This window comes from Anabrus simplex, chromosome 1 (genome assembly GCF_040414725.1).
Source record: "Anabrus simplex isolate iqAnaSimp1 chromosome 1, ASM4041472v1, whole genome shotgun sequence".
Classification (NCBI taxonomy): Eukaryota; Metazoa; Arthropoda; class Insecta; order Orthoptera; family Tettigoniidae; genus Anabrus; species Anabrus simplex.
This window is the reverse complement of record NC_090265.1, coordinates 1278574367-1278718545: the sequence shown is the minus strand read 5'-3', so window position 1 is coordinate 1278718545 and position 144179 is coordinate 1278574367.

Here is a 144179-nt window from a genome sequence, read left to right as displayed (position 1 = left end):
TCTACAGGGTGTTTAATTTGAAAATACAGAGCGGAGTGCCGAGGATTAGGCGCGCTGGGAAGCGGAGACAGCGAGCGCAGTGCCCGCCATGACAAGCAGGCATAGTCGGCTCAAAGAAGCGGCATGATTACGCCTATAGAAACTAAACGAAACTGAACTCGCCGGCTACATAGATGCTCTGGACAAATAAGTAAATGAATAAACAAATAAATCAACTAGGAAATTAAACTGAATTCGCCAGTAATAAATAAATATATAAACAAATAAATAAATGCATAAATCAAACTGAACTCACCAGTATTTACAGACGATGGTGAAAGTGATCTCCTTCAGCTGCAATGCAAGCTTCACATCTTGTAATGAGATTTCGAAACACAGTTTGTAGTTTATGGACACCGATAGAACGCACAATGTTCCTAATTTCAGTTTTTAATTCTTCTGCAGTTCGAGGATTATTCCTATAAACTTTTCCTTTAAGATTTCCCCATAGATAAAAATCACATGTGCTTAAATCAGGCGAACGAGGGGTCCATAAGCCTTTACTGATGATCTGATCATCATGGAACATTTCCCGTAACCGTCGCATAGAGCTACGCGCCGTATGGGCCGTTGCACTATCCTGCTGGAAATAGACGTACCTTTTCTCTTCTTCAGTCAGTTAATCAAAGAATGGTTCCAGAATGTTGTGAATATAACGGTCACAAGTAATCGTGTCCTGAAAAAATATCGGACCGATAATTCGTCGGGCACTGATAGCGCACTACACACCCACCTTCACATCGTGCAGAGGTCTCGGCTGTAAAATGTGCAGGTTGTCTGTATCCCAGATTCTATTGTTCTGTGAATTGACATATCCACTCAAATGAAACCAGGCTTCGTCGCTGATAAAAAGAAAGTTCGGATCCACAACACCGTCGTGGACACTATTTATTAGCCAATTGCAAAATCGTATCTGTAGGCAGTATATTATGGACTGAATGAGTCCGATAAGATCGTAAACGTAATAATTTTGTTGCATTACGTGCTGAAGAAGGTGAAATACCACTTTCCTGAGCTAATCTCCGAAGCGACTTATGTGGACTGACCTGGAGTCTTGCCTGTATATCTTCTAACCTCTCTTGTGTGAGAGCTGTTCTCCTTCGCTTCTTTTTCTTATTACTTACGGAACCTGTACTACGCTACTTGTAAACGAGCTAATGCACGTAACGTTTTGATGGTACTGTCACACCAGGAAATTGTCTACGGAATTTTCGAAGGCACCTGTTAACTGGTTTCTTCTTTTTGTACAAATAACTCGACCAAAAATATTCTTTGCTCTATAGTGTATTTAACCATCGTGATAATAACCTCACAACACACCTTAAAAGTCCAATATTTTGTAACTAACTGAGGGACAGAGTGCTAAACAGCTGCGCATTGCAGTGCACACTTCTTATCTCGCCATGTTGACAGAAGCCATTTGGCGCTCGCTCGGCACTTCCCACGGCATGCGAGAAGAAGTCGGAACACTTAAAATATTCTCCCTGTATAACCGTTACCGACGTCCGACTCGTTGGCTGAATGGTCAGCGTACTGGCCTTCGGTTTAGAGGGTCCCGGGTTCGATCCCCGGCCGGGTCGGGGATTTTAACCTTAATTGGTTAATTCCAATGGCCCGGGGGCTGGGTGTTTGTGATGTCCCCAACATCCCTGCAACTCACACACCACACATAACACTATCCTCTACCACAATAACACGCAGTTACCTATACCTGGCAGATGCCGCCCACCCTCATCGGAGGGTCTGCCTTACAAGGGCTGCAATCGGCTAGTAATAGCCACACGAAATTATAAATTATTATACCGTTACCGACTCCTCGCTAAACATAACTTCAAGGGTAACTGTAAGGTTTTTTTAGAAAATGCGTGCCTGTCTCTTCACAGAAATAATGGGACGTGAACAATTGGCCAAGCTTTTTTGTACACAGATGAAATTTTTTTTTTTTTTTTTTGCTAGGGGCTTTACGTCGCACCGACTCAGATAGGTCTTATGGCGACGATGGGATGGGAAAGGCCTAGGAGTTGGAAGGAAGCGGCCGTGGCCTTAATTAAGGTACAGCCCCAGCATTTGCCTGGTGTGAAAATGGGAAACCACGGAAAACCATCTTCAGGGCTGCCGATAGTGGGATTCGAACCTACTATCTCCCGGATGCAAGCTCACAGCCGCGCGCCTCTACGCGCACGGCCAGCTCGCCCGGTCAGATGAAATTTAAGATGACCTTGCGCCATCCCCCTTAACAACTCAAACTTGTTTACCTGCATCCGCGCTTACGAAACGAGTGAAACGAGTGACCGTGCTGGATTTGAGCTTTTGTGAGGCAATCTCCTAGTTGCTAGTTGCAGGTGCTCTAAAAAGGGAAGAAGAAAATGTACTCTGTGAACAATAAATAGGACATAATTGATCGTGTGAAGAACGGAATGTCAAATGTGTGTATTTTAGGTGCAGAGTATTTTATAAAATGGTGTCCTCTTGTGGCCTACTATATTACCCTAATGTTCTGTCGCCCAGGAGGTAATTTTCCATTTACCACGGTTAAGCTATAACGCCAGATAAAACATGTCCCCTGACAGACCTGTTAAATCGAGCTTCTAATGTAATTACTCGTTTGAATTTAAAGGCTTGCAGTTCCCACTATGTGGTCCGCAATGACAAGTCACAAGGACAGGCTCTGTGTTACTCGTGAAACAGGACTCCCCCTTCCACATATCATCATTCAGTCCAACATCACTCTGTGAAGGAGATAGCACCCAAGACCTAATCGGTCGGAGGGCTACAATCCTCAACAGAACCTAATCTCTGGTTTCTGTGTGAGACTTGGGGCATGGCCGCTCGAGCTGCTTCTCATACGAGCATGCTGCTCCCTTGTCAGAAGTAGCTACTTTTTCTTATTAACACAATTAGCATAGAAGTACTATATTATATACCTGGAAGCGTTCAGTTAGTATGGCTGGATTAGTGCATACCTCAATTATGTAGGTTATCGTACAGAGCAATGTGATGCACCTGAGTAGTATAAGTGGACAGTTCGGCGGCCACCGCCACCACGGGCTCCCCGTGAGAGGCCGCCCTCTAGCAAGGTTATTGCTAATCTGGCCAAGACTGCATGCTTAACGTCACAGACGCTATCTTGGAGGGGATTAACCTTACATTTTACGCGTAAGAGAGCAAGCCTAACATAATGGAGGGGCCTAACCTCACTTTTACGACGAGATGCCCTTCTCGACGCTATTTTGAGGAGTAGGGCAGTGAGTATTCTCGAGACGTTATTTTGAGTAGTAGGGCAATGGAGATTCACATAAGAGAGCACACCTAACCACACGGAGGAGCCTAGCCTCAGTTTTACGGCCAGATGCCTTTCCTGACGTCAATTGCACAAGATGACGGCTATACACAGGCTCTTATGAGACTAACTATTAGAACCTGGGTCAGAGGTTACTGTGCAAGATGGTGGCTATACATAGGCTCTTATGAGACGGCCTAGGGGCGCTTACGCAAGATGGCGGCTATACACAGGCATATATAGAGAAAGCTAGCCTAGAGGCTAAAAAATCTTGACTTAACTGCTAACGGTGATTATAGTGTAAGCTTAACCTATCAGGTACCGATTCGACTCCAGGCTTAACCTGACAGACCCCGGGCTCGATCCTAGGCTTAAGGGCCTAAGTCCTAAATTCGATGACAAAAAATTTTGATTCAACTGCTAACGTGATTATAGTGTGAGCTTAACCTATCAGGTACGGATTCGACTCCAGGCTTAACCTGACAGACCCCGGGTTCAACCCTAGGCTTAAGGGCCTAAGTCTTAAATCCGATACCAAAAAATTCTTGACTCAACTGCTAACGTGATTATAGTGTAAGCGTAACCTTACAGGAACGGATTTGACTCCAAGCATAACCTCACAGGTCCTGGATTCAACCCTAGGCTTAAGGGCGTTAGCATTACAGACCCAAGAATGCTAGCTTAATCTAACCAATAACATGATTATGGTTAAGAGTGCTAGGTTAACCCACTCATTTGACGCCAGGCTTAACTTTACAAGAGCATAACAGTCTGAAGTTTGAGGCTTAACCTAACTAGACGAGATGAGACATGATCCAGGGACTTTGGTGCTCAGATTAGTGGAAGCTGACGGCTACACATAGGACTAGGGATATAGTGTACGGTGTAATACGAATGCTTTATTCATAGCGAGTGTAATATTGGGAAGCATCTCTGAAGTTCTAAAACGGAGATTGAGTCTGAACTACTGCGTGGCTAAATGCCGACTCTAAAACGTATTCAGTACGACGTAAAGCTAATATTATTAACCTACACAGATATTAAATCGGGTCTCGGTGGGGGCACTTTTTGGCTGTGAAAGTCAAGTCGTAACAGGAAAAGTAAGTGTCACGAGTTTTTGCTGTGACATGAAATAGCGAGTTTATTGCTTTTTACCTTTTAGCCTAGCATGCGCATATCAGCAAGACTGCACGGGCGAGTTGGCTAGCTTTGGAAGAATTTGTTGACACAAGGAATACAGGTATTAGCCAAAGAAAGACAAGTGCTACGAAAGGCGTGAAAAATTTAAAACTCCTTAGGGACTCACAACTTGTAACTTATGACCTAATAGTTTGAACAGCCTGATATTCGAGATACTCTATTCGTATAGTTGTTTCTATAAGTTCGCAACTTGGATACATACACGCAGGAAGACCTAACCTATTTTCATACTTAATACCCAATATAATTCGTAAAAATAATGTGGTGCCGGAATTTAGCTCTGCAGGATTTCGCGTATTATCAGAATTCCCGAATACAGAATAAAATCCCTACCTACACTTCACGTTCAATACCCCTGCAGACCTAACGTTGCGCTGACCACGCGTTAACCTCCCAGGACTTGACATGGTACTAGGGAGATGGTGTAAGCCTTAAGGCGACCTTAGGTCTTGGGGAGTTGAGTGACCGCGCAAGGTATTAGCCAAAGAAAGACAAGGGCTACGAAAGGCGTGAACAAATTAAGAACTCCTTAGCCCCTGGTAAACCGAATAGTGTTGGGGTCGGAGAAGAACAAGGAAGGTCGGATAGGATGGATAAAAGTAGAAGCAATGTCAGGACTCATCTAAGGGCTCCCGTAGACGCCAAACCTACGCCCTAAAGTTCAGAGACGCTGAAAACGAAAAGTTTACCGTGCTATTAGAACTTTAAAAAAATCATGCTACACATACATAATAGTTAATAGAACCTAGAGCCTCCTCCTCCTCCTCTTCCGAATAGCAAAAAGGGAAAAAGTGCTGTTCCAATAAAAAAAAAGCACATGTATTAAGCCTTACAGTACTCTTCCTAGTCCTATTAGTATAATGTGCAGCCGCTATATCCCTAGGATTTGATGGCAGGCTAATCTTTTAAAACTTCTGCATGGAATGATACTTACCTGTAGCACAGTAACAGAGCTGCTTCAGGGGCTCACAACTTGCAACTTATGCCCTATTAGAATGATCAGCCTGTCATTCGAGAAATGATACAAGGGCTACTATGCAAGATAACTGCTATACTGTATTCGTACATGCCTTAACTAGAGGGCTGCCTCAGCGACTCACAAATTGTAACTTATGACCTATTAGTTTTACCAGCCTAACTTTCTAGGGACTAAGGTAAGGGCTACTATGCAAGATAAATGCTATACTCTATTTGTATAGACCTTAACTAGACTGTCGCCTCAGGGCCTCACAACTTGTAGCTTATAACCTATTAGTTTGATCAGCCTGAAATTCGAGAAATGAGGCAAGGGCTACTATGCAAGAAACCTGCTATATACTCTATTCGTATGGACCTTAACTAGAGGGCCGGCTCAAGGACTCACAACTTGTAACTTATGACCTATTAGTTTTATAAGCCTGATATTCGAGAACTGAGGCAATTGCTACTATGCAAGATAGCTGCTATACTGTATTCTCATGGACCGAACTGTAGAAAGGGGCTTACAACTTGTAACTTATGACCTATTATTTTTATCGCCTAACTTTTGGAAACTGAGGTAGGGGCTACTAGGGAAGATGGCTGCCGTACATTGGTTATATTAGACTAAGGAGCTGGGCTATCACTCATCCTTCTAACCAGCTACCCTTTATAACTTTAGTCTAGCCCAGGAGCTAGTGGTGATACATGAGCTTTATGGCCCTAACTTTGGGGACATTGCTAGGGCATTTTTGAATATTGGGCTAATGCGGGGTTTTTATCCTCCTAACCGGATACCCTTCCTAACATCAGTGTAGCGCAGGGGCTCTTATTTATACATAGGCTCTTATGGGACTAACCCTTGGGGAGAGCTGCACTAGGACTCTCGAGAAATGATAATCGCTCAAAGCTAAAAGCATAATCAGAATGAAGAGATGTAGATAAACATAGAATGTTGTTATAACCTAACTTTGTAATCCTGTAAAAGTGATAAAGTTAATTCAGTGTAGGATTGAAAAATGCTGAACCGAAAAAAATCGTGCTACACACGTGATAGGGAATGGAACCCAGGGGTCACGTCTTATCAGAAGGGCAAAAGAACGAAAGGACTCTTCCTCCTCCTCCTCCTCCTGCTTCTCCTCACCGCGCTTTCCTCCTTCTAGGGCTAAGTGGCTAAAGGGCTAATGGGCTAAAGGGCTCTTCCTACCTCGCCCTCCTCCTCCTCCTCGTCCTAGGGCTAAGTGGCTTAAGGGCTAATGGGCTAAACGGGAAAAGGGCTCCTCTTCCTCCTCCTCTACCTCACCGCGCCCTCCTCTTCTCAGAAGGAGTTAGCTGAAGTTGGTAAATTTTTTGACAGCAGCAACACCCTCATCGATTGTTATCTGCAAGAACGTTTCTACTTTGTTAGGTGTAGCAAACTAATCTCTATTGGTAAATGGTTTATCTCTTCTAACTTCAAACTCGCGACGATGTGTTACCTCTATTTTTCAACACTTGGTTTCTTCCTATTTCAACTTTGCAACTATATGTAATTACACTTATCGATTGTTATCTGCAAGAGCGCTCCTACTTTGTTAGGTATAGCATATTCATCTCTATTGGTAAATGGTTTATCTCTTGTAACTTCAAACTCGCGATGATGTGTTACCTCTATTGTTCAACACTTGGTTTCTTCCGATTTTAACTTTGCAACTAGATGTAAACACGCTTATCGATTGTTATCTACAATAGCGCTTCTACTTTGTTAGGTATAGAATATTAATCTCTATTGGTAAATGGTTTATCTCTTCTAAATTCAAACTCGCGACGATATGTAACTTCTATTGTTCATGATAATCATGATCAATGACTGTTCACAATGATTCTTATAGTAATGTAATCTCTTCATGTTGTGCATATCTGTGGTTATTCTTCAATAAACAACTGCATTGAATGACCTACCAGACTTATGGTTTTGTTATGGTCCTTCTACTATGAGTATTTACAACCTAAGCTGCTTAACATTTGTATTATTCCTACTACAAGTACGCGGAAAACTGATAACTGTCTCGTCCTGAAAACGAACCAACGATTAACAGTAAACTAACACAAAATTGTGTAACCAAGGTGGCAACAGTGAGGTTTAGTCCCGTTAAGATGACAGCAGTGAGGTTAGCGATGTTCTGTTGTTTAAAATTCCGCGCCCACGTGGTTAAATTTGGCAGTTGTCACCTTCACAGGTGTTAAAAAACACGTGGATTTTAAATTCCGCGCCACGACGTGCATAAAGTGGCAGCAATGAGGTTTAGCGCCGTGAAGATGGCAGCGGCGAGGTTAGCGATGCTCTATTGTCCATAAAAGTGAGGTTAGGGTCTGTCAAGGTATTATTACAACCTTACACCACCAGTAAACACAAGACCAATGGAGGCTGGTGGACTGTTTAGGTCCGGGGGGATGAGGGGCACCCACAGTACTTTTTCATACACCTCTTTCTTGACAACATTGATTTACTTTTGCAAGGATTCTGAAACCGTGTAATATTTAAATCAGGTTTCGAAGGTCGTAGCCTTTTCAGTTCTAATCTACTGTCAAAAGAAAGACGCCCGTTCTTGAAAGTAGCGTCCACAGAATTCATTTTCAAAAGCAGGAATAATTAATCACGCTAAGATATAAGCATTGTTAGAATACGTATGACAATTAAAAAGGAATGACATTTAAGATTTAAGCACTGTGAATACAAATGACCATTTTCAACTCTAGAGCACAGCAGAAATATTATTATTAATAATAATAATAATAAACACAGATAAAAAATAGCGAGGGTATCACTCTCACTACAAGTGGTTCCAAATTACAATCGCACCGGTAAAGTAACACACACACAGAATAATCACCACGAATCACGAACATAAAGGAAGATTACAAGCAGAGAGCACAACTACGAACCAGTATCACCACACTCATTCAAGTCTTCCGCGCGAAAACGTCCTCGCTCACTGCTGTCAACCCTCACGAAATGCGGGATGCCAGCCGGAGGTCTGTGTTACTTCACCTTTGCAATATGAATCGACATTCCTGGTCCAAATGTTACTTTCAGTATCATTCATTATTATTTTTCGTCTTCAACTATAATTAAAAATAGGGCAAACAAAGTCATTAATTATCATTTAATGTCATTATATGCAGCCATGGCTGGCGCATGTTCGTTAGAGGGGTTTGTGAAGATGCTTTTACTCCTACGGACTCTGCCGAGCATAACGCCACTTCCCGCACCCTTCGTTCCTCCGAAACCGTCCACCGGCGTGCTTCCCCCTTACATCTCTTTCCCCTCACCCACACTATATTCTGCTATATCCTTGGACAGAAGCTCAAGAGTCCGTGCCATCCTTCAACCTGAAAACATTTACCAGTGAACTGCGCGCTAAAAGTCACTCACTTAAGTTTGATATTGCTTAACAGTCTTCCTTATTGATGATAATTAACAGTTTTACGATGAAATGTAATTTTGTTAACGCTATTCGAGTCAAGTTTTTGACTTCAAATATCGAGAGAAAATTAAAGAAAAACCCTTTCGGTTCTCTAGGTAGGACATCGTCCGGGAGTCCTTACGGATCGGCCGCTACTGCATAAGACCTATCTGTGTCGGTGCGACGTAACGCAAATTGTATATCGTAAGGTTAGATAAAATATACTGTTCATTCCACAGTTGTTCATTGCCTGGTTAATATGTAGCTTGCTGCTCGACAGGTTAAGATTCCGGTATCAACTCAGTCGATAATTTAAAACTGTATTTTTACAATGCAATGGCGTGTCCTTAGCCTGAGATAACACAATGGGGAAGAGTCTTTACATCCTTGTGGGCGAGGATACAACACATCCACAGTATTCCCTGTCTAACTGATAGAGATGACTCCCAGCGGGCTCTCAATTTGCAGGTGTACCAGACTACTCCATCCATCATAGCCGACCTCCATCAGTTTACTCTTCCTACCCTGAAGGGATTAGGTTTGTTAAATCTAGGGAGCAATTTACTTTTACGATTTTTCTAGCACCACCATTTCTTTTGCCTAGTCGTACTCCTATTAGTGGAGTTAGAAGGGAATAAATATCTCCTTGTATTTCTCCTTAAGGCAATAATCACTAACTTCATCACCTCATAACAGTCATCAGTAGGGCTCGGGTGATTTTGTGCTTAACTTTTCAGAAATATTTATGTGCTTAAAAAGTATGTGATTAAGTTTCCGAAATATGCTCTTAAAGTTGTACTATAGTTATAATTCCGGTTACTCGAAAACATAGTTGAAACGTCCAGGTGCATGAATAAATCAGTCCACCGAGCTCGATAGCTGCAGTCGCTTAAGTGCGGCCAGTGTCCAGTATTCGGGAGATAGTAGGTTCGAACCCCACTGTCGGCAGCCCTGAAAATGGTTTTCCGTGGTTTCCCATTTTCACACCAGGCAAATGCTGGGGCTGTTCCTTAATTAAGGCCACGGCTGCTTCCTTCCCATTCCTAGCCCTTCCTTGTCCAATCGTCGCCATAAGACATCTCTGTTTTGGTGCGACGTAAAGCAACTAGCAAAAAAGTAAACCAGTCCACAGTGCAAATGTTCCGTCAGACGTACTTCCCACTTAACAGGCCGGCGTTTACCATGGTTTCTGAATACTACAATACTTAAATGCGGATGCGCGATACGAAAGCATGTATGTGCTGGTTTTGAAATTTAATCTAAAGAGTGAGGGAAAATATTTTTTTTTCAGAACCTTTCACAGGACTGATTAGTTAGCCTTATACTGCTACTAGACTACTTAAATATGCACGACTGAGGTAAAAATTAAATTAAATTGCACTCCCGACAAGCCTACACAAACGCACACAGTTAGAAAATTAATCACAGCAATACTTTTATCCGTGAATAGCCCTCAGATGCACTAACATTCATTACTTGGTTTTCATCAGTAACTTACAATCATATATAAAATACCCCAACAGCATTTTCATGTACAAGACATTTAGAACTTGTTTTCAGCGCTCCCTTGGTGAATTCTCAACCGTAGACTTTAAGAATGTCCTGCAGCGACGAAAGTTTCGTGATTGTGGAACTTAAGAAAGCAAAGTTAGTTTTAATGTACACCGAGTTTCTTTTAACTCCCTTCGCACACGTAGCTTCTAAAGAATCAATAAAGCACACAGCATCATCCTTGTTTAACTTTTCGATGACTGATTTTATAAGCTCAAAATTGTCCGCGTAATAGCACGTCGCATCCAGCTAAGTATCCCACCTCGTGCACGCTACTAGCGGAGGTAGCGACAAATGTTTGAATAAACGAAATTCTGCGAAACAGTGCCATGAGTAGGTCCACCTTGTCAATACAATTACATAAACAAATATATACAGCTTATTTATTGCATATTAAATCGAATATGTTTCGAGAACAGACGAGTTCTCTTCTTCAGCGATCTTCAAAAGAGTTTCAACATCCACAAGAATACAAAAACAATATACATGGTGGGTGAAGCGAAGTGAACTTAGTTGAATTCCTTTTATGGGGATACTTATACGTCTAATACTGAAGATGTTCAGATGTGAAAATTGGTATTTGAATCTCCTTTAAAAATAGCGAGACATGTATCTTTTGTTTTCGGAAAAATCCTCTTAAGGGGGTGGAAAAAGTTGAGAAAGGATTTGAATACCTTTTTGAGGATACTTATATCTCAAAAACTGAAGATACTACAATCATGAAAAGTTTTATTTGGAATCTCATTTAAAAATAAAGAAACACGAATATTGTTTTTGTCTTTGGAAAACCTACTTAAGGGTAGGGGGAGTGAAAGGGACTGACAAAGGGGTGGTTTTAAAATGAGTATGTCTCAAAAGCGTAACATGTTACAGACGTGAAAATTGGTATTTTTAATCTTTTAAATATAAAGTAACACATACTTTTTGTTTTACGGAAAAATCACTGGGAGGGGGGGGGAGAAAGTACTGAAAGAGAGGGTGAATTATTTTTATTAGGATACTGGTATCTGAAAATCTTAAGATATTACAGATATGAAAATTGGAATTTGAAATCTCCTTTAAAAAACACGTATTTTCTTGGTTTCGTAAAAATCCACTTAAAGGGAGTGTAAAAAGGACTGAAAAGGTGTTGAATTCCTTTTATGAGGTTAGTTACATCTCAAAAACGGAAGATTTTACAGACATGAAAATATGAATTTGAAATCTTTAAAAATAAACACGGTTTTTTGTTTTCGGAAAATCGAATTAAGGGTGGGTAAAGGAATTGAAACATGAGTTCTTTGTACGGGGATACTTATATCACAAAAACGAAGGATGTTAGAGACGTGAAAATTGGTATTTTGGAATTACCCTTAAAAATTAAGAAACACGCAATATTTTTGAGGGGAGGGGCTGGAATTAACTTAAGGGGGGTGTAAAAGGAGATAATTATTTTTATGAGGATACAAATAAGAAGTGGATTTAAAACCATACTTCTCTAAATGTTTTTGATTGGGGGATGAGGAATGATGACAAAAATATACGATTATATGAAACTGAATGACGTTAAAATGTCAAATGATATCCTGGTTGTTGAATAACAGAATGTTTGAAACAAATTTAACCCCTTAGAGAGTTAAATGGGGGTTCAGATCTGAAAACAAATATATTAATTCCTTCCTCCGAAACGGTTTAATGTTGTTGTTTGAGTCATCAGTCCATAGACTGGTTTGATGCAGCGCTCCATGCCACCCTATCCTGTGCTAACCTTTTCATTTCTACGTAACTATTGCATCCTACATCTGCTCTAATCTGCTTGTCATATTCATACCTTGGTCTACCCCTACCGTTCTTACCACCTACACTTCCTTCAAAGACCAACTGACAAGTCCTGGGTGTCTTAAGATGTGTCCTATCATTCTATCTCTTCTTCTTGTCAAATTTAGCCAAATCGATCTCCTCTCACCAATTCGATTCAGTATCTCTTCATTCGTGATTCGATCTATCCATCTCACCTTCAGCATTCTTCTGAAACAGCACACTTCAAAAGCTTCTATTCTCTTTCTTTCTGAGCTAGTTATCGTCCATGTTTCTTTGTACGGGGATACTTATATCACAAAAACGAAGGATGTTAGAGACGTGAAAATTGGTATTTTGGAATTACCCTTAAAAATTAAGAAACACGCAACATCTTTCTAATTCCGATATCAATGTTTGAAGTGAGCAAATTTCTTAAGAAAGCTCTTCCTGGCTTGTGCTAGTCTGCATTTTATGTCCTCCTTACTTCTGCCATCGTTAGTTATTTTACTACAAAAGTAACAATCTTCATCTACTTCCTTTAAGACTTCATTTCCCAATCTAATATTTCCTACATCCCCTGCCTTCGTTCGACTGCACTCCATTACTTTTGTTTTGGACTTATTTATTTTCATCTTGTACTCCTTACCCAAGACTTCATCCATACCATTCAGCAACTTCTCGAGATCTTCTGCAGTCTCAGATAAAATAACAATATCATCGGCAAATCTCAAGGTTTTGATTTCCTCTCCTTGGACTGTGATTCCCTTTCCAAAATCCTCTATGATTTTCCTTACTGCCTGTTCTATGTAAACATAGAAAAGGAGGAAGGGAACTTCAGCCTTGCCTCACACCTTTCTGGATTGCTGCTCCTTTTTCAAAGCCCTCGATTGTTAACACTCCAGACAGATTTGTATACAGATTGTAGATATTTCTTCGTTCTCGGTATCTGATCCCTATCACCTTGAGAATCATAAATAGCTTGGTCCAATCAACATTATCGAATGCCTTTTCTAGATCTACGAATGCCATGCACGTGGGCTTGTCCTTTTTGATTCGATCCTCTAAGATCAGACGTAAAGTCAGGATTGCTTCACGTGTTCCTACATTTCTTCTGAAGCCAAATTGATCTTCTCCCAACTCAGCATCAACTTGTTTTTCCATTCTTCTGTAAATAATACATGTTAAAATTTTACAGGCATGAGATACTAAACTAATGGTGCGGTTGTTTTCACACCTGTCAGCACCGGCTTTCTTGGGAATAGGTATAACAACATTCTGCCGAATATCAGATGGGACTTCTCCTGCCTCATTCATCTTGCACACTAAATGAAATAACCTTGCCGTGCTGGTTTCTCCTAAGGCAGTCAGTAATTCAGAGGGAATGTCATCAATTCCAGGTGCCTTGTTCCTATTGAGGTCACTCACAGCTCTGTCAAACTCTGACCTCAAAATTGGGTCTCCCATTTCATCAGCATCAACAGCCTCTTCATGTTCCAGAAGCAAATTATCTACATCTTTACTTTGATACAACTGTTCGATATGCTCCTGCCATCTTTCTGCTTTGTTTTCTTTCCCTAGAAGTGGCTTTCCATCTGAGCTCTTAATATTCATACACCTAGATTTCCTTTCTCCAAAGGTTTCCTTAATTTTCCTGTATGCAGCATCTACCTTTCCCAGGACCATACAGCCTTCGACATCTTTGCACTTCTCCTTCGGCCATTCTTCCTTAGCTACCTTGCAGTTTCTATCCACTTCATTCTTTAATCGCCTGTATTCTTTACTGCCCTCTTCATTTCTAGCATTCTTGTATTTTCGTCGTTCATCAATCAGGTCTAGTATCTCCTGAGTTATCCACTGATTCTTAGTTGATCTTTTCTTCCTTCCTAACATTTCTTCAGCAGCCCAACTGACTTCATTTTTCATGACTCTCCACTCTTCCTCTATAGTGTTTCCTTCAGCCTTTTCATTTAGTCCTTTTGCAACATGTTCCTTGAAACAATCCCTCACATTCTTTTCTTTCAACTTGTCTAGATCCCATCTTTTTGCATTCTTTCCTTTCTTCAATGTCTTCAACTTCAGATGGCATTTCATGACCAACAAGTTGTGGTCAGAGTTCACGTCTGCTCCTGGGAAAGTTTTGCAATCCAACACCTGGTTTCTGAATCTCTGCCTAATCATAATGAAGTCTATTTGATACCTTCCAGTGTCTCCAGGTCTCCTCCACGTATACAGCTGTCGTTTGTGGTGTTTGAACCAAGTATTGGCAAGGACTAAATTATGATCAGTGCAGAATTCAACCAGCCGACTTCCTCTTTCGTTCCTTTGTCCCAATCCAAATTCTCCTACTGTACTACCATTCTCTTCCTTGGCCTACCACTGCATTCCAGTCTCCCATCAGAATTAGATTCTCGTCACCTTTTACATATTGTATTAAATCTTCTATCTCCTCATATATCCTTTCTCTTTCTTCATCATCCGCTGAACTAGTAGGCATATAGACCTGCACTATTGTGGTGGGCATTGGTTTGGTGTCTATCTAGACGACAATAATTCTTTCACTATGCTGGTCGTAGTAGCTTACCCGCTGCCCTATTTTCTTATTCATTATTAAACCAACTCCTGCATTTCCCCTGTTTGATTTTGTGTTGATAATTCGGTAGTCGCCTGACCAAAAATCTTGTTCTTCCTGCCAACGTACTTCACTAATACCAACTACATCTAACTTTAGCCTATCCATCTCCCTTTTCAGATTCTCTAACCTACCACAACGATTCAAACTGCTAACATTCCACGCTCCGACTCGCAGAATGTCAGTATCCATCTTCCTGATGATCGCCCCCTCTCGTGTAGTCCCCACCCGGAGATCCGAATGGGGGACTAGTTTACCTCCGGAATATTTTACCCGGGAGGAAGCCATCATCAGTACATCATTCATAGAGAGAGCGCTGCATGTCCTCGGGAGGTAGTTACGGCTGTAGTTTTCCGTTGCTTTCACCCGTGTAGCAGTATCAACACAGCTAAGCCATGTTGAGTATTATTACAAGGCCGTATCAGTCAATCATCTAGACCGCCGCCCTTGCAACTACCGAAAGTCTGATATTTTCCTGTCGATGAACCATTCGTTAGTCTGGTCTCTCACAGATACCCATCCGATATGGTTGCTACGGCTCGGCTATCTACATCATTGGGGCACGCAAGCCTCCCCACCGCGGCAAGGTCACATGGTTCGCAGAGGAGGCGGTTTAATGTACGAAGACAAAATTCCAAATTCTAGGTGTGAAATGAGAAATATTTTTAAACGTTCCACCGCTAAAGTGTCAAATGAGGTTAGCTCCGTAAACTAAATTTTTCATCCCTCCAAAACCGTTTTGCGTACAAAGTTGTAAGTTTACGAGAAGGGTCTTCTTTAATGTCTCAGTTGTAAAATACCGTATACTTCAAACATTTCTCCCCTAAGAGGTTTAGACGGTAGTTGACTGTCAAAAATAGGATATCCGTTCTTCCGAAACCGTTTCAGGCACGAACATAACTTTGTTTTGTGAAGTGTGGTCTTCTACATCCTAGATGTTAATAAATATTTTGAAACATTCACCGCTTAAAAGGCATTCATTCCTCCATTACTGTTCGACGTAAAAAATATTCACTTGTTGTTCGCTTTTACGTCCTAGATGTTAAATCAGATATGGTTTAAAACTTTCAGATTCTTCCGCACGAGATTCAAGTGAGTGGTAGATCATAAAATAATCATTCCCCTAAAACCATTTGACGAACGAACTGAGGACGTATTTCACAGGTTCAGCTGACAGTGGACTGTCTAAAATGTAAAACTTTGAACAATAAATGCACCACATGCTCCCTGTGCCAGCGGCAGTTGTATAGGAGACCTTGTGAGCAGTGGCTGTTCATGTGACAGGTGTAACATGGAACGTCGTCGTGAGCTGACACCGTTCGAACGTGGTATGGTGGTCGGTGCCCGACGGATGGGAAGTGCGATTTTGGAAGTGGTGCGGGAATTCGGCTTCACACGATCAACCGTGTCCAGGGTGTATCGTGAATGGTTGAATTGGGAGCTATGAAAATTAAAAGTTTGGCTACGACTCGCAAGATAAATACTGTCTGGTTCAGAAGACTAAAAGGGTTGACTAAGTGAGGTTCGATAGAATGATGAATGTGGTGAAACTGGTAGAAGTACATGGAGGCAATGCCAGACATGGCTAGGTGCACTGCGGTCTCAAGTTTAGAGCCTAGGTTTACACCTTTTAGTGACTTCTGACAACAGGCAGGGAATACCGTAGACATATCCTTCGCCGCAACCAACGGCACAGGTTGTTGCACAGGTACTCTCAGAAGGTAACAAAAGTTACAGCCATATGCAACGAAAAGCGTAACATCTAAGAAACTAAAGAAAGAAGAAAATTCACAAATTTTAGCACAATTTAAGAGGCTGTGGTATAATACCTTTCTCTACACGTGTGTGAATTTCTCATTGAACTGCTCTACGTGGTATTACCAAACCACAACAATGAGCCAACTTGGTGACAGGCAAAATGACGGGTAATCCCTCTCTCAGTAACTTGAAGTGGGAATGCAATGAAACATATCTTCCTGTAGTGAATGCAACGAGCTAGAATAACATAGAGAGGCGGAAGCGCTGTCTAGCTGAACCTAACTGTACGAACGTCTGCCATGTTTCTAGTGGTCAAGTAAGCATGGGGACGTGGTTCTCGAATGACGAAAAATACGCATTATAAAATCACAGGTGCAAAATTAAAGACCGTTAGCCGAAAGCTTAGAGCATTAATAATAATATTGATTGCGAATATCGCCACTTCATCCATGTTGCGGCGTGAGGCCAACATCACGATCCGCTGATTGTTATATAGCAACATACGAACTGACCGCGAAATCGAATCAAGAGTGTTAGCCTGCTCGGCTGTTGTGGTCAGTAAATTACAATTAAAAGAACAGTCGACATAAATGAGTATTTAGGACGGAAATCCTTAAAACGAAAGGAACCTAAGATAGACTACAACCGCATCCCTCCACCAAGCGAGTTGGCCGTGCGGTTAGGGTCGCACTGCCTGTGAGCTTGGATTCGGGAGATAGTGGATTCGATTCCCACCGACGGCAGCTCTGAAGATGTTTCCCGTAGTTTTCCATTTTCACATAAGGCGAATAGTGGGACTGTAATTTAATTAAGACCATGACCGCTACCTTCCCAATCCTAGCCCTTTTCCATTCCTCCCTTGCCGAAACCTTCGAAGTGTTAGTGCGATATTAGATAAACCTACCTCATTCTGATCATATTTTTAAACGTATTGCATTCCCATAAGTACCACTACAATTGTTTAACTTTACGATTTATTATAATGTAGGTGACATATCATGTTGTCCAATTACCTTAATATATTGGGATTACTAGCTGAGATATAACCTTGAAAGTTGTCCATTGTGACGTGCAGCCTTATTTTAAATATTAATGTGACTGACATCTACAATAAACATGTCATAAATTTCACAAAAACAGTAAAATACTGTATACTTGGTGGACGTTTGACTGAAATAGGCCTACATCAAACCAATGCACAAGCACAACGCACTCCGATTAGTGAAGTCATAAGTTGAGCATAAGCCTGGCATTCTTGAAGGTGAGAATCTAACTTTTCACTTCTTACAAATTTATGATGTTCAATCGCCATGTACAATCCCCCTGTCACCTTATCACATGTTCGCACGCCAACTCGCTTTCTTTTGACAACTCAAAACATGGCTGCCCTTTATGAACGTGCTGATGTCACATATACAGCCCCCAGTGTGTGTTCCTCTAATTCGGAAAACGTGTGTTGGGTTATGGCAATCCAACGAGCTGCCACCAGCCTAGATTCACCATCGCTAGGTAACGTACATAAGATAGGTAATACAAGTCAAGGAGCCATTTTAAGTCCATGGCATAGGAAGCCATTTTCGTGCTCCGACGAGGAGCCAAATTCAGTTCGTAATATCCGGAAGTGTTTGTGTGTATTTGTGCGATGCCAAGCCAAATCTACGGCATGAAGAGATCTGAAAGTTTTGTCATAGGTCGGTACAGCATTTTCACCGATCACGCTTGGCTGTGTCAAAGAAAATTCTCGCTCCAAGAAATGTTGTTGACGTCATCAACAAGCGACTTTTACAAAATTTACCCGGTGTTCTACCAATTTCCAAGTTTATCGACACACATGTAATACAGATGAGGCTGTCAACTACACTACAGAGCTTCTGAATAACTTGGAGTCACCTGGAGTACCACGAACATCTTGGAGTGGACGATGGTAGCACGGATAATCCTTCTCAGGAATATGAATTCTCTTTCCCTCTGCAAAGGGATATGACTCTCAGTCAAGAAACTAATGCCGAATATATTGAAGCCACCATCATGACTAGTTATGCGGCGAGTGTAAATTTCATTCCTCGGATTCAAATGATCTCTTCGGAAGCACTGTTATATATTGTTTTAATATTATTTGTACCATCCACCAACCCGGTACATCTTAAGCACTCGAGTTGCAATATTTTTAACAATAAAATGATGTAATTAATGCAATTTATGTAAAAACGATGTATGTTACTAAATACTTTTAATCTGCTTTAAAAAAAGGTTTTAAAAACAACTAGCTATTGAATTAATAAAGGCGGGTGTAGCCGCAGGTACACGCTAGTAATAATAATAATAATAATAATAATAATAATAATAATAATAATAATAATAATAATAATAATAATAGTAATAATAATAAAAACATAAAATAATTAGAGATCGGGTTAAATAGGGACATAAATGTCGTGAGTGATAAATGAAAGTAGATTTGCTCATGTGGAATAAAATGAAGTTCTGTTCAGCTGTAGAAATATTACCTGGAAAATGATATGCCTGCAGGTAAATGTATAATTTTTGGAAGCATTAATAATGTAATACAATGCGTTCCGATAAAAGTGGAACACGCGTTGAAAAGTTTTACAGCATTTGAATGATAATAATACATTTTCTAGACATTCAATGACCACGTGGTAGAGCAGAGTCAATTTTAACCCAGGTATTGTGCATATTTACTGTTTCTACCCAGTCTTCTGAATAACATGAATGATTTTGGAATATATTGAACCCGAGTGACTTAGGCCCATAATCAATCATGATTTGATCGGTAAAATAATATGGTACATTTATTGAAATACAGAGGAGTGTATTTGAAAATATTTCGTTTAGGTAATGTTGAAATCAGAGCGAAGGAAGGACGACAGACTGGAGCCTGACGGATTAGCTCAACCCGACAACTTTTAGCTACTTCACAGCAGGGAATATCATTAGTTGGCGTACAAGGAAATACAGAGTCCACAAATAAGTCTTGGTCAGAAAGAGGAAGGGGGAGAATCATACAAAGAAAACCCACCACATGAGTAAGACCTTGGGATATTTTTGGTAGGACGGAAATTCCATGACCTCATGGAAAATTACAGCGGCTGAGTGTACGTTCGCTAGCCTAAGTTCGAGCAGGTGGAGATTTAAATCACGTGACCGCTTGCCGGCCAATAGTAAAAATTTGATGGGAGACTCAGTGATACCATCTTAAGGAATGATGGATGAGATATTTTCGTAACTACAAAAGTATTCAGTAATAAATTAATATGAGTACGCGGATGAATGTACTGAATTTATTAGATGTCACGCATGGAAAAATAATCAATACTTAATGGCAAATTAATTAAATTGAAGGCTGGATTTCTTGGAAACCGGACAGCTTGAATCTCATTGGCTGAAAGAAGACCACGTTGTCAGGGACGCTTACAAAGGCGCGAAATGTGAGGAGCTAAATCCACCCATATCTCCTAAATCTGTGATCACCTGGAGTTCATATTTTATCCAGCAGATATGCTAGCGGAGTGGATTAATTAGATGTAAATTTTAACTTCCAATTCGGAGTGCAAGTACCGATATTAAAAATCCACCCCCTCCCTAAGGGGCATGACGTCAACAAATCCGCGGGAAAAAGGCTTCATCCATATATACGGAGCTGAATTGACGGTCGCCAGCCACTTGTCTTGAATCGTTGGAGCTGAATTGACGGTCGCCAGCACACGTGAATTGAATATCGGGAGCTGAACTGTTGGTCGCCGGTAACTTATAATTCTACGGACGTACAGTCATTTAATGGCGCGAGCATCCGCCAGTGTTTGTAAAGTGTGATCGCGCTCAAGCAACATGTTAAATCTGGAAATAGTTAACGTAGGATAGTGTTTTTTTTATTTTATGAATAATCAGTGACGTAAAGTAATTACCCTGCAAGAGAGTAGTATAAAATATATCACCATAAGTACGTACATAATAGACTGTGTGACGAACAGTACTTTAAGGAAGTAGTAGCCTGTACTTAGCTATACCGAACCGATGTAATGAACACGTCAAGAATGCCGTATAAATCGGGCGTATCGCGGCGGGCGTAATAGTTGACACCACGTCGTACGTGTCCAGGTCCATTGTGCGGTAGGTGGACGAAGATTAAATAGTGTAAATATATTAAATTCTTGGGTCTAGGATAGAAATTTGTTGTATCCAAATTAAAGTATACAGTGTTAACGTAGTAAATGGTGAAGGTTTGTGGTAAGCAAGATATGAGTGTAAAATAATAATGTGCCAGGAAATCTTTTGTGAAACTACGCCATCAAGGATGGAGGAGTAAAACGCAGAGAGGGGCTGGATGAAGCCTCTCGTCTGCAAAGCTGCAATGGAATACCGATAACTAAGATGAGTACTAAACTGTAAAATATATTTGGGAAATGTTATCGTGATGGGAAAAATGGGAATATTTTGATTATACTTGGTTACCTTCTGTAACAAGATGGGTCGCTTAACGACCCCATCCTAAATTTGTAGCACGGACAGTAGTAAATCATAATAATGTAAATAATCGGGTCTTTTATGTATTCAGTTTGTTGGAGATGTAAATTTGTATATATAGTGTAGTACGTTAAGTCATGCATGCATTCATATTTTCTTTGTAGTCGATAATTTTCTTTACATTTGATTTTGATTATGCTAGTTAAATAAGACCCGATATGTGCTTTTATGTTTTGTCATTTTAACGAGCCATTTAATGACATGGAAGGAAAATCCAGCTTCGCCATACCAAGTGTGTTTTGTTGAAATTAATATGGTCATATTTTCAAAGTGAAGTTGTTAAATTTGTGAGATGCGATTAATATAATATTTCCAAGTAAATCATATCTGGAGTGTTTAGTGCCAGAATAAATCGACTTTGTACAAGGGGTTATGCGTTAAACATATTACGAGTGGACTACCGTATTACAGGCGAAATTATTATTTTTTTTAAAATATTAATAATAATAATAAATAAATAATATAACTATTTTTTTTGTGAAGATATTTCTTTTTTAAATATGATTTGGAGATAATAATTTATGTGATCAAGTGTTGAGTTTATTGGGAATCATTTAATGACGGGAGGTCGTTTTAATTTGGAATTAAAGTGCGTGATAACTTAATTGGATCGATTAATAATATTGAAATGTAGATCGGTGTTAATAATCCGTACATGTTAATGAACGTGTGGTTTAAATTACGGTCCAAATTTTTTTTACGTATAAATGTCGCGTTTTGAAGTTTGCTATTCATTAGCCGGAACATGTAGTGCTAATATTACGAGACCATGATTGTCAAATTTTGGTAAATATAATTTCAAGATGTTACGATTATTTGTGGAGAATGAACTAAGGCATAGATCCAAATGAGATAGAAAATGTGAAAGAATTTGCAGTCAGATAATAAAAGGTCGTACGATGTCCGAAATGAATAAATAAGTCAGTTGATAATTCTGTGAGGAATAAATAAATGAATCGAGGAATATTGAGATAGAGAGGAAAATAAATTCCGTACGAGAGACACTTAGGATATTGATATGAGTGTAAAATGTACGGGCAGTGTCACAGAGAAATACTGAGTTACGCAGCGGGTAGAATTCGAACCCGTGACAGCATGTACGAAATAAATAGACTGCACAGTTATTCGTTGAGATACAACGGATCTAAGGATAAGGAGAGTTCAGATTCCACATAAATGGTCGTATATTGTATTCATTGTAATGACGAGCGAGGGACAATCATGATGTCGTAATAATAATAATAATAATAAATATTGCAGATAAAGGATTGGACCGCCTTAATTAATTGAGCGTTGATAACGATGTTAAACGGGAATCTAATTGAGAATATGCAACCGATAATAATAACAATGTAAGGACGATGTTAAATCACCGCGGTCGGATTAATAATAATTGTCATAATAATAACTGTAATGATGTCGTTGGTTGATCAGTGGAATGTTTGTAATTGCACCGATATCTTAATATATAATTTGGCGGAGGTGACCGGTCCATTAATAATAATAACCTCTTAAGTGACATGTATGATAATAATAATATCTTGGGTCACCTATTCATTAATAATAATAATAACCACGAGAGGGATATAATAATAATAACAGTAATAACCATTTGTGTTTGCATCCCGCATAATAATGATGATATTAATCAAACGTGACAGTGCCAGGAACCGTTGAGGAATAATAATAATAATAATAATAATAATAATAATAATAATAATAATAATAATAATAATAATAATAATAATTTCGAGGATGATAATTTCGTGGATTAAATTGTTTGGTGACAACATCCCTCTATTCGTATGTTTGAATAATGAGAGTGATAATATTAGAATCATTTTTTTTACCGCGTTATTGTATGGTTTCCGTACGGGACGATGTGACAGTCATACTTGCGTGTTTGTTTACTTCGCTCGCGATGCGAGGGGGGTCACTGGCACGGTATTTCCCACCGCTTCTCGTTATCTCATCTGTGTCAGTAGTCTACTGAGGCTAACTGGAAACAATTCAGATCACATGTAAATAATATGTATATGCTAATTCATTGGTATGGCATCAGCTGGATATCGTAAGATAGGAACTGTCCGTGGAATCCAGTTTTCGCAATTCACGAGAAACATTACCCAGTCCGAGTACCGGTCTCGGAAAAATGTACATAGCCGGAGTACATCATCTTAGTTAAATCGGGAAGCCGACCGTAACATGGGTTATGCTCGGGCTCCCGATAGAAGGAAGCTATATCCTTGAGTAACGGTTCGATTCAAATGGAATCGATCCGTAAATTATACCTCCAAAATGTCATTTTATTTCAGAAGCAACGCAGCAAGACATTGATACCACTTGCGGTATGGCAAGTGATTTATATATGTAACATGTGTGTAAATTCAAATATTGTTGCCACGTGTATCAAAGTTTTATACGTCAAATGGCGTAATAAACCGCTCCTTCTGGCAAATTATTTCAAAGGAAACCACTCTCATAATCTTTTTATTGTAGTTAGATGATGCCCTTTTTAAAGTAACAGTCACTTCCTAGTCCTATCATGGAGTCCTTAAATTCAAGTTACAATCGAGCCTTCCCCCTTTTAATTTTAAGTTGCTCCGTTCATCCCCGTGTTCTATTATGCCGTTATATTTATATTTGATGATGTAAATAATGAACCGACACCCCTGAGATAAATGCTAGTCTGGGACTCGGGAGGTGGACGGGTGCAAAATGGCGCCCAGCGTGGGGCTTTAAGAACGGCAAAGTGTTGCTTTAAGAACGGCAGAGAGGCCAATTTTATTGCTAATCAATTTTTATATTTTTATACTTTTTTTCAAAATTTTATATTTTTAAATTTTTGATTTTTATTAATTGATGACCGCATCACGGTCAAGTGTGTGTTCACTTGTAACGTAGTATCATGCTAGAGTAAGGTTAGTTTCGAACGGAGCTAGATTTGGCTAGTTATTAATATAATCCATTGCTAATCTCTTCAAGTTTGGCAATGATTCAAAATTCAATAAGCTCGAAGATTTGATGTTTCTCTTTTTCCCATATGGAATTTAATATTATTTTGGTAATTCAGGACTCCATTTAAATGTCATTGGACATGAGATGAATATTATAAACAGCTGTTTAGGAAGGCTTGAAATGGTAAAAATATTACTGAGCACCAGTTCAAGTTATTAGTTAAAAAGAGGTTGAGATGGTATAAATTAAAATTAACGTATTTCAGGGCAGGAGATTTCCAACTTCATCGTTGTTTTTAATGTTGTTGTTGTTGTTATATTGGAGCGGTTTATTGTGAAATCTTAGGCGCAAGCCAGCATTCAAGTTGAATGACCGGCAAATGTAAACAAGTTTTAAAGTCAAAATTTTTTTTTTGTTAAATGAAAGTTAGTGTAGGGGTATAATGTCATAGGATAGGGCCTAGACCCAATAGCGTATTCCTTCGTGTGCAGCAAGGCGAGAGGCCGATCGGCCCTTTTGCTTTCTCAAGAAAAGTTATAATGTCTGACGACGGTGGGGAGCGATCCCAGGACATAGTGGTAGAAGGACAGGGAGAGATGAAAGCTCTCACGTTAGAGGACTTAATACGAAATTTAACTCTGAATGTTGAACAAATGCGGGCCGATAGTGTTTCTGATAGACAGGAAATTATTTATAAAATAGACAAAGTACAGGCCGATAGTGTTTCTGATAGACAGGAAATTATTCAACAAATGAAGGTTAATAGTGTTTCATTAGAGAACAAAATAGACCAGGTACAGGCTGCGTGCGAAGTTAATAAAACAGAACTCAAGGCACAAATAGATGCAGTTCAGGCCGCGAGCGTAGCGATGGGACAGGAACTTAGGGACCAATTAACTCAAGTCCAGGAAGCATGTCACTTCGCGAAAGACGAATTAAAAGTGCACATGGATGCGTACATTACCATCGTTAATGAAAAGGTTGACCGCGTTAGAGATGAGGCTCAAATGGAACGCGCAGAAATTAAGGAAAAGTTGAACGCTAGTGTCAAGGAACTCGCCGCTCTGCGATTAACTGATAAAAAAGACATAGAATCACACATAGAGGAAATTCGGGATGAGTGTAGGAAGGAGAATGACATCGTCCGGGGACAAGTAGAAGAAAAATGCGCGCAGATAGCTGGCACCTTGGACAAGCATGACAAGGGCATGAACGAGTTACGTGGGGAAGCCGCACGTACACTTGTCATCGTAGCAGGACTGAAAAACAAAGTCGAAGAACTAACTATAAATTTAGAAGACCGTAGCCAGAGAATAACTAAGTGCGAAGACGCAAACTTAGCGTTATTCCAGCGGACGGAAGATCTAATCGAACAGGGCCAATCATTTGCCGACACGGAAGTTCGCCTATTAGAACAATGCAAGGCGTATAATGGGCAAAATTCCGGCACAAAAGAAATAGCCAGTTGTAATCCCGACGGAATGGATGACATCCGAAAAGACTTGGAGATGTTGAAGGCTAGGTTGGAACCATCAGCCTCTAGCCAAGATTTTAACCTCCAATATCGCGAATACGAACCCCATGATAACCAGGGGATTCATAAGAAAGGAGGCCTATCCCATGCTGATACACACGGTTTCAAGTTTGAAAACAGAGATGGGTCGTCTACGTCATCAAGTGCTATCCCGACATCGGTGGTACACGTCATTAAGATGTCTGATGACAAGCCACCAAAGTTCGATGCCCGTGGGCATGTCACCCCGAAAGGTTTCATCCGGGAAATCGCCGGTTATATAAGTGAGAATAAAATACCAGTAGAGCGACAACTGCGAACAGTCGAGAAATTCCTAGACGGAGCACCAGCTGTATGGTTCAGGGCTTTCTTGTATACTTTTGAAGATTTTGAAGGATTTCGGCGGGCTTTTCTCCAAAAGTTCTGGAGTATTCAGGAACAGCAGGAGTTAAGGCTGGAAGTATACTCCAGACGATATGCAACATCTTCACCAACGAAATTCTCTGATTACTTTGTGGCACAATTTCACAAGCTACGGGAGCTTGATAATCCAATGAGCGAAACAGAATTGATTAGCGCCATTGGAAAACAATTGCCATTCGAGGTCCAACGAATGATGATAGCGTCAAATGTCCAGACAGCTGTCGATGCGGAGGCTTTATTACGTCAATTAGACCTCACAACGCATCATTCGAACCCAAGACAAATTAGGAGCAGGGACCAACAGGTGAATAATATCGAACGGACAATCGAACCGAAGACCACTAGTACGAAGAACCAGGGAACTAGTACTGATCCAGAACCTCGTCGAGCATATAATACGGAGTGGAAGCCGCGACAATGGACGAGACCAAGGAATTTTGCGGAAGGCAACCGGCAAACAAACCAAGGGAATTTTCGAGCTGACAGGGGATACCGTGGATTCCAGAGAAGTAATTATAGGCCGTATCCAGCTAGGAATCAAGGGAACCCGAGATATTACCAGGGAGGATCTCGTCAGGAGAAGGACGACAGATATCAAGAGTCTAGGCGGTATATAGAAGAGCTGAACAAGAGAAAATGGAAGGAGGCGATCCATGATCGAGGCCGTGATGAGGAAGCGACAGGAGCGGAGAGCTTGCAATTCCAAAGAGCAAGGAAAGGGGGCAGCGACCTGAACCCGAATGCACCGACGTTCGAATCTGAAGAACGGCTCGGGGCGAAAAAAAAAACGCCGAATTTTAACTGAAGAATGGATCATCGCAGAGGTCGATACATGGGTTGTGACCTCTGACGAATTAATTGACGATCCCGAAATCCAAATTTCAAAGGAAATTAAGAGACTACCAGTGATATACACTAGGATCAACCACGTGAGGGTTCGATCACTCATTGATACAGGCGCCAGCGTATCAGTAGTATCCCAAGTTCTGTTAAATGAACTACAATCCAAAGTAAACATCCCGATTATCCCAGTTTCAAATTTGAAGATTCGTGGAATTATCCCGGATAAATCCGTCATATGTAAGAACCAGGCATTATTGGACATCGAAATTGGAAATTCAAAATTTGCTCATACATTTATTATCATGAATAAAATCAACTATAACTTGATCCTAGGGGCCGATTTTATGACTGAATACCAGGCTGTGATTGATATGGGGGATAACTCTGTCAGATTTAAGCACAGGGAAGGTATTGAGGATACAACCATGAACCCTCAGTCGGAGATAGGAGAACATGAAGAAATTTGGAACACCGAAGTCGTGAATCCGCTTAGGACGGACGAAAGTGTCATGAGTGAGACGGATGATCATGTGACCTCTGATGATTATAAACTGTTTGCGGCAGAATTGCAGGAAGGTGAAATCAACTGTGGGAAGGTTATAGCAGATAAAGTTAATGCAGCTGTAATAGGTCCCGAGGGGAAGGAAGATTTATTCAAAATTTTAACAAAGCATAGCGACACGTTTTTCTCAAAACCTGGAAAAATTGAAAATTTTGAATACGAATTAAACGTGAATGATTGGTCCCCGTATAAGAAGAAATTATATCCAATTGCCGAGAAATTCTATCCCCAAGTCCGCGAAGCTATTAGAGAAATGGAAGCAAGTGGATTGATATCGAAGTCACCGACGCCATTTTTGAATCCTTTAGTGATAGTCAGGAAACCGGACGGATCAGTGCGCATTTGCCTTGATGCACGTGCTATCAACGAGAGATTAGTCCCAGAGTATGAGCAGGCCCCGCCTATTAAAGAGATCTTGAAGAGATTTAAAGATATGGAATATTTTACCACTTTTGACCTGACGTCATCGTTTCATCATATACTGTTGGAAGCTAAATCTAAGTTGTTGACGGGATTCTTATTCGATCAACAGACTTATGTTTTTAATCGTCTCCCATTCGGTATTAAGAATGCGGGTTCGGTTCTCATTCGAGCTCTTGACCGCAATCTAAGTCCAAAGGTCAAAGAGGCGACTATCATGTATGTGGATGATATCTTGGTAGCTACAAGAACACTTTCGGAACACTTGGAAAATATTAATGAAGTCCTCACCGATTTAGGAAGGCATAACTTCAAGGTCAACCTATCGAAATCACATTTTTGTCAGAAGGAGGTGTTATTTTTGGGTCACCTTGTAGATGGAGATGGTGTGCGACCAAACCCAGTCAAAATTGAGGCCATTAGGATGTTTCCTAAGCCTACTAAAGTAAAACATGTTCGGCAGTTCCTTGGAATGTGTCAGTTCTTCGCTGATCATTGCCCTGATTACACAACCGTAGTAGCACCATTGCAGGACCTGCTTAAGAAAAATAATCGATGGAAGTGGGACCATACTTGTGATGAGGCGTTCGCCCAGACCAAGCAACGATTACTGCATAATGTTAAGCTCGGATACCCGGATTTCAGCCTCAAATTCATAATTCAAACAGACGCCTCAACCATAGGTATAGGAGCCGTATTACTGCAGGAAAACCCCGATGATCCAAGCATAAAAACCTATATTGCATTCATGAGCCGGAAATTGCGGAAGCATGAGATAAAGTATACTATCACGGAATTGGAAATGCTGTCTATCGTGAGCGCTTTGCAATATTGGAAGAAGATCGTGTATGGTTTTCAGATTGTTATCCGTACCGATCACAAAGCGCTGACGTTCATTATGAAAACCAATATGGCAAGCGAGAGGGTTAGCCGTTGGGCATTATTTATCCAGCAATTTGATCTAACAGTCGAACATTGCCCCGGGAAACTGAATATTTTGGCAGACACGTTGAGTCGACATCCAAACCCGGAGGAAGTCGTAATCCACCAAATTGAGTTAATAGAAGAGGATCAGGAGGTCTTAAGGAATTTGAAGGACATAGGAGCAATACAGAAGAGAGATGGGTTCACTAACTTGATGATAGAGTTCTTTAACAAAACATTGCAGCCAGACAATCCACAGTATGACAGAGCTAGTAAATTATCAGCGAGCTACCATTATTTGAATGGGGTTCTTCATAAGTTTTTGGATGAGGAACACACGAAACTTCGCATAGTCATACCATCTGAAATGCAAGTACCGGTAGTCAACCATGTACACCGGGTCATTGGACACGGAGGTATAGGGAAGGTTTTGGCAACTATCCAAGAGACATTCGTGTGGGCCAAGATGAACCAAACAGTCCGAAATGTACTACGATCATGTGACGTCTGCCAAAGGATTAAACCTAATCCATACTTACTTAAGCAATCTCCGCGCCCACTGTTACCTACTGAACCCCGCGAGATATTCGCAATGGACCTGTACGGACCACTCCCCAAGGCCCGTAGGGGAAATCAATTCATCATTGTTAGTTTAGATGTATTCTCTAAATTGGTAGCCTTGTATCCGCTGCAAAAGGCAAATTCTAAAACTGTACTACGAGGAATTACTTCACATATCATTCCACAGATGGGGAAGCCTAAGAAGATCCTTACTGATCATGGTAGTCAGTTCACATCTGCTGCGTTTGCAAATCAATTACGACAACTAGACATTCAGCATGTACTTAGTTCGATTCGCCATCCCGAATCGAATCCATCAGAGAGGATCATGCGAGAGATTGCAAAATTCTGCAGGATCTATTGTTCCGAGGCACATTGGCGGTGGATTGACGTGGTGCCCATTATAACTAAATGTATTAACACCACGATCCACGAAGCAACAGGCCAGATACCGGAAGTGGTTCACTTTAACAGATATCCGGCCAGGCCATGGCATAATGCAGTAGCATGTCCTGCAGATCCACGCGTATCCAGCGAAATTTGTATCAGAAAGACACGGGAACATTTGGAGGCACAAGCAGAACGACGATTGAGAAGGCTGAGGAATAAGCGATTCCACCGTCCGTTGAGGGTTGGCGAGCTCGTTCTAGTGAAGAAGCCTAGTGTGTCTAACCCAGAGCAGAAGGTGTACCACAAGTTTTGTAAATTGTTCGTGGGCCCTTTCAAGATTATACAAACTTATGACAACAATGCTTACAAAGTTCAGAGCTTGGATGGAAGTTCAGAGAACATCTATAACGCTGAAAATTTAAAGCTGTACCACACGCCAGCAGACCACAGGGAAGCAGAGGATGAACGAGAGGAAGCAGATGACGAGCCGGAAGAAGATGATGTCGAAGAAGAGGATGAAGAAGATGACGGAAGGGAAGAAGAAGTCCAAGTAATCCATACACCAATTGAAGCAAGGCCATGTCCAGAGTGTGGAGAGATAGACAGCGACGTGCAGGAATTTGTCAATACGATCCATCAAATCGAAAGACAGAACGAGGAGTTAAGGGTCAGGAACCAGATGTTGAGAGACGAAATCAATAGCCGTCGCAGAACAGAGGATCCGATGTCAAATCATGATAGTGATGATATGGACACATCATAAAAAAAAAAATCTCATGATGCTCACTAGATTTTTTTTTACCTGGGCAAGAGGAAGATGAACCCGAGTGACTTAGGCCCATAATCAATCATGATTTGATCGGTAAAATAATATGGTACATTTATTGAAATACAGAGGAGTGTATTTGAAAATATTTCGTTTAGGTAATGTTGAAATCAGAGCGAAGGAAGGACGACAGACTGGAGCCTGACGGATTAGCTCAACCCGACAACTTTTAGCTACTTCACAGCAGGGAATATCATTAGTTGGCGTACAAGGAAATACAGAGTCCACAAATAAGTCTTGGTCAGAAAGAGGAAGGGGGAGAATCATACAAAGAAAACCCACCACATGAGTAAGACCTTGGGATATTTTTGGTAGGACGGAAATTCCATGACCTCATGGAAAATTACAGCGGCTGAGTGTACGTTCGCTAGCCTAAGTTCGAGCAGGTGGAGATTTAAATCACGTGACCGCTTGCCGGCCAATAGTAAAAATTTGATGGGAGACTCAGTGATACCATCTTAAGGAATGATGGATGAGATATTTTCGTAACTACAAAAGTATTCAGTAATAAATTAATATGAGTACGCGGATGAATGTACTGAATTTATTAGATGTCACGCATGGAAAAATAATCAATACTTAATGGCAAATTAATTAAATTGAAGGCTGGATTTCTTGGAAACCGGACAGCTTGAATCTCATTGGCTGAAAGAAGACCACGTTGTCAGGGACGCTTACAAAGGCGCGAAATGTGAGGAGCTAAATCCACCCATATCTCCTAAATCTGTGATCACCTGGAGTTCATATTTTATCCAGCAGATATGCTAGCGGAGTGGATTAATTAGATGTAAATTTTAACTTCCAATTCGGAGTGCAAGTACCGATATTAAAAATCCACCCCCTCCCTAAGGGGCATGACGTCAACAAATCCGCGGGAAAAAGGCTTCATCCATATATACGGAGCTGAATTGACGGTCGCCAGCCACTTGTCTTGAATCGTTGGAGCTGAATTGACGGTCGCCAGCACACGTGAATTGAATATCGGGAGCTGAACTGTTGGTCGCCGGTAACTTATAATTCTACGGACGTACAGTCATTTAATGGCGCGAGCATCCGCCAGTGTTTGTAAAGTGTGATCGCGCTCAAGCAACATGTTAAATCTGGAAATAGTTAACGTAGGATAGTGTTTTTTTTATTTTATGAATAATCAGTGACGTAAAGTAATTACCCTGCAAGAGAGTAGTATAAAATATATCACCATAAGTACGTACATAATAGACTGTGTGACGAACAGTACTTTAAGGAAGTAGTAGCCTGTACTTAGCTATACCGAACCGATGTAATGAACACGTCAAGAATGCCGTATAAATCGGGCGTATCGCGGCGGGCGTAATAGTTGACACCACGTCGTACGTGTCCAGGTCCATTGTGCGGTAGGTGGACGAAGATTAAATAGTGTAAATATATTAAATTCTTGGGTCTAGGATAGAAATTTGTTGTATCCAAATTAAAGTATACAGTGTTAACGTAGTAAATGGTGAAGGTTTGTGGTAAGCAAGATATGAGTGTAAAATAATAATGTGCCAGGAAATCTTTTGTGAAACTACGCCATCAAGGATGGAGGAGTAAAACGCAGAGAGGGGCTGGATGAAGCCTCTCGTCTGCAAAGCTGCAATGGAATACCGATAACTAAGATGAGTACTAAACTGTAAAATATATTTGGGAAATGTTATCGTGATGGGAAAAATGGGAATATTTTGATTATACTTGGTTACCTTCTGTAACAAGATGGGTCGCTTAACGACCCCATCCTAAATTTGTAGCACGGACAGTAGTAAATCATAATAATGTAAATAATCGGGTCTTTTATGTATTCAGTTTGTTGGAGATGTAAATTTGTATATATAGTGTAGTACGTTAAGTCATGCATGCATTCATATTTTCTTTGTAGTCGATAATTTTCTTTACATTTGATTTTGATTATGCTAGTTAAATAAGACCCGATATGTGCTTTTATGTTTTGTCATTTTAACGAGCCATTTAATGACATGGAAGGAAAATCCAGCTTCGCCATACCAAGTGTGTTTTGTTGAAATTAATATGGTCATATTTTCAAAGTGAAGTTGTTAAATTTGTGAGATGCGATTAATATAATATTTCCAAGTAAATCATATCTGGAGTGTTTAGTGCCAGAATAAATCGACTTTGTACAAGGGGTTATGCGTTAAACATATTACGAGTGGACTACCGTATTACAGGCGAAATTATTATTTTTTTTTAAATATTAATAATAATAATAAATAAATAATATAACTATTTTTTTTGTGAAGATATTTCTTTTTTAAATATGATTTGGAGATAATAATACTTTATGTGATCAAGTGTTGAGTTTATTGGGAATCATTTAATGACGGGAGGTCGTTTTAATTTGGAATTAAAGTGCGTGATAACTTAATTGGATCGATTAATAATATTGAAATGTAGATCGGTGTTAATAATCCGTACATGTTAATGAACGTGTGGTTTAAATTACGGTCCAAATTTTTTTTACGTATAAATGTCGCGTTTTGAAGTTTGCTATTCATTAGCCGGAACATGTAGTGCTAATATTACGAGACCATGATTGTCAAATTTTGGTAAATATAATTTCAAGATGTTACGATTATTTGTGGAGAATGAACTAAGGCATAGATCCAAATGAGATAGAAAATGTGAAAGAATTTGCAGTCAGATAATAAAAGGTCGTACGATGTCCGAAATGAATAAATAAGTCAGTTGATAATTCTGTGAGGAATAAATAAATGAATCGAGGAATATTGAGATAGAGAGGAAAATAAATTCCGTACGAGAGACACTTAGGATATTGATATGAGTGTAAAATGTACGGGCAGTGTCACAGAGAAATACTGAGTTACGCAGCGGGTAGAATTCGAACCCGTGACAGCATGTACGAAATAAATAGACTGCACAGTTATTCGTTGAGATACAACGGATCTAAGGATAAGGAGAGTTCAGATTCCACATAAATGGTCGTATATTGTATTCATTGTAATGACGAGCGAGGGACAATCATGATGTCGTAATAATAATAATAATAATAAATATTGCAGATAAAGGATTGGACCGCCTTAATTAATTGAGCGTTGATAACGATGTTAAACGGGAATCTAATTGAGAATATGCAACCGATAATAATAACAATGTAAGGACGATGTTAAATCACCGCGGTCGGATTAATAATAATTGTCATAATAATAACTGTAATGATGTCGTTGGTTGATCAGTGGAATGTTTGTAATTGCACCGATATCTTAATATATAATTTGGCGGAGGTGACCGGTCCATTAATAATAATAACCTCTTAAGTGACATGTATGATAATAATAATATCTTGGGTCACCTATTCATTAATAATAATAATAACCACGAGAGGGATATAATAATAATAACAGTAATAACCATTTGTGTTTGCATCCCGCATAATAATGATGATATTAATCAAACGTGACAGTGCCAGGAACCGTTGAGGAATAATAATAATAATAATAATAATAATAATAATAATAATAATAATAATAATAATAATAATAATAATAATAATTTCGAGGATGATAATTTCGTGGATTAAATTGTTTGGTGACAACATCCCTCTATTCGTATGTTTGAATAATGAGAGTGATAATATTAGAATCATTTTTTTTACCGCGTTATTGTATGGTTTCCGTACGGGACGATGTGACAGTCATACTTGCGTGTTTGTTTACTTCGCTCGCGATGCGAGGGGGGTCACTGGCACGGTATTTCCCACCGCTTCTCGTTATCTCATCTGTGTCAGTAGTCTACTGAGGCTAACTGGAAACAATTCAGATCACATGTAAATAATATGTATATGCTAATTCATTGGTATGGCATCAGCTGGATATCGTAAGATAGGAACTGTCCGTGGAATCCAGTTTTCGCAATTCACGAGAAACATTACCCAGTCCGAGTACCGGTCTCGGAAAAATGTACATAGCCGGAGTACATCATCTTAGTTAAATCGGGAAGCCGACCGTAACATGGGTTATGCTCGGGCTCCCGATAGAAGGAAGCTATATCCTTGAGTAACGGTTCGATTCAAATGGAATCGATCCGTAAATTATACCTCCAAAATGTCATTTTATTTCAGAAGCAACGCAGCAAGACATTGATACCACTTGCGGTATGGCAAGTGATTTATATATGTAACATGTGTGTAAATTCAAATATTGTTGCCACGTGTATCAAAGTTTTATACGTCAAATGGCGTAATAAACCGCTCCTTCTGGCAAATTATTTCAAAGGAAACCACTCTCATAATCTTTTTATTGTAGTTAGATGATGCCCTTTTTAAAGTAACAGTCACTTCCTAGTCCTATCATGGAGTCCTTAAATTCAAGTTACAATCGAGCCTTCCCCCTTTTAATTTTAAGTTGCTCCGTTCATCCCCGTGTTCTATTATGCCGTTATATTTATATTTGATGATGTAAATAATGAACCGACACCCCTGAGATAAATGCTAGTCTGGGACTCGGGAGGTGGACGGGTGCAAAATGGCGCCCAGCGTGGGGCTTTAAGAACGGCAAAGTGTTGCTTTAAGAACGGCAGAGAGGCCAATTTTATTGCTAATCAATTTTTATATTTTTATACTTTTTTTCAAAATTTTATATTTTTAAATTTTTGATTTTTATTAATTGATGACCGCATCACGGTCAAGTGTGTGTTCACTTGTAACGTAGTATCATGCTAGAGTAAGGTTAGTTTCGAACGGAGCTAGATTTGGCTAGTTATTAATATAATCCATTGCTAATCTCTTCAAGTTTGGCAATGATTCAAAATTCAATAAGCTCGAAGATTTGATGTTTCTCTTTTTCCCATATGGAATTTAATATTATTTTGGTAATTCAGGACTCCATTTAAATGTCATTGGACATGAGATGAATATTATAAACAGCTGTTTAGGAAGGCTTGAAATGGTAAAAATATTACTGAGCACCAGTTCAAGTTATTAGTTAAAAAGAGGTTGAGATGGTATAAATTAAAATTAACGTATTTCAGGGCAGGAGATTTCCAACTTCATCGTTGTTTTTAATGTTGTTGTTGTTGTTATATTGGAGCGGTTTATTGTGAAATCTTAGGCGCAAGCCAGCATTCAAGTTGAATGACCGGCAAATGTAAACAAGTTTTAAAGTCAAAATTTTTTTTTTGTTAAATGAAAGTTAGTGTAGGGGTATAATGTCATAGGATAGGGCCTAGACCCAATAGCGTATTCCTTCGTGTGCAGCAAGGCGAGAGGCCGATCGGCCCTTTTGCTTTCTCAAGAAAAGTTATAATGTCTGACGACGGTGGGGAGCGATCCCAGGACATAGTGGTAGAAGGACAGGGAGAGATGAAAGCTCTCACGTTAGAGGACTTAATACGAAATTTAACTCTGAATGTTGAACAAATGCGGGCCGATAGTGTTTCTGATAGACAGGAAATTATTTATAAAATAGACAAAGTACAGGCCGATAGTGTTTCTGATAGACAGGAAATTATTCAACAAATGAAGGTTAATAGTGTTTCATTAGAGAACAAAATAGACCAGGTACAGGCTGCGTGCGAAGTTAATAAAACAGAACTCAAGGCACAAATAGATGCAGTTCAGGCCGCGAGCGTAGCGATGGGACAGGAACTTAGGGACCAATTAACTCAAGTCCAGGAAGCATGTCACTTCGCGAAAGACGAATTAAAAGTGCACATGGATGCGTACATTACCATCGTTAATGAAAAGGTTGACCGCGTTAGAGATGAGGCTCAAATGGAACGCGCAGAAATTAAGGAAAAGTTGAACGCTAGTGTCAAGGAACTCGCCGCTCTGCGATTAACTGATAAAAAAGACATAGAATCACACATAGAGGAAATTCGGGATGAGTGTAGGAAGGAGAATGACATCGTCCGGGGACAAGTAGAAGAAAAATGCGCGCAGATAGCTGGCACCTTGGACAAGCATGACAAGGGCATGAACGAGTTACGTGGGGAAGCCGCACGTACACTTGTCATCGTAGCAGGACTGAAAAACAAAGTCGAAGAACTAACTATAAATTTAGAAGACCGTAGCCAGAGAATAACTAAGTGCGAAGACGCAAACTTAGCGTTATTCCAGCGGACGGAAGATCTAATCGAACAGGGCCAATCATTTGCCGACACGGAAGTTCGCCTATTAGAACAATGCAAGGCGTATAATGGGCAAAATTCCGGCACAAAAGAAATAGCCAGTTGTAATCCCGACGGAATGGATGACATCCGAAAAGACTTGGAGATGTTGAAGGCTAGGTTGGAACCATCAGCCTCTAGCCAAGATTTTAACCTCCAATATCGCGAATACGAACCCCATGATAACCAGGGGATTCATAAGAAAGGAGGCCTATCCCATGCTGATACACACGGTTTCAAGTTTGAAAACAGAGATGGGTCGTCTACGTCATCAAGTGCTATCCCGACATCGGTGGTACACGTCATTAAGATGTCTGATGACAAGCCACCAAAGTTCGATGCCCGTGGGCATGTCACCCCGAAAGGTTTCATCCGGGAAATCGCCGGTTATATAAGTGAGAATAAAATACCAGTAGAGCGACAACTGCGAACAGTCGAGAAATTCCTAGACGGAGCACCAGCTGTATGGTTCAGGGCTTTCTTGTATACTTTTGAAGATTTTGAAGGATTTCGGCGGGCTTTTCTCCAAAAGTTCTGGAGTATTCAGGAACAGCAGGAGTTAAGGCTGGAAGTATACTCCAGACGATATGCAACATCTTCACCAACGAAATTCTCTGATTACTTTGTGGCACAATTTCACAAGCTACGGGAGCTTGATAATCCAATGAGCGAAACAGAATTGATTAGCGCCATTGGAAAACAATTGCCATTCGAGGTCCAACGAATGATGATAGCGTCAAATGTCCAGACAGCTGTCGATGCGGAGGCTTTATTACGTCAATTAGACCTCACAACGCATCATTCGAACCCAAGACAAATTAGGAGCAGGGACCAACAGGTGAATAATATCGAACGGACAATCGAACCGAAGACCACTAGTACGAAGAACCAGGGAACTAGTACTGATCCAGAACCTCGTCGAGCATATAATACGGAGTGGAAGCCGCGACAATGGACGAGACCAAGGAATTTTGCGGAAGGCAACCGGCAAACAAACCAAGGGAATTTTCGAGCTGACAGGGGATACCGTGGATTCCAGAGAAGTAATTATAGGCCGTATCCAGCTAGGAATCAAGGGAACCCGAGATATTACCAGGGAGGATCTCGTCAGGAGAAGGACGACAGATATCAAGAGTCTAGGCGGTATATAGAAGAGCTGAACAAGAGAAAATGGAAGGAGGCGATCCATGATCGAGGCCGTGATGAGGAAGCGACAGGAGCGGAGAGCTTGCAATTCCAAAGAGCAAGGAAAGGGGGCAGCGACCTGAACCCGAATGCACCGACGTTCGAATCTGAAGAACGGCTCGGGGCGAAAAAAAAAACGCCGAATTTTAACTGAAGAATGGATCATCGCAGAGGTCGATACATGGGTTGTGACCTCTGACGAATTAATTGACGATCCCGAAATCCAAATTTCAAAGGAAATTAAGAGACTACCAGTGATATACACTAGGATCAACCACGTGAGGGTTCGATCACTCATTGATACAGGCGCCAGCGTATCAGTAGTATCCCAAGTTCTGTTAAATGAACTACAATCCAAAGTAAACATCCCGATTATCCCAGTTTCAAATTTGAAGATTCGTGGAATTATCCCGGATAAATCCGTCATATGTAAGAACCAGGCATTATTGGACATCGAAATTGGAAATTCAAAATTTGCTCATACATTTATTATCATGAATAAAATCAACTATAACTTGATCCTAGGGGCCGATTTTATGACTGAATACCAGGCTGTGATTGATATGGGGGATAACTCTGTCAGATTTAAGCACAGGGAAGGTATTGAGGATACAACCATGAACCCTCAGTCGGAGATAGGAGAACATGAAGAAATTTGGAACACCGAAGTCGTGAATCCGCTTAGGACGGACGAAAGTGTCATGAGTGAGACGGATGATCATGTGACCTCTGATGATTATAAACTGTTTGCGGCAGAATTGCAGGAAGGTGAAATCAACTGTGGGAAGGTTATAGCAGATAAAGTTAATGCAGCTGTAATAGGTCCCGAGGGGAAGGAAGATTTATTCAAAATTTTAACAAAGCATAGCGACACGTTTTTCTCAAAACCTGGAAAAATTGAAAATTTTGAATACGAATTAAACGTGAATGATTGGTCCCCGTATAAGAAGAAATTATATCCAATTGCCGAGAAATTCTATCCCCAAGTCCGCGAAGCTATTAGAGAAATGGAAGCAAGTGGATTGATATCGAAGTCACCGACGCCATTTTTGAATCCTTTAGTGATAGTCAGGAAACCGGACGGATCAGTGCGCATTTGCCTTGATGCACGTGCTATCAACGAGAGATTAGTCCCAGAGTATGAGCAGGCCCCGCCTATTAAAGAGATCTTGAAGAGATTTAAAGATATGGAATATTTTACCACTTTTGACCTGACGTCATCGTTTCATCATATACTGTTGGAAGCTAAATCTAAGTTGTTGACGGGATTCTTATTCGATCAACAGACTTATGTTTTTAATCGTCTCCCATTCGGTATTAAGAATGCGGGTTCGGTTCTCATTCGAGCTCTTGACCGCAATCTAAGTCCAAAGGTCAAAGAGGCGACTATCATGTATGTGGATGATATCTTGGTAGCTACAAGAACACTTTCGGAACACTTGGAAAATATTAATGAAGTCCTCACCGATTTAGGAAGGCATAACTTCAAGGTCAACCTATCGAAATCACATTTTTGTCAGAAGGAGGTGTTATTTTTGGGTCACCTTGTAGATGGAGATGGTGTGCGACCAAACCCAGTCAAAATTGAGGCCATTAGGATGTTTCCTAAGCCTACTAAAGTAAAACATGTTCGGCAGTTCCTTGGAATGTGTCAGTTCTTCGCTGATCATTGCCCTGATTACACAACCGTAGTAGCACCATTGCAGGACCTGCTTAAGAAAAATAATCGATGGAAGTGGGACCATACTTGTGATGAGGCGTTCGCCCAGACCAAGCAACGATTACTGCATAATGTTAAGCTCGGATACCCGGATTTCAGCCTCAAATTCATAATTCAAACAGACGCCTCAACCATAGGTATAGGAGCCGTATTACTGCAGGAAAACCCCGATGATCCAAGCATAAAAACCTATATTGCATTCATGAGCCGGAAATTGCGGAAGCATGAGATAAAGTATACTATCACGGAATTGGAAATGCTGTCTATCGTGAGCGCTTTGCAATATTGGAAGAAGATCGTGTATGGTTTTCAGATTGTTATCCGTACCGATCACAAAGCGCTGACGTTCATTATGAAAACCAATATGGCAAGCGAGAGGGTTAGCCGTTGGGCATTATTTATCCAGCAATTTGATCTAACAGTCGAACATTGCCCCGGGAAACTGAATATTTTGGCAGACACGTTGAGTCGACATCCAAACCCGGAGGAAGTCGTAATCCACCAAATTGAGTTAATAGAAGAGGATCAGGAGGTCTTAAGGAATTTGAAGGACATAGGAGCAATACAGAAGAGAGATGGGTTCACTAACTTGATGATAGAGTTCTTTAACAAAACATTGCAGCCAGACAATCCACAGTATGACAGAGCTAGTAAATTATCAGCGAGCTACCATTATTTGAATGGGGTTCTTCATAAGTTTTTGGATGAGGAACACACGAAACTTCGCATAGTCATACCATCTGAAATGCAAGTACCGGTAGTCAACCATGTACACCGGGTCATTGGACACGGAGGTATAGGGAAGGTTTTGGCAACTATCCAAGAGACATTCGTGTGGGCCAAGATGAACCAAACAGTCCGAAATGTACTACGATCATGTGACGTCTGCCAAAGGATTAAACCTAATCCATACTTACTTAAGCAATCTCCGCGCCCACTGTTACCTACTGAACCCCGCGAGATATTCGCAATGGACCTGTACGGACCACTCCCCAAGGCCCGTAGGGGAAATCAATTCATCATTGTTAGTTTAGATGTATTCTCTAAATTGGTAGCCTTGTATCCGCTGCAAAAGGCAAATTCTAAAACTGTACTACGAGGAATTACTTCACATATCATTCCACAGATGGGGAAGCCTAAGAAGATCCTTACTGATCATGGTAGTCAGTTCACATCTGCTGCGTTTGCAAATCAATTACGACAACTAGACATTCAGCATGTACTTAGTTCGATTCGCCATCCCGAATCGAATCCATCAGAGAGGATCATGCGAGAGATTGCAAAATTCTGCAGGATCTATTGTTCCGAGGCACATTGGCGGTGGATTGACGTGGTGCCCATTATAACTAAATGTATTAACACCACGATCCACGAAGCAACAGGCCAGATACCGGAAGTGGTTCACTTTAACAGATATCCGGCCAGGCCATGGCATAATGCAGTAGCATGTCCTGCAGATCCACGCGTATCCAGCGAAATTTGTATCAGAAAGACACGGGAACATTTGGAGGCACAAGCAGAACGACGATTGAGAAGGCTGAGGAATAAGCGATTCCACCGTCCGTTGAGGGTTGGCGAGCTCGTTCTAGTGAAGAAGCCTAGTGTGTCTAACCCAGAGCAGAAGGTGTACCACAAGTTTTGTAAATTGTTCGTGGGCCCTTTCAAGATTATACAAACTTATGACAACAATGCTTACAAAGTTCAGAGCTTGGATGGAAGTTCAGAGAACATCTATAACGCTGAAAATTTAAAGCTGTACCACACGCCAGCAGACCACAGGGAAGCAGAGGATGAACGAGAGGAAGCAGATGACGAGCCGGAAGAAGATGATGTCGAAGAAGAGGATGAAGAAGATGACGGAAGGGAAGAAGAAGTCCAAGTAATCCATACACCAATTGAAGCAAGGCCATGTCCAGAGTGTGGAGAGATAGACAGCGACGTGCAGGAATTTGTCAATACGATCCATCAAATCGAAAGACAGAACGAGGAGTTAAGGGTCAGGAACCAGATGTTGAGAGACGAAATCAATAGCCGTCGCAGAACAGAGGATCCGATGTCAAATCATGATAGTGATGATATGGACACATCATAAAAAAAAAATCTCATGATGCTCACTAGATTTTTTTTTACCTGGGCAAGAGGAAGATGAACCCGAGTGACTTAGGCCCATAATCAATCATGATTTGATCGGTAAAATAATATGGTACATTTATTGAAATACAGAGGAGTGTATTTGAAAATATTTCGTTTAGGTAATGTTGAAATCAGAGCGAAGGAAGGACGACAGACTGGAGCCTGACGGATTAGCTCAACCCGACAACTTTTAGCTACTTCACAGCAGGGAATATCATTAGTTGGCGTACAAGGAAATACAGAGTCCACAAATAAGTCTTGGTCAGAAAGAGGAAGGGGGAGAATCATACAAAGAAAACCCACCACATGAGTAAGACCTTGGGATATTTTTGGTAGGACGGAAATTCCATGACCTCATGGAAAATTACAGCGGCTGAGTGTACGTTCGCTAGCCTAAGTTCGAGCAGGTGGAGATTTAAATCACGTGACCGCTTGCCGGCCAATAGTAAAAATTTGATGGGAGACTCAGTGATACCATCTTAAGGAATGATGGATGAGATATTTTCGTAACTACAAAAGTATTCAGTAATAAATTAATATGAGTACGCGGATGAATGTACTGAATTTATTAGATGTCACGCATGGAAAAATAATCAATACTTAATGGCAAATTAATTAAATTGAAGGCTGGATTTCTTGGAAACCGGACAGCTTGAATCTCATTGGCTGAAAGAAGACCACGTTGTCAGGGACGCTTACAAAGGCGCGAAATGTGAGGAGCTAAATCCACCCATATCTCCTAAATCTGTGATCACCTGGAGTTCATATTTTATCCAGCAGATATGCTAGCGGAGTGGATTAATTAGATGTAAATTTTAACTTCCAATTCGGAGTGCAAGTACCGATATTAAAAATCCACCCCCTCCCTAAGGGGCATGACGTCAACAAATCCGCGGGAAAAAGGCTTCATCCATATATACGGAGCTGAATTGACGGTCGCCAGCCACTTGTCTTGAATCGTTGGAGCTGAATTGACGGTCGCCAGCACACGTGAATTGAATATCGGGAGCTGAACTGTTGGTCGCCGGTAACTTATAATTCTACGGACGTACAGTCATTTAATGGCGCGAGCATCCGCCAGTGTTTGTAAAGTGTGATCGCGCTCAAGCAACATGTTAAATCTGGAAATAGTTAACGTAGGATAGTGTTTTTTTTATTTTATGAATAATCAGTGACGTAAAGTAATTACCCTGCAAGAGAGTAGTATAAAATATATCACCATAAGTACGTACATAATAGACTGTGTGACGAACAGTACTTTAAGGAAGTAGTAGCCTGTACTTAGCTATACCGAACCGATGTAATGAACACGTCAAGAATGCCGTATAAATCGGGCGTATCGCGGCGGGCGTAATAGTTGACACCACGTCGTACGTGTCCAGGTCCATTGTGCGGTAGGTGGACGAAGATTAAATAGTGTAAATATATTAAATTCTTGGGTCGAGGATAGAAATTTGTTGTATCCAAATTAAAGTATACAGTGTTAACGTAGTAAATGGTGAAGGTTTGTGGTAAGCAAGATATGAGTGTAAAATAATAATGTGCCAGGAAATCTTTTGTGAAACTACGCCATCAAGGATGGAGGAGTAAAACGCAGAGAGGGGCTGGATGAAGCCTCTCGTCTGCAAAGCTGCAATGGAATACCGATAACTAAGATGAGTACTAAACTGTAAAATATATTTGGGAAATGTTATCGTGATGGGAAAAATGGGAATATTTTGATTATACTTGGTTACCTTCTGTAACAAGATGGGTCGCTTAACGACCCCATCCTAAATTTGTAGCACGGACAGTAGTAAATCATAATAATGTAAATAATCGGGTCTTTTATGTATTCAGTTTGTTGGAGATGTAAATTTGTATATATAGTGTAGTACGTTAAGTCATGCATGCATTCATATTTTCTTTGTAGTCGATAATTTTCTTTACATTTGATTTTGATTATGCTAGTTAAATAAGACCCGATATGTGCTTTTATGTTTTGTCATTTTAACGAGCCATTTAATGACATGGAAGGAAAATCCAGCTTCGCCATACCAAGTGTGTTTTGTTGAAATTAATATGGTCATATTTTCAAAGTGAAGTTGTTAAATTTGTGAGATGCGATTAATATAATATTTCCAAGTAAATCATATCTGGAGTGTTTAGTGCCAGAATAAATCGACTTTGTACAAGGGGTTATGCGTTAAACATATTACGAGTGGACTACCGTATTACAGGCGAAATTATTATTTTTTTTTAAATATTAATAATAATAATAAATAAATAATATAACTATTTTTTTTTTGTGAAGATATTTCTTTTTTAAATATGATTTGGAGATAATAATACTTTATGTGATCAAGTGTTGAGTTTATTGGGAATCATTTAATGACGGGAGGTCGTTTTAATTTGGAATTAAAGTGCGTGATAACTTAATTGGATCGATTAATAATATTGAAATGTAGATCGGTGTTAATAATCCGTACATGTTAATGAACGTGTGGTTTAAATTACGGTCCAAATTTTTTTTACGTATAAATGTCGCGTTTTGAAGTTGCGATTCATTAGCCGGAACATGTAGTGCTAATATTACGAGACCATGATTGTCAAATTTTGGTAAATATAATTTCAAGATGTTACGATTATTTGTGGAGAATGAACTAAGGCATAGATCCAAATGAGATAGAAAATGTGAAAGAATTTGCAGTCAGATAATAAAAGGTCGTACGATGTCCGAAATGAATAAATAAGTCAGTTGATAATTCTGTGAGGAATAAATAAATGAATCGAGGAATATTGAGATAGAGAGGAAAATAAATTCCGTACGAGAGACACTTAGGATATTGATATGAGTGTAAAATGTACGGGCAGTGTCACAGAGAAATACTGAGTTACGCAGCGGGTAGAATTCGAACCCGTGACAGCATGTACGAAATAAATAGACTGCACAGTTATTCGTTGAGATACAACGGATCTAAGGATAAGGAGAGTTCAGATTCCACATAAATGGTCGTATATTGTATTCATTGTAATGACGAGCGAGGGACAATCATGATGTCGTAATAATAATAATAATAATAAATATTGCAGATAAAGGATTGGACCGCCTTAATTAATTGAGCGTTGATAACGATGTTAAACGGTAATCTAATTGAGAATATGCAACCGATAATAATAACAATGTAAGGACGATGTTAAATCACCGCGGTCGGATTAATAATAATTGTCATAATAATAACTGTAATGATGTCGTTGGTTGATCAGTGGAATGTTTGTAATTGCACCGATATCTTAATATATAATTTGGCGGAGGTGACCGGTCCATTAATAATAATAACCTCTTAAGTGACATGTATGATAATAATAATATCTTGGGTCACCTATTCATTAATAATAATAATAACCACGAGAGGGATATAATAATAATAACAGTAATAACCATTTGTGTTTGCATCCCGCATAATAATGATGATATTAATCAAACGTGACAGTGCCAGGAACCGTTGAGGAATAATAATAATAATAATAATAATAATAATAATAATAATAATAATAATAATAATTTCGAGGATGATAATTTCGTGGATTAAATTGTTTGGTGACAACATCCCTCTATTCGTATGTTTGAATAATGAGAGTGATAATATTAGAATCATTTTTTTTACCGCGTTATTGTATGGTTTCCGTACGGGACGATGTGACAGTCATACTTGCGTGTTTGTTTACTTCGCTCGCGATGCGAGCGGGGTCACTGGCACGGTATTTCCCACCGCTTCTCGTTATCTCATCTGTGTCAGTAGTCTACTGAGGCTAACTGGAAACAATTCAGATCACATGTAAATAATATGTATATGCTAATTCATTGGTATGGCATCAGCTGGATATCGTAAGATAGGAACTGTCCGTGGAATCCAGTTTTCGCAATTCACGAGAAACATTACCCAGTCCGAGTACCGGTCTCGGAAAAATGTACATAGCCGGAGTACATCATCTTAGTTAAATCGGGAAGCCGACCGTAACATGGGTTATGCTCGGGCTCCCGATAGAAGGAAGCTATATCCTTGAGTAACGGTTCGATTCAAATGGAATCGATCCGTAAATTATACCTCCAAAATGTCATTTTATTTCAGAAGCAACGCAGCAAGACATTGATACCACTTGCGGTATGGCAAGTGATTTATATATGTAACATGTGTGTAAATTCAAATATTGTTGCCACGTGTATCAAAGTTTTATACGTCAAATGGCGTAATAAACCGCTCCTTCTGGCAAATTATTTCAAAGGAAACCACTCTCATAATCTTTTTATTGTAGTTAGATGATGCCCTTTTTAAAGTAACAGTCACTTCCTAGTCCTATCATGGAGTCCTTAAATTCAAGTTACAATCGAGCCTTCCCCCTTTTAATTTTAAGTTGCTCCGTTCATCCCCGTGTTCTATTATGCCGTTATATTTATATTTGATGATGTAAATAATGAACCGACACCCCTGAGATAAATGCTAGTCTGGGACTCGGGAGGTGGACGGGTGCAATATCGTCGTTGTAATGTCAGAGGAAGATTCAGTTAAGTGAACATTCATGTTCAGAAACAGGTCATACGTCAGTTGTTGGAAGTATAGAATTTAATATGCCATCAGTCGATGCAATCCAACCTTCTTTTGCCCATAACATTCACGACTAAAAATAAAGCGTAGGATTTGAACATAACCTTGTAAATACATTCCATGTATCCTGAGTGAATGGAATGAATGTGGTTGTAGTTAGAAATATTTTTCAGTGTCATTTATTTGAAATGCCCTCTTTTGCAGTACTTGATGAAGCCATATCCTAAAATAATATCAGACAATCGGAAACGTATTTATAATTATCGAATCTCAAGGGCAACAAAAAGTGCAATGTGCATTTTGTGTCTGGTTTTACTGAAAGCAAGAGAAACTGGTGTTTCCAATGCAAGTAATATTGTGAAAGCTATTTGCGTCCTTCACAACTTCAGTTTAATCCACGAACCTTTCCAAGCGGGAAATGATGATGAGAATCTGATTACTCAGCTTGGTAATTAATTACGAACTAAAACACGAACACAGTGCCATTTTTCGGAAAAAGTTAAAAACATCCCAGACACTTTCTGCGATTTCTGTAATGGCACTGGATCTGTAGCTTGGCAGAATCATTACACTTAGCATATACAATATTTGATCGTAACAAAAGTGGAGTAAATGTGTGACAAATATAATAATTCATAAATAGAAATATTTACTTCCAAGCCCACTACTAGCCTGCAGAGTGATATAGTTCTTCATGTTACCACCCTCCGTTGGAAAAATTATAAACCGATATGGCAGTCTGGGAGATTCTGTGCGCTCTTTCACAAATTGTCCGGCTCTATAGCTAAATGGTTAGTGTACAGACCTTTGGACACAGGGTCCCGAGTTCGATTCCCGGTAGTTACGGGAATTTTAACCACATTGGTAAATTCCGCTGGCACGAGGGCTAGGTCTTCATTTTCATTTAATCCTCATCACGACGCAGGTCAGTTACGGGTGTCAATTCAAAAGACCTGCACCTGGCAAGCCGAACTCGTACTCAGACACTCCCGGCGCTAAAACCTATATGCAATTTCATCCTATTACAATGTTAAGCCCAGTAAAATGTGACAATTTAAGTAATATTACTGTACCATTACGTTACAATCTAGGCGCTAATACGAAAGAAAATGGGGCAGACAAAATGGCGCGCGGCAACTTCAGGCAGTACAAATATATAAAATTGTTACCGAAAATCAGATCAATCTATAAGTTTAGAATGCGCAGAATTATAAAGGCCATGCAAAAGAATTTTAAAATGGAACATCTTGTTTTAAGAAATAATTGAAACCTAATTCATTTTTTACTTGAAGAAAAAAATGATTGCACTGAATAAGTCATCGGAGAATAAGAAAGACGGAATCTGTCGTCGTTGTGGAACGAAATAATAATTTAAATAAGATTGAAGCAAAATTGCGAGCTATTTAGCAGAGAACAGCAATGGAGATACGAAAAAGGACTGAGATCTTTAAATTTAAATACTGGCGAAAGGTGATATTGAGACCGCTGAAAAGAAGAGGCGAGAAGGCAAAATTCCGTATTACACTGAAGAGTAATTAAATTAGCAATTGGAATCCCTAATTAGCCCGAGAAAAATATATTTATTAACAAGAAACCATATCTGCATAGGAATAGAGACGCAATTATACATAGAAACAATAATATATAATAGAGGCTAAATGAATATAAGGATTTATGTCAAGAGTAATTGTCGTATTTAGGATCTTTCTTTCCCGAGCGAACAGTAGATTGAGATATTGAGCTAATTCGAATTAATGGCACGTCGGAATATGAAATGAAGTTAAACTACGACTGATGGTAGAGTAATATACGAATATTTGGCACATCTTTTCGTTTACTATACTAGTGGATGATTAATGAAAGGTATATTTAGCTTGTTTATGATTGCTAGTATTGCAAATGAGTTAATATAGGAGAAATAGATATATATTACATTTTAACAACATTTTTCGGGTATGGCAACAATCTTTAGCCATATTAAGGAAACTTATCGAATATCTCGGATCTCACAAGTCAAATAAAGTCATAAGAAACCAATTAAGAAAATTTTCCCCACAATAAAAAATAATAAAGATGATCTTGTATAGGGACAACAGGAATATCAAATATGAATGAAGTTACGTGGCAACTAATCAATTTGCGAGAATTATGTTTTCAGTAGGACACCTTATTCACATCATTAGACTCAAAGTTTTCGACAGAGGAGTTGAATCGTGATTTGGATGTCACAAGATGACGTTAATTCAACAAAACAAAGTTCAGTATTGAATGAATGAGTTAGTATACAAGAGGAGACCTCATTTCAATTATGTCATTACCAGACAGAAATGTAAAATATGTTTGATTCTATATGAAGCATCTTGTTCTTTTCTCATTTTGTCACAATTTATTTTATTCAGATTAGCATGCTACTAAATTAGTACAATGCTAAGTTAGAATAATTATTTTTGAAAATAGGATAAGGTATGTAGCGATGAGCTCATATAGTCATTTGTGGTAAGGATTATTCATATTGAATGTCGAATGGAGACGTTCACCGACAGATTTGGTTTATTGAGCGATACATAGAGGACTTGAAGGCGTTCTTTCTCGGAACCTACGGTGAATAAGTAGAATATTGATGAAATAAATTTCTTCCCTGAGATGCTACCGGTATTATCTACACTCCGACTTGGACGCAGGTGGGGTAGATTACTGTCTATGTTTACTGTAGAAATACAATAAAAACGTTGTAGATACTTCAATCCACTTATTTTGCAAAACATTTACATTTTATCGTTTTTGTACCTAAGGTTCCATATTCCTTCCCCTTGAAATGTAGCATGAATAATTTCTTCTTCCATAGCTTCAGAAACAGGTAAGTAACGCTAAGCAGTTAACCAACACTGCTCGTTATCTGGCGCTTCGCTTTGCTTTAAGGTAGGCGTACTGCGTAAAAGAGTGTGGATGGTGTGAACGCCTGGCTTAGGAACAAAGCACTGGTTATGCTTAGCGTTGAGCAACATGCGACACGCTATGCGAAGCGCGCTCGGTGTGCACGCGGCCTAAGGAGGTAACTGCAGCTAACTGCGTCGCATAGGCTTCATCAGCCGACGACCATCTCGTGTCCCTTTGCTAACACTTCTACACAGAGTTCAACGACGTCCATGGGCACACGAACATCAGCAATGGACCATGGAATATTCGCGGCGTGTGGTATAGTTCGATTATTCCAGGTTCCAGTTATGGAGCTGATGGGCGCATGAAAGTGTGGCGTATGCTCCATGAAGGTATGGATCCTACATATCAACAAGGTTGTGTCCAGGGAGGAGGTGGCTCAGTTTTGGTCTGGCCGGCGTTATCATGGTCGCAGTTAGACCCCATTGTCCGGCTGCAGGGAGCGCTCACCGGTGCACGTTATGTGGATATTCTTTTAGAACATCTGCACCCCTTTCTGGCCTAGAATACCCTGAGTGGAGATGCCATACTTCAACAGGACAATGCGCCATGTCACTGCTCTGTGGTGGTACGCAGGTTGTTGGAGGAGCACTCCAGTGAAATTAAGACCATGGATTGGCCCTCCAAATCCTCCAATCTTAATCCAGTGGGTATTTATGGGATGCTCGATGCTGGTGTACTGTCCATAAAACCCGCACCAACTACACAAGACCAACTGTGGGTAGCAGTGCAAGTTGCGTAGGTCCAGATCCCTCGAGAACAATTCCAACACCTTGTAGAGCCAACGTCTCTCCGCATCGCTGCCGTTTCGAGGGCTCGCGGAGGAGCAATTCGTTATAACATCACATTCAGTGTCGTCCCATGACTTTTGGTCACTCAGTGTATATCTTATGAATAAAACTTTCCATGTAACATACACGGTATTTGCATACAATCTGAACAACAATTATGGTATTTCCTGATAAATAATATTCATTTTAGTTGTAAATAGGAGTTGTATTTTGACGTCTATTGATAGGTGTACTCTTGAGAAAGCTAGATAGAGCTATCCATGGCTAAACACTGGAGTGGAGAGATTTGTCTCGACTTTATTTGAAGTTCGCCCTTGTGACTATTTGATTGTGACGGAGGAGGTTAACATTAGAGGAAATTGCTTCCGTTTAAGAACCGGGATTAACGGGTGTTAAATATATTTTTGGAATAAGACAATTCCAGAAGATGAGCGCGTCAGAGTATCAGCGTGAACGATGTTTTTATTTAGCTTCAGTACAGTTATCCTCGTTCCGTTGCATAAATCTGCTTTATTAACCACATTAGCAACATCACATTATACTGAGTCAGTACTAATGTACGTTATTTGGTCACCTGTTAAAATATTCAGAACATTTTATTGATGACGTTAACTTGTTCGTTTGCTGGGCAAAAATTGATTCTTTTAAAGAAATTTGAAGTTTTACTTCGATCAAAAGAGGAACCAAATTCATCTTGTGGACTTTTTTAAAAATCTGGTTTTGTGAATTTTGGTCTAGTTCTCCACTGTCGAAACTTAGAAGCCATTCATTGGAGTCAGGATCTAAAAATCTTATATCTCCTTTTAGTTAATCACTCTTAATTTTGAGCCTTAGATTAAACTATTTTAAAATTGTCTGGACAGTAGATATTCTGCGACCGTGAGGAAGTATTGACAGGCATTGTCGGAAATTACCACCAAACAAGATCACTTTTCTACCAAAAGGTGATTTGTTGTTCATTGTGTTTTGCAGTAGCTGGTCTACCGTTGGAAGAGCGTGATGGGAAGCCTTGGTTGTCTCGTCCCTTTTGATTAACTTAGCCTGTCTCATTTCCTCTGCATCTTTTGATGCCATTTTCATGTTAGACATAGAGGTCTGCGAACTTGTATTATTACTCTCTCTTCCCCGTGACTGAACTTTACTCAGTTTATCTTTTTCTAAACGTTTCATTTCAGCTTCAATAGTTTCTCCCTGTAAGTGAATACATTTTTAAGTTTGTCACTTTACTTTTGTTTACTCTTTTTAATCTTCCTCATTGATTTTTATTACGTTGGGTAGTTGGCTAATTATTACAATTGGCTAATTATTACAATTTGTTGATTTACAATCGACCATGTTAGCCTGACGATGTACTATACACAGTGATAAATAATTGTAACAGGAGTCGATAAGAGACTGCTGTTCTGGCAACAAAGTATTAGTGTTTTATCTATCATAAACGTTTGTATTGAAGCCATCATGCTAAACACATATCTAGTGCGTGACGTTATCAAATATTTTGACAATTTTTACTAATTTTATGCATGAGTGGAGGTATTCGTATAGCTGGTTGAACGCAGTCCAGATATCCAACGAAAAAATATTTTATGGATTCAAGTCTGTTTCTCTGGACACAATGTCGTGAAACAAGATAACCTGATCTCCCGATAAATACGAAGTAATCACCCGATTCTAATTCACTCACAAAATCTGTCGTTGTAGTACGAATAATTAAAGATGATGTCTAGTGCACAGCCACTTGAATGCACAAAATGCAAATATATACATATATATATAAAAAAATCAATGCCAATCTCACCTCATAAGAAATCGTCTGGGCTACAGCATGTAAGCTCCCTGGGGGCGAAAAACACGATGAAAACACAATGGGAGGTAATACTCAAACGGGGTCCACTAAATTAGATTTGTTCCCTAGTGAGATGTTAATTTATAAGTGATTCATGGACCGTTGACCCGTGGTTAGATTGCAATATTGATTGTCATTTGTTAGTATCACCCTCTATAGCTTTTAATGCTATCATTAAATTCACCGATGGATATGTTCGATGAGTGCCGATTACGTTACAGATTTTACCGATAAATTTCTGATTGTCGTTGCCTTTATGGGTATACTGCTGAGGGACTTGTCACCAACTCAAGACATTTGCACGTACATAAGATCCATTTAATGCTTTTTTACTACATTAATATATATAATTAACATTAAATCTGATAAAATTTTAAATGCGTGGATCATACAATGCAAAGCGGTAATTCTTTTCTTTGAACGACTGCACCGATAAGCTTAAAATAAGCCACATTCCTGAATCCTTCCAGTGTGTGTGTGTGTGTGTGTGTGTGTGTGAGAGAGAGAGAGAGTGTGTATTTTTGTGAAGACAATGCCAATTTTACTAAATGACTGCAATGCAGTCTCTTATGTTAAATGATAAAACATGCACGGTTTTAGAGTCTGGGTAGGATAATTTATTTATATTCAGTCTTAATTTATATTTTTCTTTACTGTTACTCACTATACATAAGTGGGATTTATTTAGAGGAAAAACAATGATCAAACTCAAAATGCATGAGAAGACCATTTAAAGGTACAAAATACTATTACACGACAAGCAAATAGATCACTTCTTATGGTCTTCATATCATTCTCTCTAGTCTCTACACATGCGATAGTGGTTCTCTGTTGTCTTTCCAGAATTTGTATATTTCCTGCGCCTACTATATAGCACTCACACACATATAACGAGAAGATCTTAATTTTATTTAATTTTACTCTGCTTCCTTTTATTGCGCCGTGAAGAGGGGTTTCAACGCAAAGTTTTATTCATACTTCGAAGCTTGAGACGAATGTGTTTACCAAGACAACCTGACGATATATGAAACTCAACTCAACATGTAGAAATAATGAGCTGGATTTTGTAGAGCTATCACTTAAATTTCCTGCTATTTTACGGTAAATATCCTTCTTCATGATAGGCCTACCCCATTCATTATCTAGAAGTTTAGCAGCTACTCTGGGAATGATGCTTAGATGTTGAGAGATCTTGTAACTCTCTAGCAACAGCTCATTTTTCTATCTACGGCCCTCAAGCTCACATTCCCTTCATATGTAAAAGAGTAAAAGAAGGCTTCTGTGGTCATTTTGCGTTCATATTATTTCGCTCTGTGCATCTTTAAATCCTTGTGACATCATTTTGATGACTGACCTAATGTTAATTAATTTTTTAAAATTCCAAAATAAGGACAATTTTCCGGCAGTACACCTGATCAACAAATATCCGGAACATAACATGTACACATATAATACAAATATAAGGCAGTTGCATATTCATAAGCTCCATTTAATGTTTTTGTACTCCATTAATATATACATAATTAACATTAAATCTGATAAACTATTAAATGCGTGGAGCATAGAATACCAAGCGGTCATTATTTTCTTTGAACGACTACACTTATAGGCTTGAAATAAGCCACATTCCCAAATCCTTCCAGTGTGTGTGTGTGTGTGTGTGTGTGTGTGTGTGTGTGTGTGTGTGCGTGTGTGTGCGTGGGTGCACTTTACATAAGTAATCTTAACACGTTATGTTCACTTGCCTTGAATATGGGCAGTTCACGGCATCTGTACTTCCTAGCAGCACATGACGAATAGATATCATCCACTTGAAAAATATTACAAAACCGGAGTATATAATTCATCCAACTGTCAGATTCAAGACGTAAGCGAAATAACCAGACGAAAAGAAAAATAATAGTTAAAATCTGTGTATCTCCTACTATCTTAATATCTTGTCAAGGATCTTTAATCCATGGGTCTTAAGGTCGGACACACAGGCATGACTACGTTTTACTTCCTTGACTTCTGCAGTAAAGTTGTCATCCAAAGCACTGAAGGCATCAACTGAGGTGTCATTTACATTTATTCTCGCGATAAAGCACTCAAGGCGCCGCTGGTACCGCGTGGTAACCAATCTCCCTTCACCTTGAGTAACGCATGCAGGCATTCGGATTCTGGCGAGCATACACCGACATGCTTGGAGGTGTCGGAGACTTCTACGAACAAGTTCAAGCATAAACAGCGAAACTACTTTGTGACTTTTAATACAACCTGGTCCTGAAATCAGCTGCCTTAAAAAATTTGCCTAGGAAGCAGAAGACTTGGACTTGGAGAGTTCCAAATTGACCACGTTTCCATTGCTCTGGGAGCACAACGAGAGATCGAGAATGTGAAGAATCTCAGGAGCACCTTCCTGGAGTCAGATCATTATTTATACAGTCTGTAGTTTCGGGCCGACTGTAGAAACTTGGTCGGTGCGAAACATTGCCGCCCCCAATCAACAGTTTTCAACTGCCAAAAGTATAGCGGAAAGTTAAGCAGAAGCTACTACCTCAGGTGGTAACGAATCCACCGTCACCTTGAGTGAAACGTGCCGACAATATGATTCTGGGAAGCTTGCACCGACATGCTTGGAGGTATTGGAGATACCTACAAAGATGTTCAGGCACAAAGAGCGAAACTTCTTTGCGACCTTTAACACAAATTGTCTTCTGAAGTTTTGCAAACTAAAACAAATTACAGTCCCAACATCAAATTCTAATTGCGACAATTCAGGAAACAAGATTTATTGATGAATATGCCTTCGATTCGCAAGGTTACAGAATATTTAAAGGTAAATCCGGCAAACGGCACAGGATTCATCATCAGCAAGAAGATTCCGGGTTTGGTCACGCAATTCACCTCCCCTAATAGTCGAGTCTCTATTCTCACCTTCAGAAGCACGAACAAAGTTTACACCATCGTGAACATACATACACCGATCAACCAGACAAGCAAGGATGTTCCGAAAGGAAAATATAAGTTCCGGGAAGAATTCGAAGATATCCTCTTTAAGGTTTCTGACAAACACACCATCATCCCTGTTGGAGATTTCAATGCTCAGCTTGGCAAAGAAAGGACATTCCAAAATATTGTCGGGAATTATCCGACTCACCGGAGAACCAATTGCAGTGGAGAGAGACTCTTAGAGCTATGCAGAGCATTCAACCTGGTCCTGAAATCAACTGTCTTCGAACATTTGCCTGGGAAGCAGAAGACTTGGACTTGGAGAACTCCAAATTGACTACATCGCCATTGCTCGGGGAGCACAACGAGAGATCGAAAATGTGAAGGTTCTGAGGAGCAACTACCTGGATTCAGATCGTTATCTGTCCAATATTAAAGTTAATCTGCTTTCGAGAAACTCCAGAAAGGAATACGCAAGAAATGCTGAGAGATTTGACACAGAAAAAACTTATCAAACCAACAGTTCACCCAGAAGCTAGAATCTTTCGATCCCCATTTTTCTAAACGAAGGAAATGTACATGGTGGAACAGTTAATGGTAATCAGACTTAAGGCAAAGGCAGCTTGCCTGGCAGAGAGAAAATTGTATACTGTACATACAGTATATATTGAACATAAATATAAATGTATATTAATGGTTATTAGGGTATTAACAATTATTTAGGAATAGTGATTATATAAATAGTTATGTAGAATTATTAGACATTATTTCAAGGTATTAATTAAAATATGTTGTATTGTCTGATTTCACGTACCTAATGATTTTAGAACATGTTCGTAAATTAATACGATGTACTCCGATCTCCAGAAAGAAGACCGTTCTCCTGTCATTCATTAATTTGGAGGTTTAATCTCTCACTTAAGTGAGATATACATGATTGGTAAATTGTCCCTGTTTTCTTCATTGTTGAACTATTAGCCTGCAACATCTAAGAGAGGTTGTCCTGTTAGCTTCATACTTTTGCGAGTTTAATCTCTACCATTTTTCATCTCTAATCAGTGTTACGATTGAATGCCTATTCTCTTGTATTTTTCCTTAAAGCAATAACACCGTTAGACCAGTTTTGAAAAGTTGAATGTTATTGTGAATAGAATATAATTTTTAAATGTTTATTGGGACACATAACCTGAAACTGAAGCTTAAATTTATTGATCGCTTCTCAGTTTTGAGATGCTATTTGTTGTAGGTATCTTACAAGAAAAATAGAGAAAGTGTCTCTTTAAGGCCTATGCTACTGTGTTGCAGGAGCGTCCCTTTTCAATATCTAGCCATAATCCCTTAATATGGCAGCTCTCCGTTTCCCTTTGTCCTTTTGCTACGTTACTGAAATACGTTGGTGAAAGCGCTCACTATGTTCAACGCTCACATCACCAAAATTTGGTAGGAAGAAATCCAGGTTTGATTACAGAAAGTGCATTTTTAATTAAAATTGCAACTGTTCATACGAGCGCATCATATCATTCACAAGTTCTTCGAAACTTTTCGCTTTGAAGTTACCCAGAAAACCATTCGAAACATTCTTAAAGGATTGCACTGCTGTTTTCTCCTTATTAAATAACATTAATTCAAACCTTGCTATGAGAATTACTACGTGCTCAGGCAGTGCTGCCAATTGCTTACACATGGGAACCCGATATTTAGTGAAAAAACAAACAAACGTAATTACTGTCAATGGCTCCAATTCGAAAAGTAAATATAAGATGCTACCTTTAACATCTCTTTCGTATTCAGTGGCACCAAATCAACAAATTTTGGCTAATTTCGTTTCCATGACATTTTGTAAGTTGAACAGTGTAATCATCATACCACGACTATCCTGATTCAGTTATATATTCATATTATTGTTTTTATTATTATTATATTGCTAAATGATGAACTTACACATATCGTTGAAAAGTTGTCGAAATTTCTGTTACAAAGGACAAAAAAAAAGAAAACGATCACTTGGTGTACACATTTCACTTTACAGGACAAATTCTCTGCCAATGCAGTTCTATTCTATGGTCATTAAAGCTAAGGAAAATTATTATGCTGCCATATAGAAACTCAAGAGGAAGAATTACAACATCAAATTTAGTTATGGAATTTCAAAAGTGGCAAACAATTGATCAAATAATATCTGATTCCATGTTTCAATATTTTCCAATTGCTGTTCTCATAAAGGCAGTCAAGAAGTAGGGGAATATAAAGAAAACAGGGAATTATACTGTACATATCTAATGAAACTGCCTATATAACACTACTTATTTTAGGTTATCCGGGAGATAGTAGGTTCGAATCCCACTATCGGCAGCCCTGAAAATGGTTTTCCGTGGTTTCCCATTTTCACACCAGGCAAATGCTGGGGCTGTACCTTAATTAAGGCCACGGCCGCTTCCTTCCAACTCCTAGGCCTTTCCTATCCCATCGTCGCCATAAGACTTATCTGTGTCGGTGCGACGTAAAGCCCCTAGCAAAAAAAAAAATTTAGGTTATATTCCACAAACAAAATAACTGGGAAATACCTTTATGAGATCCACCATGTATTTATGGAACACACATTCCCTAAACTTGGTATTGCGGGAATGTCACTACTGTAAGACTAGTAATTGTATTTTTAATGTTGTCAGTGCTATTCAACTGCAAAAAGTAGACAATTAGTCTTTCTTAACATTTGTTTTCTTAATTTTTCTTTAGTTGATGTAGAGCCAGTACTATCCATTTTCCTCAGTTGTTGCGATGATGGCTACAGGTTTATGAAGTTCAGTGAGTAAACGTTTGGTGAACGTGTTCAAGACCCTGAGTATCGTGATATTTAATATTAAAAACTCCATATTTCGTCCGTATTGAAAGGAGACTAACACAATAAAGGAGAATAAAAATGTTCCATCTTATATCAATACAAAATATGATGCTAATACAAGATCACAACATTTTTATTAGGTACCGGTTTCGATGTCTTTTGACACCATCATCAGCCACAATATCAAATGAACAAAGATATATATATTTTATGATACAAAATATAGACTATTGGTAATAAAATGACATTAAATTGATGAAATATACAACGCGATGGTGCTTAAAAGTCATTCTTACAAATTTTACAAGTTATGGACTTGATGGTCGAATAATAAAATAGAAGTGAAAAATTATCAACAAATGGTTTAAAATGTTTTTCACTGTGTAATGCCTAAATGTCGCAGCTCTTATATCGGACAAACTGGTAGGAACTTAAAGATTAGATATGCAGGACATATTAATGCAATCAAATACAACAGGTTTTTCGCAGTAGGTCAGCACATTCATGATTATAAACACAAATTTAACGGAATAGATCAGGTCTTAACAATATTAGATACGTTGAGCAAAGGCCCCTTGCTAGACACCACGGAGGTCTGCTATATACATTTGGATCAATATTTCAACCCGAATCTGAACCTGAATGACATTTCCGAAAAGCCCAGAATCTTATTTGATGTCCTCATTTCAGTCTTTAATAGTGTCAAGCTTCCCCAAAACAGTTCGTTCTTTCAGATTTTACGTAATAAATTATCGCACTATCCTTCCCTTCCACGCCCGCCTGACTCCACCCCTTCCATCGCCCCTCTTCCCCTCCCTCCGGATCCACCCCTCTCCCTCCCTTAACACTGTGATATGCTCCCAGTAAACTCCAGCCTGCAGTTCCTCTCCGTTCTCCGCACAAACAGGACCATCAAAGTGAGCCCCTTACGTGAAACATTCTTAATTTAATGCCCTCTTTTCCATCAACTAATTTTAATTCAATTTTTTTCTTTCTCACACTTCAGGTCCCGCATTGGGTCGAGAACTTTCTGGTTTCACAATAATACTTCTGTCAATGCCGTTAACACGATTCACTTGCTTAATTACTTTATAATTTATTGTTTACCTATGAAAACTGATGCTACAGGCCACTACCAAGTTACATACTATCAATAGAGGAACTTTGTTTTACGTCAGCATTTAGACGTCTTCAATCAACATTCATCCAGTGTTTATTCACGCCATGCTCAAGACTTTTAGGCCTTACACAGTGGCAAAGACTTTTAAAACCATTTGTTGATTTTTTTCCACTTCTATGTTATTATTCGACCATCAAGTCCCTGACTTTTAAATTTTGTAAGAATGACTTTTAAGCACCATCACGTTGTATATTTCATCCAATTAATGTCATTTTATTACTAATGGTCTATATTTTGTATTATAAAATATATGTATATATTTTGTTCATTTGACCTATTGTTGCTGATGATGGTGTCCAAAGACATCGAAACCGGTAAATGTTGTGATCCTGTATTAGCAACATATTTTGTATTGATATAAAGTGGATCATTTGTGTTTATTGTATATCGTGATATGGCAAAACTATTTGATGAATTCCTTTCTTTTTGACCTAATTGCTTGTAAGTAAACAAGAAATACGTTATTGTCACCCATTGCTAATAGTAACACCAAGAAAAGCATTAAAAATATCTGTTCAAAATTACCAAATACGCATATCTCTGTTCGCAATCAAATTGAAGTAGATGGGAATTTTATACGAGGTGCAATAGTCGAAACTTCTCCATCCTTCCTGCATTCCGTGTGTTGTAAATAAGAGGACCTTAGGTCGCAAATGGTGTGCGTGTGCCCATACGATAAACCATCAACTGTTTCAAATAAATGAATCAAACAGGACAAAAAGCGATTAATAAAAAATATTAATTTCAGGAAATGATCTCCGGATGTCTGCAACGATGTGACGGAAAGTTTGTCTTGTAATGGAAGAAGAAATTACTCTGAGTATCTATTTTTAGCAGTGGTGTCCCGAGTGAAGCCGTCACCTGACTCACTTTGCATCCTTGCTTTCCTAGAACGTTGCTTTCCTGCGCTACGGTCAGGAGTCACAAGTCGAACATTCAAATTACACCACAATACCAATGATGGACAGAAGATGACAAAAGTAAGTCAAGAAAGACAAGTGACTTGTTTTTAAAGAAACAGTTTTATCATTCTTGTTAATATTCATATTTTATAAATGTAGGGTATTTGAGTGGACGGATGTGTCAGCGGAGAAATATTTGTTACGCAGCTGGACATTCACGCCCGCCCATGAACCATATGCTAGAGCTACCAATAACCAATAATGTAAGACTAATATTTTACGTTCCAGGAAGTATAGCTTTCCAATGAATTTCAATTTAAACGAAGTTCGGTACACCAGAGGTATAACGCATTCCCATTCAATATTTTCAACAACCCTTCTTTGCCTTTGGATTATTAATCCTGTATTAACTATTCATTGTAATTTATATTCTTCAACAATTTTGAGTACTATCAACTGAAATCCCAATATTTTCACCTTTCACCAACTGAAAACAATAAGCCATTCAAAATTTTCAACAACCCTATGGCTATGGAATGGTTAATCCTACACCTGCTACACTTGGTATTGAACCCATTTGGTTCATGTCATTGGCATATAATTGTTGTAGTTGGACAGAAGTAATATTATTTGAGGTAGAATCTATATGTGAAGTAGGATGTATGTCATAATCCAGCTTACTAAAATTATATCTTTAACAGCGCACGTGTAAATAACAGCGGATATTGCATTAGAAAGAAGGCGATGGAATCTTCCACTCTAAAGAGAGAAACGTGAGATCAACATGCTACAGAGATACTAAAGTTGGCAGAACTTTCAAACCAGCGAATCACGAGATAGCGCGCGAGGAAAGAAGTGAGGGAGCAGCAGGGACAGCAATATGAACGCGCTGTGATATAAGCTTAAATCTGGGAGTGGTGATTATTAAAGACAAATACGACTTTCAGGTAATTATAAGAATGCAATAGAGATATTCTGGCAAACCTTTTTAATTAGATATGTGGCTAAAGGAAGCAGGATATGATGAAACTTGTCCGGGGAATCTCAAGACGTTTGTTCCGCGAGGCACTCGGACGGGAGGACGTCAAGCGGTGAGTAACAGCACTCTACTCTTAACTTCGGGACTGAACGGTTCGGCCGCGTATTGTGAACGTCGCCGGGAAAACTTGGATTGAGCATTTATCGACGTAAAGGAACAATAACCTGTCTAATATTGGACTTAATCCACAGGGATTGTTCCCATATTCAGATTGTCTTAGATTTGAATTATTACGTGTAAAGTGCGATAGACTTGTTCGTCAAGCAGCAGTAAACATGGTTATAGATGAAGTTGCGGGGCACGTTGGAGTTTGTTTGATTTGCCATTGAATCGCGGTTTCTTGCTGAAATAGGATTTTACTTAGACTGTTCTTGGAACTGAACGTGTGTGTGTGTGTGAGAGAGAGAGAGAGAGAGAGAGAGAGAGAGAGAGAAGAATGTATTTTTGTGTTTATAATTTTTATCATAATTAATTTGTATTTTTTGTATGCTCAGTGATTAGTCTACCAATTGTGTGCGGACACGCGTGTACCAATTGTGCCGTACGTAAATTGTGACAAGAACATGAACCTCAAGAGGATAATTTTTGTTGACGGTTGTGTTTCCGTCATGATGGAGTGAGCACCGCATCACTGCGCAGGCCCGATGGCTGAGGTGGTGCGTGGCTGAACGTGGAGCAAACCGGACTGAGATGAGTACATCTGATTTGATCTAACTTCACTATGCATAAAACTGCTTGATGTGTAAATTTATAAATAATAACTTCTTGCATGTGATGGTTAAGTGTTATTTGATTTTAAAATGTAGCAAGGGTCAGCTAGATTTAGACTGTTAATTTTGTAGTACTAATGCCTTGGGGGGAGGTTGTATTTTGTATATATATTGTAACCGCTCATCACTATGCCATAGGCATGTTAGGAGGTCAGTGATTTCAGTACATCACACCACCCCCTTTTTGTCTCTCATTAATACCTTAAATGTCAGCCAGTCTTGACATGCTACTTATAACGTTTAATTTAGCAGCTTTCATGTGTATGAATATTGCTGGTTACAAATAAGACAGCATTCATGTATTATGTGGTGGATAATGTATGTGTAGAACTTCAATGATTGTTTCAATTTCCTAAGAATTTAAAGGTTGAATGTTGTATGTTTCGTATTATATCGGTGTTGCCAACTACTAAAACATGAGATTGAAGCTCTCGGCCCATGCGCAGTCAGCTCGCGTTTATTAATACAAATATCGGTCGTATTTTGCATGTTAATAATACAATAGGTATACTCAGTTTCTCATAGGGGCCTTGTTTGTCTGAACTGTAAATCGTTAAAAGGAAAAGGAAATGAAAATAACATTTTATAGGGAAATCCTTGTTCAATATAATCAACCATTTCAGCCAATTAAGACTAGGTATGCCTGGCAATGTTACTTACAGAGTTAATATATAAAGAATGATTCAGCACTTTAAAACTAATCAAAGTAGACGAACAATTTGTTTAAAGAAAAATGGAAAAGAACTCCTTTAGATTGCTTTATTAAGTAAGTAAACTCTTATTATGTATCAATCACACAACATTGAGTACTCGAAAACCTGATCGTCTCTTCCTTGTGATAAAATATATTCAGGAATTAAGGCACTTCTTATATATGAATCTATGTGAGAAAACAAAGTACTGAAGGAACAGGCCAGAATATAACATATACCATGGACAGATGCGATAATTTGCCATTCTATCGAGAAGGATTGTGACTGGCTTCCACTGAGGTAAATAATTAAATTCAAGAAGAGAACTGTAAACATAAAGTGAGAAGTTTGAGACAGAATGCAAACGACATTATTCTAAACAACCGCTCGTTGACGCAAATAAGTTTGTTTTCGCATCAGCAAATACTTTTCACAACAGTATGTAAAAAGTTCTTGATGGATCATACATGAAAAAGTTCTTCATGCTGGTGGTCACAAGGGCATAAAATAAACTCTGAGAGACAGCAAACATTGGTGGATGAAAGTTTCTCATTTCTGTATTTTTGTATTTTTGTACTTTTGGTTTGTAAATGAAATTACTTTTATGTCTTCTTGGAGATGGTTTGCGAGAGTAATGGTCAATTCCTTGCTAATGCAATCAACATGCCGTTTTCCGATCTGGATGGTGTAAGTTTTAAATTGCCTCGAAGTTCTTAATTTTCTCTTTCCAGAAACTCAACAGGTGAAGTGTGTCTTAGAGCCCCCAGGTAAAACGAACACTATTTTCTCTTCCTTCCACGAGTCTCAACTAATAAGTACCCTCTGTGGATCAGTGGATGGCTGTCACCTTCTAAATCGCAAGATTACGGGTTCAACCCCGGCAAGGGTAGTAGGATTTTTCAAGGGTGGATAAACTTTAAACTTTACAACACGTGCGATTATGCATACATACATACATACATACATACATACATACATACATACATACATACATACATACATACATACATACATACATACATACATACATACATACATACATACATACATACATACATACATACATACATACATACACTTATCTTCATTATAGACTGTTATGCTTTTCGATAAATTTACTCTACGCCTTAACAATCTTCTCTTTGTATCTAGCTCTGTCACCTCCTTCAGGTCTATACCTCTCATCTGTAATCCATTAGAAACTGAGTCTAACCATCGCCGTCTTGATGCCCTCTATTTCTTTTACCCTCTGTGACCGATTTCATTATCTTTCTTTTTTGCTAGTTGCTTTACGTCGCACCGACTCAGATAGGTCTTATGGCGACGATGGGACAGGATAGGGCTAGGAGTGGGAAGGAATCGGCCGTGGCCTTAATTAAGGTACAGCCCCAGCATTTGCCTGGTGTGAAAATGGAAAACCACGGAAAACCATTTTCAGGGCTGCCGATAGTGGGGTTCGAACCTACTATCTCCCGAATACTGGATACTGGCCGCAATTAAGCGACTGCAGTTATCGAGCTCGGTCATTATCTTTCTAGGTAAACTATCCTTCCCCATTCCCCTCATATGACCCTACCACCGGAGCCTGTTTATACGTATAACGTCATCCATAGAGTTCATTCACCGGATGAGTTGGCCGTGCGGCTAGGGGCGCGCAGCTGTGTGCTTGCATCCGGGAGATATTGGGTTCGAACCCCACCGTTACCAGCCCTGAAGATGGTTTTCCGCGTTTTCCCATTTTCACACCAGGCAAATGCTCGGGCTGTACTTTAATTAAGGCCACGGCCGCTTCCTTTACACTCCTAGCCCTTTCCTATCCCATCGTCGTCGTAAGACCTATCTGTGTCGGTGCGACGTATAGCCAAAAAAAAAGAGTGCATACCAAAATGAGTCTTTACCTCCTCATTCCGAATACCTTCTTGGCAATGTTTCCACCTACTCGCACCAGTGATCAATCTCGCTACTTTCATGTGTGTTACTTCAAACTTATGAATACGATACCTTGAGTCCATCCAGCTTTCACACCGTACTGCAAAGCTAGTCTGAAAGTAGATCTGTATAAATATAGTTTCGTCCGGGGACTGACTTCTTTCTTACAGAATATTGTTAGTCGCAATTGCGAGCTCACTGCATTAGCCTTGATGCACAATTTCACTTACTATACTACCAGCCTGGGATAATACACATCCTAAATACCTGAAATACTTGAAATGATCTACCGGATCCAGTTTTCCAAACCGGACGTTCAGTTCTCTTAGGTTTTCTCACTACTGACATCACTTTAATCTTGGAAAGGCTAATTTTCATTTCATGTAATCACTTCATCTAATTTCAAGTTCCAAGTTCGCAGGCTTTCAGCATAGTCTGCCATTAAGGCCAAGTCATCGGAATAGAATAGAAAAAAACTGCTTTTTATATTTATACCTAATTGAAGCCCTCCCTGCCACTTTTTACTTTCCAGTAGATGATCCATGTAAACTATAAACAACAAAGGTGAAAGACTACAGCCTAGCCTAACCCCTCTAAGCACCTTGAACCAAGAATTCATTCTACTATCAATTCTCACTGTAGCCCAACATACATACCTTTCATTTATTTTAATAAACTAGACTTAATCCCATAAACCCCTAGCACAGCTAAAACTTTTTCCCTCCGTACTCTGGCGTTTGCCTTCTCTAGATCTACGAATCAAACATAACTGTCTATTCCTTCCGCAGAATTTTCAATTATTATTTCACGCGGGTACTGAAAATCTGATTCCCACAACCTGTCTGTGTTCTAAAACGAAACTAGTTTTCATCCAATTTACGCAACCTTCCTTCCAAAATGCCAGCGAAAACACTGTCCTGGATAGTTGTTGCAATCCTTTTTGTTCCCTTACTAATATATATGTTCAATTACTGCTTTCGTCTACTCAGAAGTTACCTTAGTACCATTCCATGAAAATCTCATTACACTTTCAACTTATTTCATCCTTACCTTCCCACTATATTTCACCATTTCAGGTCTAATTTAGTTTATTCCTACTGCTTTATGTCAATGGAGTTTATTTGCGATACTTTCCACTTCGTAAGTGCAATTTAACTAACATAATTTTCCTCTTCCTCATGTCCTTGTTAGTCCGAGGTGTCAACAGAAAGAGTTGAGAATATTTTCAAAATGTTACTTCCACCTGTCCAGTGATTCCCTGGGATCTAATCTGAGTTCATCTTATTTATCCAAAACACTGTTCAATTCCTTCATCCCTCCCTTTCTAAAATTCTTTATTACTGTCCGAATAGGTTTCCCTGCCCCTTGACCAAGCACTTCCAGGTTAATTTCCGATGTCGTCTTCTTGGATAAACCTTGTTTGTTTTATTCTTTATTTCTTCTTCGTATAATTCCCTGTCTTGATCAGTCCTTGTTTAGAACCATTTCTGATAAGCCTTCTTGTTACGTTTACAAGCTTCGTCATTCCACCTAGATGTTTACCACCATTATTTACATCTTTACATACAGTTGTTTCTAGGAATTCCCTTGCCGTTTCTCCTACAGCATCTCTGTATGCCACCCATTCTCTTTCAATACCCTGAACCTGCTTTTATTTGCAATATTTCACGAATCATATCCACGTACCTCTGTCTAATTTTCTCGTGCTGGAGATTATATACCCGTATTCGTCTTCTTACTCTAATATGTTTAGAATAAATCAAGATAATTATTATTACTGGGATCAACTGGGAGAACATCGCTCAAGACCGTCCCAGATGGAGACCTCATGGAAACCTACCTTGCTTCGGACTTAAAGAGGCCACATCGTGAAAACGATTGAACATGGCTGATAGTGACAGTGATTCATCTCGAGACAGATTTCACTTTCCCTATCCTAGGCCTAGAGATACGGTACTTAGTTCTCTAGAGACCAGAAAGCGATTTGAATCATGCGTGACAGATATCCTGAATTCAAGGTCGTTTATGACACAGTCTGTTTTGGATCTGGTACCCCTATGATTCCATGTGTAGCGGTGAACACCCTCATACTTGAAGTGGCACAGAAATCCAGTAAAGGATTCCTATTGAATATCTGATGGTGACTGGCACAAAATAATTTAGCAGAACATGGCTAGGCTGGTACGCGATTGCAAGTTCAGCTTCTTCTACTATTATTATCATTTTTGTTATTATTATTGTTTCGGGGATATCGTGGAACGCACAGGTGTAAGAAGGTGTCGGGTTGAACGAGCGGACAACAAGGAAATGACCAGAGCATAAGTTAAGGCATTAAATATTGCGATTTTATTTCTTTCCTTTTTCGAGTATAAAATTTGATAGACAGATTTTTTAATCGTATGGTGATTATAACTACAAATTATAAGTCCAGGTCCAAGTGTTTCAGCCACTCTACAGCGCTTTCTGAAAGATGAAACAGGTCGCTGGGGGCTTCCGGAGTAGGCATGAAGAAGGCAACGCAGGATGACATGGTTCATGGTCTGCTCCACTTCACTGCATTTACACATTGGAGAATCCATCCAACCCCACTTATGGCGTAAGAAATTGCAGCGTCCATGTCCAGTTCTCAGTCTGTTGAGGCGACACCATAGTTTTCTTGGGAGGTCGAATCCCTTCATTTTCTGGATTGGATTTAGGTCATGAGCATTTGTTCCAGATGTTGAAATTGACCTCTCATCCCGCCAGCTCTCGTTTAGATTAAAATTATCCCTCAAGAGTCGGCCGGCGAGTATACTTGCTGTTTTCCTAGATCGAAGTCGTCGTGGCGATGGGTAACAAACTTCCTGGTGAACTGGTAATGAGGGAGATGACCAGATATTCTTTGCTTCTCTCAGCAGAGCTTCCTTTCTCCTCAGGTGGAGTGGTGGAATATGACTAAGTACGGGTAACCAGTGGCGAGGTGTTGGCTTTACAGGACCAGTTATGCACTGGTCCATAAACAATTACAATTTAAACAGGGACAACGAGTGCCCATTCCAAATGGCTTTAATGAAAAAAAAAGAAAGGGTTGAACAAAATCGGCCATGAACAAAAGGCTAGGAGGCAAAACACTTGCACTCTTTCTAGAAAAACTCTTAAAATTCTAAGTGGGCTTATCGCCAGAAGTTGCAGAGGCTATGCCTATTGTACCCACACAGGGGTGACTAAAGGAGAAATATTAAATACCAAAACTGTGTTAAGAATTTAGAGGTTTAGTAAATTTTAGTCACCCCATACCTAGTTGGATGGGAATCAACAGAGGGTAATCACACTTTGTTCTCTTGGTTTACATGTCCTCTACGCGGCGATTTGAACAGAGTCCTCAGTCTTGGCGAAAATCTGCATTAAAACCATTAAATATAACTTTACATAAAAAGAAGGAGGTTTGAAACCTCCCCCTGAAGTTATCTGCCGGAGTTACGAATATTCTGTCATTACCTTGTTTAGCTGGGCCTTACCGTCGCCGACCTGTGACTCCTGCCTCAGAATAACACGCTGCACTCACAGAACTGGAGCAATGAAGATGACAATACGGCCTTAAAGGGCCAAGCTTTTATAGCATTTCGAAGGGGATGTTTCCAGAACTCTTTACAAATAGGCTAGATGCCTTTACACACCCCCAATTTTAATTGGCTAGAGAAAATATTACAAACATTTCTGATTGGTTAGTAACTAAGGAAGAAGGAAGCAGTAGGAGTGTTTATTATTATTATTATTATTATTATTATTATTATTATTATTATTATTATTCATGTCACGACTTTCCCTTCCATATTCACTAACTTGTATCGGACCTGTTATCTTCATCTCACGGACTTTCAGTTCTCCAGGGGTAAGTGGACCAATGAGACGAATATCCTTCGCTGAGCGGACATTGGTAATTCATCTCAGAACCTAGCTATAAACTAGCTTGAGTTAGCGAAAGTACGAAAATGTTTCCAACTCGGGTGTGTGCACCTTAAGTAGCATTACTCTGATAAAGGACTTAGTTTGTTCATTCACTGCAGATGGTGTACTGCTAGCGACGAAGTCAGAATATACTGGGGAAAATTCTTGCAACCGGGTGGAGTTATGTCAGCATACATCAAGTGTGAAGGTAGAACACCTCGAGTCAGGTAGTCAGCTGGATTGATATGGGTCGGTAAATTTATTAATTTTTTGCTAGGGGCTTTACGTCGCACCGACTCAGATAGGTCTTATGGCGACGATGGGATAGGAAAGGCCTAAGAGTTGGAAGGAAGCGGCCGTGGCCTTCATTAAGGTACAGCCCCAGCATTTGACTGGTGTGAAAATCGGAAACCACGGAAAAACATTTTCAGGGCTGCCGACAGTGGGATTCGAACCCACTATCTCCCGGATGCAAGCTCACAGCCGCGCACCTCTACCGGCACGGGCAAAGGTAAATTTCTATCTGAGGTAGAATTCCAGCAACTTGACTGGCAACATCAGAAAAGTCATGGATTTACACAACCTTGTTCTTAGCAAAGGGCTTTACGTTTCTCTGCGTTCGTAGTTCGTTAAGCAAGGAAAGTTCGCTATAGATAGCTGTTCAGATATGAAGAATTTTAGATTATGGATCTGATGAATCATCCCAATTAATTTTCATTTGCTCAAAAGACTATGGGATACGTTTGCACTTCACTGGTACACATGCTAACAATCCAAGAGGGAGGCAACAATTGTAGACCTGACGTTTTAAAGGGCTACGCGCCAGAAACTACTGATGAAAAACATTACATAAGCAAATGCTCCAATTAAATAAGTTTTCCTTTTTTCGCGTGACAAACCCATAATTAAATCACATATATAACCAAGCATGTACATATGAGGTGTTATATTTTTGAGATCTCTTATAAAATACAATTTTAAAATGAAAATTGTAGAAGGCGCTATGACTAATATATTTTACAGTATATGAATGAGTCACTTGCAGTTGACCTACGACAGAGACGTGTTAGTATGATATGTTCATATGGATGTACTACCAACAGGTCCGATAAAATGAAATCTAAAATATTTGGCGCTTGCCCCCTTTAGAATTTTAGGTCTACAATTGACTGTTAGTGATTTCCTTAGGTACCTTTTTTCAGGTTTATTTGAAAGTGAAACTGATCAGATTTAAGATGCCAAACAATACTTCATTCTTAGTGAGGTTAAAAGGTGCGCAAGATTTTATGTCTTATACACGGACATTAGCAAGGGATTCTGGACAATTTGACGTCCATTTTATGAGGGAATTGTGCACCGTCGAGCATGGAATATATTTCTGATCGAAGCTTCTTCATCTGAGTTAGTACCTGTAAACAGGCCGTACACGTAAAAGCAAGAACGAATATTTTCTGATGCAATGGGGTCAGATTCTCCGTGTTCATGAGCACGATGAACTGGGCATTTCGCGGCAAGAACGAAGGCAGAACTAGTACCGTATGTAACAGTTGTAAGACGGTATTCCTTGATTTCTGCATAAGGAGATTTACGTCAGACCATTTTCTGAATATTTCTGCGGTCAGGATAAATTAACACACATCTATGCATCTTTCCAATATGAGCTGAACGAGCAAAAAGATAAGTTCTGAATTTTAAAATCAATAGACAGTAAATCAAGCTGAATAGCAGGGCCAACCTTTACCATAGTGTTCACGATATTCTATTTAAAATTCACAACTTCTGTCAAACACAACTTTCAGTTTGGTTTGTCAGCTGTACGGGCTGCTGCGTCACAGCCTACTGAATTCTCCCCTGTCCATTTGTTAAACATGTATTTCCTCCAATTTTACATCATTTTTACAGTTCGCTTCACGTCGCACCGACACAGATATGTTTTATGTCGACAGCGGGGCAGGAAGGAGCTAGAAGTGGGATGGAAGCGACCGTGGCCTCGATTAAGGCACAATCCCAACATTTAACTGGTGTGAAAATGAGTAATTTTCTTTAACCATTTTCAGATCTGCCGATAGTGTAGTTCGAGCCCACTATCTCCCAAATGCAAGCTGACAGCTACGTGAGCCAAACCGCGCAACCACTCGCTCTATAATTTTACTTTCTGCACGGGCTATACTTTATATGTAATACGCTATATAAGTAAAATCAGAAATGGAACTTCTATCCACTTGAAAACAATGTGGTTCTTTAGTAAATCTAATAAGAATATTACAGACAAAAATGGTTAATTAGCCTGAAAAACTCTTTCTGAAAGAGGATTACATCTTCTCCCAAAGGAGATATACAAAGTTATGAAACTAAAATAATGAGAGTTAAAGTTAGCGAACAAACTACAGTAAGTAGTGAAACGATCAGATTAAGAAATAAATAGATACTCATCTCTTTAGATGTATTGAAATATGGCGTCGTGATGCAACTTCATTTGCAAAGTAAACAAGAACACTCCTTTGAAAATAAATGAAGCGACTAACGAGATTTACAGCATTATAGACTCTTTAATACATTCAGTTCAAGGAGACGGTTACATTACGGTTATAAGTGCCAGTAATGGGTAAAACGTTTTACTGAAATTATTTCAGAACAGTATTGAACTTCAAGGAATATACACCTGTTCTACATTATGCTCAAACATTTTCTGTTTATCATTTGTTGTCTAGCACTTATATTTGAGATTGAGAAAAGAAATTGATATTCATCTCTTTTGGATGTATTAAAATATAGCGTCGCTGATGCATCTTCATTTACAAAATAAAAAACAACAACACTTTTTTGAACTTCCAACTTTTCCTTCCCCGCCTGCCTTGAACAAGACTTGTTGTCTTCCGACCTCGACGGTATTAGATTTGCAAGGCCTTTCATGTCCTCCGTGGTCCATCCCTTTCTTTTGCCGATACCTTCATTCTTCGAAGTGTCGGACCTCTTTCAATTTTACCCTATGATGGTTGCTCAGTTTTACTTCTCTTATAACAATAATCCCCACCACTATCATTACATAGTTGAGGTATTACGGTTTTCTGATCTTCACTGTGTTTAAGATCTCCTTTCTTTTCCTCATCCGCGTCATCCCTTCCTCATTTATGATCCAAGATGGCCAACTCAACCGCAATATTCTTCTGTAAGTCCACAGCTCAAGAACCTTTTCATTTCCATTTTCTTCAGAGGCCAGGATTCCACTCCATAGCATAAAGTTGAGGGAAAGCAAAACTTAATTCTGATTTTCAGATTTATAAAGGCCCCTGTTGTAGAACACTTTTATCATTTTATTGAACAGATTTCTAGCTTGGCCTAGTTTATTTTATACTTTTTTCGTTAGTATAGTTTTTTCTCATGCACAATATTGTTTCAAATTACTTGCACTTTACTACTTTCTATACAGTTTCTCTATTGATCTACAATCTATTTTGGTGTTGTGTTCGAAATTTTATCATAAAACGCGTCTTGCTGAGATTAAGTGCTAAGACTCATGCGTCACTGACTTTCGTGATTCGGTTGGTTAGTCGTTGTAGATCTTCCAATTATTCTGCCGACAGTATCGTGTCGTCTGCGTACATTAAGTTGGTATTTGATTTTCGTCAACTTTGACACCTGCCATTTTATCTTCCTGAGCTACTTAAATTATTTCCTCTGAGTATAGTGGAAGTAACAGCAGAAAGGACACAACCATGGCTCAGTTCTCGTCTTATATCTACTTCATTACAATGTTCTGATTATAATAAAGGTTGCTGATTATTCGAATGTCCTCCATGTCCAAATCTCTCCTCTTGAGGGACTGTATGAACTTTGTCAAAGGCCGAAAAACAGACCTACACTGGCTGTCAGATTCCCAGTCATCTTTAGCTCTGACCACGCGTCACCTCGTAATCTTCAGGCCTTTGGAAAGAACAGCGGTCGCTTAGTAGGCCAAGGTCCATCAGAGCTGTTCCACCATGATGTGGGGGTGAGAGTTTCTAATATCCATGGTTTCTCGGTATCACATGCACTTATTTCCTCAAGTTATTTCCCGGTTTTTGTGATCGTACGTACAGACACCCTCGTCACAGCAGCTCTTCGTTCTCGTACCTTTTTGAAAAGAATTGCGATTTTTTTCATTTTGTTCCTATTGCACAAACGTATATATTTTACCACTTCCATACTTTGCCGCTTAACGCTCGACTTTTAAACGAACCTGAACATATACTTGCGTCTGAGTCCGAAAACCCAAGGAGGATAACATGCCCGGCTAATTGCCTCAGAGAGAAGAGTTGTGTTTTGTTGTGTAGTACGGATTTTTAAGAGTAGCGCACAAGTATTAAATTTTGTTAGCGTTTGAAAATACACCGTCGGAGAATTTCAAAGTGCTAACGGTAGTGTACGATGGCGAGATCAAATTGATCAAGTGGCATGGACGGTGTTTTAACGACGGTAGAGTTTTTTGACATACAATACGTCTATCGTTTGGTTCCAGCACTGTATGCCTCGGTAAAAATCCACGTGTCCCAAAAATGTATACCCGACAACATTCAATAATTTCAGAACTATACAAACTAGTAAAAATTATAAGAACTGACTTGAAAAGAGGAAGATCCAAGAGTTTACCCAAATAGCTTTCAAGGTCATATAGCGCAATAATGAATGGCCCGCGCATCCACCATTTCATGGTGAAATCTGAGGTTGATAATATAACTTGGCTCCGCGCCGCGATTCTTCGTTCGTTTCATGAGGTCTATTCATATCTATTTGTAAGAAAAGATTAAATCCGTGAAATGTTTGAGAATATTGTGAAAATTTCTAAAATGTATCGGTATATTAATTTAAAGCATCTTCAAGCGTGTCGCAAATGAAAACAATAAGAATGAGTCAAAGAAAATCAGACAATTTTAAAATATTCGAGGCTGAGATAAGAAAAACCCGTTATATCGTAAGAAGGCCGAGATAGCCGAACGTGACAAACTGCAACCAGTACTACGTCTATTACACCCGCCAACCCTCTGGAGATAGATACGCCAGAGAACACTTAAGAAGACATCATCAAGTCGATGGAGACTGGAAACGGCATACGCCCAAAAGACCTGCAACCCTAATGTAGACACAACCCACCACATTTTCTTTTGATTCACACAGAACTATCTATTCCGAATGGATTTCTGAGGCGAAACATTCAAAGAGGAGCTGTATCTAGATTCTAAGGAAATCTATCCGCTGTAATCCGCTTCAGATGTGACTAACAAGGGAACATCGGCAATGGTTAAGTCGCCGATCGCGATGAAACTTGAAAAACACATTGAGATACACGTAAAAAAGATGTCAGCATCAATTTTGGGTGCCGACATTCATAAGGGCGTTAACTAAGGGGCCTACAAGTTGCGACATTTCAAGTTCCGCGCTATCAGCGATGAATACCTGCTGGCCAATGCTAGCCGGCACACTGCGTGCCTGGAGACACTTCTGCACCTCCCCCCCTCCCCACTCCAACTGGTTTGCCACCGCACGTTTCCCTTCTTCCCGCGCTTGCCGGCTGCTTAGTTGTTGAACGGGACCGGCTCTATACTTTGCTTCGTTTCGTACTATAATTATTGAAATCCTTTAAATAACGTTCCGTTTCACACATAATGATAATAAATAACCTAAACTAATATACCCATATTTTATTCAAATGTTACATTTTCATTCCTGCTAATTCCGGTGAGTTGTCACATTCGTGGGTACAACTTCGAGTTAAGTACCACCGGGCGTGGTCAAACGTGGGGTGGAGTACAGCGTCCTACCTACGCTTAAATTATTATTTACTTCTAAAACGCCTTAAAAATGTCGGTAGTGTCCTTTAGAGTGGACATACTGTGACCGTATCATCATAATTAATAATTATTTTAAGTTATATGCTTGGGAAGGAAGCAGGCAACAAGCTTTCTTTGTATGGATGTTGGGAGTAGCATCAGATTGCGCAACAAAACGCCCGTCAGAGCGGCGCTTTACACACCCAGTGGGTGGCTTAGAAAACACCGAACTAGGCACACGTCATAGAAGAAGCAGCTGAAGAACACTATTTTAGTGACTCCATATTGAAAACAAATGTCAGCGTACAGCGATGCCAAAGCGATCGGGCCAATTTTAATGCATTATCGGCTTAAATAAGGCGTGGTTAACCAAAATGCATCTGTCAGAGCAGTAGAAAGAATATTGGGTAAATTTTGAAATCAAGAGTTATGGTAGAAGAGATTCTCCAAGGTAAATGCGCTTAAAAACAGCTTACGTAACAGGCTTGGCTTACTCACGCTACGGGTGAAGCCAGATGCCTTCGGGAATTCCCCATTTCCCCTCGGATCTTATTAATTAATTGCTGCAAACCCGCCGATCATTTTCAACTCCGCTCGGCATAGCGCACTTGTGAATAACGAGTCACACAATCAGGCGTATTGCTGATTTCCACAGGCTGGTTGATCTATGAGATGTGAAAATAAGGGAGGGGGCGAGGTCCGCCGGCCACCCCTATCCCTGGATCGCCTGTAAGTTTTTGTACTTCCCAGGAGACAGCAGCAGTCGTGAAGGAGCTTTCGACGGGAAAAGACGGCCGGTTCGCTATCGAATTTGCCGCTCCTTTGTATATGAAGTGAACAAAGCGGGAGTGAATTTTCAGTGTTTTTCTCTTGTATTTTGGTGATAGACAACGTAAGATTATGATAATGAGACGTACCTGATATATGGGCCACGAGGTAGACTGCAAGTTCATGAAATATGAAGTAGGTTTTGTATAGAAAGTGATTACACGATAGTATGCAGAACTTCTGTCGAAGAACGCTCTTGTAAACTAATAATCAGTAGCTGTAAAAGAGAACAATTGATACGGATAGATTCATGGTATTCGAAGACCTATTCGAAAACGGAAAGGTAGACGTCTGACGAAGAACTGTGTAAATCTACGCTAATTTATGAACAAAGCTTAGGGTGAGATTATTGCACTGATTATTGCACCGCTCCCGCGTCCAGGTGGGGATACACGAGTTCCAGACTAGCTCTTAATAACGATTCCATCTACCAAATATAGCTGGGTTGTGAGTTCCGCATGAGAAAGTACACCGATGGCCTACGGTAAATCCCAACCTACGTAGAAGGACGTCTCCAACACGCTATCAGTCGGATACCATACTTGCATGTTACCGAAATTTATCGTAAAATTCAGGTTATTACGGCTTGTCAAGAATTCCGTGCATGTCATCATCAAAATCGCAATCAGAAATAGACATTATAGGCTTATATCTAGCACTTATTCTAAGCAGGCATTAAAAGAACTTTAATATTTTCACTACTCAGCTTTTATTACCAAATCAGTCTAAGTATGATTTGAAAATCACGTAGAGTATCTCGAGAAATTATTTTATACAATGTGGCTGGTTTCATACGCAATCAGCATCTCTAAGTGCCGTAGTTATGTTGTATTGAAAGAAAACAGGTTCGGAAAACCTTTAACAAATAAACGGAAATCAGGCCTCATTCATCAATACGCTAATCCTGGCCTGTTGGAAAATCATATTGTAATTAAATAACAACCGTGAAAATTAAATGAAAAGAAAAAAATTAAATTATATATAAAACAATTATTCAATATAATTGTAATAATCAGATGCATCCAATTGGTTTAAGTAAAACAAAACTATACTCCCTACTATATACAATATTTCAAATTGGGGTTTCAATTGAAAATGTGAAAACGCAATGAAGGTGGCCAATAATTAATCAATTAATTAATTAATTAAGATTTGGAATCTTTCCTTATTGAGCTGGATTGCTCCTCAAAATTACCAAAAAATTCAATCATTTGAACCTAAATTCACATGTGACTTGAGAAATGCACATCACTTGGCTTAAAACTTCACATCAATGTCCGTGCACAGTAGGAAAATCGTGTGAGAAAATAATGTTTGTTCTTAAGGATTTTCACTAGTTGAGGATTTCAAGTTTTCATAATGTTTCATATTTCATATTAACTGACCTCCATATAAGCAAATCTAAGTCCACTTTAAGTCGTAAGTAATCTCAAATTAATTCTATCGTAAGGCTTATGTGGCTAAATCATTCAATTATTATTTTAATCCATGGTTGAAATTCAATTAAAGTGCGTATATGGCTTAATATAGCATTACCAAATGTATTTAACTAACCTTCCAACGAATAATACCATAGGTGGAAAAATTGACACATTAGAAGGCTCTATCTTCATCTAAAATCCACATATGAAAGACTAAGTTACCAGTGATGTGTCAAACTGCTCCCATAAAACCATAAGTTAAGTTGCCGTATGTGAGAATACATGAAAACGATCGTAGATATGTCAGTGAAGGCCTAAATATTGACGTTAGTGGCCTCTCGGCTCCTCTGATGATCCTACATACTCAATTAGTTCTATACTGATGGCATCGAGATCGTATCCTAATCTATATTATATTAGGAAATAAAAATAGCAATTGAAAACAGTACGTTTCAACATATACCTTAGCATGTGCAATTTACACATTCTACCATCTCTCGAAGAATACTATGACCAACTTTCTAAATAACAATAACTATCACCATCATAATCTACTATCAACTCATATGATTATTTCATTCACCATTTATCACTTCAATTATCGCGTAGCATTCCTATTAGTGCGTCTCAAAGCACTCGTTTCATCAAATACGCAACATATGTGCCATAACCTACACATATAAAACCATTATCATTACTGTCATAGTATCAAAGAACGGCACATCATAACATTAAACTGTGCAACTATATTTTGTCTTAAACATTCCCTAAATACGATCTTTACGCTTGTTATTTTGGTTAAAGCCATCACGCATGTATATTAACTCCGCTTAATACTCTAACACTTCACTGACAACGATTTAAAAAAAAATATTAATCACTTCTCTAACACCATATTGACAAACTTGCGAACGACATTCACTGATATTTACACCTATGTATGGGATTAACGGTAACTTCAGATGAATACCTACTTCCTTGTAACTACACTTGTATATTAACTACGCACACACAATGTCATAATGCACATCACATATTAACCAAAAAAATAAAGGTTTCTACTTACGACACGACTCATAGGGGACTTAACTTTGCTTATTGGGTAGTGATTTCCATCTCGCTGTTGTTCGTAGGGAATGGTAGGCCTCGCTCCATGGATCGGCTTAGGTAATCGGGTCCATCTCGTCCTCTCAGCTGATTACCACCCTCCTGGGTCATCAATCTCGTGAAGCGCCACCATAGCCGGAGTAGTCTCTGCCTCAGCTTCTTAGAACATCATAGTGGTCTTCATTACGTCAGGGACAGAATAACACAAGGCATTAGTTGATTTATACATGTTGTAATCTGTTTCGTAGTGCTAATGAGAAAAGAATATATGTATTCTGGTCCGTCTAATTTGCTTATAACAGCTCTAAATGTCCTCTTATTTTCAACTGCCTTGCTCGCCGAATAGATGTAAATTTTATGTGCTTTTAGAATTGCACTTTATATCCCGTTTAATTCTGCTCTCTTCACGTTGTGCAGTATCGGGCAAATATAATGTTCCGAGCCCAACCGTGACGTAGTACAGAACCAACTTGACGTTTTCTTACAGCTGGTCTATAATCTCACGTATATATGTCAACCTACAGCTGACGTTAAGCGGGCTATCGCGGATTTGATCTCTTCTTCGATAATTGATTATAGAATCCGATAAGTAACTGGTTTCTTTACACGATCCTGTCCTTTCTTCACTGCAGTGCTGGATTGATATTTTGTTCTAATGGAAGTCTTTTTTCAATAATCGATTTAAATAATCCGTTTTCGTCATTCTTTCGCACCGCCTTCTAAGAATGGTTCTTTTCGTGATTGCCGATTGAATTTATTGTCTTTTCGGCTCGTACCGCTGCTAATTGCTTTTATAGTGATACATTAATAGCTGGAACGCCATTTTTGTTCCTAATACTGCAACTATAGAACGGTGAAATGGCACATTATCATGCGGAGAGAAGTGTTCCCGAACCAATAAACTAGATAGAAGATAGGGATAAATACAGTTGACTAGCGTCACGACCTTACGTGGCAAAAATCTGAACCATGCGAATGCTGAGAATGTCCGTCTTAGCTGTGTCATAATTGTAGACTAGCTGAAATTAGCCATTATCAACACGTAACCGTCGGTGGTTAAGGAACGAGGTAGTGGAAGTGAATGGTGACGTGTGAATAAGAAGTCTGTAAATTTGTGTCAACTACAATATATTTTCAGTGATCCCTGTGCTATTCAAATGGATTACGCAAGAAACCATATGGATCTTCTAGATCCCAGGACTCCAAGAGTCAGCGCCATGGAATAAGTCAACATGGGTAGGCCCCCGGAACTCCGGATGGGTCCGAAGACACCAAACTGTTGAGTACCAAGTTATGTTTCTACTCCAATGCTAGTATTTCCCTTTGTAAATAACAGTAATGTAAGGATAGGGTTATTAATAATATGATTTGATAGGCTAGTTCCGCTTAGAATGGTCGGGAGACCCTTTATTCATTTTGTTTCAGTTAATTAGATATGGGAAGGGAGTGATGCAATGTCAGTGTATAGAATTTGGGACCCCTTTTAGTAGCTATATTTGCATGTTATCATAGTTTTGTTTATTTAATGCTGAGAAGGAATTGAGGAGGAAAAAGGAATAGAAAATCGTGTAGATTAATGTTGTAGATCTCACCTGAGCGATTGCTTAAGTCAAGCAGGGATTAGCAGGTGACAGAGTCATTAACAAGTGCCCGTATAAAAGAAAGATTGGGATTAGAGTCAGCACTATAGTCGTAAAAGTAGAATCAGTAGTTTATTGCATGTTAGTGTAAGCTTTGGCTGCAACTGAAGATGTTTGAGAATTGCTGTGCTGAGGTTTGAACGCTTGCCACCCCCACTACACTAGTGAGGTTACGTGTAGAAGCTCTGTTTAGTGTTTGGCGGGATTTTAATAATTTAAATGATTTTTTATGATTATTTTATTTTTATTATTATTATGATTATGATTATTATTATTATTATTATTATTATTATTATTATTATTATTATTATTATTATTATTATTATTATTTCTTTTCGTATATGTTTGGTCAATGATTTCATGCCGATCTATTTAAATGGCAGGTTAGTTTGATGCCAGGTACACAATCTCGGCCCAAACGGGAGAGATTAGGAGGCATTGTTCTTCGGTGAAAGGCGAACGAAAGTGTGAACTAGGTTACGAGAAGAAATGAGTGGTTGAATTCCAACTTCTGGCAAAATGAGGGAGTTTTTGATATAATATGGCTGTTTAATGTGAGAAATAATTATTGGTCGTAATGATTGTATGAGTTGGTTCGAGCAGGTGCATTAGCTCAATTGAATGATTTTATTGACCCAGTGACTGCCGCTATTGAGCGTGTTAAATAGTCTGTCGCCGTGGTGTGAGGGGAGTATACGTGAGTCGTGATTTATTGCCCCGAGAAGGGAGGTCCGTGAGGGACACAGCCAAAATAACTCGCCAAGGAAGTGTTTTCTGTTAAAATGTTGCATTCTACTGTGAGTGTAAATAGAGTGTAAATAGATTTTTATTGTGTAATAAGGGGATTTAGTCCCAAGGAATACTCGCATTGGGAGGGACATGGCTTGCTTTTGTAAATATTGAAGGGTTATTTTATTATGTTGTCATACTCGACAGTTTATGTTTGACTGGTGGATAGCACACAAATAAACCAATATAGCACACATCTAAACCAATGTGGCATTTATGTAAACAATGTAGTACAAAGGTAATCCAATGGGATAAAATGTGAAAGTATGGAGAAGTAGTGTCATCCTCTCGGACATTCTTCGTTTCATAGAGAGGAAGGTAACCATTAATGTACGTGTCATAAATGAAAATTTGGTGTATAAGAGACATTACCAGCGATCGTTGCCATCCACATCGATTTTCTGTGGAATGTGGAGGCAACTGCTGATGTCGATGGTAGCACGGACTTTTCCGCTGCTAAAATATATGTTTTGTAATGTCACTTGTATTATAGTTATCCAGGATGTCAGTAATTGTTGTAAATATTTCCCCGAGTGATTAGTAAATTGTTTGAAACTATTTCGTGCCTATCTATACCGAAAAGCAAGCATCCAATAACCTCTTCCGTTCATTGTAAGCCTGTAAGATAGTTTAAGTTTTATAGCATTTACTTGCCGCGGACGGTCTTCGACCCTGAGTAGCCGGTCTTTAGACCTCAGGAACGGGAGAGTAGCATTGACCTTGCTGTGCTGCATGGCCGATGACTTCTCATGTGAGTGGATTTATGATACAATCCCAATGAGGGGAAATCGGCACAGGCTGAAAAGGTCCCTTGACTATCGACTTCCGTGGAGCATGGTCCCATGTGTTCGTGACCCGAAAGGGTTGGTTTGTTGTCACATGGTCCCATGAGTCATAGGGGACGGTGGGAAAGGTCCCAATACTCAACCCTTTACACTTCCAGCCTTTGAAATGTGGCACCGGCTTGAGACATCACAGGGTCGCTGACATCTTCGAATATTATAAACTAACCTTAAATTAATTATGCAGGAAGGATAAAAGAGAAGAAAATAAAATAATTAAATAAAAAAATCTGAATGAGAACCTTTACGAATACAAATTTTATTGAAAGAATAAACTTTGGCAAAGCAAATACCTCTATACAAATCAATAAACTCTTCGGACCAAATATTGTTTATAACCTTTGTCAACTCCGACTAAAAGTATCAACATCATGACTCATAAATTTCAAATCTTCTTCCAAACACATTATTCAATTTTGATTACTATTTCCTCATCTTATTTACCAACTCTACTCCAGTACCTCCAATTTTAATTCAATTCCATTCCACTCATAGTTGGTTATCACCATATTTCAAATTTTCCAATAATAAAAAATATTATAATAATTTACCATCATAACCTTTGTTAATTCGTCAGAGTGACCTTTGAAATGTTAATATACAACCAAACTTCTTCCATTCATTCTTTGAATAAAAGAATTCGTATTTACTCTCCATACCTTCAAATTTACTTCATCACCATATTATAAACCTTGTAATTACAATTACTAATTATCAAATTATTTACTTGATTACAACCCTCCATTCTGAAATGTATGAGGCTATGTAAATTCATTAAGCACAACATCCGCCGTGTAATTCATGAACTCATCATTTTAATTAATTAAATTCATTAAATTCATTATGATTCACTAATTTCGTGGTTATCATGTCATTATAGTTGTTACCTCTAAAATCATAAATTTATCCAATTACGTTTGTAAGATTTGGTAATTTAATCCAATTTTTGATATATCATTAAATTATTCATCTCAAAATTTTATATAAAATAATCCCTATTATTATTTGAGTCCGAAACTATTTTACTTATTCTTTCTCAATACCATCCTCCACTCATATAAATGCTGATAATATGGAACGCACGCGCGAAATCGAAAGTAACCCTGACATAAATAAATTAATTCACCGATTCATTTAAAATTATAAATATCCCGCATATGCATAATCAGCTGTTTTATCATACACAAAACATATGCCTACCCTGTAGCAAGAAACCTACACAACAACAGTAAATGCTCCTTAACCTACACTGATTCTACCAACAATGGGATAGAACCTCATTGTCACAAGTACAAACAACCACGTGAACTGAATTCAACATCGCAAGAAATATTACAACTGCAAATCAGAATTTGCATTGCTCACACACTGAAGAACATATAACATGAACAAACACAACATAATTCCAATCATATAGTCACAGGGAAAATCATTATTCACTGACTCGGCCGGGCATCGAACTCCGACCCTCAGTATGGCATCATTACAGTGACCTATCATCATACTCGCCACAATGAACTGCCACGAAGTATATCTATTATTCTTTAATTTAAATGTGCTGTCCTATGTTCCACAAAACAGAATTATCTTACGAATGACTGTAATATTTTTTTACTTGTAAGACCCTACCACAGCTGCCAGGCTCCCTCTAATACACAACACGCCGACCCGGTCTGCTACCTTATCTCACGCCCCGACTCATTTCATTAACACGGCATTTTAACTTGTCCGCACCCTATTAATATTCTCTCTCTCTCTCCACTCTAAATGAAGCCATATGTTCCTCCACAATATCCTGCGTATTCTTGCTTTCTGTGCGAACAGTAACTAATTATATATAACACTCTCACTGCATCTTATTTGTTCCATATTTCACGTGTATAATTCTACATTTTCTCACTCAACATTATCAGGAACACGTATATCACTATGCCGGTATTTATACATATATGGCGCTACACAATCTCATTGGTTCGACCCCTGCGGTTGGCATTTTGTGTCTTAGAGGCCCTACTTCAACACTAGCTAACTACATCTCGGATAAATTATAGGATGAAACTTATTCCCTACAGCACAATTTTCATTCACTGGTTAACAGTACACGTTACTTACTAATGACATATATTTTCAAATCCCACTGTAATGTGCCGGAATAACCAAGGTTCGAATCTTTGGTCAGTAAAAATTTTCTTGACAAACTTTTCACGCGATATGCCAGGTTAATCTATCTACTCCCTCTGACTAATACCTTACTGATGCCTCCTAAATCACATTAAATATTCACACACATACACGCTAGTGTTTATCAGAAGATCGCGCACTAAGGAAAACCATATTTCACACACGTAATAGAAGATCATTATTTACACACACATTATTTCCTCATTCGCGAAGACCATTTTAAACACACGCTATAATATCACAATATTTACCCCCCCTAGACATCAGTATAAAATTACCTAAAAAACCTAACTATCCTTGCTACAGTACTTAAAGAGAAAATAAACGAATAATCATGCATTAATTTATTTACAAGCTAACAGCTAATCATGCACATGCCAGATATAATGAATCAGGGTACTTATCGATTCGGCGACGCTCCATACTCAGCTCCACGGCCTCATGGTTTCAGGTCGGCCCCATGATGTACTTAAGCCATCATACAGGCGGCCTCAGCACCTGAACCGATACCATTCTTCATAACCATGGTCTTCATTCTTGTGGCTTTAATGAATTCACACGACTTCACTTCTTAATACACTAAAATACATATAAAACACAGATATAATTAAATTATTCTAGCACATAAACACTTATTTACACTGGTAGTGAATACTTTGTCTCTGCTCTTTTCCGCGAGTTTACCACGTGGCACTGCAAAGCGTCCTTGCATCGATCTCGCTCCGGTCCTATTTTTCAATTAATATTGTAAAAATCGCCTTCTTGAGTTTAACCAGATTTTCGGTCGTTATTGAGTTGAATACATAGTCTATCGGACCCGTAGTATCCTATCGACAACTAGTTAGTGGACTAGGAAATGCTCAAGATTAGGGTTCCTCGTGAACCACATACTCGTTACGTCCGACACGTTCAAATTTCCGTAGCAGAGTGAGTCTTCTGAGCGGCACGCGTCCTCTTCATGCACGCCAGCTCCTGGATATGGAACTCGGGGAACCCCATCAACAATGATGTAACATCCCGTCACGTATGCCTGCAATTATTTATTCCAATAAATTATTGCAAATATGCCGTCTTTAATTATTGTTCTCAAAATAGTTTAATATTGTTTTCACATTATCCCCTGGTGGATTTAATTATTTTTGGAGGTCATTTGTACGGCACCCATCTTTAATTTACCCCCATCATTCCAAAACTTGCTACGCTGCTATTCGCTGCCTGAAAGTGCTGCCAACTTAAAACTGGTGACCTTGATCACACACCTCACGGAATATTCCAGTACTTCCCATTTCATCATCAAATGACCCTGACACGTGGAACTTATCTTTAAACCGGGGCAAGCGAAATGGCGCCACACATCCGGCCTATAATGAAACTGTGGTTCATTCCCTTATATGCCATCTTTAATTTATAATATTTTAAAGACAATGCTATGAGCCAATTGGGCTCAATACATATGGAATTAATTAAATTAAATCACCCACCACTAAATAAATCTACCTTTAAATACCTTTTCATTTAAAGAAATTACGTGCCCGGGTAGAGGATCTCAATTAATGTAATGAGATTCGGTACCTCGGGATATCAAAACCTGGTTACAGGTCCAAATCTTTTTATGTCCCCTTCCCCCACCCATTTTGTGTACGCTATCAGTTGTGTCATAACGAAACGACATCGCGGACGACAACAACAACAATTATAAACTCCGAGTTTGAAACTACTGGTATTTTCCGTATCGCGTACTCTGGTATAAGAAATAGGCCTATAGGTAGAATGTTTTTATTTGTGCTTGTACTGAACGATTTATTTATGTTTTGCAGTGACAGACACAACACATTTCAATTGCAACAATGGTTGACGAATATAAATCAATTTAATGCATAGGCAACTTCGATATGAGTACGGCATGGAATGTAGTAAAGTTTGACGTAATAAGAAAAGCCTTAACAAATATGTGCATTTATATATGCAATAGATATATAGTAATCACATGCAGACCTGTAGTCTTACTTAACCGGTACTTTTGCGTTATAGCTGACGAAGGTCTATGTATTCAACAAGTACCGGTATTAAGTATCACACTACAGTCTTCTGGGTATAATGGCAGTTACATACGCAAAATGTGAAATGGCTATTGTACGAACTGGTACAACCTCAAACAATTACAATTACAAGGCAACACAATAAATGACTCCGTATACATTAGATCGGGCAAACTCCCCGTCAATAACTGATAGTAAGCAAAACAATCTTTGGTCTATTCGGAGCATTAAAAACAGTGAAAAGAAAACCGGAACAAAACACAGTTAACAACAGGCCCCATACTTTTATTTTGCTAATCGCTTTTCGTCGCACCGACAAAGATAGGTCTTATGGCGACGATGGGATAGGAAAGGCCAAGGAGTTGGAAGGAAGCGGCGTGGCCTTAATTAAGGTACAACTCCAGAATTTACCTGGTGTGAAAATGCGTAACCACGGAAAACCATCTTCAGGACTGCCGACACTGGGATTCGAACCCACTATCTCCCAGATGCAAGCTCACAGCCGCGCGCCTCTAACAGCACGGCCAACTCACCCGGTGCAAACGTTTTCATAAACATTTCAGAAAATGTAAACTGACTAATACAATGTGGAAATTACAAAGGAGAGATGTGAGGAAGGCTGATAGAGTGCGCAAAGTGTAGCACCGGTTCTCTTCGACAGCTAAGCAGACAGGCTGGCGCGGGGGGAAGGGAAACGTGCGCTGGCGAACCAGAAGGAGAGGCGGAGGTATGTAGGGGAGGAGGTGCAGACGTGTGGCACAAAGCAGTGTGCCGGCTAAGCATTGGACAGCGGGTATTCATCGCTGTTCGCGCGGAACTTGAAATGTCGCAAATTTTAGGCCCCATAATTAACGCCCTAATGAATGTCAACGCCCAAAATTGATGCTGACATAATTTTTACGTGTACCGCAATGTGTTTTCCAAGTTTCACCGTGATCGGCAACTTAAACATTGCCGATGTTTCCTTGTAAGTAGGCAGTGGTATGTTCTTCATGACAACACGTTTGCGTATCACCATCTCTCCAAACGGTGGCATGGTGGCTATTATTGTTTTAAGTGGAAATTCAAATAGGTAACCATCCCCGTTTAATGCTACTAGAGGAAACAATGGAAGAATTTTTACTCTACGAAGAAAGGGTGTACCGAGCTCGATAGCTGTAGTCGCTTAAGTGCGGCCAGTATCCAGAATTCGGGAGATAGTAGGTTCGAAACCCACTGTCGGCAGCCCTGAAAATGGTTTTCCGTGGTTTCCCATTTTCACACCAAACAAATGCTGGGGCTGTACCTTAATTAAGGCCACGGCCGCTTCCTTCCCACTCCTAGCGCTTCCCTGTCCCATTGTCGCCATAAGACCTATCCGTGTCGATGCGACGTAAAGCAACTAGAAAAAAAAAGAAAGGGTGTATAGGCGAAAAAAAATGAAGCAGGGTAGGGCCTCAAAGGGCGTGGAAATGAAAGATAATGGTATTGGAGGTCGTCAGGGACGGAGGAGTTGGTGGTTGTGGTTGAGGTGTTCATTGTGGTGCTGGTGATAATGACTTTTTAAGAGGAAGTACACTTAGTACACTTAAAGCCCTGTTCGAAAATAGCTTTGCTTTTGCTGTATACAGGGTGTTAGGTGTATACGTGCAGATATTTATTGTAGCAATAGAGAACGATGTGACGAACCACTATATATCAAACTTTTAGTAATCCTCGGAAGTTATTTTCGAGAGCAAAGGGGTACGATGTTTTTAGAATAGGTAGTATGCCTTGTTCTGGTGAATGAATAGCTTTCCTTTGATAACAGGCAAGTCACGCGCCATCCCTGCCAAACTGGTTTCTGTTCTGTTTATGTTTAAGAGTAAATGTGCTACTGTGACAGCTGAGCGCTCCCTATTCCATGCCACGAGATGTTACGTAATATACTTGCCAAACTGGTTTTATGTTTACGAGCAACTGACCTACGGTAACAGCTGAAGGCTACCAGTCTACAACATGTTACGTTACATTATCGCCAGACTGGTTTGTTGTTGTTAGTATTTAGTTTCCGTCTTAGGGGTTTCAGACAACACTAGTTATCGGTTTCGGACCCTAGAGATGTATTGAATTCTCAGCGTTAATACTGGTTCATTTGCTGTTACGTCCTTTAGGGGATAGGGATATCTGTGGTCGTCAGCCCTGTGGTCTAGTGAGTATGGAAATGACCTGAAAACCTGTGCCGGTGCGCGACCTGTACGAGCGTGTGATATAATTATTGGTTGGGATACGCACGCCGGGACGTGAAATGCGGTACGATCCCCGTTGTGCATTGCGTAAAGGTAGAAGAAGGAAGACAGTTCCTTGCGCCAACGAACAAATGCATGGCATAGGATATCCATATGAGTAGAATCAGAATTGAATTATCGAAGCACATCGAACGTTTTGTTTCAAACGAAAAATGGACATATTATACAACTAAGTAAATTAAACGTACCTACATTTCGTGCTTCCTGCCTGGTTGAGTGGCTAAAACGGTTGAGGTGCCAGCCTTTTGACTCCAACTTCGCATGTTCGAACCTGGCCCCGTGCAGTGGTATTTGAAGGTGCTCAAATACGTCAGCCTCGTGTCGGTATATTTACTGGTACACCGAGCTCGATAGCTGCAGTCGCTTAAGTGCTACCAGTATCCAGTATTCGGGAGATAGTGGGTTCGTACCCCACTGTCGGTAGCCCTGAAGATGGTTTTCCGTGGTTTCCCATTTTCACACGAGGCAAATGCTGGGGCTGTACCTTAATTAAGGCCATGGTTGCTTCCTTCCCACTCCTAACCCTTACCTGCCCCGTCATCGCTATAATACCTATCTGTGTCGGTGCGACGTAAAGCAACTTGTCATTCGAGCCAAGACACCACTGTGGTTCAGAATATCCTCTGGTGCTTAAACATACGTTCACGGAGGTCATCCGAAGTGGTTACCTCAGTTCGGTATACTTTGTTTCTCATGTCCCCCCAGGCATAACAATCCACTGGAATAAAGGCTGGCCAATTGATAGTTCCACATCGTCCTGTCTACCGTTGAGGAAATGTCTGCACCATCGTGTAAAATCCACGTGGTTCGGCGTAGTCGAAGCGACACGTCCTCTGAAAGCTCCAGTAACGTACTGTATCTACTGTACAGGAGCAAGATAACATTAATAAAAAGATGTAACAGACCTCCAACTACACCCATCCTGATATTAATTAGAACCGGTGCTGGAAACTGCCTTGTCCTATTGAATGGGGATATTCCACAGCTCATGAGTGGGATATAGTGGGTTCCAACCCCTCTGTCGGCAGCCCTAAAGGTGGTTTACCGTGGTTTTCCATGTTCACACCAGGCAAATGCTGGGGCTGTAACGTCATGAATGCCACGATCGCTTCCTTTCCCGACCCATCGTCACCATAAGGAAAGCTACACCGATCAAATATGCAAGTAAGGTGATTGGTACCGGTCTGAGTGTCTGAGACCGTTGAGGTCCTTATCTTCCGACCTCCAACTTGGCAGGTTCAATCTTGGCTCAGTCTGATGATATTTGATGGAGCACACATACGTCAGTCTCGTGTCGTAGAAATACTGGCAATGTAAATGAACTCCTGCGATATGAAATTTCGTCACCTCAGCGTCTCAGAAAACGGTATAAACAGTATGTGGGACGTAAAGCAAAATAACGCTAATAAAAAGACGATTGGTCAAAGAGACAGACTTCCCACTGCATCCATCCAGATATTAATTGAGAGCCGGTGCTAGAGGTTGCCTTGGTATACTAAATATTAAACACTCCTTCTATAAAAATTGCCTCATGTGTCACTAATAAACTTGACAGAAATTCTGGATTGAGAGCTTGATCAATTAACCAGCGGCAGAAATCCACTCTTAAATCATCACCGAGCTTGATAGTAGCAGTCGCTAAAGTTCGAACAGTATCCAATATTCGGGATGTACTGGCTTCGAATCCCTCTGTCGGCAGCTTTAAAGATGATTTTCCGTGGTTTTTCATGTTCACACCAGGAAAATGCTAGGGCTGTACCTTAATTAAGACCACGGTTGCTTCCTTCCCGATCCTAGTCCTCAGTTATATCTGTCGCCATAAAACCTATCTGTGTCGGTGCGACGCACCGATACAGATAGGTCTTATAGGACGATGGGATAGCAAAGGCCTAGGAGTTGGAAGGAGGCGGCCGTGGCCTTAATTAACGTACAGCCCTAGCATTTGCCTGGTGTGAAAATGGGAAACCACGGAAAACCATCTTCTGGGCTGCCGAGAGTGGGATTCGAACCCATTATCTCCGGGATGCAAGCTCTCAGCCATGCGTCTCTAACCGCACGGCCAACTCGCCCGGTAATAATAATAATAATAATAATAATAATAATAATAATAATAATAATAATAATAATAATAATAATAATAATAATAATATTTTTTGCTGCCGGGCAGAGTGGCTCAGACGGTTGAGGCGCTGGCCTTCTGACCCCAACTTGGCAGGCTCCATCTTGGCTCAGTCCGATGGTATTCGAAGATGCTCAAGTAAGTCAGCCTCGTGTCGGTAGATTTACTGGCGCGTAAAAAGAACTCCTGCGAGACTAAATTACAGCACCTCAGCGCCTCCACAAACAGTAAGAGTAGTTAGTGGGACGTAAAGCAAATAACATTACCGGTATTATTATTAACAAGTCATTAGGAGCTGAAAGGCAGGGAAGAAAATAGTAAAATATGCGTGGTGTAGGAGGAAACAAGATGAAATGTACTTCACCCGTGCCTACATCGCTCGCAGTAGTTTACTACAGGATAGTATGCGTAAGACCAGAACCAGTTCTCTTTGCGATGAGTCAGGTGTACCTTCGTATTGTGGTTAGCACTAGAGGACAAAGTGTGACAAACAGGTTTTGTGTATAAACATCAAACATGCACATCGACAGACACACACACGCAATGTACCCAAACCAGTACAGTGTAGAATGAAGAACTGCCATGCTGTGTTCAAGGTCAATATCTAGCGTATTAACAAGCACGTCTTCCGTGTGTTGTGTTCAGCTTGCGCCACGTACAAGGCAATCGCGAACTGAAACTCTAGATTTATAATTTTTGTTACCGGTACTTCAATTTTTCTGCTCGGATTTATGAGAATATCGAACTATCGAGACTCAAAATACTACATCGATTGAGAACTGAACTCCCAACTCAATACGCTGCAGAAATTGTGTAACATCTGACATACCAATGTGAAACACGTAGCAATTGTTCAAGTGACCTCCCTGGACTACTCTGCAGGCTTCACTTCTCCGTACCCGGCGAGTTGGCCATACGGTTAGGAGCGCACAGCTGTGAGCTCGCATCCGGGAGATTGGGGCTTCGAACCCCAATGTCGGCAGCCCTGAAGATGGTTTTCCGTGGTTTCCCAAGTTCACACCAGGCATTGCGGGGGTTGAACCTTAATTAAGGCCACAACCACTTTCTTACCATTCCTAGGCCTTTCTTGTCCGATTGTCGCCATAAGACCTCTCTGTGTTGGTGCGACGTAAAGCAACTAACAAAAGAAAATCACTTCTCCGAATCCAGTCTTCCGTAATATCCATTGGAGATCTGGCGGGCCAATTGATGGGTCCATGTCGTCCTATTTGCCATAGACCAAAGGACTGATCCAAATGATCACGCAGTAAGCGGCTTATATCAGGTGGTGGACCATCGTGTAAAAACCACATGTTTCGGCGTAGTCGAAACGGAGCGTCCTCTGAAAGCTCTAATAACGTACCTATGAGGAACTCCAGGTAAGATACCCCTATGAACTGTGCAGGTAAGATGATGATAATAATGTCATTGGCTTTACGTCCCACTAACTACTTTTCACGGTTTTCGGAGACGCGGATTTGCAGGAATTTAGTACCATAGGAGTTCTTCACGTACCAGTAAATCTACTGTCACAAGGCTGATGTATTTGAGCACCTTGTCAAGACTGGACTCAGAAGGCCAGTGCCTCAACCGTCTGAGCCACTCAGCCCGGCAAGATGATTGGTGCAGCACTGCGTAAAGTGCTGGCCTTCTGAACCCAACTTGGGAGGCTTGGTCTTGGCTCAGTCCGGTGGTATTTGAAGGTGCTCAAATACGTCAGTCTCGTGTCTGTAGATTTATTTGCATTAAAAAATACTGCGATAAAAAATTCTGGCATTTCAGCGTCTCCGACAACCGTGCAAATTAGTTAGTGGAACGTAAAGATATTATTATTATTATTATTATTAGTAGTAGTAGTGGTAGTAGTAGTAGTAGTAGTAGCAGTAGTAGTAGTAGTAATATTATTTTTACGGAAGTTCTAATTAAACGGGTCCGTTACAGTCATCATTTTACCTATCGGTACTTACTGTTCAGTAATAAGCCTTCCGTCCGCCTCTGTGGTGCAGTGGTTAGTGTGATTAGCTGCCACCCCCGAAGCTCGGGTTCGATTTCCAGCTCTGACAAGAAATTTGAAAAGTGGTACGAGGGCTGGAACGGGGTCCACTTAGCCTCGGGAGGTCAAATGAGTAGAGGTGGTCCGATTCCCAACTCAGCCATCCTGAAAGTTGTTTCCCGTAGTTCCCCCTTCTCCAGGCAAATGCCGGGATGGTACCTAACTTAAGGCCACGGCCGCTTCCTTCCCTCTTCCTTGTCTATCCTTTCCAATCTTCCCATACCCCCGCAAGGCCCCTGTTCAGCATAGCAGGTGAGGCCGCCTGGGTGAGGTACTGGTCATTCTCCCCAGTTGTATCCCCGATCCAATGTCTCACGCTCCAGGACACTACCCTTGAGGCGGTAGAGGTGGGATCCTTTGCTGAGTCCCATGAAAAACCAACCCTGGAGGGTAAACAGATTAGGAAAAAGAAGAATAAGCCTTCTATTAGAAATGCCCGGCGGCAATTCCACAGTAGGTCTTTTTCCTTCGAGCAATGTTCACGATGGATGCAACTACGGTTTTTGAAATTTGTCTCATTAATAACAATTTCACTGAATACTTATAGCCTTTTCTTTCAGTGTCCACCGTCCTTTCAATGACCTAAAAAGTTTATGAATAAGCATAGACAACCCGCATTGTCTATTGTCAGAAATTCATCGTAGACTGTCGCAATAACAGCACAGAAATGTTGCGCCCATATTTCATTTACTTATTAACCATTTCCTTTCATTTTGTCAGCTTGGATCACTGAGTAATGCCATTGACGTCTTAAAAATCGTACACAAATACACAACACTTGATTCGCACGTATGTGCTTGTACGGATCTTCGACGTCACTGTAAGGATTCTGTGTACTTTTCACACAGAGTACCCTACACCGGTTTTCGAGTACAGCAAGTGACCTGGCACGTGAGTCATCCTCTTCTACTTGCCAAGCCTTTAGGGGAAGTGCACAACAACATGTGTTGGCCTGCGATAAGAAACAGGTTCAACAAGCCCAATACTCGGCTACTGTACTTCCGCTACGCGTGGACAGAATGACATCACCGGCGTATCCTGCTACGGCCGTTCAAAACACATTAGGTCCTGAAATATTTGGCTCAGTTATGGGCAAACTAATAGGACAAGGTAAAAAGTACATAGCATATATTATGAGATGTATTTTTCTTAGCCGACTAGCTTAATATCTGCACGTATACACCTAACAGCCTGTATATATAGAATTATTAGCTGATGTACCCGTGATTCGCTACGGAATTCTCAGAAAGACTCTTTTGCGGTTTTTTCCAACCGAAGTCAACATACGTTATTACAATGACGTCAGTAGGAATGTAGTGATTAAAAGCAATGTTATCGTATAAAATACTCGATCAAATAAACAACCGCATATTTTCTCACTTTTAACGAACAATACTACTGTGCCGATCTAACGGTCCAAAGTTCCAGTGCTGGAATGACCAGGCCGCAGACAGACTCGAACACTTCCCTGCCACTATTCCGTTAAATGTGCACATTGCTCATTCCAATCAGTGCTTCAGAGTAGGGATTGAATAGCTCGAATGCTATGATGAACCAGTGTGTTACGTACCAGTACTATAAGAAAATGTATGTACCAGAGGAATGGCATGTTAATGAAGAAAGTTATCTAACTGTCCAGTTATTTCCCGCCAATAATCAGGCAGGGTGATTTACTCGGTACGCATCCGTAATCCCATCTATCGGAGATGAGTGGCAACAGAAGACACGAAGCACATTACAAAAAACAATAGTCAATGTGATGTTATTGTTGATCAATTTTATGAGCTTTCTATATTGTAGAGGCCTTCACATTTAGTTTTCTTTCTGTGATATTAGACGGTCTTATAAAATTGTTTATAGCGTAGGCTGTAGTTCCTTGCTACCCGACGTAACATACCAATTTTCATTCAATTCTGTATACCCATTTTCTCGCGACTCGGCGCTGATATGGACTTAGCAACAAAAATCCTATTTCATGAATATCTCTGTTATCAAAGCGGGTACTGTAAAAATGTATAAGACATAAATGATCGGAAATTTACAGTAATACTATATATCTTTAGTTACGTGGTATTTATTGATAGGACCACTAATAATATAAATATTTAATAATTACATTTTAAGCCTTCACCTAAAATACCATTTCACTCAACGTGAATAAAATTATGTACAGCCTAGATTGTAGCGACTTATTCCCCAACTTTACATACTGATTTTCATTAAATTCTCTTCTCGTGATACATGCAGACAGACAGACAGACAGACAGACAGACAGACAGACAGACAGACAGACAGACAGACAGACAGACAGACAGACAGACAGACAGACAGACAGACAGACAGAGATGACGGAAAAATGAAAAGTGCATTTCCTTGTTACTGTGGACATGACCGATACAGAAATATCTTTCTTTTCAAATTTTGAGAAATGCGCAGACTAACTTTGATTTTATATATATGTTTCGTAGCCATATCTTTCAGTGTTGCCTAGTTGAATAGTGATTTACTAAAAGGGCATGAAACCCTACTTTGGCCATTTTCACTTTTTGAATTGAGCTCTATAAGTGAAGTATAAGCACACCAATTTTAGAACAGCCCAAGAAGGCCCTTGGAGGAGTGTAAGGTAAAGGCTTCGGCACTAGGTGTGAAAGTGTGGTTAACTCTATGCCCGGCCACCTTCGCTCCCAGGAATTAACTTTGTAAACACTTTTGGTGATGGTGAGTGAACCTCTGGACCGTGTACCACAGAAGTTGAAATATGGTTTCTTAAATTTTTCGTCTTCCTGACGTGGAATCGAACGCACGTCCTTCCGAGTGAACCAAGCACGCCTTTACCACTTCGGCTAGGCAGCCTCTACAGTATGTTTATATATTCTGTATATTCAAGCCGACTCTTTCTTTGTGTCTTGAATACTGTTCGACCATATATTTCTTGAAGCTTATGTAACCATCTCATAGTCGTGAGTCGCTCTCAGAGTAAAGTCATGCCAGTAGAGACTTTTCAACACAATACATTTGAATTGTATTCTCCTTATTCGATTCCACTTGCCATCTCTTTGTACTTCAGCGCAGCGTACATCGTACGAATTCTTCGACTGGGGCTGGGTTGAACATAAGAAATGTGTGAGATTTGTTGTTACGATCAGCCTTCCCTGCACTGAATCGCATTCATTGATTTCCATTCGTTTATATATCTTTCAATGCATATGCTCACAATTTTTCGGAACCTTTTAAATTCACCCATGTGCTTTTACAGAAATTCGTAAACTCGTAATAAGTTTCGTAATTTTCTGTGCTAAATTTGAATTTGGTCGATCTTCTTTCCTTTCATGTTTGTTTCAGTCTCGGGGTATGATGAAATGAAATGGCGTGTGGCCTCCGGACAAGCCTGGTGCAGGTCTTTTGATTTGACGCCCGTAGGTGACCTGCGCGTGGTGGTGAGAATGAAATGATGATGAAGACGACATATACACCCAGTCCCCGTGCCAGAAAATTAACGAATTATGGTTAAAATTCCCGACCCTGCCAGGAATCGAACCCGGGACCCCTGTAACCAAAGGCCAGCACGCTAACCATTTAGCCATGGAGCCGGACTCGGGGTATGATGTTCATACTACTACAACTACTACCACTAATAATAATAATAATAATAATAATAATAATAATAATAATAATAATAATAATTGTACCGTAGGCACACCTCGACCCCGTGCATTTAAATGAAGCGCCTTGAAGAACGCTATCTAACACATAAAGTTCGCAACAATTATTTCAAGAAATTCGGGCTTTTCTCCATAGATGTCTCTATTAAAACACTGATGTCATGCACTCTGGTGTTAAGTGGAACTACTAAAAATTTAAAGAAATTTTGTATTTATAGGTTTTTCTAAACTGAATCAATTATTCTTTGTTGTTGATATTTCAAAGTTTACAACACTTGTAACTCATCCCGCCAGCTTTGGAGTCTGGCCAATCAAAAATTTTGTGTATTGAATTTTCAGCCAATCACATGCTTCTTGTAACTTTCGACTGTCCAATTAAAAGTAGAGAATGTGCCTGGACTTAGTCCACAGCCTTTTCGAACCTTCCTCTCGGGTATAAAAGCTGACGCCTTTTCGAGCTAACTTGCGTTATTGATCGTCGTGTTACTGTGTGTGTGTGTGTGTTAAGAGAGGAGGCGGAACTATCATCCATCGGCAAGCAGAACATCAGCTAATGTAATTGCATCCGTATTTCTAACTCTGTAGGTATCTCTGCCAGCTAATTCGAGGGGAAGGTTTCCAATCTTTAATAATGTAACTATACAATTCCGAGAATGTAAAATTTTCTTTCTTCTCATGTAAAAGTTCAACTAGTCTATAGCACTTAACTAAAACCGGGGATAGAGAGTGCGTCACCCTCTAGAATTCCCCTTCAATTTAATTTTGGGGTGACTACGATTTTGTAACTGTTTTCACTATTGTAAACTGTAACCCAGATTGTCCATCTGGTCACCTCAGTAGAATGGGATTAGCCCCTGTAACTTCGGGGCAGGAGCCCAAATAGGGTTTCATTTTGTATGCAAATTTCAAGGAGTGCAAATGTCTGCCTCCACAGCATTCTGATTTTTGGGCCAGTAATTTTAACCTGTAATTTTCCACAAAGGTCCGGTAGAATGGGTACTCTATACCCCTGCATTATTTCTTCTAAGTAAACTTAAAAAGACAAACTGAGAGCCTGTTAGCTCTTTTCCGCTTTTGATAATTGTAAAGTGCGCCTCCTGAAGGCTAGACATTGTGACTTAGGGAGCAAGTGCTCTTGAATGAGGGGATTTCTGCTCCCCATTAAATTATACCTCTTCCTTTGTAAAATTGTAAAACTAGGGGCTTAAGGCCCAAAGTGTTAAGGTTCCGAATCTTGGACCTTTTTCCCAATATTGTTCAATGATTGCTACTTGTACCTGCAATATTGTCATAAAATCTTGTTATGTGTGATGTTCTGAAAATATAACCTTCAAATTAAGTTTTAAATTCAATTCATGACATTGTAGTTAGACCCATTCACCCCGACACCTTCTTTCACCTCTGCGATCCACAAAAACCCCCGGAACAAGTGGTAGCAGAGCGTGGTTGAATGGGTCTCAATTAAGCCCTTTTTGACGGCTAAACATAGAATCCGCACTGAACTCTAAGAAATTTCTCGGTTGCTGGAATTTTTTTTCTAAATTTGTAAATTCTCTTTCACCATGTCTGGCCTCACGAAGTCCTCCTACTTGCGCAAGGAGGAATTGATTTACGAATTACTTTTTAGGAATGTTCAATCTGGAGGCACGGTTGCGACAGATACCACCAAGCTTAAAGAGTCATTAGAGTTACCTGTTAGTATCCCCACTTTGGGGGAAAAGGAAATTGATGAGGCTCTATCCACTACCACGGACAACACTACCGAGCTAACATCTGTAGTTAGTTTTTTTGAAGTGAGTGATCCTTCGGCTAACGAACTTAAGAGAGTACAGGCCAGATTGTTCCATTTTTATAATAGGGTTAGGGACCTATTGTCTCTCAAACTAAAAGAAGACCATGTCAAGGAGGCTAGTAACCTTGTTGAACACCTGTCTGAAATGTCAAATAAAGTTCTTCAATTGTTAACTGGGGCTGCTGCTCCCAAAACCGACCAACCCACTGTGGTAAACATTGTAAGTGAGGAGGATTCTTCCAAGGGCGAATAAAGCAGGAAATCTGTAGCAGCGCAACAAATATCGGTCCCATTAGGAAATGAGCCGGATCGTCGTATATCCATTCCACCATTATTTTTAAATAATGCTGTGTCTGAGACATCTCAACCTTCTAGGCCGTTACCTACGATGTCACCTGGGTTCAGTAGTTTGTCTCATCCTTTGGCTATGTTGCTTAGGGGAATTTCTACGTTTTCTATAAATTCTACTAACGAGGTCATTTCATTTTTAAGGTTTTTAGTTGAATTCCAAGATCACGCACTGGTGTTTTTCCTCTCTCACTCTCAAATTCTTCAAATTATTTACGGTTACTCCATAGGTGTCCTCTCGGACAAAATAGTCAAAGCAATAGGCGATCAATCTTCTATAGAAAACTTCCACGCCCATCTGCTGGTTAGCTTCATTCCGGCTCGAGCAATGTCATCATTAATTCAAAGGTACTATTTCAGAATACAGCGACTGGATGAACACCTGGCAGACTTCATCCAAGATATTAAGTTTTACACAAGGGTATTTGCTCTTCATTTCCCAGAAGATCAAATTGTGCAGACGATTGTTGAAGGGATTTCCCGCCCTACAGGTCGTATTTATGTAACGCGTCCCGTCCTCAAACTTTTGCGGAATTAGAGGCTATGACCATCTTAGCCGAAGCAATGCGGTATGTCGACACCTTACGCGTCGCTAAGGAGCCCCCTCCGTCTTCTAGTAACTTTCAGCCTCAACCTCGCTGAACTTTCACCACCCGCAAATGCTATGCTTGTGGGTCGACAGATCATCTGCGTAACAAATGCCCATTAATAAAATCGAGTGGGACAAAGAATGGAGCAGGGTCATCACAAGGATGTTTTAAATGTGGCTCGTTTTCTTATATCGCCAAGACTTGCCCTAACGCCAATAGCACCCTCTCCTGTTCAACTTCTGGTGCAACCTCCACGAACTCTAATAATAGGAAATAACTAGTGTCTTCGGCTGAGTAGGCGTGTTCATCCTTTCCAGGCTCAGCCCCTGTTAAACCCAGCGAAAGCTCAGGTACGGATCAAGGTTTTTCTAATTTATCCTTTGAAGGTCCCAAAGAATGCCTTAGGATTGCAGTGGAGTCCCCCGCACTGGTACCTTTTCTCAAAATTGAGTTGAACAATGAATCGGTCACGGCTCTGTTAGACTCTGGGAGTGTTTGTTCTAAAATTTCGGCTGAGTGGTACTCCAAATTAAAGTCTGTCTGTAAGTTTTCTGATTATCGTTCATCTTCGGTTCAATGCGTTTCGGCTAATTCATCTCCATTAGAAATTTTAGGGTTTATCTTTGCCAAAAGTCGGATTTCTAAATTCACCTGGAAAGTTTAATTGTTTGTGGCCAGTAGCGTAGCCAGGATTTCAGTTTGGGGGGGGGGGCGTTCATCCTGAATTTTATTTTGATAGGTGTCCAAACTTCCATAGGTTAGGTGGTGTAGAATAGCGAAAAAGGAAATGGGTGTGCTTGGATCCAAGCAAGAGTGGTGGATTCGTGCGGATTCCGGAAGCGAATAGTAGTTTTCTTCTTCTTCTTATTCCACCGCTTTTCCCACATCTGTGGGGTCGCGGGTGCTAACTGTGTCGCACATGTGGATTGGGCCCTGTTTTACGGCCGGATGTCCTTCCCGACGCCAGCCCTATATAGAGGGATGTAATCAGTGTTGTTTCTTTGGTGGTTGGTGGTGTAGTATGTTGTCTGAATATGAATATGATGGGACAAACACCTAGTCCCCAGCCAGAAGAATTAATCAGACGCGATTGAAATCCCCGACCCAGCCGAGAATCGAACCCGGGACCGTCTTAACCGAAAGCCTCAACAGTGATCATTCAGCCAATGAGTCGGACTCCGTAAGCTAATATTAATGTACATTATATATATATAATGCTCAATAAAAGTACATTCGTTAAAACTCCTGGGGTGTCTGGACTTCTTGGGCGACAACCCCCCGCCCCCGTGTCCCCCGTCAAACGGCTACCTCTGTTACTCCCATCCCAACATAACTGCAGCATTTCATATATTCCGAGCACAAGTGAAATGAATGCAAGAATAAACAGTTTGAGTAAGGATGCAATATTCTGGTTTAGAATAAATACGGTAATGTTATTATAATAATGGCCATGTGATAAGCAATAAAGAAGTAACATTTTATACAAATAATGCGGCAAAGATATACACACACGCGCGTCGAATACACGTTTCTCGTCCTTCTTGTCCATGGCTAGATGATGAAGGCAAGAGAATGATGGCCCACCGTGACTCGTTATTTCGACATTATAAACAAACCCTAGATGACACAGACTTCGAATCTTACCGCATCTTAAGAAATCGCACAAAGCAGTCAATCAGAAATTTTTTAAAATGTATATATTTTCGGAATTTAGCTAACACCTTAAATTCTAATCGCGCACGGGACCAGCTTAGAGTTCTGGGAGTAGGAAAACATCAACAGAGACAGACAACTGCTGACATTCCACTTGACAAATTGAATGATTACTTTAGTAGAATAAATAATCAACCTACCCAAATTAACTGCGCCGACTCACCACCCTCTCTTCCAGCCAATCCACCATTCACATTTCATAGTGTCACAGAAAATCAGGTTAAAAGGCTTTGTACTCGATTAAATCAAAGACTGCAGGTATAGATGACATTCCTATTACTTTTTACATAACATTATGGGTGCTATCTCGCCTATACTGACGCACATACTGAACTACTGTTTACTAAACGGAACTTTCCCTACCGTCTGGAAAACAGCCAATATTATATCGGTACCTAAAAGTTTAGACCCACAATCACCCTCTGACTATCGTCCTTACTCCCTGCGCTTTCTAAAGCCTTTGAACGTTTAGTGTACGAGCAAGTTCTGGAATACCTAAATGAAAATGCTTTTTTGTACCCTTTACAATCTGGATTTGAGAAGGGTCACTGTACCGCGACAGCACTTTTGAAGGTTACTGAAAACATTAGAAACGCTAGGGACAAACGACTGCTCACTATACCTATCCTCCTTGACTTCAGTAGCGCCTTTGACACTATAGTAATTCCGACTATGATAAAGAAAATGGAACTGCTAAATTTCTACCTGGCTGTGCTTAATATTTTTAGTTCTTACTTGAGTAACCGTCAACAGCGTGTAACAGTGAACGACAAGGCCTCTAGATGTAAGATGAAACTTAGTGTTGCCCCACAGGGCAGTATTCTGCGGCCCCTAATTTTCTGTATTTTTATCAATGACATACCATCTCTGACAGGAAATAACACACATGGCCTCTGTGCTGACGATCTTCAAATATATCGACACTGCAAGACAAGATATTAACAGGGACCTCCGACGACTCAGTGTACTGTATATGCACAACGAAGCTCTCTTATACTAAACTGCAAAAAACCTCAGACAATTATAATTGGATCACGAAAATTACTGAGCTGCTCAAACAATGTCGCAATCCCGCCAATCCTACTGAATTATTCCCTACAGTAAAACGGTTTAAAAACCCGGCGTAATGATGAATGAAGCAGCTGATTGGTCTGATCAGACGAAACAAATACGTAAAAAGATTTTTGGAGTTTTTCACCCTCTTAAACGGCAGAGGGATGTATTTCCATTTGAGCTACAGGTCAAACGAATACAGACACTCATTCTCCCTATTCTTGGTTATTATGACGTTGTTTTAGTTGACATGACGAGAGAAGAAACACTTAAACTTCAACGAGCACTGAATTCCTGCCTGCGATTTATTTACAATATCGGGTACGATGTTGATATCACCCCATGCTATCAGGCTGTCTCATGGCTGATGTCTGATAAACGTCGGCAGCTACACACTTTACGATGGTGATCAGAGTGGTAGCTGAAAGTCAGCCAATATACATTTCTTCTAATCTTTTTATCATCATTTCACAACTTAAATACACGTTCTAGATTCATTCTTTCTATTTCACTGCACCGCACAAATAAAATTAATGGACAATTTGTGGTGACTGTCGCCAGATTATGTAATTCCCTGGCAGTTCAGGTCAGAGAAACTAGCTTTTTTAAATCACGATTTAAGGTCACCTGCCGAGACTACCTGCTGAGGACAGCTGACTGAATGGTTGAAGTATGAATGTGTGCGTTCCTGAGGATTAGCGATTTTTAAGAGTTTTTAATATTAATTAGTTCTAATATTTAGTAAGTAATTTATTTAAATATACTTTCAATTCTATTAATTTATGTAGTTTTAACTATTGTAAGTATCTCAGTATTTTATTTAAGATTCTGATTAGTATGTGCTTAAGTGTACGAGAGGGCCTGGAGCCCTAACTTCGCCACTGTACTGAAGGCACTAATAAATAAATAAATAAATAAATAAATAAATAAATAAATAAATAAATAAATAAATAAATAAATAAATAAATAAATAAATAAATAAATAAATAAATAAATAAATAAATAAATAAATAAATAAATAAATAAATAAATGTAAACGTATGGGTATAGATATTTTGTTAGTTGGTAAAGAAAAACACGCGTTACAACATATGCTATGTAGGGTTTACCTTGTCCTATTAGTTCCAACTCGGTTAGGGCCACGCAGCTGTGAGCTTGCATCCGGGAGATAGTGGATTCGAACCCCACTGTCGGCAGCCCTGAAAATGTTTTCCCGTGGTTTCCAATTTTCACACCAGGCAAATGCTGGAGATGTACCTTAATTAAGGCCACGGCCGCTTCCTTCCCACTCCTAAGCCTTTCCTATCCCACCGTCGCCATAAGACCTGTCGGGTCGGTGCGTCGTAAAGTAAATTGTTAATTACTTTCCTCGCAAGCCTGGGATACAGAATATAGTAGTATAAAGTTAGAGTTTTGTGACGCTAATATGCGTATGTATAATTTTTATTAACGTGTCAAAAACCAACGACACTGAGCTGTTGCCATTTCAACACCGTTTTAAGTGTTACCGATCCAAGCCGGGATTTGAACCTGCGAACTCGGACTCAGAAGGACAGAGACACAACCAACTGAGCCACATGAAAAGAAGGCGTTTGTGATTATTGTTATAAATATATGCAGGTAGTGTTTTTACAAAGGTTTTATGAGGAGCATTTATTAAGGCGTACGTTTTCTTACTGTCCTAAATGCACGAGGCCGGACAGAAGAACTAGCTGGAAGCTAAGGAACCTTGCAGGGGTGTCGCTTCCTTCTCTGTTCACTTTTCCAAACCAAACTCCATGACGTAACAGCCCCGAAGCGCCATCGCCTACCAAGAGACGGCTGTTCAGCCCGGAGGCCTGCAGATTACGAGGTGTCGTGTGGTCAGCACGACGAATCGTCTCCACCGTTATTCTTGGCTTTCTAGACCGGGGCCGCCATCTCACCGTCAGATAGCTCCTCAATTATAAACACGTGGGCTGAGTGTACCTCGAACCAGCCCTCAGACCCAGGTAAAAGTCCTCGACCTGGCCAGGAATCGAACCCGGGGCCTCCGGTAAGAGGCAGGCACGCTACCCCTACACCGTGGGGCCGGCTGGTTACTTTTAGGTCTCCTTATTTACGAATTTGACTTAAGGCATTCTGCATTCGATTCCCGGCACTGACAGAGTTAAGAAAGGCATGGGATCGGGAGGATACAGCCTTGTTTTGGGGTGCAGTAGAGTTTTCCTTGAGTCTCCCGTAATCGAAATATCTACTGCCTGGACGGTAGTCACCTTCACGGAGTGTAGTACCAAAGTGGTTCCTTTTTTAAGAAGAGAAATTAAATAAAGATTCTACTTCCTCACAAACGAAGAATGATATTATCAATTTTACGAACAGTTTCAATAATGCAGCTGGTGTATGTTAAGAGTACAGAAGCTATGATTGTACATGGTAACAATCAAAACCAACAATTTCTACTGAAGATCCGTCACCGCACTCGGTAGGACCAGCTTTCTTTTTATATCCACCGGGCGAGTTGGCCGTGCGGTTAGGGGCGCACAGCTGTGTGCTTGCATCTGGAAGATAGTGGGTTCAAACACCACTATCGGCAGCCCTAAAGATGGTTTTCTGTGGTTTCCCATTTTCACACCAGGCAAATGCTGGGGCTGTACCTTAATTAAGGCCACTGCCGCTTCTTCCCACTCTCAGCCCTTTCCTTTCCCATTGTCGCCATAAGACCTACGGTGCGACGTAAAGCAAATTCTACATAAAAATTAAAAAATATTTTCACACCCCCTTCCAAGGAAAAGTTGTATCCACACTACTGGCCCGGACTTACAACCCACCCACTGAAATTATTTTGTGGGTACGCCACTGCATCCACTCACCATTTAAGGTACAAGGTACGTCCGAAGAATGGTTGGATACTCAAAATACGCCACCATAAATGATGCGGTTCTGGCTCAAAAGTGTAAGGAAACGTAAGGGACGGGTTCTGTGTTTTAAGTAGAATCCGTATCAATAGAACGTGACTTCCCATTTTAAAAATGTTTCATGTATCGACTGCGATTCAAGCCTGGGCCGTCCTGATGAGAAGATAGAACCATTGGAACTGAGTTATCACGCCCGCCAATTACAAAATAGTTACCCGCACTTTTGATGGTGCCATTTGAGGTTCCAATAAGTCCCCAGGCATTTGATAAAATATACAGGCCTACCTATCGAACTTAGGCACGACTCCGCGATTGTCTTGCTATTTTAAAAGTAAAAAAAACTTTTTCATAACTTACCGAGGATGCACATGGTGTTGGCTTCTCAGTGACAGAACGGTCCCTCTTCAAAAAAGTTACTTATATGGCACAAAATGAGGAACTAACGTGCAGCTCACAATCCTGTCACAGTCTTCCCAGCGCTGGAACTTAAACACAGCACATCTCTCAACCACGGTACAACCCGAGGATCCCTAGGACATTGTTGTTTCCTGGAACCGATATGCAAAAGCTGACACGATGTTGTTATCTCGGTGGTCACGTTCCCGCCCCCTACTGAGTAATCCCTTCCTAATTGCCCCTTTCTCCATGTCTTGACATTTGTCAACACACGGTTACATTCTCAATACTGAGGCCTCTACAGGTAAATATCCCCGCGCATCACAATCCTAAGTGTCTTCCTTTCATTCAAGCAGTACAAATATGGAGACTTGTGTATGGCCCTATTGAGCCCTGCTAGTAGATTCTTGTCACTACGTTAACTTAGCATTTCGGCGTACGTTTTTAAGTTGTTCGTACCGTACGTAAAACAACGGGTGATCATCGCTCTAGTTTCAGGAAATATTTGGGGGGGGGTGCCCGGCCCCACTGGGCCCCCCCCTTGGCTACGCCAGTGTTTGTGGCTAAGCACTTGTCTTGCCCCATAATATTAGGAGCAGACTTTATCTCTCATACCGGTCTAGTGCTAGACATTCATAGCAAATCGTGCTTTTTCGAATTTTCTAGTAACTGTACTGCAACCTTACCAATTAGAAAACAAAACATCCAAATGAAAAACACAAACAACAAGGAGAAAACAAGCACAATACTTACCGTAAGGGCAGTAGCATAAAATATGAAGCGTGGAGGGCAAAAGCGAGAATGAAAAGGCCAGGGTCTTACATAACTTTGACAGGTTGCCAGGTAAATATTGCTAGCTACTAAATGACACACCAGATAAATTTAAAATGAAGAAAATTTACTACGTAAATGTAATTTGAAAATGGTATAAAGTAAGAACAATAAAATATATATACTTCTTTTTCTAAAATTTAAAAATGCAATCAAACTAGATGAGAGAAACAGCATTTTAAAATAAAGTTGAAATTAAGGTGAAATGAAGCTCACATTAACATAGGCTTCCGCCAGAATTAAGGTTTGAAAATTCATTAATAACTCATTACCTTACACACAGAAATATTAAAATTATTTAAAAATTGGTTGCAACCGATATGCGGGCCCGCGATATAAAATCTCTTTAAAATTGAAATTTGCTACACTACTAAAATGCTAAATTACAAGACGCACACAAGGACACACGAAAAAGGAAAAAAAATTAGTGGTTCCAACCGCGAAAAAACATTACACCAAAGAAACGAGCTAGATGAAAACACAATAAAATAATAGCGCACAGCAACTCCAACAAAATGAAGTATATTAAAGGAAATTTACAATTAACGGTGCGCACATAATAATAATAATAAAAGAACACTGAGGCACACAACAGGAGCTACCCGTTACCGACGCGAAGCCAAGATCCCATAATAATCATCAAAGCCCCGCACAAAAAATAACGTATCATCGGATTAGATAAGAAGGGGTGACATGATGTAATAAAGACAAAAGCAAGGAACACAAACAATGGGAGAAAAGTAATAAGACAACGAAAGAAGACCCCCATATTAAACTTAATTTCGACCAGCAAATTTCAATTTTAAGATGTTAAATATAATAATTATTATTATTATTTATCCAAGAGGTGATAGTACCAGTTTACATTAGCTTTAGTTAATCAATTGCCCTGCGGCTTACATACTTTAGAACAGAGGGGGCCCTGGATTGCGCTACGATGCGAATATGAGGTGTCATTAATTAACGCCCGTAACAATGCAATAATAATCACGTACAAATAATCAGCCACGAAGGCAATAGGACAAAATCAGACAGCAAATACCACAAACCAGAAAAAAAATTAAGGGAGAAAACACGCACCGAAATGAATTACAAAAGAATAATAATAATAATAATAATAATAATAATAATAATAATAATATTCATCATCATTATGGGCATCAAGAAGAACAATTGGCAAAAATGCACACCGACAAAACCATGAGATAAAAACACTTACACAAAATACCACCTCATGGACGCATAACTAGCGATCCCTATCTCCCTACATTACATTAATTTTCTTTTTCCAACGGATACAGTTCAAATATATATATCAAATTTTGCTTACAACGTTACTATACCAAAAGTTGCGTTTATGATGTTGGTCATGTCCACGATGAAATTACTCACTCTAGTGTCTGAACGAATGGAATCCCTTCAATAAATTATAATTTTCAGTACTTACTTGGAGTTAAGATATCCAACTTACAAGACACTTAAAACCTTTCATACCGATAACGGTTAACTCACAGCACCAAGTTTACATGTTACATTAAGAAAATATTAAGGTAGGAGCACACTGGATAACTTTCAAAAGAATAACAGGGCCTAGCCCTAACATCATCATTTTTAACCTCCGGAGTCAAGCTCCATTGTATTGCTTTCCCTTCTTGCCAAGCCGTCCACTTGGGAGCTTCACACAACACAGCCATCTTGGAGAGTAGCGGCGACCAGACTACTGCAGACTACTGAGCTCACACTCTGAGCTGGAGAAGTAGCCAGTCGTTCCACAATTCAACGCGTGCACCGCGAAGGTGCGCATAAGTTACAAGTGATAATTCAGCGCATCACATAGTCCAGTCAAATGCGTGACAATAATGGATAAATAACTTGAATTAAATTTGTCTGGTAACCTCCACAGTTAGGTAACAGTTCCAACAATGGCCGATAATATAGATAACGGCTGGATACACAAGTCGACATGACAGATGAATAAATAAATACTCTTAGATGCTTTGATGTTATAATTCAGTTATGTCCAGTAAATATTAGTTCCCATTTTCACATCACAGTCCTCCCCTCCCGAAGCCAGAACACAGGGGAGGCGCAAGTCCAAAACAATGGATAGCATGCCATAGGTATAATTTCAATGTTCAAACAAATCTTCATACGTTGGATACAGGAAGAGACACACCAATTTTTTTTTTCAGGTTCAAATAACAGGGAATGGTCTTACTTGGTTGCAGGAATGTTGATCTTCACAAAATACTTGCAGACAATTATGCTGAGTGTGAACAGAATGGGATGCAACGGGGCCAGCGTCTCATCACGCACCACACAAGTTGACAGTACATTATTCAGCACATTGATCACACCAGTACCGAGTGCAGTAGGGAACCATAGATATCACACACATTAGATCTCCGATCAGCAGATGCATGGGTGCTCGCGCGCGCAAATAACTGGAACACCACACACAGGGGCAGAAAGAGAGGGTCCAAGTGTACATAGCAGACCATAATAAAGGGAAATGATTCAACCACTAATGTTAGGGACCACAAAATTTTTCCAACTAGGTTTCCGGGACACCTTAGTAATATTTCATTATGTTTCGAGGAGTTACACAAGTTCCACATGTCCAAATTTACCACGATAATAGCTCCAATTTTGCACCCGTGTTAAACATATAAGTAACACCGTTAACGTCATTATACCAGACCACATATTTTGTATCGGCATTTGAAGAATTACCAAAATAACGAGGTTATTTTACATTCTTTTGTTGGCTAGTAACCAAACATACACAAATTTTTGAATTACCAATTCATGAGTTATAGTATTACCCATCCAACCTTTGAATAAGACTTACATATTAAGAAAAGGGAAAATAACTCAACTGAAATATTCCAAGACTTCAATATACTAGTATCGAGACTAATCACAAGAGATCAGAAATGTAATCTTGAATATTTAAGGTGGCTCATGGAATCCAGTGGCAAGTTACAGCTGTTTTAGTTCCAGCAAGTTAAGTAAAATTCAATAGACTCAACAATTTGATAGGTCGAAGACCATTATAGATTACACATTCTTTTACATGAAATACTAGCATTCTTCCACACATTACATAATTCCACAGGACAGTACAGATAAGAGAAAGATCCTTAAGACCAAGAACAGGAAAGATAAATGACCAGGGGGTACAGGGAGGTAACAAAGCAAAAACATATTACTAAATGGAGGCAGCAGAGCACATACTGACAAACCATGTACAGAAAACAGGTAGCCCAGGACATGAAGATTAGGAAAACAGGAGACGCAGAGGCAGAAACTTTTACAATAAACACAACCATCCGCAACCGTAACGTAGCAATCACATGGATAATCGATCCAGAATAAGAAGCAACGATGGCAATAACTAGAGACTTCGCATGCATAATAACAGATGGTGGGGTGTACACAATGTGTGTCCGCAATAGATCACCATGCAACCATTACTGAGGCCAACAACCACAGGACAGCCAACAATTACAGTCAGGACGATAGAGAACAACTGAAAGACATGGAAAAGATATTACATCCACCAGAACCAGCTCAACGCAGCATAACAAGGGCCAAAATTCAGGGAAAGTTACCTCTCCATATAAATAATCTTTGAATATACTGAGCACAGGTGTATTATCACAACCATCAAGTGTTCAGAAGAACCTGTGGATAACCCAGGACTAATATTATGGTGGCAAAACAACAGTCCACCCTGTGTGGTTAGGCCAATCACCACGGACACCCTACCAGCCAGTCGGAATACACGGGATATAATAAATATAAACGATGAAGAAGTGATAGGTTACACGATGACAAAGCGCATAAGCTGATGGAGAAGAACCTTCAGTCAATCAGTTGGGTCCCATACCCCAACGACGGACAAGGAATTTTAGCGACAGTTCCGGATTTACCCCAAATGATCCCATACTCATTGGAATAGAACCAAGAACAGTCAGATGAAAACCAGGCAACAATACAGTGTTGCAAAAACATGCAGGGTAGAGCCAGAAGCAACTGAATTACAAGGGGTTACCTTACTAAACCAGATGAAGAACTACGGAAGGCACGAACAAAGGAATACCTTATGTAAATAAGATAAATCGGAAGACATTACACAGTGACAACCACCAGATGCAAGGGAAACTTCTTGTACACATTAAAAAAAAATAATAATACTGAATCACATACAACATCAGATCCACGGATACAAATCAAAAGAGACATAAGCTCACATACCACTAGACATCAAATGAAGACATGATCAGGACAGTGTACATTAACGAAATGACGACATTTACCAATTACACTCCCATAACCCACAGGAAATGAACAGGAAGGAAGATTTAATGCAGAAGGTTAATTTCAGAACAGATTCCACAATTATTAGGCAACAAACAGCACCAGTAACCACACAACAATAGCGCGATCCATAACCAAACTCCCAACATGAAGACACAGTAAAAACGAGGGGTCGTTTAAGCTATAAGCCAGCTGTACTCCACACCAGAACTCAGAAATGAGCCCACACAACAACCATGAAGTACCAGTAACACCACATAGGTAAAGCGACAAGAGATAAGGGCAACCAATAATCAACACATGCAGCAACCCACCAGGACTGGCAATGAAAAATCAGGAAGAATGAAAATTCACTCAAGCACATGGCCAAAACTGATATCATTAACCAGCACCAGAAGATCACACACATGCGTGACACTAGTCACACATAATGAGCAGCAGAGAATGAAACCCAGAGCAAGAGTTTAGTACACAGACACCTGACAGAAAATATGCAAGGGGAAGAAGCTAATACACAATGACTACAATTAACCAGGTCAAATAAACCACAGATTCACAAAGAGATTAAGACCACACCTCATTACAACAAGACCACATGAGTGAAGTACATGCACACAGCAGAAAAGGTGAATAAAAGGTGATGAGTAGTACCAAAAGGACTAAGACATAAATAACATCAGGTACTGAAATTAATCACTCCACAACAGAACTGACAGAGCTACCTGACATGGACACATCAAATTAAAATGATAATACCATCTCGGATGAACCATACAGACGTAGCCTATCACCGTTCAATCAGGAAACTCATTTCAGAGCACACGACAACAAGAACACTGCCCAAGGTTACACTAATAGCATTCAACACAACAAATCCAAGTGAGATTCCCATCAATACACCATAATCACATGACATAATCATCCACGAGTTCAATACAGACCTACAACAACACCATATCAAGAACGGGAACATGCACAAGACCCCATAAGGCAAAATAGGAAGAAATCCCACAGCACATGTCCCAGATATGAACCAATATACACAAGCAAGAATTATCAACACATGAGAACTCACCACATTAAATAAACTCAGAATAATAACACATGACACATCGTAACCTGGACAAGGCAGGACAGTAAAATAAAAGTGGAAGGAGAGAGTCACCATGGGTCAAGATTGTAAATCAATTTCACATGTTCAGGCCAAACAGCGAGGTGGGTGCACAATCACTGCAAGAGAAAATTTTATTACAATACAATTTCATATCACACACCATGGATGAAACTGGAATAAAAACATCACTTAGAATTTAAAACAGGGTCACAACAGCAGTTCCAAAACCCAACAAAAATTAATCCAAGTAAATCCCACCAAAGACAGGCACAGCAATTCCAGCAAGACCCATAGTATACCAAGAAGCTGCAGATAATAAGGTCAAAGAACATCACATCCTTAAGGTAAAATGTGGAAGAAACTTTCAATTATTAAATCAGAAAGCAGATTAAGTAAATATTTCAAATTAATTATTAATAAAAGTGAGAATGGTCTTCAACTTACCCCTACATGGCAGGTATAGAATAAGCAGACCCCAAAACCAACAGGATTCCATGACCACGGAACATGGTAAACAAAACAAGCAGCAAGTGCACAGATACAGAGCCACGCCATACTCCAAGGCCAAGAAGGCAGCAACAAGCAAGTCTCGATCAGACATGAAACACATATTAAGCACAATTACTTGGATCCATGTCAGTTTTACAATTTTTAAGTTTAAAAGGTTGGTCACTTTTAGCAGCCAGCAACACTGACCCGGGCAACTTATCAAGTTGTTAGGACAACAACAACAACAACAACAACCACGGCGAAAGCTACCAAACACTACTGCAACCTTACCAATTAGAAAACAAAACATCCAAATGAAAAACACAAACATCAAGGAGAAAACAAGCACAATACTTACCGTAAGGGCAGTAGCATAAAATATGAAGCGTGAAGGGCAAAAGCGAGAATAAAAAGGCCAGGGTCTTACATAACTTTGACAGGTTGCCAGGTAAATATTGCTAGCTACTAAATGACACACCAGATAAATTTAAAATGAAGAAAATTTACTACGTAAATGTAATTTGAAAATGGTATAAAATAAGAACAATAAATATATATATTTCTTTTTCTAAAATTTAAAAGTGCAATCAAACTAGATGAGAGAAACAGTATTTTAAAATAAAGTTGAAATTAAGATGAAATGAAGCTCACATTAACATAGGCTTCCGCCAGAATTAAGGTTTGAAAATTCATTAATAACTCATTACCTTACACACAGAAATATTAAAATTATTTAAAAATTGGTTGCAACCGATATGCGGGCCCGCGATATAAAATCTCTTTAAAATTGAAATTTGCTACACTACTAAAATGCTAAATTACAAGACGCACACAAGGACACACGAAAAAGGAAAAAAAAATAGTGGTTCCAACCGCGAAAAAACATTACACCAAAGAAACGAGCTAGATGAAAACACAATAAAATAATAGCGCACAGCAACTCCAACAAAATGAAGTATATTAAAGGAAATTTACAATTAACGGTGCGCACATAATAATAATAAAAGAACACTGAGGCACACAACAGGAGCTACCCGTTACCGACGCGAAGCCAAGATCCCATAATAATCATCGAAGCCCCCCCCAAAAAAATAACGTATCATCAGATTAGATAAGAAGGGGTGACATGACGTAATAAAGACAAAAGCAAGGAACACAAACAATGGGAGAAAAGTAATAAGACAACGAAAGAAGACCCCCATATTAAACTTAATTTCGACCAGCAAATTTCAATTTTAAGATGTTAAATATAATAATAATTATTATTATTTATCCAAGAGGTGATAGTACCAGTTTACATTAGCTTTAGTTAATCAATTGCCCTGCGGCTTACATACTTTAGAACAGAGGGGGTCCTGGATTGCGCTACGATGCGAATATGAGGTGTCATTAATTAACGCCCGTAACAATGCAATAATAATCACGTACAAATAATCAGCCACGAAGGCAATAGGACAAAATCAGACAGCAAATACCACAAACCAGTAAAAAAAATTAAGGGAGAAAACACGCACCGAAATGAATTACAAAAGAATAATAATAATAATAATAATAATAATAATAATAATATTCATCATCATTATGAGCATCAAGAAGAACAGTTGGCAAAAATGCACACCGACAAAACCATGAGATAAAAACACTTACACAAAATACCACCTCATAGACGCATAACTAGCGATCCCTATCTCCCTACATTACATTAATTTTCTTTTTCCAACGGATACAGTTCAAATATATATATCAAATTTTGCTAACAAGGTTACTATTCCAAAAGTTGCGTTTATGATGTTGGTCATGTCCACGATGAAATTACTCACTCTAGTGTCTGAACGAATGGAATCCCTTCAATAAATTATAATTTTCAGTACTTACTTGGAGTTAAGATATCCAACTTACAAGATACTTAAAACCTTTCATACCGATAACGGTTAACTCACAGCACCAAGTTTACATGTTACATTAAGAAAATATTAAGGTTGGAGCACACTGGATAACTTTCAAAAGAATAACAGGGCCTAGCCCTAACATCATCATTTTTAACCTCCGGAGTCAAGCTCCATTGTAATCGCTTTCCTTCTTGCCAAGCCGTCCACTTGGGAGCTTCACACAACACAGCCATCTTGGAGAGTAGCGGCGACCAGACTACTGCAGACTACTGAGCTCACACTCTGATCTGGGGAAGTAGCCAGTCGTCCCACAATTCAACGCGTGCACCGCGAAGGTGCGCATAAGTTACAAATGATAATTCAGCGCATCACATAGTCCAGTCAAATGCGTGATAATAATGGATAAATAACTTGAATTAAATTTGTCTGGTAACCTCCACAGTTACGTAACAGTTCCAAGAATGGCCGATAATATAAATAACGGCTGGATACACAAGACGACATGACAGATGAATAAATAAATACTCTTAGATGCTTTGATGTTATAATTCAGTTATGTCCAATAAATATTAGTTCCCATTTTCACATCACATGTACAATTCCCTTGCTTAAGTGTAATTCTGTGTCATGTTCATCTGTTTCGCCTACCCAGGATGAGATGTTGTTAGACCTTAGACATATACCTGAGGAGCAGGCTGATAGTATTTGTAAGTTGTGTCAGTCATTTCCGGATGTATTTTCTGATACTATTGGCGTTACTGACCTTATTGAATACAAGATTGAGGTTACGGATTCGATCCAGGTTAGATTTCCATCTTACAGGCTATCTGCTCGTAAAATGAGGGCTCTTAAGGGGATCATCGATCAGATGTGAAAGGATGTTATTATTCGACCCTCTAAATCGGCGTATTCATGGCCCATTTTTCTGGTTCCGAAACCACAAGGTGGCTTCAGAACTGTGATTGACTATAGGGATTTAAATCGGAAAGTGGTGTTACAATCTGTGCCTCTTCCCGACCTTCATTCTTGTTTTTCATGGTTTCGGAGAGCGTTGTTCACCATCTTAGACCTTAATCTGGCGAACAATCAGATCCCTCTAGTCGAAGAATCAAAACATCTAACTGCTTTTGCCACGTATTGGAACTTGGATGAGTACAACCGGTTGCCTTTCGGGCTCCCCACCGGGGTGGCTGTGCTCACGAGACTGCAAGGTAGGTAGGGTATTCTCTGACATCAAATTTGAATATTTGTATCACTATCTTGATGATGACGTCGTATTTTCTGAAACCTTTGAAGAACATCTTGATCATCTAAAATAGATCCTTAATCGCCTTCGTAAGGCCGGGTTGACTGTGAAGTTATCTACCTAAACCTTCTATGTCATTCCTAGGGCATATTGTGTCGCCCGATGGTGTTTCAATCGATCATTCTAGAGCACAGGCCATCCGTGATTCACATGCATGGTGAATTTCTTCAGGAAATTTATTCCTAACTTCGCTAACAGAGCGGCGCCCTTGAACTTACTTCGTAGGGAAGGCGTCAAATTTGAGTCGGGCCGTCTCAACAAGCCGCTTTTGAAGATCTGAAATTAGCTCTTTGTAATGCCCCGGTCCTTGCTATGCCTGATTTCTCCGAAATTCATCGTTCAAACCGACGCCTCGTCGTTGGCGGTGGCTGCTGTGCTTCTTCAGGAAACTGAACTCGGAAGGCGACATATCGCCTATGCATAAAGGACATTATCGGCTCAAGAGGCCAAATATTCTATCTATTAACTTGAGGGTTTGACAGTCTTATTTGCATTAGAGAAGTTCTGCCTCTATCTGGAATATGTCAAGTTCGACCTGGAAACAGATAACCAAGCCTTAAGTTGGATCTTAGCTAGGCCGCGTCGTACTGGTCGTATAGCCCGTTGGGCCATCAGGATTTCTGCCTTTAATTTGATGTTAGACATAGAGGATCTGAAAATGTTGTTGCGGATGGACTAAGCCGCATGTTTGCTCATGATGTGGAGACCGTCGAACAGGATGATAGTTCTTCTCTTCCCACAGCCATACCTTCGGGGGTAAATGCCATTCTAACTGATGCCCTCATGTTGTTTAGAGATATTGAAATATATCAACATGAAGATCCTGTGCTGGCCCCTATTATGGAAACACTTTCTGCTGGGGAACATGTCGTCCCTTATGTGTTGAGGAACGGGGTTTTGTGTTGCCCGTCGAGGCATGACCAAAAGATAAAAGTAGTGGTTCCAACTGTTCTTGTGCCTATGATCTTCAGGTATTATCACGAGACCCCATTGGGCGGGGGGCATTTAGGCATCTTCAAAACTCGAGAAAAGATCAGAGAGATGTTTATTTGGAAAGGTATGGACGGTGAAATTCGAGAATTGATAAAAGCTTGTAAATCTTGCTTGCTTAGTAAGCCCACCTTGTCCACTAAGCTAGGTCTACTATCTTCTCATCAAGCGTTCCGCCCCATGGATAGCCTGTATATAGACTACGTCGTACCCTTCCCCCAATCAAAGGGGAACGCCAACAAATTCATTCTAGTGTGTGCAGATGGTGTCAATAGGTTTTCCTGGTTATTTTCGACTAAGCTGGCTACCGCTCAGTTCACCATTTCTTGTTTAAATACCATATTTGCGTCTTTTGGTCCTTGCCAATATATAGTTTCTGATAATGCTAAGGCATTCACATCCAACCTCTTCCGTAAATTCAGTTTTGACCTGTCTATTTCACATGTAACTACTTCGGCGTATTATCCTCAACCATCTCTGGCTGAACGGGTCAATCGGAATCTTAGAACGGCTCTCATCGCATTTCATCATGATGATCATTCCAGGTGGGATACATCCCTGCATTGGTTGGCCTTTGCTTTGAATTCGGCAGTTCATGAGTCCCATACGTTCACTCCAGCTTCTGTGATGTTTAAATTTGTGCCTAACACGCCGCTCTCTAACCTTTGGTCACTTAATGATATCTTACCAGAGACAATAGAACCCGATAATATTAGAGATCTATGGAAAAAGGCTAAGCACAACTGAAATTTTCTCATGAAAAGGTTAGGGAAAGGTATGATCGTGGACGGAGGCCCACCAACTTAAAAGACGGAGAACAAGTCATTGTGAGGAATTTTGTTCCCGCGGGCAAGCTTGCCCCCAGATTTCATGGACCTTGCATCATATTGGATTTCCTGACTACCGTTACATTATTAGTGAGCAATCCAGCCACGGAGAGGATCTTTGGAGTTCACCTATCTCAGGTGGAACCTGTGTAATGTCATTGTTAACATAGCCATCAACGTTTAGCAGCAGTTTGAAGTTTCATATATTTTTTTGGGAGGCCTTCTGCCCTAGATTATTTTTAGTTATATAGATAATCTGTATGTACGATCTTCCCCTCTGGGTTTCCTGCTGTCAATTCCTTTGTTGCCATTACCAAGCCCCCGTCTCCTGCATATCCATACGATTGGTATTAATGCACCTTCCACGCCGCCCGCCCCTCAGCATCACCAATAAAGATCGTACCCTATAATCTCAAGTCTCCAAGAACACTTTTCTGTCGCCGAGATCTTACTTTTTCAGTGCCCCCTCAGCTGGCTGCCGCCGTATTTTAACATCTTGTGAGAGACACCGGGGAGAAGAAAGGGCCCTCTTCGCTCTAGTAAGGCCTCCTTCTGAACGGCGCGCCGGAGTCCATCTCCCGGCAAAGGCTGAAATGCGGTGCCCCTACCGCCAACTAATCTGCGGACTGTATAAATACTTCTAATTTGCGGCGTCCATCACCACGACTACCTCTCTCATAGTAGCGGGAGAAGTGTATCTGAGTGTACTTGAGTGGTCCGGGCGACCTCCACTGGATATCGGCTGCGGCGGCAGGCCTTGCCGTCAAAACTATTAACATGTATTTAACATTCTTTGACAAGGACACTATAAAGCTGGAGTTAAACAAATTTCTATCTATCAACAAAAAACTTAGAATTTTTTCTCTCTTCAACTGAAAACGTTTGGTTAAAATTCTTCTGTGACCCCCCAAGGAAGGACATTTGGGGGGGGGGGGAGGGCTGTACCGGGAGGTACACCTCAATGCCGCGCATTCAAATCTAGCGCCTAAATGAACTCCTCTATTGGTAAAACAGTGAAACTGAAACTACACCAACTTGGAACTTTAATCAGAAGAGGTCACCGCTAAAATATTGAGTAATTTTGTTATTGTGAAGTTTTCTGAATTGTGTGAATTTCTACTTGTTTTGTTTTCCATTCATCAAGAAGTTTGGACATTCTCTCATAGATGACACTACCGAAAAACTATGATTATGCACCCTGGTGCGAAGTATAAGAAATTATTCAAAGAATTTTTGTATTCATAAGTTTTTTTTTTACTGATTGATGTTCAATTATTTTTGGGTTGGCAATATTTCCCTTTTATTTCCGCCAGTTTTGAATCTAGCCAATCCCTAATTTCTGTAATTAATTTTCTACCAATCACTGTCTTCTTCTCCTTCTTCTTCTTCGATTTTGAGTGTAACTTTTAAAGTGGCCAATAAAATTAAGAGGGTGTGGCTAGTTTAATTTTGAATGGTCTCGAACTTTCCCCGAGGGTTTATAAACTGTGGATTTTCTCGCCTCTTGGCCAATTGATCGTCATCTTACTGAGTGTGTGTGTCAAAGCAGGAGGCGGGCGGCCTCTTTCATCAGGCAGCAGTACATCGACAAGGTAATGGCCACATAACATCTTTATTTCTTGCCAGCTCCGCAATCTGACCCGAGGGAATGGTTAGAATCTTTAACTATGTGACCAACGTTTCTAAATTGTAAATCTTCTTTCGGCGAATGTAAAAACTCAAATCTTTAACTGTAAATCGGGGATAGAAAGCGAAGTACCCTCTCGAGCTCCCCTTCATCTTGGTTTGAGGTACCACGTTTTTGTAACCTTTCGTTTTAGCAATGTATTAAAATGATTTCCATGCGTGCTACCTCAGTAGATTGGGAATAGCCCCAGTTTTATCGGCCAAGGGCCCTATACGTTTCTAAATTTTTGGAGCTCACTCTTTGCTTCCATTCAAATTGTACTCGGGCCGTTTATTTAACCTGTTCTTTTTCACTAAGGGCCTGTAGGTTGGGTACTAGATACCTCTGTGTAATACGATTTCTATGTGTAAATAGTGCCTTGTAAGGCCAGAGATTATCAGATTTTCATGCAATGGTGCCTTGAGTAGGCTTGAGAAACTGAGAGCCTGTTAGCTCTTTTCCGCTTTTGATAATTGTAAAGTGCGCCTCCTGAAGGCTAGATGTTTTAACTTAGGGAGCAAGTGATCTTGAATTAGGGGATTTCTGCCCCTCATTAAATTATACCTCTTCCTTTGTAAAATTGTAAAACTAGGGGCTTAAGGCCCAAAGTGTTAAGGTTCCGAATCTTGGACCTTTTTCCCAATAGTGTTCAATGATTGCTACTTGTACCTGCAATATAGTTATAAAATCTTGTCATGTGTGAAGTTCTGAAAATATAACCTTCAAATTAAGTTTTAAATTCAATTCATGACATTGTAGTTAGACCCATTCACCCCGGCACCTTCTTTCACCTCTGCGATCCACAAAAAAACCCGGAATAATAATAATAATAATAATAATAATAATAATAATAATAATAATAATAATAATAATAATAATAATAATAATAATATGGAAATAAAGGTCGAATGCGCGGTGACGGGCAATCACGCCAGCAAAAGATAATAATCGCGATGCAGTTGCAACAATGTGGACGGGGCCGTCGGCGACAAAAACAATAGCGAGGGCAAGTTGTTGAGGTCCGCGAAGAGGAAGCATCTAGAAGAGGCTGTAAGCTGATTGACAATGGACAAGGCTCTAAGAATGATCTCGAATTAGAAATAACTAGTATCTTCTACAGGACTTATAAGGAGAGCTAATGGCCCGCGTCAATTAGTCCAGAGTGTGTCTCAAGAGAGTCCTGAGTGTGATTATCACAAGTGAAAGCAAGCAGTGCGAAGCGGTCGCATGTTAGTAACGAGTCGTTCATCGGAAGTGAGTTCGTCGGGCGGCTACATGGAGTTCAAGGAGGCTTGCTGTGGTGAAGCATTCTAGACTCTTTCTACAATACGTGTGTACAACTCTCCGATCTGTTACCTAACATTTAATTCCGCTCATGTAACACTTTGAAAGAATCGACGGTATATCATGTGTATCATTCACCTGCGCTTCATTCACGTGAGTTTCAATAGCCATCTATATCGTCTAAACGTTATTTTTTTGCTAGGGGCTTTACGTCGCACCGACACAGATAGGTCTTATGGCGACAATGGGATAGGAAAGGCCTAGGAGTTGGAAGGAAGCGGCCGTGGCCTTAATTAAGGTACAGCCCCAGCATTTGCCTGGTGTGAAAATAGGAAACCACGGAAAACCATCTTCAGGGCTGCCGATAGTGGGATTCGAACCTACTATCTCCCGGATGCAAGCTCACAGCCGCGCGCCTCTACGCGCACGGCCAACTCGCCCGGTCTAAACGTTATTGATGTACCTTATTGTGCATGCGATGATCTACCTCTGGCTACGCCGGACCACTACTTCTTTGTCTGTCGACTCTACAATTCACAGCAGCGACCTTTCCTCCAGACGCTAATCTCTCTCAGTCAGCCACTGCCAACTAAGTTCACAATCCTCCTGGATACAAAAGACTTCGGACTTCGGAATATTGGGTATGAAGCTGTAATATGTTTATGCAAGGGACTCAGCTGACTTTTTAACTCTCAAGGTCATGAACGTTGTCATCTCTCTCTCTCTCTCTCTATATATATATATATACTGACTGACAGAGCAAATGCAACACCAAGAAGGAGTGGTCAGAACTTTATGCCAATTGCAGGGTAGACTGACGTCACTGAGGTATGCTCATGATGTGAAATGCGCCGCTGTGCTGCGCACGTAGCGAACGATAAATGGGACACGGCGTTGGCGAATGGCCCACTTCGTACCGTGATTTCTCAGCCAACAGTCATTGTAGAACGTGTTGTCGTGTGCCACAGGACACGTGTATAACTAAGAATGCCAGGCCGCCGTCAACGGAGGCATTTCCAGCAGACAGACGACTTTACGAGGGGCATGGTGATCGGGCTGAGAAGGGCAGGTTGGTCGCTTCGTCAAATCGCAGCCGATACCCATAGGGATGTGTCCACGGTGCAGCGCCTGTGGCGAAGATGGTTGGCGCAGGGATATGTGGCACGTGCGAGGGGTCCAGGCGCAGCCCGAGTGACGTCAGCACGCGAGGATCGGCGCATCCGCCGCCAAGCGGTGGCAGCCCCGCACGCCACGTCAACCTCCATTCTTCAGCATGTGCAAGACACCCTGGCTGTTCCAATATCGACCAGAACAATTTCCCGTCGATTGGTTGAAGGAGGCCTGCACTCCCGGCGTCCGCTCAGAAGACTACCATTGACTCCACAGCATAGACGTGCACGCCTGGCATGGTGCCGGGCTAGAGCGACTTGGATGAGGGAATGGTGGAACGTCGTGTTCTCCGATGAGTCACGCTTCTGTTCTGTCAGTGATAGTCACCGCAGACGAGTGTGGCTTCGGCGTGGAGAAAGGTCAAATCCGGCAGTAACTGTGGAGCGCCCTACCGCTAGACAACGCGGCATCATGGTTTGGGGCGCTATTGCGTATGATTATGATTCCACGTCACCTCTAGTGCGTATTCAAGGCACGTTAAATGCCCACCGCTACGTGCAGCATGTGCTGCGGCCGGTGGCACTCCCGTACCTTCAGGGGCTGCCCAATGCTCTGTTTCAGCAGGATAATGCCCGCCCACACACTGCTCGCATCTCCCAACAGGCTCTACGAGGTGTACAGATGCTTCCGTGGCCAGCGTACTCTCCGGATCTCTCACCAATCGAACACGTGTGGGATCTCATTGGACGCCGTTTGCAAACTCTGCCCCAGCCTCTTACGGACGACCAACTGTGGCAAATGGTTGACAGAGAATGGAGAACCATCCCTCAGGACACCATCCGCACTCTTATTGACTCTGTACCTCGACGTGTTTCTGCGTGCATCGCCGCTCGCGGTGGTCCTACATCCTACTGAGTCGATGCCGTGCGCATTGTGTAACCTGCACATCGGTTTGAAATAAACATCAATTATTCGTCCGTGCCGTCTCTGTTTTTTCCCCAACTTTCATCCCTTTCGAACCACTCCTCCTTTTTGTTGCATTTGCTCTGTCAGTCAGTGTATATATAGAGCCTCCGTGACTCAGACGACAGCGCATCGGCTTCTGATCGCTGGATTCCGGGGTTCAAATATCGGTCACTCCATGTGAGATTTGTGCTGGACAAAGCGGAGGCGAGACAGGTTTTTCTCCGGGTACTCCGGTTTTCCCTGTCATCTTTCATTCCAGCAACACTCCTCACTATTATTTCGCTTCATCTGCCAGTCATTAATCATTGCCCCAGAGGAGTGGGACAGGTTTCGGCAGCCGGCACAATTCATATCCTCGCCGCAAGATGGGGGCTTCATTCATTCCATCCCTGACCCGGTCATTGAATGGAAAACAGGTTGTAGGTTTTCATATATATATATATACACAGTATGTACACTGAACACTTTTCATGCAGCAATCAGTTTTACCTCGGCCAAGTCGGCATCATATTTAAGAGAGTTTTCTCTCTCGGAGTAGATTAGAGGCTCTTCGTCACTTGGTGATATGTCTGACGGGTATCAAGGAAGACCTAACTACTTCAAATTAAAGGCTCACGTATACTAATTGAAATTTATGAACTTGAGGCAAAATGTCATGAACGATGAAATAAACGGAGGAATTAGAAGTGAAGCTTCCACGGTGTGGGTAGTTATTTAGTTCTTCCTGGTTGAACCGTATTGTTTTTCTGTACATTACGTACAGTTTGCCGACGTTTCGAATATATTGCTGTATTTTTTGTCAAGGTGACTAAATTACCCCTACTCGATCCGAGGTAATCAGTCTCCCAGGCAGCAATCACACTACAAGAGTGGTTACTAATTTTGGCCTTATATATCATGCCCTCCCCGGCTGACGTAAGCGACGTAAGCGTGGTGCGAAGAATTGTGAAAAATTTCTTACAAAAATGTTGAAGTAAACTCGTGCTCATCCCGAGGTGGTGCAGCTCTTTTCATACACACCCCTAGTGGAGGTGAACGGCATGTACCATTTTAACCACATACCAGCCTTCCTGCCATTCTTACATTTCTAGCAGTACCAGGAATCGAAACCGGGTTCTCGAGGACGGCAGCCAACAACGCAAATCGTTACACTATGGAGGCGGTTGGGTTATAAGGACAGTAAATGACCTCAAAATTATATTTAAAAATAAGCTGATAGAATAGAGCCACTTGCCAGAGTTTCAAAATGTCCGAAATCACCAATGTCGAGCATTATCGGAAGCGTCTGAAATGTAAGGCGACCGAGCGTGTCTAGGCGCGTTCCGCGCTACTAGAGCAGCAGTCGAGCAGATCTTCTGCTCCAGTAATGGAGATTGATTTAAAATTCGTGTGATGGTGATGATGAAAGGATTCTTGTGCACCCATCGAAGTTCCTATGGCTGCATGGCAGGGATATTGTTTGAACTTTTGCGCCCAATATTGACGTCCATCTCTAACCATTGTATGCTACTTCTCACATCACTGACCCATTGCACGTTATAGATGTATAAACATGTTTACAATTAAGAAATGAAATGTCAACAAAATAATTTCAAACCCGCAATGATTAGACAATACCTACCACGTGGTACGTATTCTACGTCAAAACTTGTGGCTATGACCCCGACACACCACTTTCGAATTCTTGATATTGAATACTGGGAGACGAGATTAGTCTGATTATATTCTACAGCAAATCTACAATGTGACTGAGGGATTGCGGAAACTGAATGCCAATTCAAACTTAAGGTAAAGAGAACTGATACTCTTAAAGAATGATCTGGGAGTGAAGTACATTGGTGTGGTGGCTCGATTAGTTGTGGAGCAGAAAGCATCAAAGGCTATCGATTTCCTATGCAATATGCTGTACCAGACAGTCATTAGTCCCTACTGAAATTCATTATCTACTCGTCCATGGCCGCTCAAGATTAAAAGCTTAAGTTCATAAAATCCACCGGATCAAACTGCGTTTTAACACAGTTCATCTATACTGAGCGATCAGGAACTGTCCTACAATTGAATTTGTCGGCTCGTGGAGGAAGGTAAGTGCTATAGCTACTTGAAACAGTACTGGGTGCAGAATTTTTTCGTAAATTAATGGAATGCTAGATGGTATAAATGCAAGTATTGTGAACATAAGGGCCATAGGTCTGCGGTGATTAGTTTCGGCGCTATACGCGACAGCCAACCTCCCAGGTGCTCGAGCGTAAACGCATCACATTTTTTGATTTCTTATTTACATTTTAGCTGCATATAATAAAAATGGACAAACGTAAAGTACCTCAGAGGAGATGTTTGGAATGTCTCTCTCCAGCTTGGTGGCGACGCGCACTGATTCGCGTATTCCTTAGAAAAATCCACGGCGCTCCTCGGATACGACGTGTAGCACCAACGATCCGCGCTACTAGGTCCTCCTTCACTGTCAACTGGGGTTTCCTACAGCGGGTTTTTAATCTGACCCCACAGAAAGGAAGTCAAGACGAGTTACGTTGGGTGAACGAGGGTGCGTATAGTGCCGAAACTAATCAGCGCAGAGCTATGGTTCCTATCTTCACATTACTTATAGTTCCACACACTAACACTCTTTTAATTTTAATTTTTCTGCATTATATATACCTACGACTTTTCTATTTACTGTATTCTGAGTTTTTTGTGTAATAATATAACGTAAAATAACGAACTTAATTTATTTCCTTTCATAAGTTACCTCTTGTTTGTATTAAGATATTATTTTCTCTATTTCTCTCAAATGTTGTCATTAGTGACCGGACACTCTGAAAGGAAACTACTGTAGACTGATCTCATATATCTCTCAAGCATTCTGTAAGCCCGCGAACGTTAAGTAGAAAGTTTATTAGCTACACCGGTCGTTCAACGAGAGCTCAGTGAGGCTGAAAGGGGCATGACTGTCGGTGCCCACCGATACAGTCATTCCATCAGTGAGATTTCTGGCAAGTGTGAGATACCACATTCAACGGGGTTGGGCCGCTTGCACGGAGCATCTATTTTGATATACTCCGGTATTGAAATGAAATCAAATGGCGTATGGCTTTTAGTGCCGGGAGATCCCAGGACGGGTTCGGCTCGCCAGGTGCAGGTCTTTTGATTTGACTCCCGCAGGCGACCTGCGCGTCGTGATGAGGATGAAATGACGATGAAGACAACACATACACCCAGCCCCCGTGTCAGGGAAATTAACCAATGATGGTTAAAATTCCCGACCCTGCCGGGAATCGAACCCGGGACCCCTGTGACCAAAGGGCAGCACGCTAACCATTTAGCCATGGAGCCGGACTACTCCGGTATTAATAGGCACCTGCACTACTTCTCATAGCCTCGATTGAAAAGCTGGCCTACCTCATCGGTATAAATTGTTGAAATCATACTCTCCGTTTCCCTCACATGTTTTTTGATACACTTTTTCTTGCTTCATCCGGATTGTAAACATGATTAGCCTCGCCTAAAATTATAGTTTCTTGTTATTCTTCCTTTATAGCCGGCCTGAGTGGTTCAGACGGTTAAGGCGCTGGTTTTCTGAGTCCAAGTTGGCAGGTTCGATCCTGGATCAGTTAGGTGGTATTTGAAGATGCTCACACACGTCAGCCCGTGTTGGTAGGTTTATCGGCACGTAAAAGAACTGTGGGACAAAATTTCGGCACCTCTTTGTTGACGAAAACCGTAAAAGTAGTTAGTGGGTCGTAAACCAATAACATAATTATTATTATTCCTTTACATTTACTTTTCTTGAAATCTACGCAGTAATGCGTCAGTTGACCTTTATTGGTACAGTCCATAATGTACTGATCTTTGTCTTCTTTTTCTACACCTGTGGGGTCACGGGTGCGAACTGTGTAGAACGTATGGATTTGGCCCTTTTTTACGGCCGGATGCCCTTCCTGACGCCAACCCTATAGGCTATGGAGGGATGCAATCACTATTGCGTGTTTCTGTGATGGTTTGTGGTGTAGTGTGTTATCTGAATATGAAGAGGAAAGTGTTGGGACAAACACAAACACTCAGTCCTCGGGCCAGGAGAATTAATCAGACGCGATTAAAATTCCCGACCCGGCAGGGAATCGAACCCGGGACCCTCTGAATCGAAGGCCTTAACGCTGACCATTCCAGTCCATAATGTACTGATGTCCGTTGTAAATAAAAAAAAAGGCTTCCCCTTGGTAGTCTTGGTGAACTCCATTGCTGTAGAACAATATTATCAGCAGTTCAACCCGGAACACTAGTTGTCACCAGGTTTCAACTGGATGGTAACAATGAATTATATAGGCTTTTATCCCCTCCCCCTGCTTCTGCGTTCCAACTCTCCTTGGGCCTCCGTGCAACTGTCCCTGTAATTTCATGGAATGTTAGGTGTTCCGTGCAAATGTCAACACATTCCATCTCCGTACAAGTGTCACAATTTCTTTTCAACAGTATAGTAGGGTCTATGAGAGTTGAAGTCTGACATTTCAGTGGCGAAAGCAGTAACTACGAAGTACACAGCGTTGTCATAGTTACTATCTGCGCACTTTTTAGCGATAGATTTGTGTACTGATTTGAGGAGTAAGAAAGGGAACGCTTCCGGTTCCGTAAGCACTGTCAACTGAATGGAAATGAAATCTGGTATGAATCGATAATATGATCGATCGATATGAATTTTCTAAATCTTTGTAATTTTAAGCCAATAACTGTGTCACACACACATTATATAACATTATATAACATTTCTCGATGAGAATCTTATTCCTAGAGTGAATTCTATAGTTTGGCTTTGCTGTGTAAATAACAACAGTACTAGTACGTAAAGTGTACGCCAGACGTCGCACAGCGATGCATAAACGATTCATAGTTTGTGTTTCAAACGTTGCCAGTACGAATCTCGAAGATTGCCGAGGTCGACCGCTTCAGCTCTAGAGCGTAAATGTATCACTAAAAAGTGCGCAGATAGTATATAAACCTGCGGCATATCATCCTTTCATTTAATAAACTGTGTTGGCCTAATGCAATTCAAAAAACTTTGACCCGTTCTTAAGCTCGTGCAAAGAATTTCGGCATTTAAGACAGAACATGTCATTGCCGATACATATGAGACTTCATATTCACAAAACTGACAATCACCTCAACAAATACACATGTTAGCCTAACTAGAGATTAGAACTGTACAACTGGCCACTGATTAACTTACAAAAAATAAACTAACAACTAAAATAATATTCAGGGAACAAACACTTAAATTAATAATAATAATAATAATAATAATAATAGTAATAATAATAATAAGTTTTATTTATCCTGGCAAAGTTACGGTGTACTCCCTTTCTTACACTTAACCAGTCTTAACCTAGAACACTTAACAATAACTACTGATGACAATAATATGATATTAACAATAATAACAGTAATAGTATTGACAAAAGTAATCACAGTTTAAAAAATCATATCATCTATATAATACAAATCGTAAGTAAAGTGCATTAAAAATATATGAATAATGAGTACTATAACTACTACTTAAGAGAAAGTTTAGAAAATATATACATTTCTACAGTACACCGAAATATCGCCTTCAATTGAGAGGGGAAGAGAAGGATTAATAATAAGAAGAAAGTGATGAAGAAAAATAAGAAGATCTGTGAAAGGGAGAGGGAAATAATGATGGAGAGGCGGTAGGAGGAGGTGTTTTCAGGTCATAATTTAATGATTCATGCATGTTTACCTAGTATTTCGACACAGGCGTGTTTGAAAGCTGAACTACTGGGCATGCTTCTGACGTCCACTGGTAAGAGATTCCATTGTCGGGCTCCGGTAACGGTGAATGATTTCGTGTAGATTGCTGTTCTGTGTACAGGAAGGGATAAACACATGGTGGTGCAGGATCGGGTATTTTTGTTATGGTCTGTGGAGAGGAGCTTCATCCGATCACGGAGGATAGGCTGGTTGAGAAGTTTTAAGAATATTATGCAAAAAGCAAAGAGTATGAAGTATGCGTCGTTCTTGCAGGCGAAGCCACCCGAGCCGTGTGTAAGACGGTGTGACATGGTCAGCGTAACGAAGTCCATATAAATCTTACACAAGCATTCTGAGCACACTGTAATTTCCTTCCCCAGTCTACTCCTAGGTTGTTATAAACTATATCGCTATAATCAAAATGAGGTAATGCGAGTGATTCAACAAGAATTTTCTTTAGTTTAAAAGGGAAAGTGAATTTGAATTTATTGAGACAGTGTAGCGTTCCGTATATTTTTCTACATACAGATATAGTTTGGGCAGACCAGGAAAGATGTTCGTCAAATATTATACCGAGATTTCTTATATTTTGGCTATACTGTATGGGAGTACCACTTATGGACAACTGTGGTAACGCTGTTCGATTGAGTTTGCAAAGTAAGTTAGGGTAACCAATAACTATTGCCTGGGATTTTGATGGGTTTAATTTTAATCCGTGATTTCTGCCCCGTATATCTATGGTCATCAAGTCTTAATTCAGGTGACGTGCAGGTCATCAGCGTATAAGTGGTATTTACAGTGTTTTAATCCGGAAGCTATGCCATTTATATACAAAGAGAAAAATAGGGGGTCCAGTACAGATCCTTGTTGTATTCCTACGTCAACCGTACGGCAATTTGAATATTCATTGTTATTATTACACACTGCCGGCGACCGGTGAGATAGGATCTGATCCACTGGAGTGCACTCGCGGAGAAATTTAAACTATTTAATTTGTATATAAGTATCTCTCTATCAGCAGTGTCGAAAGCTTTACTAAAGTCCAATAACGCTAGAACTGTCAGTTGTTTGTTGTCCATAGCTTGCCTTATGTCATCAGTCACACGTGTTAATAAACTGCAAGTGCTGTGTCTCGGTCTAAAGCCGGACTGGTGGATATTGAGGAGGTTGTGTTGAGTAAGATAGTTGGTAATTTGCCTGTGAACTATGAATTCTAAAGCTTTTGACAATTTGCAACAACTACCACAGCTAGCACAGTACTACTTTGAATAATATCACAAAAGCGACTGAGAGCAAGCCAACGCACGTGGCGATAAGGCATCACTGTTATCGTTGCCATAGCACAGACCATTTTCGAGCAGCGTTAGTCAACTTTCTCTCGCCGGTGGCGCTCAACCAAGACCAACTACAATATCTCAGACCTTAACCGACCTATCGAAACTGTCCATAATGGCGGCAGCTGGAGTGCTAGCATGCGATTGTTTTGATTTGTGTAAGGCGTGTTGTTACCAAATATTTTCGGAAATTTGGATATTATTAATCGTACATTATATTTATTTATAGTCTTAAGAAGGTTATAGATCCTCTTTCAGTGCCGTAAGAAGCTGTTTGTTCTCAAAGAGCTTATTTATTCAAACAATATCGGTGGTGATTAGGTTAATGTTGATTCTCGTGTTCTTCTCTGGAAGTAAGTAATTCATTTTTAGTTACCTATGCAATATGTTTATAGTTTAATGTGCTGTGTGCCTGGATGTAAGTGAGAGCTTCAGTGTTCCCGTTTCCAAAAGACGTAGCATTAGTAGTGTTTAAGAACCTTGCCTAGCATTAAGGCAAAATTGGGTTAAGAGCATTCGTAAGGAAAACTTCGAACCGAATCATAGGACTAATAATGTTGTGTGCATTAATCATCTTTGAAATCAAATATATTCCAAAGTGAAAACTAATCATGCCTATCCTAGCATTTTCCCTATCAGCCAACGTACCTTACTACAAATAAAATTAAATCAGTCCCAGAAAGATCCGGAAAATCATGACCAAGATTTATGATTTAGAGACTAAATTAATCTTAAACGGTGGTGCAAGAATGATGTACGGTAATTAATTTTCAACGTTTTACAATGAACATGCGTAAACTAAACCTAACCCAATTTCCCGTGAGTGAACATGAGGACTATATTCTTTTTTATATATAAAATACAATTATGCCATCAATTCTGGTGAATTTTAAGGTAACGAGTGCTTTAGATGGTCAGGTGTATCATACAAACATCGCTTGTACCTACTCAACAATACAGGTGGATTTTGGAGGGTTGAAATTTTGTTGGAGAAATTTGTTTGCGTGTTTTACATAATGGGCTGTGGTTAATGGTGGTGTTACGTAGTATTTCATGTAAGGTTAATAATGTTATTACCGGGCGAGTTGGCCGTGCGGGTAGAGGCGCGCGGCTGTGAGCTTGCATCCGGGAGATAGTAGGTTCGAATTCCACTATCGGCAGCCCTGAAAATGGTTTTCCGTGGTTTCCCATTTTCACACCAGGCAAATGCTGGGGCTGTACCTTAATTAAGGCCACGGCCGCTTCCTTCCCATTCCTAGGCCTTTCCTATCCCATCGTCGCCATAAGACCTATCTGTGTCGGTGCGACGTCGTAAAGCCCCTAGAAAAAAAAAAGTTATTTGTTGACATCTATATATCGTATTTGCTGACCGGAGATTCATATGTTAAATATTTTATACTCTGTGTCTCTTTCAACCTGACGTTGATACAATAATTCTCCCTTCGTTATTTTCCCCACTGTAATTTTATTTAGACTTACAATACGCGATAACGCTACTTTTGGTGTTTAATTATTCATATTTTGAGTTAGTGATTTGCATTTCATGACGTTCGACTTGTGGTATTTTCTTTAGGTGACTCAGAATAAACATGCATAACCTTTCCCTCAACCTCTCATATCGCTCACCGATGTCCGCCATGTTTTTTCTGGATTACGGTCTGATGTATTATCCGCACACTTTATCTTGGTGCATTTGTGTATGGGGGTGAGAAGTAAGGAGGGAGCCGTCCCGGTATCGATAGTGCTGCCTGGTGCTGCCAACTGAATGAAAATGAAATGTGAATTGAATCGAGAATATGATCGATCGATATGAAATTTCTAAACCGTTATCATCTACAACTATGTCACATACACATTATATAGCATTTCTCGATATAAATCTTGTTCCTAGCATGAATTCTATACTTTGGCTTTGTTGTGTAAACAACAACAGTACTAGTACGTAAAGTGTACGCCAGATGTCGCACAACGATGCTTAAGCGATTCATAGTTTGTGTTTCAAAGGTTGCCAGTACGAATCTCGAAGATCGCCGAGGTCGACCGATTCAGCACTAGGGTGTAAATGCACCAAGATAAAGTGTGCGGATAATAATTGTAGTTGGTCTTGGCTCAACTCTCGTGGGCCCAACTACAAATGATATAAAATGGTAACGCAAGGGAGTTATGAAATCCCCACCTTGACCAGGGAAGCTAAATCAGTTGACGGGTAGATACTACAGTGACTCTATATGTACAGTGTGGCCAAGTCCAGTCCAGCCGCCATGTTTTAGCCAAGTACTCAATCAGCTGATAGATGAAGGAGAGTGATATTATTATTGTTTCAATAAAGAATAGACAAGTTCAGTGTTTTAAGATTTTAGAAATGTACTTTTTTATATCTGACTTATCGGTATGTATATAATTTTAATACACGCAGAAGATAGAAAATAATTTGCTTAAGGCCTATTAGTATTTATTATATACAGAGTCTGACTACCTGACGTAAGAGTTCAACATTTAGATTTATACGTGGCATAGGCCTACAAATCACAATTATTGAAGAGGTTAGAAATTCTGTGTAGGTAGCTAGGCCTACAATAACATTATTTTATAATAGGTACATGTGGCATAAAATAGTATAGTCATTGTCTTGAATAATGTATACGATGACTGTAAAGTTAGCCTTCATTTACATCTCAAAAATTAACACTGCCATATTCCAGTTTACATGGTTTTACATATCAGAATATACAACGCAGTGTCATCAAACTATACATAGAAATGTACTTTTTTATATCTGACTTATCGGTATGTATATAATTTTAACACACGCAGAAGATAGAAAATAATATTAGTTAACCGATGGGTAGACAAAATTGTATTACCTAGTTTCATGTTCATGTTAACATAATGTAAGTTAACATACTATACTGTACAATTCTACTCGTGGTACTAATGCACATAATAACGAAAACCTGCTGCTACTCTTCAGTGGTGAAAACAGGCAACTGCCATGGTCCTCGGATTGTTGTGTATAGTGCTCCTTCAATAATGGCTACGATTTGATCCCCGCAATGAAGAATTAACTATTAGTATCACTATACAATAGACCTGTAGTTTGAGAAAATTCTACTTGTTGCTCGGTGAAAACAAGCAATTATCCTGGACCCGGAGTACTTGCATTTCGGACTAAATTACCGACCACCCGCGGTTCGATTCCCGTGACGTGCGACTAATTCTGTACCCAGGTTCGGTCAGTACTGGTAGATAACCGCTGTATTTTAAACATTCTATTTGCTACTATCGGTTTTGCTAATACATTGTTATTACTGTTATCATTACCTTCTTTTTCTACCGCTCTTCCCACAACGGTGGGGTTGTGGGTGGGAACTGCGTCACACATGTTGATTTGGCCCTATTTAACGACCGGATGCCCTTCCTGACGCAAATACTATATGGAGAGATGTATGATCAGTATTGCGTTTTTCTGTGGTGATTTGTAGTGTGGTATGTTTTCTGAATATGAAGGGGAGAGTGTTGGAAAAAACACAAGTACCCGGTCCCAAGCCCGAGCTATTAAAATACCCTACCCGGCCGGGAATCGAACCCGAGACGCTCTGGACTGAAGGGCAATGCACTGACCATTCAGCCACGGAGTCGGACTATTATTATCATTATAATGTATGGGAAAACTCCACTTGATGCTAGGCACTCATAACCACGTCCTTTAAGAGATGAATAACCATACAAGTTTGAATTCGAGAATATATCAGTCATAATATCTCACACGGGGACAATGAATGAGACTTACAGTAAATCATCGGGAGTGACTTTTCCTGTAACTTTTGTTATATAGGGTCCAACAGGTTTTTGATAAAACAGATATTTTTAAGGATTTTTGAAAATTTGTGAAAAATAATATAATAGTGAAAATCTCTGTTAATTTTCCTTACACGGTAAAAAGGCACGAAACGTAAAAGATCGGCAGTTATATTCTAAACAATTTTCGTAAGATACAGGTTTTCGATATGGCGAATAATAACGGAAAAGTCGGACATTTACTGCCTTGGCCTCCATAAAATTACTAACCCATTTTGTTATCATTGTTACCATTATAATGCATGAGCCAACTCTACTCGTTGCTGGGAGCGTCTTATAACGTGCTACTTTCAGAGCTGAGAATAAGCAATTGTCCAATTTCATTTTTAAACCCATTCCGGATCTGTTTCTGCATCCATAAGCATAACAGCCTGGCGTAATTTTCTTCAAAACTCAGACCTCAGAAATACGTAAATTCACACACATTTCGAAACTAATTAGTGCTGACTAAAATGACACCTCGCAATATGCAGGATTCTCTGTGCTGACTACATGACACCTCGTAATATGCAGGCCTTCAGGTTGAGCAGCGGTCGCATTGTAGTCAATGGCATTTCGGACGTGTTGTGCCATGGGGTTTGATTTGGATATGAAATAACGTAATTGGATGAGTAGAAGTTTGGATTAGGTAAATGCTGCCTGACATTCGTTACACTGGTGCTAGTCTGCCTCGATTGTGTATTTCTTAAAATGAAATGAGTGTCTAGGGTTAGTTTGAGTTTCTCAGAGTGGTTTAGGCTTAAGTAAGAATGTTAATTTAAGATGTAAATCCCTCCTCAAAATATTATTTTCTTAAATATTACTGTTTTTACAAACTCAGTCTGAATTAATACTATCTGAGCATAAATAAAAATTGAAAATGCGTTCTAATTTGTCTCTAATATAAGCACCATGATTTACACCAGAAAGAAAATAAATGTAGTTGAATGTGAAGCTCTTGCAAAAAGATTAATATCACAGTTAAACAGTTATTTTGATTACGGTTTTCTAATGCAGACTAGGATTGGCAAGATTGTAATGGACTTTATTTAGATTTTATATTTTCAGATTTTTTTCTAGAATACCAAAAATCATTTTTCAGATAATTAATAATAATTTGAAGCAGTACCTTACCCTAATATTGAAAGGGTTTTTAATCAATAATAATAATAATTTGAAGCAGTACCTTACCCTAATATTGAAAGGGTTTTTAATCAAGCTTGTCAATCATATTTTAAGGATCCTAGGCCCAGGTTTATCAAATTTGTAACACCAGTACACAATCTGTATGAAAATTATGTGTGCTTTTTCAGAATACCAGTTTAGTTCTAAACAATTATCCCCAATGAATTGGAAAAAGGCAAAGAAGAAAAAGAAGAACAATAAAATTTCATGTCCATACATTCTCTGAATCAACCTCCCTATAACCTGTTTAGTTCTTCATTATGGTAACTGAATGTCATTTTATAACAGTTCAATTTCTACTCACTTGTGAAAAGAAATACCATATCATTTCTGATAGCGATCTGTACAAATGAGGGTGCGCAAGAATTCACCCTCGTGAATATCGTTCCATTCCACACGTAAGGCGTAACTTTCTTGTCTTTAGTATTGCCGATGAATTTAAGGGGGCACATACAGCTTAAGTGGTCAAAAAAATTGATTTTTCTATTTTATGTGATTTTAGATTATACTCTTTTGTGTAATTCCATGAAAGAATTACATAATATCTGCAATAGTTCTTGAGTTATGGCCTAAAATGTAATTTAAATCTCTGCAGGCACAACGCTCCATTCTGCTGTCACATAGATCGGAACGCGTTCATGCCTTGTTTCCGAGTTATTACTACAGGCAAATTCGTATTTGCCGCAGGGACTGATTGTCATATGACTTGCTCACTTTCTCACACTTCCATGGCACTGGTAGCGACATCTACTTCCTTTTATTATTGTTTGTTACCATGCCTACAAAAGATCAGCTGTTTACAGATATGCATGAGTGACTTCTGTTTTTATTACGTAAATCTATTGTCTAGCGAGTTGTGTTTTAAAGTGAAACATGGGAAAGAGGAAATCTTCCTGTTTACTATAGGAATGCTGTCAGGGAAACTGCAGTTCTGTAAATGAGATGAGGAGGGCTATTGGTCTGTATGGTACCACAAAGTATCCTCAGATGGCAAGCCGTACCATTATTTCTGCCCAAAGGGACCTAATTCTTGGTCCTCTTACCAAAATGCCGTAGTGGAAGGGCAAGTTCAGGCTTAAAAACACAAAAATAACATATCCATTTCTATAATGGAGGTTGTCAAACCTGTGTTTAAAGATTTAGTTAAAACAGATCTCCTAAAGATGTGTGTAGGAGGCCGCACCCAGAACAATAATGAATCCCTAAACACCAAAATTTGGAGAATTTGCCAAAAGTAGCTTTGCAGGGCATAAAGTGGTAGGTATAGCAGTAAATGATGCTGCTATGACTTTCAATGATGGTATGCAGAGTAGATTGAAAGTTCTTGAAGAGCTACAACTTGTTCCTGGAGAGTACTGCCTCCAGGCTTTCAGTCATATGAATGCTCAACGAGTCACTTACAGCCTTAAAAGAGCTCAACAATCGACAAAGGAGGCAAGGAAAGTAAGAAGAAGACTAAGGATGAAAAAATCATCCCAGAGAAACTCACAATAGGGAATCATGTGTGCAACAGGGATGTTCTAGAGTTCATTCATTTCAGTTGTAACTTTAATGCTCATATGCCGCAACTTGAGTTTTTCCAAACGGTTTCCCTTGTAACATGAACAGTTTTAAAGATATGAACATGATAGTTTGTACTTTACATCACTTTCTAGTGTTCTAAAAAGTGAATTAATTTTGTAGTAACATCATGGCCAGATCTTAAAAAAAATACTTTTTGTAATAAAATTACCTAAAAATGAATGATAGGAAGTATTGTTTTAAAATTATTACTTAAAAATAAAATGTTTACATAAACTCAATTCCGTTTGTTCTTCAATTGTTTGGGAGTATATAAAATCAAAAAATATTAAAATCAGTCAAAAATTGTGGATGATACGAGGGAAACGTTACTCTTGTGTGAAAAACTGAAAAATTTGAAATGTCCAAAAATTATCTTTAAAAAAATTAATTTTCTAAATATTGATAAATATATAGGTTGACAAGGACATTTCGGTCATGCATGCAAAAGTCTAGCTAAGAAGGCCCTGTGGAAGCTGTAAAAATTGAAATTGAATGTTACTGTATTACTGTACCTTAGATAGGTTTGAGCTGTATGTGCCCCCTTAACTACCGTAAAGTATAAACTCCGACTTTCCTTGAAAATATTTGACAATATAGGCCTATTATCACTCCGTCACATATAATACTAAGCAGATCCACTAACAGACATGATTCGAATCGAAAACATGTAAGGGACTGTAAACATTAACACGAGCTAGACAATTATTCGAAGCTGAAGCGCCCATAACATGGCGATGCGCGAAAGTGTTCAATATTCCGCATAGCATCAGCGCGCTCTGTGAATCTAGATAAGTAATATTAAAGTATTTGGTCTATACACTCATCGGACTGCCACAACGTGTAACGTGGGTATATTGTGATTGGTCAGTCCGCATGATGCTCTTGCATTCTTATACAGTCCACAGGTGACGTGTTTTCGACCACAGTATTCTGCAGTGAGAGTTTAAGTGCCAGAGCTCCCTCGTGGAATCCATTTGCAAGCACCTCCAGGCGAATGGTACGGGTATTGGCACCTCTTTCATATGCCAGTCGGAAGTCAGTGGCCATGCATTGTAACGAACCTAACCGGTTTAACTTCACCACACGTAGCAGGCTTCGACGGTAGCTACTACAGTGACTCTATGTGGCCAACGAGTGCTTCATTCTTATTGGCTCCGCCATGTTTTTGTCAAATGTCCCGTCAGCTGATTTAAACGTATGTATTCCGCACAGGGTAAGATCACACTTTATACAATTTCAGCTAAGTGCAGGCTACTTGTTTTAACATCAATACAACCGAAAATAAGTTTTTATTAAGTACGGAAGATTATTTAGTATTATTAGTGCACGAAACGTAAAAGATCGGCAGTTATATTCTAAACAATTTTCGTAAGATACAGGTTTTCGATATGGCGAATAATAACGGAAAAGTCGGACATTTACTGCCTTGGCCTCCATAAAATTACTGGCATGTAGTCAGCACAGAGAATCCTGCATATTGCGAGGTGTCATGTAGTCAGCACAGAGAATCCTGCATATTGCGAGGTGGCATGTACAGTAGTCAGCACAGAGAATCCTCTCGACCGTTATCTCACCGTCAGATAGCACCGCAATTGTAATCACATAGCCCTCAGATCCAGGTAAAAATCCCTGTCCTGGTCGGGGCTTACAACCCGGAGCCTACTTGTAAGAGGTGGGCACGATACCCCTACACCGCGGAGCCGATATTTCATGTTCAGAAAATGTGTCTGTTTTTACTTGCTAGTTGCTTTGCGTCGCATCGACACAGATAAGCATTATGGCGACGATGGGACAGGAAAGGCCTAGGAGTGGGAAGGAAGCGGCCGTGGCCTTAATTAAGGTACAGCCCCAGCATTTGGCTGATGTGAAAATGGGACACCACGGAAAACCATCTTCAGGGCTTCGAACCCACTATCTCCCGGATGCGAGCTTACAGCCGTACGCTCCTAACCGCATGGCCAACTCGTCCGGTTCTGTTTGTTTTAGAAAGAGTTCTGTAGTCATGTACTTTGTAACAATCTGCTCAGAGAATTGAGTAAAATTTACTGTAATGACTTATCAGATACCGGTAGGAATAAAAAGCTACGTACCTTCCATGCAAAGATTTTGTTTCAGAGGTTTCCTTTTTGTTGATATTGAAGATTATTGCTATCGGTACAGGAGTTTGTGAATATTTAATTAATGTGTTCTTCAGTCTGCTGAGAGACAGGCAATTTTTATCCCACGATATGTAATCATACTTAAATTGTAGACTGCTGTCATTTGAACATGTCTTCGTACTTTCAATAAAGCTAAAGTGTAGAGCCTAGGTTTCAATTACATGTATCTGTACCGAATGTTCAAACATATCAGTTACAAATATGACCCTAATATTAAAGTGAGCGACATGATCATTTTTGAATTACCGCTAGGCATACTGTTTTATTTCTGACTAGCAAGATACCCGTGCTTCGCTACGGTATTATACTGAAATTTATAATTGAATGGATATCGATTTATATATAATCCGTCAAAATTCGAGATCTGACTCGTTTTCTGAGAGATTACGGCAAGTTCCCTCCCATTTTTCAATCTTTCTTTCCAGCAATCGATTTCGTACTTCCCGGGCTAGGACCATGTATTCCACCCGGTCAGTTCGGTCCCTAAAAGTTTGCCATCTTTTCCTATAAGCATTTTTAATATGGATCAAATTCTTGAGGAGATTCGGCGTGGTGTCTTCTTGGGTGCCTTGGCAGTACTGAACCCGCGGCCGGACTGCATTTGTAGTCATTACCCGTCCAGACCCGTTTCCAGCGCGGTCCGCACATTTGACGACGGTCCAGAATATTATTATTATTATTATTATTATTATTATTATTATTATTATTATTATTATTATTATTATTATTATTATTATTATTATTATTATTATAGATGTTCTGGACCCCACAGCAAGATGAAAGACCGCTAATTGGCGGTAAATTCCATCTGCTGCCATTGTCATTTTTGACATTGTGACCAGCACCATTATCGCGCGTAGGCAAGTACGCGGAATTTCTGGCGATACGAATGACATACTTCCGTGCATTATTGACCTTATTATAGAGGTGAACAATTGGACAGTCAATCTCATTCCTATCGTTTATTTCAAATGTTTTTAATTTTTATTTATATGCCAGGAGAATCTACTGTAATCAAAGAACGTTCTCCGAAGGAAAAGATGGCTCTTGAAAACGAACCCAGGAAAGATTAAAAATGATCGGTTTATGCTCAGAATAAGTACATCGAAAATCCACAGCCTGTTTCCAGTCATTCGACAGGGTCAGGAATGGAATGAATATACAGTAAAATCAATTGGTCTAACCTCCTTTTACACCCCACCGTCGTTAGTTTCATTCCCCCCCCCCCCCGCAAAAAAGAAAAGAAGGCGTGTTTCTTTATGTTTAAAAGAGATTCCAAACTCCAATGTTCACGTCTATAACCTTCAGTTTTGAGATATAAGTATCCCCATAAAAATAATTCACTATTTTCACATCTTTCAAACCCCCCTCCCACCTAAGTGAATTTTCCTGCAACAAACTCGTTTCGTTAATTGTAAAGTATCTTCTAAATACCAATTATCACGACTCTAACTTCTTCAGTTTTTGATTTATGTGTCCTCATGAAAGGAACTCAACTCCTTTTCACTCCCGCCCCCTCCAAGATTATTCCCCCCCCCCAAAACGCGTTTTTCTTTGATTTTAAAGGAGATCCAAATACAAATTTTCACGCCTGTAACTAATATAGTTTTTATTAGATGTAAGTATTCTCATACAATTAAGTCTATTAATTTTTCAATAACTTCACCCCACCCCCTCATTGGATTTTCGGAAATTACGCGTTTCTTTACTTTTTAAAGCAGATTCAAAACATCAAATTTCACGTCTGTAACATCTTCATTTTTGAGATATCAGTAGCCTAATTAAAATAAATCAACACTATCTTCAGTCAACTTTACCCCCCCTCCACCCAAGTGGTATTTCCGAAAACTAAAAATACATGTTTCTTTATTTTTAATAAGATAAAAAATACAACTTTTCAATTCTGTAACATGTTAACTTTTTTGAGATATACTGTAGAAATTCTCATTTTAAAATTTCACCACTTTTAGTTCCCCTTAAGTGGAGTTTCCAAATAGAAATCGCCTCTGTTTCTTTACATTTACAGGAGATTCAAAATACACACTTTTTACGTCTGCAACAATTTACGTTTCTCAGATATTCTGTAGATATAGTCTTTCAAAAAATTCACCCCAATTTGTCACTCCTGTTCAACCGCCATTAATTGGATTTACCAAAAGCAAAAAATTACGTGTGTCTTTGTTTTTAAAGGAGATCCCATATACAAATTTTCAGTTCTGTAATATTTTCAGTTTCTGAGATATATGTATCCTCATTAAAGGCATTCAACCTATTATTCACCCTTTTAAACCCATCCTATTGGGATTTACAGAAAAGAAAAAAATACGATTCTAAGTACCAATTTTTACATCTGTAAACTTTTAAAGTAGACACACTTATTTTAAAAATTCACCCCCCCTTTTCACCCCCCATATTTGGATTTTCCAAAAACGAAAAAATACCTGCTTCTTTAGTTTTAAAGTAGATCCCAAATACCAATTTTCAGGTCTGTAATATCTCCAGGTTCTGAAATATAATTAGCCTCATTAAAGGCATTCAACCTTTTTTTTCACCCTTTTCCACCCTTCCTATTGGGATTTTCAGAAAACAAAAAATACATGTTTCTTTATTTTTAAAGGAGATTCTAAATACCAATTTTTACATCTATAAACTTTAAACGTTTTGAGATATAGATACACTCATTTTAAAAATTCGCCCTCTTTTCACCCCCCCCCATTAATTGGATTTTCCGAAACTAAAAAAATACGTGTTTCTTTATTTTTAAAGGAGATTCCAAACACCAGTTTTCAGGTCTGTAATATCTTCAGGTTCTGAAATATAAGTAGCTACATTAAAGGCATTCAACCCGTTTTTCACCCTTTTCCACCCTTCCTATTGGGATTTTCCGAAAACAAAAAAAATATGTATCTCTTTATTTTTAAAGGAGATTCTAAATACCAAATTTTACATCTATAAGCTTTAAAAGTTTTGAGATATAGATACACTCATTTTAAAATTTCACCCCCTTTTCAGCCCCACCATGAATTGTATTTTCCAAAAACAAAAAATACGTGTTTCTTTATTTTTTAAGGAGACCCCAAACACCAATTTTCACGTCTGTAATATCTTCAGTTTCTGAGATATAAGCATTCTCTTTAAAGGCATTCAACCCCTTTTTCACCTCTTTTTACCCCTCCTATTGGGATTTTCCGAAAACAAAGAAATACGTGTTTCTTTATTTTTAATGAACATTCTAAATACCAATTTTTACATCTGTAAACTTTAAAAGTTTTGAGATATAGATGCACTCATTTAAAAAATTCACCCCCCTTTTCTCCCTCCTATTAATTGGATTTTCCAAAAACAAAAAAATACGTGTTTCTTAATTTTTAAAAGCGAACAAAAGTTCCAATTTTCAGGTCTGTAATGTCTGCGGTTTTTGAGATATAAGTACCGGTATCCTGATTAAATGGCATTCAACCCCTTTTTTACCCTCTTTCACCCATCCTATTGGGATTTTCTGAAAATAAAAAAATACGGGTTTCCTTATTTTTAAGGAAGATTCTAAATACCAATTTTCACATGTGTAAACTTTTAAAGTTTTGAGATATAGATACACTCATTTTAAAATTTCGCACCCCCTTTTCACCGCCTTAGCGACGGAATATCCAAAAATCCTCTCTTAGCGAGCACCTACATCTTAATATGAATATATCCTTAAAATTTCATTCATTTATGTCCAGTAGTTTTGGCCCGGCGATGATGAATCAGTCAGTCAGTCAGTCAGTCAGTCAGGACAAGTTACTTTATATATATAGATTTCGGGGACTGAATTTCAAATATGTGTTTGTATATATTTTTGTTAGTAGTGTATTTTTCAGTCTGCTAACGGTTTTTTATTTTTTTACGTGCGCCATCTACAGGTTATCCAAATGATTTGTGTACAGTAGATTATTCAGTACAATGCAAAATGTGTTCAGTTTTTATACATAAGTATCTTTTAACATTACCACAGTATTGTCCGACTCGTTGGCTGAATGGTCAGCGTACTGGCCTTCGGTTCAGAGGGTCCCGGGTTCGATTCCAGGCTGGGTCGGAGATTTTAACCTTCATTGGTTAATTCCAATGGCCCGAGGGCTGGGTGTTTGTGCTGTACCCAACATCCCTGCAACTCACACACAACACTATCCTCCGCCACAATAACACGCAGTTACCTTCACATGGAAGATGCCGCCCACACTCATCGGAGGGTCTGCCTTACAAGGGCTGCACTCGGCTGGAAATAGCCACACGAAATTATATATTATACCACAGTCTTGATGAGTATGTACACGGTAGTCGGTGTAGGCTGTCATTAATTTGCTAGGGTGAGTGTTTTCATATGTGTGAAATGTGAGTTAATGCTTAAATATTCCATACGATCACCTCGTCAAGCTGAGGAGCGCCCACAACATGGCGGTACGCGCATGAACACAACTTCCTCAATCACACGCTTCAGCGCAGCAAGGGGTGTAGGGCCTTGGTATAGACATGGCAAAATGTCAAACGAACACTGCTTATCGGAGTGCACTGTTCCCTCTGTGAAATTTGGCTGAGGCGGCATTACGGTGTGAGCCTGCACATCATAATTTGGTGTTGGTGGACTGGTTTTAGTTTTTCGAAGAGTGACTGTTGAAGTCTGCCAAGAAAGAACGGTTATTCCTATGTTTCCAACCCAGTGGCAACAATTCCTACTAGCCCTCTTCATATTCATCGTGATCAGTGCACTCGTTCATAAAGCGAAGGCTGTAACTGAGGGAGATAGTAATGAACTGGCCCCCATAGCAGACAGTTCCTCAGTTGATCTGGGAGTCTGAATAAACCCATTTTCAACCTTCATACCAAGAACGAATGAACCAGGCATCAAAACTGGAGTTCGTCGGGAAGAGATAAACTTATTCTCCAACTGCGATGAAGAAGACATTGAAAAAAGTTTTATTGTAAAGCTCTTTTTCTTTGTTATTTGCTTTACGTCGCACCGACACAGATATGTCTTATGGCGACGATGAGGCAGGAAGGGGCTAGGAGTGGGAAGGAAGCGGCCATGGCCTTAATGAAGATACAGCCCCATTTGCCTGGTGTGAAAATGGGAAACCACGGAAAACCATCGTCAGGGCTGCCGACAGTGGGGTTCGACCCACGATCTCCCGAATACTGGATACCGGCCGCACTTAAGCGACTGCAGCTATCGAGCTCGGTGCTCTTTTTTCTAACATGTGTTGATCGTCGACGCTTATTTCGAGTGTTTGGGGAGCAGATTCCTTACAAGCTCTGTTTTTCTATGCGTGAGAGAAGTCTCTTGTCGGGGAAACACTATTTATCATATAAATGAGTTAATAATAATAATAATAATAATAATAATAATAATAATAATAATAATAATACACCTTGGTTTTAGGTCCCATTAACTACTCTTCCGGTTTTACCTAGGGTATCTATAGTTTCGGAACCGTACTTGGGTTGTTCAGCGTTATATAAACATGCAAGCGTTAAAATCGAATTAATTCCTAGACAACACGAGCGACGACAGTATTCAATATCATATTTTAAAGGGGAAGGACCAGTGTATCAAGTACCAATGGTCTGACCTCGGTGGTATGATGTCATAAGATGATGCAATAGTGATACCATCTTGAGATACTGAAATTACAGTGCCGCACAGAATTCAGTTAGTGTAGCTCTGGACTCCGTCATCTTGAAAGACTGCTTTTTTTCAACCGTGACAAATACTCCAAAGTCGAATAGGCTGTCAGATAAAATGTTTCAGAAAAGGTGGCATTAAAGCTAATGTCAGCTACTTGAAAAGAACATGTCAAACATAGCATGTTTACAATGATTATGAAGAGTTTCTTTGAATTGCATTTTTCCTAATTTTGTATTTTAACGTCAATGATTTACTTTGTAGTTTACACTGTACTCGTGTCATACAACAATCAGAGTGTTTGATAAATTGAGAAATGGGTCATATTAGCAGCCAACCTCAGCTATAAGAAATGAACACGTGAGAAATTTATTTGATGAGAATACATTATTCTAAAATTTTGTGTTTACACTCTTTGTACTTAAATAAAATTTCAATTTCAATCTTATCACACTACTATTACAGCTTACTGTGATTGTAATCTTCATTGACTACAAATTACTTTGTGCTCGTAATCGGACTTTCCATTATTATGAAAAATACAAAACAAACCTAACCCCATGGCGCAACAGCCCCGAAGGGCCATGGCCTATAAAGCGACCGCTGTTCAGCCCGAAGGCCTGCAGATTATGAGGTGCGTGTGGTCAGCACGTCGAATCCTCTCGGCTGTTATTCTTGGCTTTCTAGGCCGCAGCCGCCATCTCACCATCAGATAGCTCCTAAATTGTAATCTAGCGCTACTCAGGGACGTAACGTTGGGGCCTGCAATCCAGGTGGGCCCGGGCCCTCAGATTCCTCGCAAATACATACAAATGTTCAGCCTAATGTCACTCTGCACAGAAATGATCAGGGCGGTTTTGTACAAGCAGTCCATTTCTTTTCTTTTTTTCAATTTGTACGTTGAGGAATTGCCACTTTGTTGCAACTAGCAGCAGTTTATTGTACCGAATATAACACAGTACAGTTGTAAACATTGCTTGCCCTTGGCATCTCTGGTAACACCGCGACATGCTCCTCGCAACAGACCTACACCAAATTATTGAAACATGATTACAGCAAAAAAAAAAAAAAAAAAAAAAAAGTTCCAAATATCATATTTCAGTTAGAAAATGATACTTTGTTGGTGTATAGTGCGCCTGAGATCGTATTATGCACAAATTTTGTGGAAAATACAACTTTTGTATCACATTTATGAGACATCAATATATAGGCTAATGTCAATAAGACGTTGGTGTAGTAACAATGAATCGACTCAGTTTCGAACGAGGTCTCTTTTCACGAAGTTAATAATACATTAGGCTTAGCAGTTGTGCGGCGTTCGGCTCCATGGCTAAGTAGTTATCGTGCTGGCCTTTGATCACAAGGGTCCTGGGTTGGAATCCCGGCAGGGTTGGAAAATTTAACCATAATTGGTTATTTCCCCCGACAGACACGGGAACTGGGTGTATGTGCCGTCTTCATCATCATTTCATCCTCATCACGACGCGCAGGTCGCCCACGGGAGTCAAATCAAAAGAACTGCACCAAGTCTCTCCGGAGGCCACATAGCATTTCATTTCAGTTGTGTGGTTTGATATTTTCAAACTTCATTTGAACAGTTTTTGATTTAATTTTCTTCTTTTCTTGTGTGGGTAACCTAATGAAATATTATAACCGAGACTTCGATATCAGTTCCTGAGTATACTTCTGTAGTTACAGAAAAATGAAACCAATTAAAGTTTAGTTCGAACATCTAAGTGGTTCATGGTTGGTAGTTCGCCAGCTCAGCCGTTAAACCACGGAGGCTGTCAAATAAAACTTATAAAGCATTCTTTTTCTTCTTTTTCTTAATGTTTTCCCTCCAGGGTCGGTTTTTCCCTCGGACTCAGCGAGGGATCCCACCTCTACCGCCTCAAGGGCAGTGTCCTGGAGCTTCAGACTTTGGGTCGAGGGATACAACTGGGTAGGATGACCAGTACCTCGCCCAGGCGGCCTCACCTGCTATGCTGAACAGGGGCCTTGTGGAGGGATGAGAAGATTGGATGGGACAAGAAAGGAAGAGGGAAGGAAGCGGCCGTGGCCTTAAGTGAGGTACCATCCCGGCATTTGCCTGGAGGAGAAGTGGGAAACCACGGAAAACCACTTCCAGGATGGCTGAGGTGGGAATCGAACCCACCTCTACTCAGTTGACCTCCCG